The 144,179-nt window shown below is 38.6% G+C and overlaps 5 protein-coding genes across 6 annotated transcripts; 3 read left to right on the top strand and 2 right to left on the bottom strand.

The window, feature by feature from the left end:
- Positions 1-79,411: 79,411 nt before the first annotated feature.
- On the top strand, positions 79,412-83,980 carry LOC114272674 (serine/threonine-protein kinase 52). The gene is made up of 6 exons (XM_028214388.2): positions 79,412-80,630; positions 81,017-81,138; positions 81,586-81,794; positions 81,892-82,066; positions 82,569-82,703; positions 83,554-83,980. The coding sequence occupies exons 1-6, from the start codon at positions 80,258-80,260 to the stop codon at positions 83,758-83,760; spliced, it is 1,221 nt and encodes a 406-aa protein (XP_028070189.1). The 5' UTR covers positions 79,412-80,257; the 3' UTR covers positions 83,761-83,980.
- A 2,060-nt stretch (positions 83,981-86,040) lies between these two features.
- Positions 86,041-88,860, top strand: LOC114272672 (LOW protein: PPR containing-like protein). Its single transcript, XM_028214386.2, has one exon. The coding sequence runs from the start codon at positions 86,279-86,281 to the stop codon at positions 88,802-88,804; it is 2,526 nt and encodes an 841-aa protein (XP_028070187.2). The 5' UTR covers positions 86,041-86,278; the 3' UTR covers positions 88,805-88,860.
- A 762-nt stretch (positions 88,861-89,622) lies between these two features.
- Positions 89,623-95,241, bottom strand: LOC114272673 (protein RDM1). The gene is made up of 2 exons (XM_028214387.2): positions 94,767-95,241; positions 89,623-90,129 (listed from the first exon to the last, which is right to left on the bottom strand). Exons 1-2 carry the CDS (start codon positions 94,951-94,953, stop codon positions 89,762-89,764), a joined length of 555 nt encoding a protein of 184 aa, XP_028070188.2. The 5' UTR covers positions 94,954-95,241; the 3' UTR covers positions 89,623-89,761.
- Positions 95,242-99,584: 4,343 nt separating this feature from the next.
- Positions 99,585-101,658, top strand: LOC114272694 (uncharacterized). Its single transcript, XM_028214413.2, has one exon. The coding sequence runs from the start codon at positions 99,653-99,655 to the stop codon at positions 101,363-101,365; it is 1,713 nt and encodes a 570-aa protein (XP_028070214.2). The 5' UTR covers positions 99,585-99,652; the 3' UTR covers positions 101,366-101,658.
- Positions 101,659-102,229: 571 nt separating this feature from the next.
- Positions 102,230-128,333, bottom strand: LOC114272670 (DExH-box ATP-dependent RNA helicase DExH16, mitochondrial). 2 transcript variants are annotated; one of them, XM_028214383.2, is made up of 16 exons: positions 127,957-128,333; positions 126,040-126,142; positions 125,538-125,659; positions 125,245-125,435; positions 120,694-120,834; positions 119,653-119,775; positions 118,242-118,319; positions 117,748-117,916; positions 116,455-116,567; positions 116,167-116,247; positions 111,704-111,769; positions 111,507-111,571; positions 110,417-110,462; positions 110,214-110,330; positions 102,672-102,763; positions 102,230-102,586 (listed from the first exon to the last, which is right to left on the bottom strand). In XM_028214383.2, the coding sequence occupies exons 1-16, from the start codon at positions 128,009-128,011 to the stop codon at positions 102,454-102,456; spliced, it is 1,695 nt and encodes a 564-aa protein (XP_028070184.1). In that variant the 5' UTR covers positions 128,012-128,333; the 3' UTR covers positions 102,230-102,453. The 2 variants fall into 2 exon arrangements, with proteins under 2 accessions (XP_028070184.1, XP_028070185.1); XM_028214384.2 differs by lacking the exon at positions 127,957-128,333 and adding an exon at positions 127,115-127,239.
- Between the last annotated feature and the right edge of the window lie 15,846 nt (positions 128,334-144,179).

Here is a 144,179-nt window from a genome sequence, read left to right as displayed (position 1 = left end):
AGTCTGATCAACTTCCCCCTCAACCTCAACCAGACTACAGAATGTATGTTGGAGACATTTGGCAAATGTATTGTGATGGATCATCCAACCAATGTGGTAGCAGGACAAGCGTGGTAATTATGACCCCCAGAGGGGCAATAATCGAGCAGGCAGTCAAACTAGGTTTCGATGCATCAAATAACGAAGCCGAATACGAAGCATTATTGACCGGCCTTGGTAACGTGCTTTACCTTGGTGCCCGGCAGTTACAGGTTTTCTGTGACTCAAAATTAGTCATCAACCAGTTGAAAGGGGAATATGTGGCTAAGAATGACTGAATGGCATCCTATATGAAAATGATGAACTCCTTGCTTACGAAGTTCGACCACCACGAGCTGAATCAGATAACCTGAGATCAGAATACACATACGGATGCCCTTGCTTGCCTAGTTTTTGCCATTAACTAGGAAATCAAAAGAACAATCAAAGTAGGATTCATCCCAGAGCCGAGTGTCACTTTTTCCGAACCAGTTTAGGTTAACATCATCGACTCAGGACCGAGTTGGATGGACCCCATCGTCACATTTCTCTCATCAGAACGGCTGCCAACAGCTAAGAAAGTAGCCCACAAACTACGAAATAAAGCCCTACGATATTACTTGGATCCCCAGGAAAAGCTTTACAAAAAATCTCTCTCAGGGCCATATTTGAAATGTGTTCATCTAGACAGAGTTGAGGACTTATTGGCCGAAATACATGAAGGTAGTTGCGGTGCCCACTCTAGAGGGCGCTCATTAGCCCACCGAGCCGTAACGTAGGGATATTATTGGCCAACCATGTGTACTAACGCCGAGAACTACGTAAAGAAGTGTGAACAATGCCAAAAATTCTCCCCATTAACTCACCTGTCTGCCGGAGAATTAAATTCCTGTACTAGTCCTTGGTTGTTCGCTTAATGGGGCCTTGACATCGTCGGACCACTATCGTGAGCTCCGGGAAACAAACGATTCTTGATCATTGTAACAGACTACTTCATGAAGTGGGTCGAAGCAGAATCATTGGCATATATCCAAGATGTCGATGTTAAACATTTTGTGTGGAAAAACATTATAACTCAATTCGGCATACCAAGAGCACTTGTATCAAACAATGGCACCCAATTCGATTGTGGTGTCTATCTGGAGTTATGTAATACATATGGCATCCAACCTTATTTTTCCTCACCGGCGTACCCACAAAGCAATGGTCAGGCAGAGGCCTCTAATAAAGTGATCCTGGACAGAATGAAGAAACGATTGGAGAAGGCGAAGGATAAGTGGGTTGAAGAGTTGCCCAGTGTATTGTGGGCTCATTGTACCACTTCGAGGCGGTCCACTAGAGAAACGCCATTCGCCTTGTGCTTTGGGACGGAGGCTATTATCCCTCTTGAAATTGGCCTGCCCACTCTAAAATCAAAGGCTTTTGACACAGAGCGTAACGACATGATGTTGGCCTTAGATCTGAATTTGATTGAGGAATGCAGAGATTGGGCTCTTGCACGCATGGCACGATATCAGCAGCAGCTCGCCAAGTCATATAACCAGTGCGTGCAGCTGCGCCGTTATGGTCCTGGAGAATTGGTACTCAAGAAAGTGCTTTCTGCTACTAAAAACCCGAAAGACGGAAAGCTAGGCTCCAACTGGGACGACCCTTACCTGATTGATTCGATTGCCGGCACGAGAGCATATCCCTCTCAGACATGGCTGACAGAAGTTTACCATGACCCTGAAATTCGACCCACTTGCGTAAATTTTATCATTAAACTAACTTGTACAATATGCTAGTCCGCTTTTGTTTTTGCTGTTGTCCAAGCATGTAAACATCTATGTAGTTACTCGGCAATATAATATGCCTTTCTTATTAACTTCTCGTTTTAATTTGCCACTTGATAAAAGACTCCGAATTTGGAGCGCCCTTCGTGCTTGATCACGTTTGGCTATTACAAAGACTTTGAATTCAGAGTGCCCTTTGTGCTCGACATGATTGGCGAAATAAGCCTCTGAATTCAGAGCACCCTTTATGCTTGATCATGTTTGGCCATTACAAAGACTCCAAATCATAGCGCCCTTCGTGCTCGGCACGATTAGCCGAATAAGCCTCTGAATTCGGAGTGCCCTTCCTGCTTGATCATGTTTGGCCATTACAAAGACTCCGAATTTGGAGCGCCCTTCGTGCTTGATCAGGTTTGGCCATTACAAAGACTCTGAATTTGGAGCTCCCTTCGTTCTCAGTACGACTGGTCGAATAAGCCTCCGAATTCGGAGTGCCCTTCGTGCTTGATTGCGTTTGGCCATTACGGACTCCAAATTTGGAGCGCCCTTTGTGCTTTGCACGATTGGCCAAATAAACCTCCGAACTCAGAGTGCCCTTCGTGCTACACACGATTGGCCAAATAAATCTAAGAATTTAGAGTTGCCAAAATCGGCAAAATTAATGAGGACAAAGTGGAAATGAATGAAAGAGAGATGAAATCTTTGAAAAATCTTTCAAAACACCTTGTTTAGGGATTTGGAGTTGAAGAAAATGAGAAAGGAGAGAAGAAAACTAGTTGAGGAGTAGTTCGGCATAAATCCGAATAGGATCAAAACTGAGCAGCTTCACCAATACAGGCATAACTTTTTGCACAGTTATAATTTTGATGCAAGGCTGCCACCATTGGAAATCTTACTTCCGGGCTTCAATTTGGACACAAGAATAGCCTAAAAAAGAGTCCAGATGAAGGAGTTATGGCCATTTGAAGTTGGACCTGCAAAGCAGAATTTTGCCTGTCGACCAGAAAAATGGGCTGTCGACCAGAAAAGTAGCCAGTCGACCACCAAAAGTGGTCGGTCGACCAAAAAATGTGGCTGACCGACCACTAAGGTGCCAAACTCATTTATTTTGAAGATATTTTCCCTCCAACTGTCTTCCACAACCTCCAGTTGTCCTATAATCAGATATTTTGACCAAGCTCTTGCTTTTTGCTATATATGAAGCCATATCTCATATATTCAAAAAGGAGAACATTTTGAGCAATTGTGGGAGCTTCTCACACTAAAATCCCTCTCTCTCTCTATACAAATTTCAGAGCTACATTTCAATTTTTCTCTTTAGTTTGCTCTCCCTTTTGCCCTTGTGTGCATGCAAGAGATATACTTGGAGATATACCTCTCCTTTGCCTAGGCATCCTTGATCATACTTGATCACCATTGGGCTGAGATTCTTTAGAGCCTTGTTTGAGCTCCAAAAGGTGGTTCTAGCTCAGATTTGCACCTATTTTGCTGTTGTGCTTCAAGAGTAAGCACTTGTCCCTTTAAACCTTTGTTTTGCATGCTTATTTTACCACCTTTGTAAACTGTTTTTGGCTTGGTTTTGAACTGAAGAAAGCTCTGTTTTTCGGTCCTAAAAATGATGGTTTAGGCCTATTTTGTGTTAGGGGGTTGTCTCTCCCTTTACTCTTTGGCTTGTAAAGCCTTTTGAGCCAACTTCCCAAGCTTTTGAAACCATCTTTTCTTGGCCTTTAAACCACTGAATTCCAGAGGAATTTCAGTGGTGAAAAGGTGGTTTTGAGGTCCAAAATGGGAGGGGGTAGTCCCTCTTCCTCTTGCCTTGTTTGCATGCCTTGTTGGCCTAATTAGTGAGCATGTTTTTCTAGCATGTGTTGGCTTGTTCTTAGCTTATTTTTGGGCTTATTTTTGCATGGCATAACCCTGTTTTGACTTGGTTGAGTCACCTTTTACATGCTTTTTACACTTGTAGTGTAATCTTGCAATTTAGCCTTACATGCTTGCTACTTTGGCTCATCATTCTAGCTTATTTTGGCTATGCTCCCACATGCTTTTACTCTTGTTTTAGCATGCTAAAACTCTATTTTTGGTTGGCTTGGCCACTTCTTGCTTGGATTTTGTACTTGTAGTGTAAATCGTGCTTACTAGCTTAACATGCTTGATGTTGTAGCCTATTAATCTAGCATGTGTATGCTCCACTCCAGCATGTTTTTGGCCATTATTTAACATGCTTTAACTCTGTTTTGAGCCGGTTTGATCACTCAAGCTTTGCTTTGTATGCTCGTAGTGCAATTGTGCTAAATTGTCTAACATGTGCTATTGTTTTGGCCTCTAAATCTAGCCATTCTTAGCTTATTTCAAGCATGTTTTAGAACTCCATTTGGGCTGTTTTAGGACTGTTTTGAGCCTTCTTGGTCATATGAGCTTTGTTTTGTATAGCTATAGTGCAAGTGCCTTCACTAGTCTTGAGTTTTGAGGCCCCTACCATGCTATACTCGTGATGTTTGCATGCATTGGCATCATTTGGCATGGTATTTCAGAGCTTATATCTTTGCCATACTCTCATGTTTATCACTCTTTAATTGTGTTTAAGAGTTGTGCCTTTATGCCTTATTGGTGAGCCAATACATGAGCTTATTTTTCTTGCCATCTATGCTACAAGTCTAGCATGTTGTTGCCACTATTTTGACCTGCCTTCGATCTGTTTTGAATGGTTAGGGTCATTTGAGCATTGCTTAGTATGGTTATAGTGTAAAGGGTCTTGCCTAGCTTTGGGTTTTTAGGCCTTTAACATGTTATGCATGCGATGTTTGCATGGTATGGCACCATTTAGCAAGTAATTTTAGTGCATATAGTGTAGTCACACTCTCATGTACTTCACTTCTTCATAGCTTCTAAGGGTTGTGTATCATGCCTTGCTCATAGGCCAACATGTGTGCATATTCTTCTAGCATTTTGAGCTTCCATTCCAGCATGCTTAGGCCATTGTTTTGGCATGTTTTAAGTTTGCCCATGGCTGGTTTTGTTGTTTGAGCTTGATAATGTATGCTTCTAGTGTAATACACTTCACTAGCTTTGATGCTTTATGCCTCCAACATGCATTACATGAGTTGTTTGCATGTGTGAGGCATTGCATGTGTTTGGATCGGACGTTAATCCAAACACGAGAAATGTGGGACGTTTCATACTCATAGTGATGAAATGTGTCACATTTCTCGGTCGCCAACCCTCTTGATTAAGCATGATAGAGATGGAGGCCCTTTATGTGTTATTTGTGCATTCATTGACATTCACTTGTGCAAACTTGGCTTCTCGGCCATTGTGCATTGCAATGCTCAGTTGGTGGCCCGAGAGTCGAGTACCGCACTCCCTTGAGCTTGAGAAATGATAGTGAGGGTGGTTATGCACACATATCTTGGAAATACACTCCTATGCCCCTTGTTGTTCTCTATTGTAGCAAAACTGGAGCTTGGCAAATTTTCTGGTCGGCCGACCAGTAGGGGTGGTCGACCGACCAATTTTTCTGGTCTACAACCAGTTTTTCTGGTCTACAGCCCCCTTTTCTGGTCGGCAGCCCACCAGGAGGTCCCCATGTTGGAGCAGAAGCAATCTGGAAGTTAGTACACTTTTTAGAGATCAAATCAAATGCAAACAGAGGCAATTTTGGGCATAGCAATGGATTTTCGAGCGAACCCGACCGAGCATGCATATCTCCCTCCCCTCGAGGCCATTTTAACTGCTTTATTTAGCTAGTTAGTTTGTCATTTTTATAATTAATTAGTTAATGTATTTAGCTAATTTAATTCATTATTGTAATATTCTAATTAGTTTAGCATAGCTAGTTTCAATTTGGTTTGTAATTAATTAGCTTAGCATAGTTAATTAATTGATCTGTAATAAGTAGCTTAGCTTAGCTCTTATTTATTCGGGCCCTCTGTCGAGAGGGCAAATGTTGTAATAAGTGTGCGTGTGTGTGTAAATGTCTTCCAACCCCACGTCTTTCTCCCTTTTATTTACCAACTTTTGATGGTTAGTTTTAGGGCATGTTTCAATTAGCATACTTATATTTGCATGTGTGTATCATTCATTTTGTCTTGCATGCACCGGGCTCGGCGCATCATTCAAACTGCATTGTGTTTCAATACACTTTCTTGAATACGTGTTTCAAAGCATGTTATCAAGTGTTGCATTTATATGCCATTCTAGACAGCCGAGCCTATTTTAGTTGCACTTTTGCAAGTGTTGCATTAGGCATCTTAACATAGCTAGGATCATGCATGATTTCTAACTAGCTTCTATTTTGGCTCGGAGTACACTGTGAGTGTTTACGCTTTAGTATCTTTGCATGTGTGTAAGTGACTTCCTTGATAGCATGCTTGCCATGAGGCTATTTGCTTAAATGATTAACTGCGTGAATGCCTGTGGGTGAAGGCTTTATTGCTTGAATTGGAACAATTCATCGAAATGTGAGTTTTAAGCCCACTCGAGAGTGGCAAAATCATATTTTTCTAAGCCCACTTGAGGGTGGCAAATCCGTGTTTTAGCCTACTTGCGAGTAGCACTTCCAAACCATTTTTCGAAAAACGAACATGAGATGTTTTGTTCCAAATCAAGTGATTTAGTCTATACTTGTATGTTGTGCGCATCACATAGTAATTATAGATTAATAACCGGAATAAGAACGCATGTGTTTTCAAAAATAACATATCATGTTTAGTAGAGGCCGATCCTTTGATCGGGCGAGCGGAGGTGTTCATTTCATGACCTTCCCCCCTCGTACCCAAGTTCCCGAGCCGAGGCAACTTTGGTGATGACGGACACGTGGCCTTAGGCACGAGTCAGGGTTTCCTAAATTTCCCAAAATAAAATATTTAGGTGGTGACTCTGAAATCTAGCAAAGTAGTCCATGTTTGGCGTTTTTGAATGATTTGCCGAATTTGGACTCTTTAGCGATTTATCAATCTTACATTGCACTTTGTGAGCTTAGATTCAGAACCATGATAGGAGTCCTAACTCTAGTAGCTAAGAACAAAATTCGCGCCCTCGCGCGAGGAGCGGAGTTCGAGCGGTCTACAGTTTCTGGCTACTCTGCTGGGGATTTAGAGAACTTGACTCGAACATCATGATATGTTGTTTTGTTTACACTTATGTGTTTCTTTGCATTGCATTTGCATAGGTGCGCCTAAGTCACAGTGTTTGCCATATGCTATTCCTGAACGATTTGCCGGAGGCTTGCTTGGAAAAGCGTGCCATAAGGCTGACCGATTACGAGCTCTGCCACGATGGGAACACAAACCTCGGTTCTCCCGAGGCACCTTTTTTGACCATTCGACCTAGTGCATATCGGAAGCTTTAGAGACTGTTCCAAACTAGGACATGTTGCTTACCCGAATGTAGGTTGTTTGAAACCGCATGCGTGCGTAGTGAAACCCTAGCTCCTGAAAAAATAGGACAGGGAAACTTACCCCACCATAGGGGTGTTTTGACTCTCTCTTGCTTGATATGTGCTGTTAGAGTGTATCTCTACAGGGGTGTATGAATCAGTTGCAAATCTGGGTTTCAGTCTGAGGACATTTGTCTGAGGATATCTGTTTTCAGGTAAAATTTTGGGGCAGAATTTATTAGAGAGCACAGTCATTTAGCTATGCTCATATCTATTCTGGTGAAATCAAGCTGAGATGTTGTATGTTTTCTCTTTTGCGAGGTAGTCCTGGAACCATAGCTTCAGAAGGCTCTGATATCCCCCGGGTGCATTGGACTTGTGTTGATAGACTTTGTCAGGTCAGGGACTCCATTCAAGGGCAACCATTGTTTCCTTCGCCAGAGGCAAGGCAAAGAAAGGCCAGTCAGGGCTCACCGGTTCAACTGATCTGACAGTCACCAGTCACGTCACCTCTGTTCAGAGCACGAGCATCTACCTCTATCGTGGCGCAGCCTCTGATAAATCTAGAGGATTTGCTGATCCCCTTTCAATAATCAGTGGATTCGCTACAGCAAGATATGGTTAGGCAATCCGAGACATTGCAGAATTTGATATTCAACTTTAAAGACCTCCATGACATTGGGGTTCAAATCGAGGATGCCATCAGACAAGGGATCTTTACGGAAGATAATGAGCCTTTGAAGAAGAATGTTGTTCGCAGTTCCAATGCTACTACTGATGGTAGCACAGCTGCGAAATGCTCAGAAGTAGACACTATCACCACTTCCCTCAATGGCCAAAAACTAACCACTTCAAATCGGCCCCAAGCCCGAAAGTTCAATCCTCTTTACATGAGTCTCTCTCAAGCTTTGAAAAAGTTACGAGAAGAAGGGCACCTAGAGCTCCTAGAACCTCAACCCCTTCCAAATCCTTTTCCACCAAGATATGACCCAGCTAAATACTGTGCTTATCATCAACAACACGGTCATGATACGAACCGTTGCATCCATGTCCATCATAAGATTCGGGATCTTATTGACGAAGAGACCTTAGCTCCACCAAAAGAACCTCGGGCCACCACTGACCCGTCATCTCTACATCTCAACGTCATCCATATATTGCCATCCACCTATGACCCCAGTATATACATCGCCCCAGCCCATTTACCTAAGCTTGAGGTGTTCATTCCAGTTAGCATGGACTTATGCATGATGGGTGCATCTGAACCCCAATCATCTCAAACCCGTGAACCCACTATTTCTAAGCTGATGAGAATGATTGAAAATCTTCAGAGAACTGTGGCAGATCTGGCCTTTGGGATATTGGCTCCGTCATCGACCACATCACATGCTAGAAGTCTCATGCCAAAAGGCTCCATAATCTTGGGACGGGTTGCATTGCAAGAAGGCCAATTCCTTGGCAAAGTGGAGGCAAGTGGTAAGAACAAGGTAGGGGCAAGCATCGATCCCCATGAACACCTTCAGTGGGCTGTTGAGGCTTTGAAAGCCAAAGGGATGAACAAACAGCAAGTGGTTGCAGTTGTTACAAAGATTGTGGACGACACTTTTGCCACTCGGAATGAGAGCAGTTTGAATCAAGGGGCAAGCTGGGAGAAGGGTCGTCGTACCAGGAACGTTCCTTTCAGCTCTAATCCCATGCTCGGAAGAGATCAGCAAATCCAGTCAGCACCTACCAATCCCTTTGCTGGTGCACCCAGTAAAACTCCACAAACTTCAAAGTACCAACACCGAGGTCAGAGGGTATTCCATCCCCTTTACATGACTTTGCCCAAAGCTTTCCAAATCCTCGTTGGACAAGGCCATCTCAAACCCCTTCAGCCTCGGCCTCTCCCTGGTTGTCTTCCAGCCAGTCATGATACTGTCAAGTACTATGTCTTCCATCAACAAACCGGTCATGGCACTAATAGTTGCTACCGTCTTCTCCACGAAATACAAGATCTGATTGACAATGAGGTCATCGTCACACCAGGTCCTGCAAAGTCTATCGGCACTGGATCAGTGAACTTGGGGGATAATATGATTATGTGATCGGAGGATGAACCACCTGCGGATGGCGCTCAGTTTACTCCAGATGTGATGAATGGCCCGCACTGTTTTGAGCATTGTGCAAATGCTAGTTTTTGTACTTTCTGACTTGGGTATTGGGTCAGTCTTGTTGTGTTGTATTGAGTCAGTTTTTTTGTATTGAGTCAGTCGAGTCTGTCAGTCCTGTTATGTTAGAGTCGGGTGATTTTGGGTGTATTAAACTCGGACATCACTTTCTTGTTTTGTGTGTCTTTTACACTCTTTCTTTTGCGTCTATCTCTGCCATTGGGCCAGTTGCGCCAGAAGATCTGAATGAAACAGCAGTGATTTTCACTCTTTCTTTTGAGTTTGTTTCTGCCATGAAGCCAGTTGCGCCAGAAGATTTGAATGAAACAGCAGTGCTTTTCACCTACTTTTCTATGCCTTGAAATCATTGCGTTGACCTAAGTTTTTTTCAAAACTTTTTGAACACTATGTTGAAAACAAAGAGGAAGGAATTCCTCTGGATTTGCAAAATTTGATCAAACTGAGAGGAAGAGAGGCATGCTAAGCCCTTAATAAATGAGATCATGTTTGTTAATGTGAGTACTGAGAAGGATCCTGGCTTGATCCAGATTGGTTCTACATTGTCTTCAGCGTGAGCGACTAGTCGCTTTCTTAAAAGATTTCAAAAAATATTTTGCGTGGTCCTGCAAAGGCCTGTGTGGAATCGCTCTTGAGATTGTGTAGCATAGGATCACTCTCAGCCTCAAGACTCATACTCATTTACTTTCAAACCTTGAACTTGGATTCAGAATGTTCAACGGTTAACCACAATGTGAGGCTTGTATGGCCAGATTTGAAGCAGCTTATGAACTAGGGGCAATAAGGTCGTATGACATCAAAGGAGGCCCGCCAGGCCAGATTTGAAACAACCCTCGAACTAGGGGCAAGAAATTCAGATCAAGAAGATCAGATGTTATCAAAGGAAGCTTGCAAAGCTAGATCAGAAGTAGCCCCTCGAACTAGGGGCAAAAATGTCAGATGTGCCCAAAGATTCAAAAGATGGGTTATTCTGCAAACCAATGAAGACTGGCAAGAAAGCTAGATTCAAGCAGCTGAAAGAAGAAAGTTTATTGCTGAAGGACAATCCAGTTCTTGTCCGCAACACTAGGGGCAAATTCAGCCCCCATTGGATGGACTCCTACATCATCAGTGAACAACGACCATTCTCCTAGATTCAGATGGCTTCGAGATCTCAAAACCGATCAATATGGTCAAGTTATAACTTTTTTATCCTTGAGAGGCTTGCTGGGCCGAAAACCCGGAAGGGCAACCCAGGCAAAAGTTAGAGCAAGAAAAAGAAAAGAAAAAGAAAAAATACAAAGAATGAAGAAAAGATGAAAAGAAAAGAAAAGAACAGAAAAGAAAAGAAGAAATGAAATGAAATGAAAAGAAAATAGCTCACAGGGTTGAAAACCCGGAAGGGCGGCCTTGGCAAAAGTTAGAGCGTAAAAGGAGAGGTTAATACCCGAGTGTACATTAACGTGGAACTACGTCAGGCTTGATTCCTATCTTTGGGATACGTAGGCGACTTCATTCTGAAGTCCAGCCATGAACACTTCCAAATCGATTATGTCCATGTAATGGTTCTGATCATCTTTGTCTTCTCTGTATCCGAGAGTTCGATTGTGATCGTCACTTTGAGGACTGATTACAGTGCGCTGTGGTGCCATTCAGACATCGGGCAACTTTCCGTTGTCGTGCAGTGCCATTTAGACAAGGGGCAATTTTCCATTGTTTTGGATCTGAGGTTGTGCATCTCAAGAGTAAATTCTGTGTTGGTCGAGCAGTGGCCATTTGTAAAAACAAGTTTTGAGAATTTTTAATGAAGTTGACTAATTTTCTCAAAAATTTGCTCAATTTTTCCAAAACTGGACCATATCTTGGACCCAAAAAAGGAAAATTTTCAGTGCTCATAGCCTGACTTGCATGATTTCAAATCATAAAATCAAACAAGCATGTTAATCTAACTCTCATGTTGGTCAAAAATTGTTTTAGTAGAAAACCAAAACAAAAAAATGGTCAAAATGATGAACTAGGGACATAGTTGAGTCAGGTTTTCTATTTATTCCCCTCATTCTCACCATATTTGCCAGAAAGGGCACCGTACTTGCCGGAAAGGGCACCATATTCGCCAAAAAGGGTAGAGTTGAAGCTGTCAGCAAAGGGCCAAAAGCTCTCTCATTCTCCACGCAGCGAGGTATCAAGCCAAGTACGAAGAATGAATTGAAAATAGAGCAGGGTATTCCATTCCATCATCTGGAAAGGTCTGGTCACATCCGAACTGGCCAAGGGCGTCATCAACCGATGTCAGCTACAGATTTGCTACACACCCAGTTGTAGCACAACCCCTCTGTGGGAGAAGCTCACTGTTCTGAGCGGAAAAATGAGAATCTGGTAGAATACCAGGGGCAAGAGCCCACAACTTCTTGTTTATCCATTAACCACCTAGGGGAGGGATAAAAAAGAAGAGGGATTAAAGAATAGAGAGATGTGTGCTGACAGAAAAAGTGAGAAAAGGGCTTTTTCAGAGAACTAGAGATTGAGTGCCAGAGTGATGTGAGAATCACAAATGAGAAAGGATGGGAAACAATACCCGAAAAAGCTGTGGGCTCCCCGTCAACCAAGAGGTCTCTTGCCTTTGGAGCACATCTGAGTCTTGTGTGTATGCTTTTGTTTGTCTCGATTCTTGTTTTGAGTCGTTTTGAGTGTCAATAGATGTGTTTAGGTTGTTTTACCTTTGTTTTCTCTTTGTTGAGTCGTTTTGACTGTGGTTAGTTGTAGGCTCGATACCCGGTCAAAAACTCATTTCTCAATTTCAATTTTAAAATCGTTTTGTGCTCAGAGTGTTGTGTCATTCTTTACATTTGTGCAAAACAAGATTCTTTCTTTCATGAACTGCAGGGTTCAGCCCAGGTCATGTGAGAACAGTAGAACAAAGACCTATCTGAAACTATTTAGGTTCCGGACTGCAAAGCAAAAGAAAAGAGGGAAAATGTGGAGCATCTTAGCATGTTTCAACTTCAACAAATTTCGAGACTGCATTCCAGGTGCACCTTCTCAGGCCTCGCCGTTTCTCTGGAGTATGAGTGTATCTTAACCCCAAGTGTAAGCTTGCTTCAAGTCAGAATGGCAGTCCAAGCAGCACCTGTGGTTTTCACATGCAGATGTTATCTCTTGCCAATATAAACAGGGTGTACCCTTTTCGAGCTGAGTGTGTTGCAAAGCCTTCCGAGAGATAAATCAAAAGAAAAGAGGGAAAATGTGGAGCATCTTAGCATGTTTCAACTTCAACAAATTTCAAGACTGCATTCCAGGTGCACCTTCTCAGGCCTCGCCGTTTCTCTGGAGTATGAGTGTATCTTGACCCCAAGTGTAAGCTTGCTTCAACTCAGAATGGCAGTCCAAGCAGCACCTGTGGTTTTCACATGCAGATGTTATCTCTTGCCAATATAAACAGGGTGTACCCTTTTCGAGCTGAGTGTGTTGCAAAGCCCTCCGAGAGATAAATCAACCAGAGTACATGTTTGACGCCCCTCTATTGCATACAATGTGCACTTTCATATACACTTCTGTTGCATGCGCGTTGTGCATCATTATGATTCATGCATAGAATATGCTTGCTTTCGATTTCGCATAGAATATGCTTTGCTTTCAATCTTGCATAGAATATGCTTTCCATGTTGCATGGAAAATGCACCCATCCTTGCATAGAATATGCTTTCTATGTTGCATAGAAAATGCCCCTATACTTGCATAGAAAATGCATTTTATCGCACTTTTTTGTACACCTCACTTGCATAAAAAATGCATTTTATTGCACTTTTTTTTATGCACCTTACTTGCATAGAAAATGCATTTTATCACACATTTTTGTGCACCTCACTTGCATAGAAAATGCATTTTATCGCACTTTTTTTTGTGTGCACCTTCCTCGCACTTTCTTATGCGTTGTATCTCACTCACACTGTCTTGTGCACTTACACTTTGTATCTCACTCGCACTGTCTTGTGCACTTACGCTTTGTGTCTCACTCGCACTTTCTTGCGCATTGCACTGTCATGTGCATTCTTTGGTCTGGGAGACCTTAAAATCCTGTGTTTACATTCGCACTTTCTTGCGCATCGCACTGTTTTGTGCAGTTTACACTCGTGCTTTCTTGCGCATCACACTCTTTTATGCAGTTTACACTCGCGCTCTCTTGCGCATCGCACTATCATTGTGCATTTCATTACTCTCATCTTGCATATAAAATGTTTGTAGCACTTGTTAGTGCATTGCTCGCGCTATTTTGTGCACCTTACCTGCACTTGTTAGTGCATTGCTTGCGCTTTCTTGCGCACCTTACCTGCACTTGTTAGTGTATGTGCATCGCGCTTTCTTGCGCAACCTTTCTCTACTCGCGTGTGGCGCATTTGGACGTACTCGCACTGTCATGTGCATTACGCTTTCTTGCGTAACCTTTCTCCACTCGCGTGTGGTGCGTTTGGACGTACTCGCACTGTCATGTGCATCGCGCTTTCTTGCGCAACCTTTCTCCACTCGTGTGTGGCGCGTTTGGATGCTTGCGCTTTTTTGCGCAACCCTTCTCCTCTCGCATGTGGTACGTTAGGACGTCTTCGGTTTCGAACACTCAGATGCGTTCTGGTGTTCATTTATTCACTTTCTCCTCTCGTATGAGAAGCGCTTGGACGTATTCACATCCCTTTCTGGTCTAGGAGACCTTAAATCCTCTTAAGGTGAAAATCCTTTGGTGTTTGTCGTGCCCGAACGACTTCTGGTGGTCTGGTATAGCCACCTACCTGTGTTTGCAGTGAGTTCCTAGGAGATCAACTGAGACGGTGAAAACTAGAGTTTGAATGGCCGATGCCTAGAACGCAAATGTTTGGGATTTCCGAGACTAAAGTCTGGTTTAGATACCTAGGGGTATATCCCCGGTTTGAAATCTATATAGCAGCCCCATAGGTTGAGGTAGCGGGTATGCGCCTCAATTCTGGATACTGAACCAACCTAGTATGTCACCCTGTTGGAGAATAGGGAAAGCTGCGACCATAGCCGGAGAGAAAAGTAGTACCTGCGGTTCAACTGAGAAGAAGGAGAAGGTCCCCAGCAGCATGAGGTAGGTCATTGCTAATTGCCCCTGTAAGGTACCTTCACTTCCTAACTACTACATCATCTAGTATGTCTATTGCATTAGATATAGAATCTATCGCATGCATTTACTGCATTGTCTGTTGCATCATGCGTCATTTCCATGTTAAGCTTAGTCTGGCATGTGCCCATACTTTTCGTGTTGAAGCATGATTTTGTGTTAATGTGTACGCGCCTATTCCACTAAGAGAATTGTGGTCTGAGAGTGTCGGCACCTTTTCCGTGTTAGACGTGGTCTGTTTTGTGTCCATGCCTTTTCTAGGTAGAAATGTGGTTTGGCCGCGTGCCTTATTCACTTCATCCATTGCATCCATTACATCGTAGTTTGTTGTTGTATTCAGCATGTAGGATCACGATCTTTCCTCAGCAGATCATTCCTCATTTATATCATGCCACCCAATTACTTGTATTCTTGCTACGAAACACCTAGTTCTGCCTGTGCACATATCTATCCCACTAAGAGAGTTATGGTTTGAGGTTCCCGACACCTTTTCTGTGTTAAACGTAGTTTGATGTTGCATCTCCATCCCTTTATGATATTTGTGTGGTTTTGCACTGCTTGTGGTTTGATTAATTCAAATACATTGTGTGTCATTCACATTATTTCATTAAATTGTATATCATTACATTATTTTGTTATATTGCATATCATTTTGCATTATGCCCCTTGCAAAGGGATACGTAGGCAGCCTGCGGGCTCAACCATTTGTTTTTGTATCTGTATTTGTTTGTTTGTCCAAGTCTTCGACCTTGTCAAAAATGGGTCGTCTCTGGGCTTTGACATTCACTCACATCACTTCATGACTTTGAGCTCTATCAAAGAGGGGCAACTGTAGCACCTCAGTTTTGACCGCCCTTAAGACTTGGGCGCTACTGATGGTTTACTTGGAGATGGAAGTTGTGTAGTGTAAAGGTTCGATTTCTTCGGCAAGAGGAGAGTCAAATCCCAACTTCATACCCCTTTTGGACTAAAATGATCTTGATCAAAAGATTTTAGACCTTGAAGCCCTCTCTTTCAAAATAGTTTTTGACAAATTCTTCTGTGATGTTCCGACGCTCACATTTTGTTAAATGTCGCGCTTTTTGATAAACCGAGCAAGGACAAAGTGGAAATGAATGAAAGAGAGATGAAATCTCTGAAAAATCTTTCAAAACACCTTGTTTAGGGGTTTGGAGTTGAAGAAAAGAGGAGAGGGGAGAAACAAACTAGTTTGGGAGAAGTTCGGCATAAATTCGGGTAGGATCGAAACTGAGTCGCTTCACAAAAATAGGAATAACTTTTTTCACAGTTAGAATTTTGATGCAAGGCTTCCACCATTGGTAAGCTTACTTTTGGGGCTTCAATTTGGACACAAGAATGACCTGAAAAGGAGTCTAGATGAAGGAGTTATGGCCATTTGAAGTTGGACTTGGAAAGCAGAATTTTGCCTGTCGACTAGAAAAGTAGCCAGTCGACCAGAAAATGTGGCTGACTGACCACTAAGGTCCCAAACTCAGATATTTTGAAGATATTTTCCCTCCAACTGTCTTCCACAACCTCCAGCTGTTCCATAATTAGATATTTCGACCAAACTCTTGTATATTGCTATATATGAGGCATTTCTCCCATGTTACAAGAGGAGAACATTTTGAGCAATTGTGGGAGCTTCTCACACTAAAATATCTCTCTCTCTCTCTACAAATTTCAGAGCTAAATTTCAGCTTTTCTCTCTAGTTTGCTTTCCCTCTTGCCCTTGTGTGCATGCAAGAGATATACTTGGAGATATAACTCTCATTTGCCTACACTTCCTTAACCAAACTTGACCACCATTGGGCTGAGATTCTTTGGGACTTTGTTTGAGTTCCAAAAGGTGATTTTAGCTCAGAATTGGGGCTGTTCTTGCTGCTATGCTTCAAGAGGTAAAAGTCTAACCTTTCAAGCTTTTTGTGCACTATTGTTTTGACATAGTTTTCAACTACTTTGGGGCTGTTTTTGGGGTGATGTTGAACTACAAAAACCTCTGTTTTTCCTCTATTTTTCAGTCCTGAAAGTATTGGTTTGTGCCTTGTTTGGCTAGGGGGTTGTTCTCCCTTTTTGTTCCTTGGCTTGTAAGGCCTTTTGTGCAACATCTCACCACCTTCAAATCCAAAATTTTGGGCCTTTTTACCACTAAAACTCAGAGTTTTTTCAGTGACAAAAACCATGTTTTGAGGTCCCAAATAGGTGGGGATGGTCCCCCCTCCTCTTCTCTTGTTTGCATGTGTTGGTGGCCAACCAAATGAGCATGTGTTTTTACTTCTTTATGGCTTTGTTTAGGCTCATTTTTGTGACTTTTTAGACCTGCCATAACTCTATTTTTGGCTGTCTTCTTCACCTCTTGCATGCTTATTGCACTTGTAGTGTAATCCTCCTAGTTAGCCTTACAAAGTAGCATGCTTTTGTGGTTTGAATTAGCTTAGTTCAAGCATGTTTTTGGTGTTATTTTGGCATGTTATAACTCTGATTTTGATTGGTGGACTCACCTCTTGCGTGCTTTGTACACTTGTAGTGTAATCCTTGCTAGCTAGCCTTGCATGCTTGTCTCTTTAGCCTATTATTCTAGCTCATTTTGGCTATACTCCAACATGCTTTTATTCATATTTTGGCATGCTTTAGCTCTGTTTTAGGCTTTCTTGGCCGTATGATGCTTGTTGTGCATGCTTGTACTGCAATAGCCTTGACTAGTTTTGAGTTTTGAGGTATCTTGCATGCTTGGCTTGAGGTATTTGCATGCTTTGGCATCATTTGGCATGTTATTTCAGAGCATATGGTGTTGTCACACTTACATGTTTTTCACTCTTTCATTGTGTTTAAGAGATGAGCCTTATGCCTTGCTTGCGAGCCAATATGTGCGCATGATTTTCTTGCCTTTTGTGCCTAAGTTTCAGGATGTTTTGGCCTCTGTTTTGGCATGGTTTAGGTCTGTCCATAGTTGGTTTAGTCATTTAGGCTTAGTATTGCATGCCTCTTGTGAAATGCTCTTTACTAGCTTTGATGTTTTTGGCCTTCAACATGTTATGCTTGCAATGTTTGCATGCTTTAAGGTCTTTAGCATCCTTTTTCAATGCTGAAATGTATATCGTTGCATGCCATCTTTCATTTGTTATATCGCTTTGAAAAAGGTCTTATGCCCTTTGTTGGTTTGAGTGTGAAATCGAGGCGTTCATGCCTAATGGTTTTAGCCTTCTTTTGAAGGTTTCTACTAACCAACGGCATGATGCTTCTTTCATGCTCAAGAAGCTTATGGCTTGGTCCGTCTTTCCAATTAGAGGACTTCTCACTTTTGGACTTAACCAATTAAAGGATGGATTGGTAATCTAAAATGAGTAAACAAAATTGAACCAAGTAAAACATGTCAAGATAACATGTTTGAGTTGCATTGCATGTGTTTGGATTGGACGTTAATCCAAACACGAGAAACGAGGGGCGTTTCATACTCAATGTGATGAAACGTGCCTCATTTCTCGGTCGCCGTCCCTCTTGATCATGCATGATAAAGGTGGAGGCTCTTATGTGTTATTTGTGCATTCATTGACTCGTGCAAACTTGGCTTCTCAGCCATCGTGCATTGCGATGTTCGGTTGGTGGCCCGAGAGTCGAGTACCACACTCCCTTGAGCTTGAGAAATGATAGGGAGGGTGGTTGTGCACACCTATCTTGCAAATACACTACTATGTCCCTTGTTGTTCTCTGTTGCAGCAAAACTGGAGTTTGGCAAATCAACTGGTCGGCCGACCAGTAGGGGTGGTCGACCGACCACTTTTTCTGGTCTACAACCAGTTTTTCTAGTCTACAGCCCTCCTCTCTGGTCGGCAGCCCACCAGGAGGTCCCTGTGTTGGAGCAGTAGCAATCTGGAAGTTTGTACAATTTTCAGAAATCAAATCAAGTGCAAACAGAGGCAATTGATAGCATGGCAATGGATTTCTGAGCGAGGCAATCGAGCATGCATATCTCCCTCCCCTCGAGGTCATTTTAACTGCTTTGTTTAGCTAGTTAATTTGTTGATTTTGTAATTAATTAGTTAATGTATTTAGCTAATTTATTTCGTCTTTGTAATATTCTAATTAGCTTAGTATAGCTAGTTTCAATTCGGTTTGTAATTAATTAGCTTAGCGTAGCTAGTTAGTTGATTTATTCGAACCCTCCGTCAAGAGGGCAAATGTTGTAATAAGTGTGCGTGTGTGTGTGAATGTCTTCCAATCCCACGTTTTTCTCCCTTTTATTTATTCACTTTCAGTGGTTAGATTAGGGCATATTTTCGATTAGCATACCTTATGCTTGCATGCGTGCATCATTCATTTGTCTTGCATGCACCGGGCTCGATGCATCATACAAACTGCATTGTATTTCAATACCTATTTGAATACATGTATCAACTCATTGCATTCATATGCCATTTTAGATAGCCGAGCCCATTTAGTTGCATTTTGCATGTGTTGCATTAGGCACTTAACATAGTTAGGATCATGTATTGATTTCTAACTAGTTGTTGTTTTGGCTCGGAGTACACTGTAAGTGTTTATGCTTTAGCATCCTTGCATGTGTGTAAGTGACTGACATGATAGCATGCTTGCCATGAGGCTATTTGCTTAAGTGCTATAACTGTCTGAATGCTTGTGGATGAAGGCTTCATTATTTGAATTGGGACAATTCATCAAAATGTGCGTTTTAAGCCCACTTGAGGGTGACAAATCCGCATTTTAGCCTACTTGAGGGTAGCAACTTCAAACCATTTTCGAAAACAAACATGAGATGTTTTGTTCCAAATTGAGTGATTTAGTCTATACTTGTATGCTGTGCACATCACATAGTAATTCTAGATTAATAACCGGAATAAGAACACATGTGTTTATAAAAACAACATATCATGTTAGTAGAGGCTGATCTTTGATCGGGCGAGCGGGGGTGCTCATTTCTGGACCTTCCCCTCTCGTACCCAAGTTCCCGAGCCGAGGCAACTTTGGTGATGACGGACACGTGGCCTTAGGCACGAGTCAGGGTTTCCTAAATTTCCCAAAACAAAATATTTAAGTGGCGACTCTGAAATCTGGCAAAGCAGTTCATGTTTGGCGCTTTTTGAATAAAATCGATTTTCCAAAACGATTTGTCAAATTTGGACTCATTGGTGATTTATCAGTCTTACATTGCACTTTGTGATATTAGATTCAGAACCGTGATAGGAGTCCGAACTGTAGTAGCTATGAACCCAATTCGCGCCCTCGTGCGCGGAGCGAGTTTGGGCGGTCTACACTCCCATATACCCTTAGCCTTCAAACTCTGATTCAAAGTATCCAACAACGAAGCAGAATATAAGGCGTGTATTACTAGATTAGAAGCTGCCCTGGAACTAGAGACAAAAAGGTTGGACGTCATTGGAGATTCGAACTTGGTTGTGTCTCAAGCCAATGGAGATTGGGGGGTAAAAGAGTAGAAAATGAAGGTTTACCATCAAGTCTTGGACATACTAATTCCGAGGTTTGAAAAGCTAAGGTTTACCCATTTGCTAAGGGAGAACAACTAATTCGCTGATGCACTAGCAACTCTATCTTCTATGGTAAACATTTCATTAGGAGTTAGGATCCGTCTGATCATTATTGAACAGAAGTACACGCCAGCTATGAAACCATTGCCGCGATAAATGAGGCTTCAGGTAAGAACCCCTGGTATTACGATATCTAGAATTTCTTGGAAAATGAGGCGTATCCACCAAGAGCAAATGCCAAGGACAAGAGGGGAATACGGCGTCTGGCTGTTCAATTTATTATCTGCGGGGCAAGTTGTACAAAAGAGGCCATATGGGAATACACAAGCTATATGTTGAGGAAGAGGAATCAAAGCTCCTTACGGAGGCCATTCACGGAGGAGAATGTGGGGCCCATATGAACAGTGTGATGCTCGCCCAAAAGATCCTTAGACAAGGCTATTATTAGTCAACCATGGAAGAGGGTTGTATTGGTTTTGTTTGGCACTGTCACAAATGCCAGATTCATGCCAATCGCATGAACATTCCGCCGTTGAAGCTTCACCACATAACTTCACCATGGCCATTCTCTGTTTAGGGGATAGATGCTATCGGCGCAGTCACGCCAAAGGGGTTAAACGAGCATGAATTCATCCTGGTAGCGATCGACTACTTCACGAAATGGTTAGAGGCCCAGTCTTACTCTGTGCTAAAAGAGTCGCATATGGCTAAGTTCATCAAGAGCAACATCATTTGCCGATACGGGGTCCCGAATGAGATTATCTCCGATAATGGGTCACACTTCAAGAAAGAGGTGATAGACTTGCTTGAGAAATATAACATGGCTTTCCTTAAGTCATCAACCTATAGGCCATAAACCAATGAAGTTGTCGAGGCTGCGAACAAAAATATCAAAAGAATTTTACAGAAGATGGTGGAAACCTACAAAGACTAGCCAAATAAATTGCCATTTGCGCTCTGGGGCTACAAGACCTCAATCCGAACATCTACAGGGGTGACCCCCTATTCTCTTGTCTATGAGATGGAGGCTGTTTTGCCAATTGAAATTGAAGTGTCGTCGCTATGAGTTATGGCTGAGTGTCAGATAGTAGAGGCGGATTGGCAGCAAAGTAGGTTTGAGGAGTTAATGCTGTTTGATGAGAGAAGACTAAGGGCATTGTATCATGTCTAGGGCTACCAACGTCAAATTGCCAGGGCCTTTAACAAGAAAGTTAAGTCCAGGAATCTTCAAGAAGGGGACATGGTGCTGAAAGACAACCGAGCACCCATCCATGACCCTAGGGGCAAGTTCAAATCCAACTGGACTAGTGCTTACATCATCAAGTCAATCTGGTCAGGAGGGGCGGTTCTTTTTATAGACTTGGATGGCCTGGAGTTCTCTCAACTGATCAATATGGACAAATTGAAGAAATATTACCCCTGAGAGGCTCGTTAGGCCGAAAACCCGAAAAGGCGACCTAGGCAAAAGTTAGAGCATGAAAAATTAGAAATAAAGAAAAATTGAGCTCGCAAGTTTGAAAACCTTAAAGGACAACTTTGGCAAAAGTTAGAGCGCAAAAGAAGATAATTAATACTCGAGTGAACCTGAACCGAACTACGTAAGGCCTAATTCCCATCTTTGGGATATGTAGGCAACTTCATCCTGAAATTCGGCCGTAATTATATTCGATTCAACTGTCCTGTCCATTTTCTTGATCAGGTCATCTTTGTTCATCATCTATTAGTTCGGTTATGCCCTTTATTTCAGGAAGAAAAGCTGATTACATTGCAGAGCAGCAGTGATGTGCAATCAAGGGCAGTTATGATTTCTTTTGTTTCGGGGCTGTATATCTTAAGAATCGACTTTGTGCATGTCAGGTGGTGATCATTTCCGAAATTGTTTTGAAAAGTTTTAATAAAAGTTGATTTTGTTCAAAATTTTCCCCTTTTACAACTTGGACCATTTTTGGGACCGAAAGGAAAATTTTCAGTACTCGCAACTTTAATTTTATTGATTTCAACACAAGTACATTCTCCCTCTTTGATTTAGATCAAAGTTTCTTTTACATCTTAAACTTAAAAAGAAAAGATCAATGCAGTAAAACTAGGGGTACAGCTAAGTCAGGTGGCTCTATGCCGAAGACGGCCCAACCTCAACCTCCTCTTCAAGCCAAGCCAAACAATCCTCGGACAAGGTGTAACTAAACTAATGGTAGGGGTTAGAATCTCTCTCGTCCTCCAGGCTGCGAGATACCAGGGCAGGTGCGAGGCATGAGCCAGAAATGAAGCTATATATTTCACTCCCTCATCTGGATGTATCTGATCATGCTCGAACTGGCATCGGAATTCGAGAGAAAAATAGAATACGCAATGTGTAAGGCCAATCAACTCTACACCCGACTGTCTGGACATGCTGTAGCTAAGCTTAGCCAAATTAAGCCAGGGACAACACCAAGTTATGTTAACTGCAGATTTGTTGCACATCCAATCACACCATAAACCCTCTGAGGGAAAATTCACCAGCCGTTGGCGAAAGAAGTAAGCTCGAGCTGAGTACTCGGGGCAGGGGTCCACTACTTTCAGTTTACCCGTCAGCCATACATGGGAAGGGATAAAAGTAAGAGAGACTAAAGAATAGAGAGGTGTACGATTCGAGAAAAATAAGGAAGAGGTTATGAGAGAAAAACAGAGAATGCGTGTTGAGTGATGTAAGAATTATAAATTAGAAGGGTGGAAAATAATACCTGGAGAAGTAGCGGACTCCCTGCTAATCGGGTAATCTCTCATCGACAAAAAGTATCTAAACCTATCAAGGTTTCGGCCAGTGCCAAACCCATGCAACTTTTTCCCTCTTTCAGACATTGGGCTGCTTCGATCAACCAGATGCTAGCTCCTCTAAAACTAGGGGCAATAAGGAATTATGCAAGGAGGCATAAACAGAGAGCATGTCGTCAGTGGCCTCGTCAAAGAAGGTCACTCTTGTCTCCAATGGCGGAAAATCGATGAACTAAGCCGGGGATGTGAAGCTCCCCATCAAGTGCCAATGATCGAGCCTTGTGTAATGTTAACCCACACATTCATCCCAAAGCTTAGGCATGGCCAAAACGGGGTTGCGGTATGATTTCTTCATCGCACCGGGACTCCATTAAAGCTCGAAATTCCTCGAGTGTCGGATACACCTCTTGTGATCCGAATTGAAATACATGAGTGATCGGGTTCTAACATCGAATAGCGGCATGGAGGAACGGAAAGTAAAGAGGAGTACGACTTAGAAAAAAAAGGGCATTTAGGCCAAAATCGCGAAAGTTCACCTTTTCCGAGCCGTCCAAAGTGGCTATCCAGTCTCGGAGCCTATTGTTGCACAGTAGCTCCATCTTGAGAGCAAAATATCAAGGACATGTTATTCTACCAGAAAAATAGCATGAGAGCACATTTATAGAGGATAAGAAGGAGTAGTGCATGACAGCTGGGCAGCACTGATCGACCTTACACTTAGGCCTAACTGTGCCTCAGTGAATCCCGACCATGCCTATTTAGGCCCGGCTGGGTCTAAATGATGGCACAAATCAGTGCAGTTGCAAGAAGAGCTGGCCTTTGTCCTGACGTACCATAACTTTGTTTTAAGTCTTGTTTTGTTTGTACTAAGTGTTCACTACAAGAGAACACAATTTTTGAGTCGGCAGAGTGCTGTTACAAAAAACATAATTGCCGTTGCAAAAACTTTTTACGACGGCATTGTGAGGGACGAGAGTACGGGGGTCGCTAAAATGTTTTGAGTCGGCAACCATGCCGTCACAGCATATTTGCAACGGTAAATAGTATTATTTGAGACGGTGTCCTGCTGTCGCAAAAAAAGACCAAAAATCACTTAGATTAGTGTCTGCAAACATGCTGTCTCTAATACTATTATTGTGTCGGTACATTACCGTCGCTATAGATTTTTTTGCGTCTGTAATTTGCCAACTCTAACAAAATTCATCTGTACACTATATAGGTTTTTTGAAACTGTTAGTTGCCGTCGCAAAAAAAAAAAAAAAAAAAAAGAATTATTTTCATAAAAAATTTATTTAGTTTTTGTAATTAATACCTGTATTATGTTTGTTGAAATCCAATAAAAAAAAATGCATTCAATCAATAGACATTCATTCATTCATTCAAAAACCAAAAATGTTTACACAGATTCAGTCATCATCTTAGCTTCATTGACATCAAAATATTAACAAAAAATTTGTTAAATCAATACAAACAGTATGGTGGCAATATGTTATAAATATTAAGTACAAAAAGCTTGACATCTGAAACCATAATATAATATGTCCAAAAATAAAATTAGCTTCCATGCCACCATTAATTCATCCATTCACCAGTCATTAATTAGTTAGTCTTCATGCAAAACCTGAAAACAAAAACAAAAACAAAAACAAAATCAAATTAAATCAAATATTAGGTTATATAATATATATATAGCTTCACCAAGTCATAAACTCAATTTTAGCAGGATAGTCCCTAGCTAGTACTATTGGGCCTCACTGAATATAATCAAATTGTCTAGCTTAGTGCTAGACAATGAAGGCAATTGGGACATTAAAGTGCTGGAAAACCTAGTCTGCTCTAAGACCACACTAGAAATTCTCAAAATCCATAGGCCCAGATTTGTGACCTTCGCATATGCTCCTTTTTGGGTTGGTTCCATTAGTGGTAAGTTCATTACTGCTGTTGCCTATAAACTTATTGCTAATCAGGACATGAGTAGTGGGGATTGGAACTGGAGCTAGAAACTCGAAGTTCCTCACAAGCTGAAAACTTTCATCTGGCTTATTCTTAAGGGAAGGTTGCTCGCTAATCATATGAGATTCATAAGGAATATGGCCTCAATTGACTTGTGCCCCAGATGTGGATTAGCTAGTGAAGACATGAATCATCTCCTTAGAGAGTGCAACTCCTCCAAATACATTTGGGTTCAAATAAAGGACACTAAATGGTGGGAGGATGGATGTGGTCAGCCATTTTTTGAATGGGTTGCTGAGAATTTGAAAAATAAAACTGAGTTTTTTTGGTAAAAAATGGCATACTATTTTCATTGTTACCCTTTGGAAGTTATGGAAAGATCGAAACAAACTTGTTTTTGAAAGCCAAATTATCCTTATTCAAATCAGTCTCACGAACATATGAAATTATGTCCATGAGATTGATGAGGCCTTCCAATCTATCCTCTACCCGAATCCCTCTCATCCTAGACTAGTGAAATGGTTTTGTCCATATAGCGATCCCGATTTTCCCTTTCTATATCTGTTGTATTCTGGACTTTGGTTCCGTGGAGTTGGCAGTTGTATCTATCTTATTTTCATCCTTTGATTCCATTTGTTTGAGTTTTAGGATATATTGGGCATGTTTCGAGCAGGTGGGTTGAGCCTTGGTCTAAAATCTTGTTGCCAGGTTTTTGGTCGTTTCGCTCGAGCGGGTCGTATAGCGCTCGAGCGGAGATTGCACACTCCCAGTATTTTTGGTGCTCTGCAAAACTTCTGTAGGTGTGATTTCTATGCTCGAGTGGATTTCCTGCGCTCGAGCGGGCTTGTTGGCGTTCAAGTGGGTAGTACATTTTTTATGTAAGTTCTGGGAGGGGGAAATCTACGCTCGAGCGGACTGGTTTTTGCGCTCGAGCGGATGTACTTTATTCTTGTGTCTTGGCGTTCGAGCGGGCCTTCTTGTGCTCGAGCGTGTCCAAATTTTTGTACTTGACGCTCAAGCGTCCTGTTCTCCGCTTGAGAGGGAATGTCGTATATCAGCAGGCAGTTAGGCATTTTTGAATCACTTTTTACATTCACTCTCTCTCTCTTACTTTCCCAAAACCGATTTTGAGAGCCTCTCTCTCTAGAAACTCCCTTCTCTCTAGGGTTTGATCTAGTAGGAGTGATTTCCTCACCTTGGGTCTTTGTAAAAGTTGTGTTGATCGTCGATGGCTATCTTTTGATCCGAAAATTTTGGGATTTGGAGCATCTTCAATTTCGTCATCTTCTTCCCTTGGGCTCCGCATTTGAGGTAGGGATTCCTACTCACTCTTATGGGTTTTGACCTAGATATTGAGTTTGTTGTATAAATGGTTTTGGGTTTTGGAAACTAGGATTTCAAATGTATAATTTTGAAAAGAGGGTTTTGTTTATTTTGGACCATAAATACGTATTTAGGTTTCAAAATGAGTATATTGATGTTGTTGGTAATATATGGACTCTTGGAGTCAATATTGGGAATAAAGGGGAAAATGCCATGTCTGGGTATTTTTGGGTCATTAGTGTAATTAATGACAATTGTTGAGAAAATATGGAATTGAGTTGAATATAATGAAATTGGCTCATTATGAGATGGATTAGTGAAGTTGAATTTATTAATCGCTCACTTTTGGAAATATGGATAAATTACCTGTTGACGCATTTATTATCTGTTTAGAAATAATTGCCTTGGGCTACCGGTGGAGGGTAGTCGTGATTGTTGTAGACAATGCATGATGATTAGGCAAACTAAAACTAATCAATGAAATATGTCATCGAATATGACAGTTGAAAGAATACATTAACTTTATGTATTGTTTGATGATGTATATGATAATTGTTTATATGCAGTGTGTTGTATGGGAGGAGATAGGGGATGTACTCCACGGTTTAGGGAAAGATAGGGGATGGACCTCTAAACCGGTTAATGTTTGGGAGAAGATAGGGGATGGACTCCGGTGATACAACTCATATGCTTATCCGTTGAAGTTTGATATAGCTCATATGCTTATCTATGGAAGTGTTGATATAGCTCATATGTTTATCTGTTGAGATGTTGATACAGCTAGTATGCTTATCTATTGTGAAATGGGAAATGTTTAATATAAATTATTATCTCATTTAGAGTGTTTGGTCAGGTTCTGAGCCATGGTTGTGAATTGAGAATTGAATAAGAAATGGAAAATGAAATGAAACATGGTCACAGTTGTCATGTAATGGAAATGGTTTATGAATTGATCTATGTGAGTCAAACATTTATCAATTGCCAATGTCTTAGTTACTGCTCATATTGTGTTTAGCATATCCCTATTGGGAATTGGCTCACCCTTTATGGGACATCATTTTCAGGTACAAGTAGCATGCCACCTCCAAGGACATAGCTTGGATGGTTATGGGAGTTGAAGACTCTTTTTGATTATTTTGTTTGTATTACATGTATATCAAGCCCGGGGCTTATTTGTATAGAGTTAGTATTCTTCTTTTTTTTTTGTAACCAAGTGTTGACTTGGAAAGCTGTAAGCCCATAGGGCATTTGCTTTTGTTGTTAACATGTAATACTGTTGTAAGAACTGCTCTGATGAATAGAAAGGTGTTGATTTCTCTTATATCATTGCATGTATAAAATGATGGGTTTTATGTATTTTTTTGAGGGCGTTACAGTCCACCTATCGGAAAGCTGGAATTAAATGTTGATGGCTGCTCAAAAAGAATGCAAAATAGGTTCAACACTAATCAGTCTTACTTTAGGTTCAACATCAGGAAAATAGGTTCAACAGCAACAATAACACTAAATCGGGTTTTCAGTAGGCTAACCCTTAACCTCAACTGTGTGTGATTGTGAATATTGCATTATGTAATAGAGATACCTGCATAGGAGAACCCAACAACTCATCATCATGACTATCATGATCTCCTACAGACTTCCTGACTTGTTGAGGTCCACTAGAGGCATTAGGAAGCTATATAACCAACACCAATACCATTTTATTAAATATGATACATAGAAAGAAAAGAAAAGAAAAGGAAAACAAACAAATTGCCCAAGTTATTCAGTTAGTCATTTTTACTCTACCTGCATACCACTTGGGCAGCCTTGGGACCTTATGAAGTCCATCTAAGCTCTAATTTGCTCGAACTCTACCTTCAACTTCTCAGTGACCCTTTGTTCAATCTCAACTGTCAGCCTTTGCTCGATCTCTTAAGTAACTGTTTGGCGTACTTATTAAGTGATCTCTTCAATAGTCGATGATAAGGATGCTTGTGATGGATTGATATCTTTTTTGTACACTGCACTTCGAGGCACACCTATCCCATAAGTCTTGCAATATCCGTGTCCATCATTTCCTACTAGGTTATGGAAAATCTTATCTTGTACCCCTTCTGTCCTGAGGGGCTCGTCTATCATTGAGAGTTGCTCATTATACTCATCCTAAAATTTAAAGATATTAGTATACAAATAGCACACTTAAAAAAAATATTAAACCAATATGCAAAGGTCCATACCAAAAATAATTTCACATCTTGATCAGTTATCGTGCGTGTCTTCATGAAGACACTCATCTTGTTAGTGCTCTCTCCATCAGCCATCATCTAAAATTGCCAAACATATAAGAGTTAGCATTTAGTTAATTTTTATATAATTGTTAATACAAATCATTACCTTATGTCGTATATCGGCAAAGGGTGTTCTCCCGGTCCTATGCACTGGACCATGCAACTCCCGATTTTTAGAATTACGGTTAGCAATCTTCTGTAAAAGCAAAGCATTCACATTTTACAAAACTATTAATTAAATGTCATACAAGAGATACATGACTATATTTGTATACCATTGCATCTTTACTACTCCAGTACTCCACCATCACCCTCCATTGTTCTGGCAAAATGTCCAAAGGCACTTTTTCACTGATATTTGGATCATCTTTAAGAGGCTTGTAGTGATTAGTCTTAGTCTTATTTTTGTGATCTTTCCACAATTTGTTACATGAGTCTATGACCACCGGCTTCAACCCTTCTAGAGCATATAACAAGTTATCCTACACAACACAAGGTAATGGAAATAAGATTAGCAAACATTATAATTAATACAATGGAAATAAAGTAGCAAACATTATAAATGTATAAGACATTTGAAATAAAATTATCAAGCATTATAAAGAAGACAAATGGAATGTACAAACAAATAAATTTATACCTGAACCTCCTTCCAAATGCCTTCCACAATATCTTCAAGCACCGAGCCCCAACTAAGATAAGTTAGAGGAATTCGTTGTGGATTACGCACAATCTGACCCAGCTGCCCCTTAAATGATCGTCCTAGTTTATTAAGTGGCTGAAACATGGCATTGAACTATACATTTAGCTTTGCTCTAGTACCCCATTCCTTGATTCCCTTAACATGACCACGACCATGCCTCCGCGAAGAAGGACCTGAAATAAAAATTTTATTTAAAAAAAAATTTAATACATAACATATCATAAGACCAAAAATATCTACCGAAGTCACGTGACTCTAATACAACAGTGGGCGCTAGTGATGCTTGACTTCTTTGCGGCTGTAGCACTAACAATGGTGTCACCTCTCTTGGTCGACACGTAAACGCATGTGATGATTGAAAGGTTTCAATGCCATCTGATTCATATTCTTGCGTCTGTAATAATGCCTCACCCATAGTAGCAGCAACATATTTTCTTTTTTCCATAATTACCTGAAATCATATATTTTTGTTCGGTAAGTAAGTTATAAAATGAGACAAGAAAATATGCTGATGTACAAAAGGCACAGCTCAAAAAACCTAACAAACTAGAAAACAAATAAAAGCAAAACAACCCTCCACAGATCTAATAACAGGAAAACCACCAGGGCCAACACACTACACTACAAAACAACAAAAATAAAGCAATAAACCAACACAAAGCCAGCAAAACAGCAACAATAAAACAAAACCAGGACAACATAAAGCTGGCTATCATCACTGCATCAAACCAAAACCATCACAAGCACCAGCACAGCATAAACATCACCTGTAATGGCAAAACAGCACAGCAAAACCATCAGAGCTATAGTAGTCCACCTAGCCAACCAGAAATCATATATTGATAATACAATATACAAGTAGATATAAAGAAACATAAACTAATAGATTCTCAATATAAAAGTTGTAATGCATTACTAATTGGATTGATAGTAGAAATAATTAATATAAAAAAAGAGTACTTTCAAATCATCAATGTATTCAAATATTCATTAAACATCAAATGTCTCTCCTTCTATTCCTTCCCTCACCCAACCCACTTCTTCATCTCGGAGCATAACATTTTCTTCTAATTGTTGATCCATATAAGGCTCAGCTTGAGGATCATTAGATTGTATATCAAATAATCCTCTTCAAGACATCTTCACAACAACATTCCAATCTGGTTCCAAGGGGTCTGGGACATACCAAACTTGCTCTACTTAGGATACCAAGATGAAAGGCTCATGATTTTGATGGTCATCTCGATATAACAAGTGCTTAAAGTTGACCAACTTGAATTTAAAGACATTTTCTTTCATCCCGCGAATATTGTCAATCCAATCACACTTAAACAACACATATTTTGTGTCATTACTGTACCGGACTTCGATAATGTCAATCAATCGTCCGTAATAATAAACAGCTCCCACACGAGGATTTTTGTCCTTCCGACTAGCATAACTCATTGTATTTGCCTTCAAACAAACACCACTATTTTGAGTTGTTCAATTGCTATCAATGGTGTTGATACGAAATCGACAACCATTGATAATATAGCCATTAAATCTCCTTGCCAAGTTAGTAGGACCATTTACCAATTTACTGATTTCTTCAGAAATTGTGGTATTTGTCACTCATAAAGTTTGGACCTATTAAAAAAATAATCAAAATTCAATATAAATAAAAAATGTTAATATAAATAAAAACTATGTAATATAGATGATATATTTAAATATACATACATGATCCACAAACCAAGTGTGGAATGTTTGAAAATGTTCACGTTGAATTTGATGATCATTTGCACGTAGCATTTTGCTTTTGAGGAATTCAAGGTGCTTGCTATGTAAATTGAAAGATATGTTAGATAATTTCGTTGTTTCATAGGGGAAGGAAGGGGAGGACAAAGGAGAGAGGGGGGAATAATAATAATGGATGATGCAACTTACATTATAAATGGGGCAACTGAACTTGTATTGAATAAGATATATCGATGAGCTTGTATCCATGCATTATTAGCAAGATAAAATATAGCGTTCTCCCCAACAGCACGACCCATGTTATCACCACCATCGTAGTTCCTCACCGATTGGTTACTTCTAGTTTCAACATCATCCAAATACCGTGCACAAAATTCCATGCACTCTTCCATCAAGTAACCTTTAGCAATTGAACCTTCTAGATAAGCTCGATTATGTACATACTGCTTCAACGTAAGGAGAAACCTTTCAATTGGATACATCCACCTGAATTGCATTGCTCCACCAATCAAAACTTCATCAGCTAAATGTATAGGCAAATGTTCCATTATATCAAAGAATGCAGGAGGAAATATTTTCTCAAGATGACAAAGTGTTACACTAATGTGATTTTGAATGTATTCCAAATCTGCCGCACAATTCTCCTTAGAGCACAATTATCGAAAAAAATTGCCCAATTCAATCAAGGGTTCAACCACATTCTTGGGCAAGGATTTACAAATAGCCAATGGTATAAGTTGTTGCATCAAAATATGACTATCGTGACTCTTAAGACCTCCAATGCTTCTATCCTCTAAATGCACACGTCTTGAAATATTTGATGCATACCGATCTGGCACTTTCACTCCTTTTAGTACTTTGAGAAATATATCTTTTTCATTCTTACTCATTGTAAATTGTGCAAGAGGTAAGTACACTTTGTTGGGCCCTTTTGATTGCACATATAGTGGGCTTCTAATATTCATCTCTTGCAGATCACGTCGAGCACTCACATTGTCTTTAGATTTTTCCACAATTCCAAGTAATGTCCATAAGACATTATCACATGCATTTTTCTCTATATACATCACATCAAGATTGTGTCGAATTAGGTTGTGCTTCCAGTACGGTAGTTCATAAAATATACTCTTCTTCTTCCAATTATGGCTTCGAGATTTGGAAGTTCCCCTCTTTCTTTGTCTCTGTTGCCTTTTCTTAAGGTCATCAATCTTGTATTGGGTCAAGATATCTTCTGAATCCAACTGGTGCAATAACTCAGATCCAGACAACAATTTAGGTTTGCTTCCCCATTCTCGTTTGCCATCAAATGATACTCTATCCTTTCGGAAGTTATGATTGCTAGGCAAGAACTGACGATGCCCAATGTAGAAATGCTTTTTACCATGTTTCAACCAATATGATACCTTTTTTGTGTTACAACAAGGACAAGCATATTCACCTTTGGTACTTCAACCTGATAAGTTGGCGTAAGCCGGGAAATCATTAATTGTCCATAGCAAAGCTGCATGCATTTGAAATATTTGATTAGTTAATGCATCAAATGTGGCTACACCTTTATTCCACAATTCCTTCAACTCCTCAATTAATGGTTGTAAATATACATCAATCTTGTCCCTAGGTCTTTTTGGGCCATCGATAAGTACAGACAAAATGAAAAATGGTTGCTTCATGCACATCCACGGGGATAAATTGTAAGGAATTAACACAGGCCAAGTGCTATGAACTATGTGTATTGATCTAAATGGATTGAATCCATCAGATGCTAACCCAAGCCTTACACTTCGACTATCACTAGCAAAGACACTATTTTGTCAATCAAAATCTTTCCATGCAGAGGAGTCAGCAGGATGCCTTAACACACTATCGTCAATTCGTTCCTCTTGATGCCATCTCATGAGCTTTGTTGTTTTGGATGACATAAACAATCTTTGCAACCTTGGGTTCAAAGGAAAATATTTCATTTGTTTTGCAGCTTTACGTTTACCATGTCTTTTACCATCATTCGATTTCCATCTACAACTCTTGCAAACAACACATTCATCAAGACTTGCATGATCATTTCGGAACAACATACAACTATTAGGGCATGCATCCCAAGTCTCATATGTGAAGCCCAAATCCTCAATTACTTTCTGAGCCTCATAATATGAACTTGGAAGTTTCACACCTTTAGGAAAAGCCTCATTCAATAACTCAAGTAGCATGTCAACAGATTTGTCTGTCCACTTATTGAGCACCTTCATATGCAAAAGTCTAACAATGAACGACAATGATGTGAATTTCTTACAGGTTGGATACAATTCACTTTGTCCATCTTGTAGAAGTTTGAAATACTTTATAGTTTCTTCATGTGGACCTATGCAAGCCTCATTTGTACTTCGATCATCATCCTCAACACTTACATGTACATGTGGATTTCTTAGAGTATCGTTTAGCATTCCAATCATATCATCCCTAACATTTGAATCCACCAAAGTTTCCATATCCTCATTACCATGCAAAGGAACATATGATTCACCATGATTAGTCCAATTTTTATACTTCTTAAAGAAGCCATTACTATAAGGATGATCATTCACAACTTCTCGTGAAAAATTATAGCGATTCTCACAATTTCTACAAGGACAACTAATATATGAACCTCCAGTCCTATTGGTGTATGCAAACTTTAGAAATGTATCAATCTCATCCAAGTACTCCCTTGACATCCTAGTTCCTAAATCAATCCAACTTTTATCCATCGTCCCACTTTTCTTAACTTTACCTGTGAAAATTGCATCACATTAATTGCTAAAGGTTTACAATTTAAAACAGTGAGCTACAAACTACAATATATATTTATGCATTCCTAAATTGTTTGAAATTGGACAATTGAAAAACCATGTCATCATAGCCAAATACATTAACTCTGTTGAGAATGTAATGACCATAGTGTCTTTTTTCTATTGCAAAACAATTTCTATAGTATTTAGAAAGCAAATATGTTTCTAAAAAAACAATACTAGTGAAATAGAATATGTTTTGTTTAGAAAACAAAATATAATTTCTGTTTTTTTCTATTTAAAAATAGTATGGTGTGTAAAAAACATATAAAACATAAACATATTTATTTTAAAAATTAAATATGTTTTTTGAAAAAAAAAAAAAAACAATGAAACAGTTTATATTCAAATAAGACAATTTTGTACTTTATTATACATTAACAAAAAAACACTTTATGTTGTACTTATTTAAAAAAAAAAAACAAAAACAAACTGTTTCATTGTTTTGTTTTTTAAAAATAAATATCAAAACAGTTTATAACTTAGGACACTATATAAAATAGATTTTTATTTGAATCTGTTTTGATGTTTATTAAGGATAACATAAAGTGGTTTTTTTAATATATAATAAAGTACAAAATTTTATTTTTTTTTTGTTTATGTTTTGTTGAATCTGTTCTGTTTGAAAAACCAAAAAAAATAAAATAAATAAACATAAAGTGTTTTGACACTATACAAAAAAACACTATAAGAATGTATCAATCCCATCCAAGTACTAATGTGGTTTGACACTTCAATATGTTCTGTTTTAAAATGTTTTGACAATATAATATGTTCTGTTTTAAAGTGTTTAACTTATGACACTATAAAAAAAAACAAAAACAAAACCAGAATTTTATTTGAATCTGTTTTGATGTTTACTACTCACGTGGTTTAATTTTCTTAAGAAACACTATACAAACCCATTTTTTGGGAGAACATGGTATTTCTTTAATATGAATAATGCACCACCACATTAACCCACCACATAGGCAGCAGTAACAACAAACTTACATAAGTTTCAGACGGTGCATTAAACAAAAACAGAAGGAATATGTGCTTTCACTGTAAAGGATTATAAGCCAAGGCATTTAAGCATTAAAGAGAGGACAAGGACAAAATTGTAAAAACAAAGAAAATATAACAGAAACCCAACACTCCTAGAACACTTACAGTCCGGGAGAAGTGAAAGATCTGTACTGATAATAGCCACTCCTCCAACGCTTACAACTGTTGGATTGTATTGTAAAGTGTCGGGGTCTATAAAATTGGTTGAGGTGATGTTTTGCTGGGTACATAAATTTTGAATTCTACCTTCAAATTCTCTCAAATGAAAAAGGAACAACCCTTTCTCAGTGAGGACAACACAATATTACCCAATTAAAATTCTGCTAGTAGATTACAAAAGTATACACCATTAATCCCTAATATATAGAAAGCTCAAAAACAGAGAACTCTTTTTGGGTACATATCAAGCCAAACCCGTGTAGCGAAAGAACATGGGCGAAAGATTACAAAAGCATACACCATTTTTCCCCAGTTTGATTCCAGAGAAAGCTCAGAATTAACTAGGGACGGAAGAACACAAATCGAACACTCAAATCATCTACTATTTCAATTCCTAGAGAGACTGATATATATATATATATATATATATATATAGAAAGAGAGAGAGAGCACTTACCCGTAGGAGGACAGTCGGTGGTGTCGGTGGAGAGTCGGAGAGTCGGTGGTGCCAGTGGAGATGGAGAATCGGTGGTGCCGGTAGAGATGGAGAATCATTGGTGCCAATGAAGAGTTCCTTTTTAGTGATGAACCAAGATGGAATTTAGGGCAAAAAGAGAAAAAAAAAATTAAAAAAAAAAAAAGAAAAGAGGAAGGGTATATATATATAAGGTTCTAAAAACGATGTCGTTTTAAATTTTTTTAATTACTTTTTGTGACGACACACAATATAGACACAAAAGTAATCTGAAATGGTGTGAAAAAAGGCGCGCAGTGCAATTTTTGGAGCCAAAAAAGTGGAAAAAAAATTAATTTTTTTTTTTTTAGACGGTAAAAATTTGGCCAACACAAATAATATTTTGTTTGAGACAGTATAGTCTGCCGACTCAAATAATAATAGTAAGTAATTTTTTTTTTTGAGACAGTCCTACTTTGCCGACACTAATAATACATTTTTGAGTTAGCAAATGTTTCTGTCACAAATAATGGGACTCAAATAGCTCCTTTTCTTGTAGTGGTTTTTTAGTTCGAGTTGTTTTCATTTCGTTTCCTTGTTATCGAGTTGTATTTTACATTTTGTTTGGTTGTTGGTTGCTATCTGACTCAAGAATGAATGCAAGAGCAGATATTCGTTGTTTTAAGTCTTATGCGAAGTTACCATGCAAAGGTTACGCCATTCATCACATGCCATTCATTACATTATGCAAGGAGATCATTCAAAAACTTGTCTTTTATAAACTAGCAGGTCTAACCCCGATTATTGTTTTACAAGGCAACAAAATAAAAGAAAATCCTTCAAAAAAACAAAACAAAATGGTCTATCTGAATCTAGTCTTTGACTATAAAGAAAAAAAAAACAAAAACAATCATCAGTAACCCATCCTCGCCCTCTTTCTCCTCGGTTGCGAAAGAGGTGCATCACTGTCATCGTTGGGGCTACTGGACTGCAAGTCAACCTCCTCTTCCTCGTCATCGGGGGTCGTAGACTCGTCAAAAGACTCTTCAAAAGGTGAGCACTGCCTCACTCGTCCTCTCCCACCATCGGCTCTTCACTGGGCCCCGTCTCCTTCTTCTCCCAGTCGGAAGAGATCCCGTGGGCACTGCTGGCTCCGGCTTAAGCTGAAAAGAGTACAAGTATTAGTATGGACTAACAGGAGTATAAATGGTATGGAAACAATAATGAACTACGGCACAAAGTATACCTCAATCCCATAAGTGACTAAAGTGGTCTGTTTCCTCCGTACCATAAGGAGCAATCGGTCGATCGTCCAGAGGAGGTCATCAACATACGCTCGGGGTATCTGCAAAAGGAATAGAATTTGAGAGAGGTAGACAGAAATAATAGAGAACAATGAACAGAAATAGTAGAAAACAAAACAAGATACAGTGCAGTGAGTTGAAGCATAAAGAAATGTTTACCTGTTTGATACCAGAAGCAAATGCTAGCCTACGGTTCCTCTCCTTGATATGCTTAAGGGGGATCTGCTCGATCACTCTATCTGGACGCATGTACATGATCTCGGTGGGAAACACGGGAAACCCAGGAATGGGAGCAACGGCAGGGGCATCTCCAACAAGGGCATCGCCAACAGCAGCAGCAGTAGCAACAACCTCTGGAACAGTGCCAACCATGCCCAAGGTAAGAGGAGCCATCACCCGAGTATGTAAGAAGGTGGTGAAGTCGCCAGGCTCATGATGTCAATCGCCATCCTCTCCCAACATTAGGAGGTCGATTTGAGGACCGTTTTGAAGCTCATCAACTACCCTCATGACTAGAGGAGGAGGATATGGAATGTCAGGGTCAGTGATGCCTCGTATTTGGCGGATGAACCTCTTTCCCAGGTAGTAAGCCTGGCCAAAGGGGCCCTCAAACAGAATCCACATGGTGGAGGCATGCCATGCAACGACATAGGTCGTCCTCGATGCTTGGGGAATGCCTGCCCAAGGATGCCAGTCAACCTATGGAAGCAGACATCAAATGTCAGAAATCAGAGCAATATGAGAAATTAGAGCAGTATAAAAATGACAGTGCAATATAGAAGCAATAGTATGAGAATGACCGTGTAGTATGGGAAACAGTGCAGTATGTTTACAGTATATAAAAGTTAAAGGTTGATATTTTGTTACTTGATCCACAGTGATCGTATCAAAGAAGCGGCGAAAGTAGGGTAAGTCTCAGTCTACGCGGTGGTGACGCTCAAATCGGGAGTTATAGTACCGGGAGCTGGGTATTGACAACTCAATCAGCCTCACTAGGACCGGAGCTAGAGCAATGAAATATGTGTAAACCCAGAGCTGTAAGCAGAAAAAGATGGATGAAGTAAGTGAACAGATAAACAGGAAATACAAAGCAAAGATAAACAGGAAATATAAAATTGAACAGAAAGTAAAATTGAACAGAAGAAGTAAATATAAGGTGTACCTCCCAAACTCTTCAATAGTCGTCGAGTGAATCAGCCTAGCGACGGGATACAGAGCTCATATAGTAGTATAAGGTGGCCAGGCCGACGCCATCCCAATCGTACTCTGCCACCTGTGGTAGGTGTACCAATGCCCCTAGAAGATATAACCCCACAGTATTTTCCCTGTTCGCAAACAAGGTAATACCGAGGAGATACATAAGGAAGCCGCGAGTGTACTAGGCGACCTCATCTAGAGTAATGGGCTGGGACTCAAAGAAATGATCATAGAACTAACTATACATGTCTATCCCATGATTAGTGATGTCTGGGATCGCTCCAAAAAGTTGACGTTGTGTGGCTCTCCACTGTGTCATGTCAAGATCACATGGGATCAGGCCGCTAACCCCGACCCACAGGCTAATGAGCTTTGAAAAATCATACGGGGTCAGAGTCAGCTCCCCGATCGATGAGAAGTGGAATGAGTCCGTGGTGTCCCACCATCTCTCTACTAGAGCCTCGTACAGTAGCGACTCAGCCTCATTTGTATAAGCCCTGAGCAGAAGGGCCCAAAGTTGGCAGCATCAACCAGTATGCGAATCTCTGCGGGCAGTCTCTCATACCAGCGCTGGGGGCCGGACATGGATCCGAGCCGCCAATCCTCCTAGCTATCACCTGTAAATGAGGAGTGTATAAAGCATTAACTAGTAATCTACTTGTGAGATTCAGCAATGTATCAAAACAAAGGAAAGTTGCTTATCGTAGAGGCATCGGTGGACAAGTGCTCCATGGGCTCTTGCAGCAAGATGTCCTTGTCTATCCCAAGAATTAGGCCCTTGAATCTCAAAATACAGCCAGGCGGTAGAGCATGTGCGTGGTCGGTAGGTGGCTGCATCAAATGGCCTATCAATGAGGAAAGGCAACGTGGAAGCGTCCTCGGCCTCTATATCTACGCCTAAGATGGCCCCAATACCAATGACAGGGTCCGGGATAGGAACTTCGTCACTAGCCATGGAGAAAAGTGGAGGAAATGAATAAAAAATGAGAGGATGAGTGAAAATAGGTGAAAATCCCAAAGTTCAAACCCTAGGAGAGATAAAGTGAAGAAAGTTTTGGAAAATCAAAGAGGAATAGAAAGAAAGTGTAGGCAAATGTGAGAAAAACCTAAAGGAAAAGCTCAAACTCCACCAAATCAAGTTTTGTTCGGTTCAAAGATGGAGGAGGGGAAGGGTTTTCAAGAAAAAATGGCGAGGATTGTTGGGTATTTCAAGAAAAAGGGAAACCTAGAGAGAAAGGGAGGTTAGAGAGAGAGGGAAGGGAGTTTCGGATGAGAAGGTGTGAGAAAATAAAGGTTTGAGTTTGTTTTAAACGAACACAACGCGCGAAATGCCCGAAACTGCCCCTATTGCTATCGAAGCCTAGCCGGCTGTCGCAACGCCCGACTATGCTTCATTGAGGACCAACCGGCTCTCAGTGTAAACTCAATTTAGTTTTTTTATTTTATTTTATTTCTTGTATTATGGAGTTTTAATCTAAAAAAGAAAAAAAGAGAAGAAAAAGAAAAAAAGCTGTTAAAAAAAATGGAAAGCAAAAAAAAGAGAGAAAAGAAAAAAGAAAAAGCAAAAAAAAAAAAAAAGAACAAAGGAATATAAGAGAAGAAAAAAATGAGCGGGTAAAATATAAAGAGAGGAATTTTGTTCATTCTATTCTGTTTTGTTTTATTTATTTGGTTTGATTTACTTGGTTTAATTTGTTTAACTCATAGTTTAGACTCATAAGTTGATTTGTTTTGTTTCAGAACTTTTAATTTGTTTAGACTGTTCCGTTCGTTTATAAATTGTTTTGCCCGAATCGTAGTTCATTCTGTTATGTTGTCAACAAACGATATTGTATGTGCGGTTCATTCAGAGGAGTTCCAGATAAAATCATTCGTGCCACAATAAAATCATCATCCTTTTTACCATCAAATTGGAAGGTGGTGCGTTGTGTTTAGATTAAAGCCCATTATTTTAACACATTGGCAAATTGACTTTCACTTTACCACATCGCTTTGATTATTTTGATTTTACGTATCTCTGTGTAGAATCCATGTTTCTAATTCACGCTTCTGCGATTTGTTTTTTTTTTTTTTTTATCAATTCAACCTCTCCTCCTATCGCGTGCGACGCATTAGGATTGTTTCCATTCGGTTAAAGACATTGGGCGTGCCCTGGTGTTCACACCACCTCTCCTCCTATCACGTGCAACGCGTTAGGATTGTTTACCTCAGTTAAAAATAGCGGGTGCGCTCGTTGTTCACACCACCTTTCCTCTTCTCACGTGCGACGCGTTAAGATTGTTTATCTCAGTTAAAAATGGCAGGTGCGCCTGTTCGTTCACACCATCTTTCCTCCTCTCGCTTGTGATGCATTAGGATTGTTTGCTTCAGTTAAAAACATCAGGTGCGCTTGTTGTTTACACCACCTTTCCTTCTCTCGCGTGCGACGCGTTAAGATTGTTTGCTTCGGTTAAAAACGGCAGGTGTGCCTGTTCGTTCATACCATCTTTCCTCCTCTCGCATGTGACGCATTAGGAATGCTCGATTAAAAACAACAGGTGCGCCTATTTGTTCACACCACCTTTCCTCGTCTCGCATGTGACACGTGAGGATTGTTTATCTCGGTTAAAAACAACAGGTGCACTTGTTTGTTCACACCACTCCTCCTCCTCTCGCGTAAGACGCGTTAGGATTGTCCAAATTGGTTAAAAACATCAGGTGCGCCTGTTTGTTCACACCACCCTTCCTCCTATCACGTGAGACGTATTAGGATCTCGGTTGAGACCTCGGGTGCACTCGATGGTTATGTCGCCCTTCACCCTTCCTACACGAGGCGTAGTTAGGTCTGCATTTTCTTACATCCTTTCTACGTGAGATGTAGGTTGGTTTGTGCTTTCTTTGTCCTTTTCACGTGCGACATGCCTATTTATTCACTTCTTTCTGTGTATAACATGGCGGGATTTGTTTTGCTTTGATTTATGTTTTCGTTTAAAGCGTTGTTTCGTTTCATTGTTTCATTGCATGATCATAAGTTATTTTTTGCATTTTGTTTGTGCTTTGCCCTCGAGTTCAATATTTGCATTTATGTCTTGATTTCTTACCTGAGCCTTGCGGCCTTGTCAAATGGGTCGTCTCTAGGCTTTGACATTCACTCACGTCACTTTATGACTTCGAGCTCTATCAAAGAGGGGCAACTGTAGACACCCTATTTTTGACTGCCTGCAAGCCTCGAGCACTTTCCCAGTACACTCAATGATGAAAGTGGTGTTGTGCGTGGTTCGAGGTCTCAATGGGGGGGGGGCCATGTTTAAGCTTTAAAACAATACCAAACCTTTCATATTCCCACTAATTATACTCCAGAAATCCATTTTTACACATTGTGCCACCCCATGCTGAGTTTGAAGTAGAAAAACAGGAGAACGCATTGAGGCTCGGCCATGCCTCATTGAGGGCCAGCCATGGCTATTGAAGGCCAGCCGTGCCTTAGTAGTGAGAAATACTGTTCTGGGTGGGATCCCGCCAGCTATCCATTTTTTAAGATATTTATAACCCCTCTTGCTCAAATTCTATAAAAATGACCATATATCTCTGTTTTGGGGGTTGAAGAATTTCAAAAAAGCCTATACACCACCTTGAGAGCTCCTTCTTCTCCTTCTTCTTGTGCAAGCAACTCTTTGAGCAAACCTGTCACCGTAAACCTATATCCATACATCGCATATACCTTCACACCTGAGCCTAGTAACCTTGGTTGAGCCTTGAACACCATAATTCAAGCTTGAGAGTGTGTTGGGACTTAGTTTGATTCATGAACAAAGGCTCACTTCTTTGAGTGGTATAAGCTTGTCATCCTCTCTTTTACTTATTGTTCTATCAATTACTATCTAGTTCATATAGTTTTGTGTTGTTTTGATCTCTTCCAAGTGTTTAAGTTTGGGTTTGGAGAGCTATCAAAAGGGGAGAGAGAGTTTACACTCTTTCTTAAACCTTTACCTATAGCTCAAACCCTTACTTTTACACTCTTTTTCTTTGCTTTCTAAATTGATTTTCAGAGTTAAAAAGAGGCTAAAAATCATGCTTTGAGGTTTCAAAAGTGGAGGGGTTAGCCAGCCCTCCTTGTTCTTGCTTACTAGCTTTGTTTTCTCTCTTTGTTGTTTAGCTTTTATGCTCTTTTCATGAACTTGGAGCCACTGTTTTTCACCCATTAAGGGCTGTTTTAGGGCTGTTCTAGGTTATTTAGTTAGTTCATGCCTTGATTAACTTGATTGTTTTCTCATAAGTTTGCATACATAGCTTGTTGTATATTGTTATATGCTTTTCCTTGTCTAATTTCCATGTTTAAGAATCTCATTTTAATAATCAACTTGCCATTCATTTCTTTTGTTTGAGAGTTGTTTCAATTGGTTGACGGTTATTCAAAACGTGAACTAACAATTTATGCTTAATGGCTTAATCTCTACGGAGGTTCATTGACAACGGTGTAGTCTCTTTTTCAAGTTAAGAATCACCTCCCGTTTGACATATTTCTCACTTAGTGGACGTAATCTCTAGTGGACGTAACAATTATCTTGGACTATGGCAAAGACTAATGAATTTGGCTTAAGATGAACCAACCCACCTAAAGAAAATGAGTTATATTGCTTAGGGTTTGGCCGGACATTATGCTGAATCCATTGTGTCAAGGGTTATCTTATATCAATTCATGATGTTTTGATGAATCTTGAAACGTCTCTACCTCCCTCTTTGAGTTCACTCTATGATAGGAGGGAGGGGTGGTTATAGTTTCTTTTATTCATTGATTTTTGTCCAAATTGTATCGGAAATCATCAAGCAATCAACTTGCTTATTGATGGTTTTGGAAACGATTCCAACCTTCTCTTGAGGCTTTCCCACGACAGAGAAGTGTGAGAGGGACAAATAGAGTTCAAAACACTCTGTCTGCACTGTTTTCACTTCAAAACACAAAATAGAATTTTGCATGAAATTAAGGCACGACCGACCTTCTTTAGGCTCGGCCGGGCTTCATTAAGGGCCGGCCGGTCATCAATGTTTGATCAGCAGTGTATTTTGCAGAAAACAAAGGGCAGTGGCTGAAGGTGAAACAGAGCAAGCTTAGGCATATAGAGCTGTTCTTGGACACTATGCATGCAACCCTTGCGCGTCCTTGCTTACATCATTATTAGCGTTGTAATTACCTTATTATTGTTACAATTAGCCTTGTTAATTATTAGTGTTATAATTATCATTATTGTTTATTTGTAATTGTTATATCTAATTAGCTTAGATAGTTAGTTTACTTCTCATGGTTATCCTTATTGTAATAGAGTAGTTAGCTAGTTAATTCTTCGCTTATTTATTCATTTGATTTTGTAATAATTAGTTTAATTTGGACTTTTGGACTTTGATTTGCACCCTCTTGCACGAGGGCCAACATGTAATATGTTGTATGTCTTCCAACCCCACGTCTTTCTCCCTTTTACTTACTTGTTTACGATGGTTAGTATAGGACATCATTTTTCAAATTAGCATTCTTATGCTTTGCATACATTGCCTTGCATGCATCCAAGGCTCGGCTCATCATGCTAACCCAATATCAATGGTCAAATTCATTTATTGAATATGTGCTTTATCACATGTCTTGAATGAAATCATATGCTATGCTCATAGCCGAGCCTATAAAATACAAAATGTGTGCGTTGCATTAGTCATATTGCATTAATTAGGAGCATGCATATTTTTCTAATTATTTTGCTTTGTTTTGGCTCAGAGTATTAAGTGAGTAATTTTGTGTTTTAGTATCTTGCATCGAATGTTTGTGTTACTATATCAAAGCATACTTCCATGAGGCTAATTGTTTAAATGATATAATTTTTTGAATGCCTGTGGATAAAGGCTAGTTGCTTGAATTGGGATAGTTTGATTAATGTCCATTTTAAGCCCACTTTTTTAGGTGGCATATTCACAAAACATTTTCAAATAAAACATGAAATCAAATGTTCCAATTCTTGCAAATTAGTCTATATTTATGTGTGTGTCATATAGTAAAAATAGCTAATAATTGGAACAAGAGCATATAACGTAAATAAAAAATCACATCATGATTAGTAGAGGCCAATCTTTGATCGGGCGAGTGGGGTGCCCAATTCATGACCTTCCTTTTCCGTACCTAAGTTCCCGAGCCGAGACACTTTGGTGATAACGGACTAATAGCTTTTGGCACGAGTCTTGGTTTTCCTAAATTTCCCAAAAATATTTAGGTGGCGACTCTAAAATCCGACAAAGCAGTCCATTTTTCGCATTTGATTCAAACATCGATTTTCTAAAAAGAATTGCCGGATTTGGGCTCTTTTGTGTTTTCACTATTTCACATTGCACTTTGTGAAATCAGATTCAGAACCATGGTAGTCCGAACTATGGGGCTATTCGTCTTTCGAAAAGAGCACGAAAAGTCAGGCCATATACCCGTTCGGGAGGATTTGCCACAAGTTCTGCGATTCATTTCTGTGTCAGTTCAGCTAACATCTTTCCTTCTCCTCTACTGTTGAAAAATACTTTGCTGGACATATGAATTTTACTCAAGTCGATGCAGTGCTTTTTTTCCTTTTACATTCAGTTAGATCTGAGTAACTTCCATTTAAAGAGGCCACAGGCCCCACACACGCTTGGCCACCCAGCTTATTACTTGCGGTTACAACAATTACGAAGCCCCCGAGGTCCCCGCCGTCTTCTTATGTATTCAGCGGTCATGTTCAGTGATCAACTGGGGCATGATGGATTTATTAATCTATTCGGCTTCTCTTTAGACATTTTACCGAATTAGGACAATGCCCCACCTGATCCCATGAATATGCTTCGTCCATGTATTCGGCGGTTATGCTTTGTGATCAACTGGGGCAAGAGCAGATTTATTAATCTATTCAGCTTCTTTTCAGACATTTTGCCAAATTCGGATAATGCCCCACTTGATTCCCTCAACATGCTTCGTCCATGTATTCGGCAGTTATGCTCAGAGATCAACTGAGACAAGGGCAGATTTATTAATCTATTCGGCTTCTCTTCAGACATTTTTCCAAATTAGGACAATGCCCCACCTGATCCCATGAACCTACTTCATCCATGTATTCAGTGGTCTTGCTTAGTGATCAACTAGGGCAAGGGCAGATTTATTAATATATTCGGCTCTACAACCATTTCTTTTCATGTTTTTAATCTATATGGCACATTTCAGTTTGTCAATGCTTAATCATCCACATTTATTAGCAAAACGAGCATTTTCATTAATAAACTACACGAGTACATTCACTTTATATATGAAAATGGCCTAAGTCCAAAATAAAGTGCAAACAAAAGCTAACAAAACAAACAAAAGTAGAGGAGAATATCTATTACAAAAAACGGCCGGTCAAAAGCCCAAATCCTCTGGATCCGACTCCAGCGATTTGACTTCTAATTGCTCATAGGAAATCGACTGATCGAGAGTCACCTTTAGCTCGCCGGCATCAAAGGCTCTAGCCGCGTTTGCCTCAGTGAGCTCCCTCGCCTTCTTCCCCGCTTCAAGATTGGCCTTCAGTTTTGCGATTTCTTCTTGTGCCGACTTTAGAGAGCCATCTATCAAGTTTGCCCTCTTTTTAGCCGCCCTTTGGAGCAGATCGGCGTGTTGAGCTTTCTCCTGAGCAGCAACTGCCCTTGCTTGCTCTTCTTCGGCCTTCATCGATACCTCAGACAAATTGGCAATTGCAGCAATGGCCTTACTTTTCTTTTCTTCTAACTGACCTTCAAGGATGTCGAATTGCTCTACGACGTCATAATGACGACGGCTAATCTCGGCAATCCTTCCAACTGCCTGGCAAAGCAATGAAGCCAAGACATGTTAGTTTGAGTAGGAATGAAAATTTTAACTATTGGGAAATTTTAGGTGCTTTTACAACTTACCAATATGGCCGATTGCACCGCCAAAGCAATTGAGATGACATCCGGTTCGGCACGAAAAGTTGCTTTGTTTACTGGAAAAGAGAGCGCCGAAGCCACGCTTAGGGCAACGGCGGGATCTTTGATGGCCGACCCATTGGTTGGTACCAGCGTACTCTTCATCCGTGGTTGGATGACGAATGCCTCGGATAAGTCATCTGCGATGGGCGCCATCTCCACCCTCAGCCATTTATTAATCGGATCCTCTAAAAACTCGATCGCGATCTCGGTAGGTCTCTTTTGCTCTATTAGATCGGCTCTCAAGACTTCTGTCTGGCTCTCTTCAGGAATAAACTCAGCCACGATCATTTCGAGGGTCGTTTCTTCTGCAAGAATCTTGCGTGTCGGCGTTACTTGGCTCCACCAAGCCCTGCCGACTTGCCTCCTGGCCGCCATCTTCTTTGCATTTCGTCGTCTGGCAAACTGGGCAAGTGATCCTTTGCCCACCTCTTCGGCTTAAGATTCGGCCCCAGGAAGATTTTCTAATCCGGTGAAAATGTCGTCCTCTGGAGGGGTGATCAGTGCAATGGTCAGGGCTGATGTGCACAAATGCAAATTCAATTTCCTTGTTAAGTTGCCAGTCCTTTGCACGGCCCTCAGATTGCGCGTCTTCACCGACCTCTTCGACGGTGTCGGAACCCTTAGGACCAATATCCCTTAGACTTTTGTAGCTAGGGAATATAAGCACAATAAGCTGCCGTTCATGTGTCAGCACATGGATATTATCTGCTGCCGAGAAAGTGGAGTAGGTTGGGTTGTATCTCAGCAAAACATAGGTTGCGTGCCCTTGTCCTTGAAGGTTTGCATGGCCTTTCTAATTAAGAACCATCTTGACTTGCTCCAGAATGGCTTCATCCGCCGATGTCAATGCCGTTTCCAAGTCGTTGCCTGCAAAAAAATAAATGATTAGCACCCGTATTTGAGTCGAATAAACTATTGATTTTAAGACATGCTAACAATTCTAGTTGGCCACTTGGTTCGCCTTTTTGCATCGGCACTAGGTCTTGGTGATCTTCTCCCTCACAGAATTCTCAATTGCCTCAGATGCTAACCATAACATCGTCAACCCTATTACCAGAGTTGGCGAGCATGGTTACCAAGTGATGGTCAACATCTTTAGTTCTCAAAAAGTAACGACCCTACCGACCAGTTGATTTCGCCATAACATAGCAGTGTCGAATAGCTGGGATTCCTACGTTAAGACCTAGTCGACGATTCAATTCTATTATTCCCATGATTATTTGGTAGAAGTTCATGTTAGGCTAGGAGGGAATTAATCCCTAATAGCGCAGGACTGTCCTAAGAAGAGGATGGAGGGGGAATCGAACTTCGCCCTCAGTAATTGCCAAAAGAGGGAAGTTAATGGTGTTTGTGTTAGCCCTCTCCATGTCCACCACATTGTCTGCAACAAGGGATAGGTGGACGTCACCTGGGATGGAAAAATGACGATAGAAGACTATGACTCACTCCTCTTAGAGGAGGGCTTTCAAGTGCCTCACCATTTAAAACGGAATACAAAAACAAAACATGCAAGGAACTGGAATGAGAGTAAAACGAGAAGAGAGAGTGGAACTTACAGGTTAAAGAAGAAGATAAACAGGGGAGAGTGGAATTGCAGAAGTCCTGAAGGATGTTGGTGTGAAGGATGCCAAAGGAGATTGAGAGCCTTTTGTTTCAAGAATATACGGAGGGCTAGTTTTCAAATCGAACATTAAATGATTGTCAAATTTGAAGGGGCGAGAAGCTATAATGATTAAAATATCGCGCCTGTTTTGACGAGTCAGTTCCAAAAAAAAGTGCAACCGCCGTATTTCCAACTTTTGAGAGTTTCTAACATGGTATCCGAGAGGAATGTATTAACCAAACATGCCAACCAGAATGAACTTACTTAGATGTTTGGGGGGCAATTGTGGGGGCCAAGTATAAGTCGGCTCAAATTGGGCTTTATCCTCAAGACTGCCAAATATACAGTGAGGAACAGGGCCGTGGCTGACCAGAACTTATCCGTAGGGCAGAATAGGCCACAGATCCTATGAAAACGACTAGGGTGTAGACGTCCCCGAACACCCCGGAAAAATCCCGTTTTGTTCATTGGGCTTCGCTACAGTTCAGACTCGATGTCACGGTTCTGAATCTAATCTCGCAAAGTGCAATGCAAGATCGATAAATCACCAAAGAGTCCAAATTCGGCAAATCGCTTTGAAAAATTGATTTTAGAAAGAAGTGTCAAACATGGACCGCTTTGCCAGATACAGAGTCGCCACCTAAATATTTTATTTTGGGGGAATTTAGAAAACCCTGACTCGTGCCTAAGGCTACGTGTTCGTCATCACCAAAGTTGCCTCGGCTCGAGAACTTGGGTACGATTGGGGAAGGTCATTTCATGAGCACCCCCGCCCGCCCGATCAAAGATCGGCCACTACTAAGCATGATATCTTGTTTTTGAAAACACATGTGCTCTTATTCCGGTTATTAATCTAGAATTACTATGTGATGCGCACAACATACAAGTATAGACTAGATTGCCTAAGTTGGAACAAAGCATCGCATATCCGTTTGTTTTGAAAATGGATTGAAGTTTGCTACTCGCAAGTAGGCTAAAACACAGATATCGATGAATTATTCCAATTCAAGCAACCCAACCTTCACCCACAGGCATTCAGGCAGTTATATCACATAAGCACATAGCCTCATGGTAAGCATGCTATTATGTCAGTCACTCACACACATGCAAGGATGCTAAAGCATAAACACTTACCGAGTACTCCGAGCCAAAAAAAAAAAAGAAGCTAATTAGAAAACATGCATGAATCCTAATTATGCTGAGATGCCTAATGCAACACATGCAAGAATGCAACTAAGATAGGCACGGCTATTCTAAGGTGGCATATGAGATGCTACAGGTAACATGTATTCACCTTGGAATTGAAATACGATGCAGTTAGTATGATGCGCCGAGCCCGGTGCATGCAAAACAGATGAATAGATGTAAACATACGAGCATAAGGATGCTAATTGAAACATGACCTAAAACTAACCATCGTAAACTGGTAAATAAAAGGGAGAAAGAAATGGGAGTTGGAAGACATGCATCATACATACGCAAACTTATTACAACATTGCCCTCCTCGGAGGGTCCGAATGAATAATACACAACCAACTAGCTAATCTAAGCTAATTAAACTAATTATTACACAACCCAAATGAATAACAAATTACAGCTAATTATTACACAACACTAGCTAATTAACAAATTTAACTAAGGAAGCAAATAAACTAGCATGCAAGCTACATGAAATAGATTGCCTCAGCTCTGCCTTAAATGATAAAGGATGCATGCATGCCCAAGTCACCTTGTCGGGAAATCCATCGCGATGCCCCGACTCGCCTTTGTTTGTAATTGATTTCAGAAAGTTGCACGAGGCTCCAGAGAGATGAAACTCCACCCAGGGAAGCTGTGGGAAGGCTGCCGACCAGCTATGGGCAAGGGAGACCACCTGGCGACCACCCTTGGTGGTGAAGACCAGAAAAGGTGGTCGGCCTGCCAGAAAACCTGGTCGGCCGACCAGTTCATTCTCCTGGTTTCTGTTTTTTCTACAACAAAGGCAAGAGAGAGAGAAGGCAAGGTATTTTCAACATATGTGTGCCTGACCATTCTCCCCATCATTGCATAAGCTCTAGGGAGTGTAGTCCTCGATCCTCGAGCCACCAATCACGCATCCCGATGCATGATGGCCAAAGAGTCGAATTGCACGGCTCAATGGGACATGAATACACATATAAGCAACTAAAACCAACAACTTTATCATGGATGATCAAGAGTGTCGGCGACTGGGAATCGAGGCACGTTTCATCACTTGGAGTATGAAACGTTCCTCGTTTCCCGTGTTTGGACTAACTCCTATTCCAAACACAATGCAACACGTAGAATGGCATGGCATGTACAAATGCAACTCTAGTATGCAATCCTAAATATAATGCGACTAAGTGATGCAAACATGCAAAGGATGACATGCAAGCATGCAACTAGCATACACAATGCAATGGACTAATCAAGGGCATGCTCAATGCACATGGATTATATGGCATGCATACACAATGCACTAATATACACAATGTTATGAACGAGGCATACGCAATGCAATGATCGAACATGCGATAACATGGACTATATGGCATATACAATGCAAGATGGACTTAAACCAAGATGGATGGACCTCAGCCACACCCAAATCAGTGGACAAACATGATGAAAACAAGGCAATGACACAAACACAAGCATACACAATGCAAGGGATCAAAGCCTAAGGTACGAGATACAACTCTACAAAAGCATTGAAATGATGAAATATGGCATACAATGGCACAAGCTCTAGCTCTGAAATAATATCCAACATGGTCCCGAATCACGCAAACAACTCACACAATGCATATTAGGGGGCTCAAATACTGAAACTAGTGAAGCACATTACACTAGAGGTATGCAAAGCGATGCTCAAATGACCAAACCAACCCCAAACAGTCCTTATGCAGGCCCAAAACAGTAGCAAAATGGACTAAGATGATGGTTTGAAAGGTAAAAAAATGAAGCTCATGCAATGGTCCATAAATGAGGCATACAAGCACAATTCTCAAACGCATTTAAAGAGTGATAAGCATGGGAATATGGTAGCCTTATACGCTCTGAAATATCATGCTCAATGATGCCAAAACATAGGAACACGTCAAGTTAAGCATGCAAGGGGGTTCAAAACTCAAGGGTTAGGCAAGGGTATTACACTACAACCATGCATGGCAAGCATCATTCGACCAAGAGGCCTAAAAATAGAGCTGAGGCAGCCCAAAATATGAACAAAATCAGATTAGAGCATGGCCAAAATGTGCTAGAATCAAGGGCCAAAACCACATGCAATGTAAGCTAGTGAGCATGGTTTACACTACAAGCATGTGAAGCATTCAAGAGGCCACTAAACCAGCAAAATACAGAGGTATGACATGCCAAATAATGACCAAAAACCCACTGAAACATGACCAATGCATGCAAGAATGACATTCTCCTTTGATACGCTATGAAGAGGATTATTCTACACATGCAAGAGGCAAACATGAGGTGACCAAACCAGCCCTAGACAGAGTCTAGGTAGATCCTAAAAGTCACTAAAAATGGCCTGAACCAAGGCTAGGAAGTATGAAAATATAGGCTCCTTGGAAAGGCCAAATATGCAAACAAACAAGGCCAAAAGAGAAAGGGTCACCCCTCTCTGATTTTGGCCCTCAAAACAGCATGCCAACCACTGAAAATCCATTGGATTTCAGTGGCTAAAAGGCCAAGCAAAGGTCAACACAAAGGCCTTAAGGCATGGCTCAAAACAAGACTAAATGAAGCATGCAAGAGGGTAGATGACCTCCAATAGGAAAATGGTCTTAAACAAACATAAATAATGCTTAAAAATAAAGCTTTTTTCAGTTGACAACAAACCTCAAATAAGCATGCAAATGAGGCTAAGAGAAGGATCAAAATAATGCTCAAAAGAGGAAAAAGTGATTACCCTTGAAGCTTAGCAAAAACCAGCAAGTTTCTAGACTAAAAACCCAACCCTTGAGCTCTCTCAAGACCCTCCAGCAGCTTGGTAACAAGGTGAGGGTGTTAGGCTTATTAGGTTGTGTGCAATAGGTCAAGAACAATGCCCTTTTTGAACCCAAAATGTAGAGATATAGAAGAAGATATATATGTTTTGCCTTAAGCAAATCTGAACCCTCACAAAGGAGGGAGAGGCCTTCCTTTATAGACAAAGGAGGCCAAAGCTTCTCAAAGAAGTTAAAACCAAGGCCAAAGATCCTCCATACACATGTATGGAGGATGCAGTCTGTGCCTTCCAGCTGGTATAGCTGGCAACAACTCACAGAGACAAAACTGGAGGGAGCAGGCCGACCAGTTAAGGTGGTCGGCCGACCACTTCCCCTGGTCGGCCGACCAAGGCAAGTGGTCTCCCAAAAAAAAGTTGGTCGGCCAACCCATTTGATGGTCTCCCAACTGAATGCAAGCTAGTGGTATGGTGGGAGACCAGCAAATGTGGCTCAAAAATCAAGGAGACCAGTTTCCCGACAAGAAAATCGGCTGGTGGGGAAAAGTGGTCTCCAAGGAGAAAAGGTGGTCTCCCACCCTTGTACCACCTTCCAAACAATGAAAACAAGGTTCATGCCAAAAATGAACCAACACCGATGCAAAACGAGGGTTCAGGGGGGCAAAACGCGCGGCCGGGTGCCCCGAAAACAGGCTATTAATCACCAAAAGTGGTGTGCAACCACAAAGGTGGTCTCCCGGGCTGCAGTGTCCCTCTAGACAAAGGAAACAAGGTGTGTGCCAAAAATCGTGCCAAACGGAGAATATTAAGCGGTCCCGAACCGAGGCGCACGACCGACGGCTCCGAAAATCAAAAACTGGTCTCCAAACGGGAACAGTGGCCTGCGACCACGAAAAGTAGCCTACGGCCACTGAGAGATGGTCTACAAGACCTCTCCCTCCCTATGGGAAGAGAAAGCAAGACTTGGTCCGCAAATCGAGGCAAAGCACAGAGGGTCCCGAGGTCCGAAGGTGAGGCTCTCGACCAAGAACTCCAAAACCTCGAAACGAGCACAACATGCGCAATCACCGAGCACTCAATCGATGACGTCTGAGTCTTAAGGTCGGTCAAAAATGAGGTGTCTACATAGGGGTCCAGCTGTAAGGGCAGGGTGTCCATAATAGAAAGTGGGCCCCTGAAGAGCAATATGAAAAGAAGGACCATCAGCCAATTAAGGGGGACGTGAAAAAGGAGTGATAGCTTGTGATAAAAGAAAAACCCAAGAGAATATTAACTTGTCTGTCGAAGTGGTAATTTTGGTACCTCCGACCGGAGTATGCACCCCCATTTCAGGTATCAATTCAAGGATTAAGAAAGTCTGCTTAGGGCAAAGGGTATTTCCAAACCCCATTACCACAAAAAAAAAAAAAAAAAAAAAAAAAAAAAAAAAAATCTCAAGGTTTCGCGTATTTTTCAATTTAAACCCTAGAATTTCAATTTTGAAAAATTAAACCCTAGAGTTTCATCTGTGTTTCAATCTGGCCCCTCTGTCCATCTCCATCATATTAAACTAACTGAAATCTGGACAGAATTTAAGATTCAAACTCACATTTTCAAACACTTGTATCTCTCTCGTCGTACCTCCGTTTCGTCTCATTTTTGCCTCGTTGGATTCACCTCATGGCCTAGTTTTCATTCCACTCTTCATACGCCTTGTTCCACATTTTTTTACTTGCCGTTGGAGCTCTGAAAGTTTGCCAAAAATAAGATTTTTCTTTCTTTGGAAAAAATTTTCAGATTCAAATCTACATATTCAAGCACTTGTATCTCCCTTGTAACTCCATTTCACCTCATTTTTGTGTCGTTAGATTCAACTTATGGCCTAGTTTTTATTCCACCCTTGATATGCCTTGTTTTACCTTTTTTTGCATGCCGTCAGAGCTCCGAAAGTTGGCCAAAAATAAGATTTCTCTCTCTTTCTCTCTCTCTCTCTCTCTTGTTTTTTCTTGCTGCTATCGCAACATTATTCTTGGCAGTGGAGATACAATGGATGATAATTGATTGGAAACCAAGGTGCCCTAACATGCTCGCCAACCCATTTGGTTTTTTATTTTTATGTGCAATTGTATACCTATCACTACTCGACGACACCGCCACCATTACCACCACCACTTCATCTTGCAGATAATGAAGATGAAGTAGCAGCAATAGTAGCATTAAGCCAGGAGGAGCCGTAAAGAAGGAGGAAGAACAGAAAAAATAAAAATAAAAAAGGAGAACAAGCTTATTTTTGGCCAACTTTCGGAGATCCGACGACATGCAAAAAGAGGTGAAACATGATATATCAAGGGTGTAATAAAAACTAGGCCATGAGTTGAATCTAACGACGTAAAAATGAGGTGAAATGAAGTTACGACGAGGGAGATACAAGTACTCGAATATGTGGATTTGAATATGAAAATTTTGCCCCAAGAAAGAAAAATATTATTTTTGGCTAACTTTCGGAGTTCTGACGGCAAGTGAAAAGATATGAAACAAGGCGTATGAAAAGTGAAATGAAAACTAGGCCATAAGGTGAATTTAACGGCGCAAAAATGAGGCGAAACAGAGTTACGACGAGGGAGATACAAGTATTTAAACATGTGGATTTGAATATGAAATTCTGCTTAGATTTTCGTTAGTTTAATATGATGGAGATTAATAGAGTGGCGAAATTGAAACACGGATAAAACTCTAGGGTTTAATTTGTCGAAATTGAAATTCTAGGATTTAAATTGAAATACACGTGAAACCTTGGGTTTTTTTTGTAACCCTTTTTTTTCATTCTATAAGAGAATAATGATAAATATGGAAAATATTATTTCATTAAATAGACTATTAGCTCATAATAACTAGAAAGTTAACAAAGTCCACCCAATAATCAATTACCAAGTCACTAAGCCCAAGATCAACAACCCCTACTATTATGGAGGAAAAATAAACAACTGATATCAAATTTTAGTAGCATTTAAAAACCAAAAAATAGTACATATATTTTTGGTCAAATTATATTTGTAATTTTTTATAATTTGTATCTTGTGTTGATATAATATGATCTATGTAATTCTAACTTTCTTTAATTTTCAAAATTATGTCAATTTAATCTAATTGATAATATCAACTAAGAAATTGAACAAAAATTAATGACAAAATATTCAATATAAAAAAGAATAAACTATTTCAAAATAGATGCTAAATCTCAATTTTTTTTCTTTAGTTTCAGTCTAATTCCTAAAAGAGTGCTATTAATTGGATTAGATTAATATAATTTTAAAAATTTTAATAATAAAATTAATATAATTAGAACTAGAAAGACGAATTAACACAACAATCAAACTACATGGATTCCAGCCTGTTTTTGTTTTGTTTTTTGGGCCAAATTTTGGACTGTTCAATTATCATATATAATGGAGTTATTCGATATACACCCAAATAATAACTCAGTACGTTTAACTAAAATTTTAAATGAGGGCTGCTATTAGCACATACTTTTGTTCTTTGCACCCCCTATTTCTTTGAACACCCACTCAGTTAAATTAATCTCTTCAATTTTCTCTTTGAACCCCCATTATAATTCCAATTATACCCTCTCCCTAACCTAACCCACCCTCCCAACCCAACCACTACCAGCTTCGGCCACACCCTCCTCTGGTGACGAACTCGTTACCGTCTTCCATCATCCGACCTCTCGCTGCCACCTACAAAACTTCGTACTGCCATCATTGCCGCCCCTCAACACCCCCTTTACTCATCATCATCATCTTCTTCTTCTTCTCTCATCACTCTTATCATCGTCGTTGTCCTTTGTAATAACCCGACCATCTCATATGTTGAAATCCGTCATTATATGTGTGTTTATGTGTTTAATATGAAATTCCATGTGTTACTGTGTGAATTGCATGTTTATCAATTTCTATATGTTAGTTAAAAGAAAATCTATTGAAATTGCAATCTTTCGACTGAAAATTGAAAGCCTTAGAGGCGCAATAACCAGAAATTGACTTTACAGTTATGATTAGCATGATTTTTAGAACATAATATGAAGTTTTGTAAAAATTTGATTTGTAATGATTTAATTAGCTTTATTTGGTTAATTTCTTAATTAAGCTCACTCCAGCTAAAAAAGTGATATATACTTGAGCCTTAGTTGAGACTTAGACCCATCAAAAACATAAAATACCTCTTGGGAAGAGCTTTAGAGAAGAAAATAAGAGAAAAGAGGAAAGGGGAAAGAGAACTCAACCTAGGGTTTGGAAATTGAAGAATTAAAGAGGGGATTCAAGGAATTTAGCTTAAGGTATGTTTCACTCACCAAGAATACTCTATATTTTCCCTCAATTGATTAGAATCAAGACTTAGAATGAAGTTTTGACACCCATGGAAGTTACGATTTATGAGATATGGTTTTGTATGACCAAATATCATGAAATAAGCATGGATATTCTACATTTATTTGATTTAAGAGTTGATTCTTGTATGTTTAGTTTGATTTGAGTTGGATTATGAGGAATTATTCCTAGTCTTGCCTCTATGCATGCTTTGAGCATCATGTGTATATATATATAAAGATGAAGAAAATGAAAGATTCATGGAAATTTTAAGTTCTATGTGTTCAATTAAAGAAGTTTGATTCATTGAGCTTATGTTTCATGCTTAATATATTCCTACATCATGTTTTTGAAGAGAAAGTGTTTGACTTGAGCCTTGGAAATATAATGGGAAAGCTTGATTTTGTTGCATATTCGGACTGCACAAATAGGGCCCAAGACCACACATGCGGGGCTCATGGCCGCACGTGGGGGATGCATAACCGCACGTGTAGGGCTTACAGCCGCACGTACGAAAAACAGGGAAGGCAGAGGTTGGCATTCTGAAAAGAAAAAAAAAACGTGCGGGCAACACGTGCGACAAACCTCTCCGCACGTGCGGTGAGGGACCTACGCATGTGCAGGAAATGGGAAAAAAATCTGTTACTTTCTGATACCCTTTTCGACCTTCCGACCTTCTAAATCTGTTAATATGTATCTTTTACCCCTCCAAAATATTTAAAAATGAATAAAAAGTGAACGAAACAAAAAAAAATTGAGAAAAGACAAGAAACAAAGAAAAGAATGCATTATTTATCAATTTCTGTGTGTGATGTGTAGGTCACTCACCAGAAGAAATCATTGCATGACCGGATCACTGTGAATAATAGTAGTGCAACAAGATGTTGAATGTTACGATTTATATATTTTTATTCACAAATGATATGTTTTATACAACTTGTGCTTTGGTTAAACTGGTTAAACACTTGACCGCAATGACATGTGAAATGGGCCTGAGGCCATTCTGCTATTATGTTGGGCTTGAGGCCGTTCTTTTTTATGTGGGCCCAAGGTCATTCTGAATGTGTTAATGAAAAGGACATACATGTGTTACGCACATATTCTTTAAGACACATGCTCATTTATATTCCTTCATACATTATTATTATTCACTGAGTCTGGCCCATTCTGTACTCATGTATGTTTTGTAGGTGGTCAGCTTGGAAGCGAGCCCTAAGTCAGCTTCAAGCATCTTTTGAGGACTTGTTTTGTTTAGCCCCAAAGTTGGAGTCTTTTACCTCATAAGGAGCACCTTTAATGCCACATTTTTGTTAAATTCTTGGTGGCTTTTGTTAAACATTTTATGATTATGTAATTTCTGGGTTATTAACATGGCTCGGCCTTGTATTTATATGAACTATGCATGTGGACTTCTCTGTCTACAATTAGTTGCGTAATGATCCTGGCATATATACACCACTCAATGGACATACTATTATTTAATTGCTTCCGTTTTAGGCCCAGTTAGTGAATAAAACATTTATTTGTGAAAATTTCATTTTGAGGCCTAAGTACATGCCGGTCATGTCCTAAACTTTTAGGGGCAGGTTTGGGTCATAACAGTTGGTATCAGAGCACGAGTAAATATCTCACACACGTGTCTATTTGAGTTATAAGAAGTGTAGAAAAGTTTTACGCTACATGCATGATGTTCTTTTATGTTGTGAATCTCATATGAAAGATGACTTATGATCATTGTTAATGTACACTTGTGTCTCCTTTTGTGTGTATTATAATCCCTTGATATGTAGATCATGGTGAGGACAAGGATGGATAATATGGAAGACTCTAACTCAGCACAGCTTGATAGGTTAGAAAGAATGATTGCGGACATGGCAAAAACTATGAGACAGCAACAGCAGCAACCACCACCACCACCACCAGTGTCGGTACCACCACCAATGGTGCAAGACCATCAAGCCGAAGACCAGACAATTTCACTTACAAAAGAGTTTAAGAAGATGAAACCATCGTCGTTTAAGGGGGGCATTGATCTAATGAAAGTCGAGGCATGGGTACTAGGCATAGAGAAATTGTTTGAGGTCTTTCCCTGCACCAAGGCGCAAAAAGTACAACTTGCCGCTTTTATTCTTGAAGACGAAGCAAGGAGATGGTGGATACTCACTAGAAATGAACATCAAGGATTGACCTGGGCTCCATTTTTGGAGCTTTTCTATGATAAGTATTTTCCACAGTGTATGTGAGATGAGAAAGTGACAGAATTTGAGACTCTGAGGCAAGGAAACAAGGCAGAGTATGAAGCACAATTTTCAGAGTCAGCCCATTTCGCACCACACATGGTGGATACGGACTACAAAAAGGCAAGAAAGTTTGAAAGAGGACTCCAGAATGCTATTTTGGATCGAATTAATGTGTTGAAATTGCCTACCTATGTTGATGTGTTGGAAAAGGCGATAGTGGCTGAAGGTAATATAGCTACTAAAAATCGGATCTCTGAATGGAGGGGGAAGAGACAGAATGTGCAAGCACCAAGGGGACCAGTGGCATCTCAAAACAAGAAACCAAACTTGGGAACCTCTAGTACTTCAGTCGTTACTCGTGAATCAGTCCAGCTTGTCCGAATTGTGGGAAGAGGCACCGCGGGACTTGTTATCAGGTAACTAGGGCTTGCTTCAAGTGTGGAAAGACGGGACATTTAGCAAGGGATTGCCCTCAGAGAGATCAACAAAATGGGTATAGAACCACTACTAGTTCAGCCAGCTCAACTCCAGCTCTAACTACAAAGACTGCTACAAAACCCACCAATACCACAGACAATACTAGACAGGGAAGAGTATTTGCCCTCATTCTCGGTGATGTTCAGAATACTGAGACTATAATGTTAGGTACCTTCTCTATCGATGGTCACTCCGCTCATGTATTATTTGATTCGGGTTTTACCCATCTTTTGTGTCGGAAACCTTTGCTAGTAATTTGAATAGACCTAAGGAATAGTTGCATTATGTGTTATGTGTTTCTTCACCATCCGGGGGCTCTATGTTATGTATATCTATTTACCCTACTTGTGAGATCATGATTGGGGATGTTCAATTATATGCCAATTTGTTACCACTTGACATGGCTTATTTTGATATAATTTTGGGGATGGGTTGGCTAAGCAAATACCATGTGACTATTGAGTGTACGTCTAATTTTTCGACCTCCAGGATAATCTGAATTTATTATTATGGGACATGGGGTGATTCCATCGTCGTACTTGATCTCAGCCATGAAGACGTGTAAGCAATTACAAAAAGGTTGTCAAGGCTATTTGTGTAGTATTTTGAATGGACAACCAGCGAATATGTGTCTTGATAATATTCCAATTGTCTGTGCATTTCCAGATGTTTTTCCAGAGGAGTTGCCAGGAGAGTTAATGGACCGTGAAATTGAATTCGTAATTGATATAGTACCGGGAACCCAACCAATTTCAAAAACTCCTTATAGAATGTCACTGGCTGAAATGAAAGAGTTAAAGGTACAGCTACAAGACCTACTTAATAAAGGGTTCATCCGCCCGAGTACTTCTCCTTGGGGTACACCAGTTCTTTTCGGCAAAAAGAAAGATGGGACACTTCGGTTATGTGTTGACTATCAAGAGCTCAATAAAATAATTGTAAAGAATAAGTATCCCTTGCCTAGAATCGATGATTTGTTTGATCAACTCCAAGGTGTAAAAGTCTTCTCGAAAATAGACTTGCAATCCGGATATCATTAATTGAAAGTAAAAGCCAAAGACATTGAGAAGACTGCTTTCCGCACCCAATACGGACATTATGAATTTTTGGTTATGCCATTCGAGGTTACTAACGCACCGGCGGCCTTCATGGATTTAACGAATCGTGTTTTTAAGCCGTACCTAGATGACTTTGTGATGGTGTTTATTGATGACATACTCATCTATTCCAAAAACACTGAAGCCCATGAGAATCATTTATGGTCAATCCTTCAAACACTAAGAGAGAATAAATTGTATGTGAAATTAAAGAAGTGCGAGTTTTGGTTATAAGAAGTGGTGTTCTTAGGACATGTGATCAATAAGGAGGGTGTTTCTATTGACCCACACAAGATATAAGCCATTGTGAATTGGAAAACTCCGACAAATGTGACAGAGATACGTAGTTTCTTGGATTTAGCAAGATACTATTGAAGGTTTGTTCATGACTTTTTCGAGATTGTAGTGCCGTTTACCCAATTGACCCAAAAGGGTATACCATTCGAGTGGACAGAACAAATAGAAGCTACCTTTCAGAAGTTGAAAACAAGGTTGACTATAGCACCAATCCTGGCCTTACCATCCGGTACTGAGGGGTTTGTTATTTATAGCGGCCTCTCCTACAAAGGCTTGGGTTGTGTACTTATACAGAATGGAAGGGTCATTACTTATGCTTCTCACCAACTCAAGCCTTATGAAAAGAACTATCTCACACACGACTTGGAGCTAGCCGCCGTGGTGTTTATTTTGAAGATATGGCAGCATTATTTGTATGGTACCACATGAGAGGTTTATACCGACCATAAGAACTTAAAGTACTTCTTTACCCAAAAAGAATTGAATATGAGACAAAGACGATGATTAGAACTTATCAATGATTATGACCTACAAATCCATTACCACCTCGGTAAAGCTAATACAGTTGTGGATGCTCTTAGCTGGAAAGTTTTGGGGAATTTAGCAAGTTTGCTCACAAGGAAAAAATAATTGCTTCTTGAGTTGGAAAGAATGGACATGGAAATAGTATTACTTGAACAAGGCGTAGTGTTAGCCGCAATGTCAGCTCAACCAACAATTGTTGAAGAAATCAAACAAAGACAAATGGAAGATGATTTTCTGAAGCACATTTGTGATAAGATGGAAACGAGGCCAATGCCTGGGTTTACCTTTGAAAATTTAATGGTGAAGTTTAAAGACAGGTTGTGTGTCCCAAACGTCCCAGAAATCAAGAGGAGAAATATGGGGGAAGCACATACACCTAAATTTTCCCTACATCCAGGTAATACTAAAATGTACCAATATTTGAAGCAAAATTTTTGGTGGCCACGTATGAAGAAAGAAATTGTCGAGTTCGCTTCAAAATGTTTACAATGTCAGCAAGTAAAAGCGGGGCATCAAAGACCAACGGGACTACTTCAACCTCTCCCAATTTCGGAGTGGAAATGGAACATTTGACTATGGATTTTATTGTTGGCTTACCTTGAACACCCCGAGATATGAATTCCATATGGGTTATTGTGGATAGATTAACTAAATCTGCTCATTTCTTGCCCGTGAAAACTCAATATAATACGGATAAACTTGCAACTACATATATGACTGAAATTGTACGACTACATGGTATTCCAGTTTTAATTGTATTCGATAGAGATCCAAAACAAATTTTGGCAGAGTTTACAGGATGCTATGGGAACAAAATTGAAATTTAGTACAGCATTCCAACCCCAAACTAATGGCTAGTTAGAAAGAACAACACAAACACTAGAGGATATGCTTTGGATGTGCGTCTTGGATTTCCAAGGGAGTTAGAAAATGTATCTACCATTGGCGGAGTTTGCATGCAACAATGGTTTCCACTCAAGTATAGGAATGGCTCCATATGAAGTGTAATATGGAAGGAAATTTCGCTCTCTAGTGTGTCGGACCGAAGTCGGCGATAGATCATTGTTTGGGCCGAAACTTATACAAGTGATTACGGAGAAAATTAAAACCATTCAACAAAGATTGAAAACTACCCAAAGCAGGCAAAAGAGTTATGCAAATCACCAACGAAGAGATTTGGAGTTTGAGGTTGGTAATTATGTCTTTGTTAAAGTCACCCCGATGAAAGGACAGATAAGATTTGGCAAGAAAGGAAAATTAGCACCCCGATATGTAGGTCAATTTCAGATTCTAGAAAAAGTGGGTCCAGTGGCTTATCGTGTTGCTTTACTACCGAGTATGGGACAAATACATAACATTTTTCATGTATCTATGCTACGAGGTTACCTCCAAGATCTGTCCCATATTATAGATTACTACCAAATTGCTTTGGATGATAACTTGATCTATGAAGAGAAACCGATTTAGATTTTGAATCGACAAGTGAAACAGTTGCGGAACAAGATGATTCCGATGGTGAAAGTGGAATGGCAGGAACACTACGGAAAAGAAGCCACGTGGGAAAAAGAGGAAGAAATGAAACAACGATATCCGAAGTTATTTTCAGCTTGAGTAAAACAAGTTTAAGGGACCAAACTTCTTAAAGAGGGAAAGAATGTAATAACCCGACCCTCTCATATGTTTAAACCCCCTCATTATATGTGTGATATATGTGAGTTTATGTGTTTAATATGAAATTCCATGTGTTAGTGTGTGAATTGCATGTTTATCAATTTTTATCTATCGGTTAAAAGAAAATCTGTTGAAATTGCGATCTTTAGACTAAAAATTGAAAGCCTTAGAGACGTGAAAACTAGAAATTGACTTTACAGTTATGATTAGCGTGATTTTTAGAACATAATATGAAGTTTTGTAAAGATTTGATTCGTAATGATTTAATTGGCTTTATTTTTTTAATTTCTTAATTAAGCTCACTCTAGCTAAAGAAGGGATATATACTTGAGCCTTAGTTGAGACTTAGACCTATCAAAAACATAAAATACCTCATGGGAAGAGCTTTAGAGAAGAAAAGAAGAGAAAAGAGGAAAGGGGAAATACAACTCAACCTAAGGTTTGGAAATTGAAAAATTGAAGAGGGGATTCAAGGAATTTAGCTTAAGGTATGTTTAACTCACCAAGAATACTCTATATATTCCCTCAATTGATGAGAATCAAGACTTGGAATGAAGTTTTGACACCCATGGAAGTTAGGGTTTATGAGATATGGTTTTCTTTGACCAAATATCATGAAATAAGCATGGAAGTTCTATATTTATTTGATTTAAGAGTTGATTCTTGTATGTTTAGTTTGATTTGAGTTGGATTGTGACGAATTATTCCTAGTCTTTCCTCCATGCATGCTTTGAGCATCATGTGTATATATATATATATATATATAAAGATGAAGAAAATGAAAGATTCATGGACATTTTAATTTTATATGTTCAATTAAAGAACTTTGATTCATTGAGCTTATGTTTCATGCTTAATATATTCGTACATCATGTTTTTGAAGAGAAAGTGTTTGATTTGAGCCTTGGAAATGTAATGGGAAAGCTTGATTTTGTTGCATTTTCGGACTGCACAAATAGGGCCCAGGACCGCACGTGCGGGGCTCATGCCGTATGTGAGGAAAACAGGGGAGGCAAAGGTTAGCATTCTGAAATAAAAGCACGTGCTGAGCCGCACGTGCAGCAGACCTCTCTGCACGTGTGGTGAGGGACCTCCGCACGTGCGAGAAGTGGGAAAAAATGATGTTGCTTTCTGATACCCTTTTCAACCTTCCAACCTTCTGAATCTGTTAATATGTATCTTTAACCCTCCGAAATACTTAAAAATGAATAGAAATTGAACGAAATGAAAAAATGAAGAAAGACAAGAAACGAAGAAAAGAATGCATTACTTATCAATTTTTGTGTGTGATGTGTAGGTCACTCGCCGGAAGAAATCATTGCACGACCGAATCACTATGAGTAATAATAATGTAACAAGATATTGAATGTTACAATTTATATATTTTCGTTCACGAATGATATGTTTATACAACTTGTGCTTTGGTTAAACTGGTTGAACACTTAACCGCAATGACATGTGAAATGGGCCTGAGGTCGTTCTGCTATTATGTTGGGCATGAGGCTGTTTTGTTGGGCCTAAAGCTATTCTGTTTTATGTAGGCCCAAGGCCATTCTGAATGTGTTGATAAAGAGGACATACATGTATTACGTACATATTCTTTAAGACACATGCTCATTTATATGCCTTCATACATTATTATTATTCACTGAGCCTGACTCATTTCGTACTCATGTATGTTTTGTAGGTGGTCAGCTTGGAGGCCAGCCCTAGGTCAACTTCAAGCATCTTTTGAGGACTTGTTTTGTTTAGCCCCAAAGTTAGAGTCTTTTACCTCTTAAGGAGCCCCTTTAATGCCACATTTTTGTTAAATTCTTGGTGGCTTTTGTTAAAGATTTTATGATTATGTAATTTTTGGGTTATTAACATGGCTCGACCTTGTATTTATATGAACTGTGCATGTGGACTTCTCTGTCTACAATTAGTTGCGTAATGATCCTGGTATATATGCATGTACGGGGAGAAAATATTCCGGCAAGCCCATACTCCTTTCTTCCGAGCTCCGTTTCTGTCCGATCACCTGCAAGCAAATAACGGTGAGCTACCCGGCGGTGTGTGGCCGGAAAAACCCTCCGACGATCAAGTTAGCACACACCTTAAGACAGAGAGAGAGAGAGAGAGAGAGAAGTATTTTAGCGTAGGAGTTTTCTTACAAAGTGTTCGTCTGTCTGCGTATGGGGGGCGCAGACATGCTTATATACCCTCTGCGCCCCATATCCACTCCCAGTCATCTCCTGACACGTGGCTCCGCTATCCCATCTGTCAGCATAAACCTTGCTGAATATCACCTAATCTCAACTGCCTGCCTTCTCAGCTGGAGCTCGGCAGCCGAGCTTCTCTATCCACGACCGTGCTGTGCTTCATACCCAAGCACTTCACGGGCTAAGCCCAAGGAGGACCGAGCTAGGCGGCATCTCGGCAAAGCCTAGCCCGGGGCATCTCCTGCGATCGGCCTTCCTGCCGATTAAACGATTACCTCGGCTGACCACGCCTTTCCGGGCGCCGGTCATTAAGCTTGACTGGCTCCACCATCGCCTGATCAAGCAGCTCGGCCCAACCAAGCACTGCCTTACCGAGCAGCTTCTTTACGGTCTGGGGCGGCACATGCTTGGCCCAACTCCTGCCCGGCCCAACTCCTGGCAGTCCATCTCCGGGCGGATCGCCGGTCATCTCGGCCCCATGCACCATTAGGCTCTCAACTCGCTCGGCCGTTGCCTCGGCCCAATTCCAGATCATAAATCTCCCTCTCAATTGCCCCTTAATTCCGTCCGCGCGAGCGTGACTGGGATTACCTATACTTCGACCGGGGTAACATTTATTCGGTCTTCAAAATGCCAAAGGGCGACCGGGCTAGTTAACATTATTGTCTGCAAACTTGCCCGGTTATATTCCTCGGCTGACGTCCTCTTCTTTGAAAGTAGCTCGGTTGGCTCTTCGACTCTTCAACCTGTCTCTTCAGTTCTGACGTCGCCATAAATGGTGACACGTGGCGGGCTGCCATTGGTTCTCGAGCAGCCAACTCGCCGTTTTTGCCAGAATTTTGAATTTGGGCGGTCTCTCCTGTCTATACATACAAGACCCTTCTAACTCAATTTCCTCCTACTGTCATTCTGCTATCCGACTCGCCAGAGCTCTAGCATCTTCCTCCAAGCCCCGCTTGCCATTCTTTGCGTTTGTGCTCGAAGGACAAGTAGTTGCCCCTCACTGGTAGACCTTCCATCCCTCTTTTGTTGCTATCTTTTTCAATATTTCACACATTAGGGCACTAAAACTTAGTTCTTAGGGCATAGGCCATAGAGACCGTCCCAAACCTCCCACTGTTCTTGTTGTTCTTTATTTTTCCTGAAGAACACTGAAGAACTGGGGTGGACCGGGCTCCTGGTCTTCATTTGATCCAAAAAATCAATCTAACCGAGCAGATAACATGTTTGTCTCAACCCCAGCAAAAACCGAGATAACAAAAGGAATTGGTCGCTCAACCAGGCTAACATCTGGTCTGCTTGGGCGACCGAGCTCCTTAGTTAGCTTAGACGACCGAGGTGGTTTGGCACTCTTAATGACCGAGCTAAAGTCCAGCTCCTTTCGCCCGACCGCGCTCACACTTGCCATCATTTTCCTGCAGAGTCCAAGGGGACCACTGTCCATTCCTGAGGCTCTCAAGGCCGAGCAACAACCAATTACCACAGTGCCAAACCCCTCAGCCGAGCTAACCTAGGCCGGCCACAAATGGGGAAATTTCGATTTCTCGTAGATACTCCGACTGCGCTGGCTGCATTCAGGGAGGAGTACGGCATCCCGGCCGATGTCCACCTTGAACTTGCAGAAATTGAGACAATGCCTTGGGGCAGGGAGGAATGCCCCTTCACCGTGTTATCCATCATCAAAGGGGGCCTTCGTTTCCCACTCAATCCACTGATTACCGAGTTCCTGCGCCGAACCGGGCTAGCACCCACCCAAGTGTCCACCAACACTTACCGGATAATAAACGGTGTGCACGAGCTAAACAACCGGTTAGGCATAAGCCTAGGTTTAGCCAAGATCCTGCGCCAATACACCCTAGGCCACACTGGCGACGGCCTCGCCTATTATCTTAAGATTAGACCGGGCAGAGAGAAAATCGTGACCGGCACACCAGACAAGGATCTTCATGACGATGATTTCTTCTGGGTGTCAAGCAATTACGAGACAGCCGAGGTACCGGGCTGGATGATAAGCAAAAACTTTGGCAGCACATGTAAGCCGCACAAATTAGCTCTGTTAATATACTGTCTTCATGTTTCTGTACTTAGTCATTTTCTTTCTTGTTTCTTTTGCAGCAATCCAAGCCTTGCAAGCCAACTATCATTTCCCCAACGTAGAGGCAATCAGGACCGCGCTCCGCTACCACGACCGAGATTGCAACCAATTTCTCGGCTATAGTCCCACATACAGATACTCCGCTCCCTGCCGGAGTAAAGTTACAGACTTCCTTCGCGCTCCAACGCCTTCACCAGATCTAACTCTGCTAGACGTTCCACTCATTCGCTTGACAGAGGAGCAAGAGATGGCCAAACGAAGCAGAATCAAGAACCTGCTCATCGCCACATCTGCCGAGATGCCGAGCGTTGTCACCCGCTCGCCAGCCGCCAGTCAATCCAACGGCGTCGTGGTTACTCTTGCCTCTCAAGCGACCGGGCAGTCCAGCCGAGAACCTGCTCCTCGCCGTGCTGGTAAAAGAGCTCACGCAGACCCATCTGCCGATCTCGTCGCCGAGCTGAGTACCGAGCAGCCATCTGACAATCCTGTCCCAGTGCCGACCTGGCGTCCACAGCTGAAGCACCGGGGTCAAGACATCCCTGCCACGGCTTCGATCAAGGGCGATAAAGAGCATTTGCTCGCCTTTGATCTTTCCAAAGCTCTTCTTTTACCGAGCGACGTGGTCGGCAGCGACCACGTCCCTGACACTCGGTTAGTAAAATCATCAGTGAAGTCTATGGCTAGGGTAAGTCAACGTACCTCTGAAATTTTTACAAGTGTTTGCCCGGTTCCTTTTCTAATCGACTTTGCTTCTTGCAGGCCATTCAGAAACAACACCTAGTAATGGAGCGCATCCATAGACTTCGGCAAAAGGCCAATGACACAGCCGGCCAAGTCCAGAGCCTCCAAGCCGAGCTCAGCCGGGCAAAGTCTTCACTTGAGATGGCTAACGCAGACAACAACAGACTGCTCGGTCAGCTGGATGTGGCCGTAAAAAAACAAGATGAGCTCCAGACCGAGGTAAACGTGCTCAAAAAGTCGCGGAAGAAAGACTGCCGGGCTGCTAACAACGCCGGCTTCAACGAAGTCGAGCAGAGCTATAAGAAACAAGTCTTTGCAACACAAGACATTTACTTCAAAGCTGGCTGGAAGTCCGCCTGCGAGCATCTCGGCTAGGGCTCTGACACCGACGTATTTGCCAATCCTCCTCCTGCTTCGCTACCGGTCTACCTCGTGCCTTACGCAAACGACGTCTTTAGCGCTTTGCAAGCTGAGGCCGAGGAAGGGCTTGAAGAGGGAGACGCCGAGACAGATACAGAGGCAGAGGATGCCGAGGTGCAGGAGCAGCCCGGCCATGACGAGCCCAGTGCCCAAGACAAAAGTTCAACCATCAACCTTGATGCCGCCGAGGACGAGTTTACCAATCTCTCCCCCTTAGTTTAGTTTTCTTTTCTTTTTGTATTTTTGCTTTCAGCGCTTCTGATGTAACCGGGCTCTGTCCCCACCTTTTGTATTGACTTTCTTATCAATGAAAAACTCAAATTTTGCCAAGTGTTTGCACGGTTGTCATCAATTCCATCTTCAGCAAAACATTTCGGTATAAATCATAGATTGAACAAAACATCTCGTCAACCGGAATTCATAACTCGGTTGAAGTACTTAAGCAGAACAAAACAGCAAATTCATAAACCGAAATAACCATCTCGGTTGGTAATAACAAAGTTGAACTAATCACCAACTCTTCCAACCGGAATAAATCATCTCGGTTGGGAATCCGAAGTTGGACAAAACACCAACACTTCCAACCGGAATAAACCATCTCGGTTGGGAATCCTAAGTTGGAAAAAACACCAACTCTTCCAACCGGAGTAAATCATCTCGGTTGGGAATCCTAAGTTGGGCAAAACACCAACTCTTCCAACCGGAATAAACCATCTCGGTTGGGAATCCGAAGTTGGACAAAACACCAACTCCTCCAACCGGAGTAAATCATCTCGGTTTTTTACATTAAAACAACAGTCCAAGTGCTAAAGCAAAGTTACTTCTATATATTTGACAAAAAGAATTACATTCTGCAGTGCAAGCCAAAAAATTCCTTTGCACAAGAAAAGAAAGCAAAATCTTAGAAATAATACAGTTTCAGGTGGGCCGTATTCTATGGCCGGGGTATTGCTCTTCCCTCTAGATCCTCCAAGTGGTAAGCCCCCTTGCCCGCCAGACCGGTGATCTTGTAGGGTCCTTCCCAATTTGCCCCTAGTTTGCCTTCACTTAGCACCAGGGTGTTGCCCATAACCTTCCTCAAAACCCAATCACCAACTTTGAACGGTCTGGGGTGCACCGTCTTGTTGTATTTCTTTGAGAGCTCTTGTTGGTAGGCGGCCACATGGATGAAGGCCTTATCCCGACGCTCTTCCACTAGGTCCAGCTCCAAGGCAATAGCCTCGGCGTTCAGTTCGGGTTCAAAACTCTCGCTTCTTAGGGTGGGCATGCCAACTTCCAAAGGTATGACCGCCTCCATGCCACAAGCCAAAGCAAATGGAGTTTCCCCGGTAGATCGCCGCGGGGTTGTTCGGTATGCCCAAAGGACGCTGGGTAACTCCTCAGCCCATTTTCCCTTTGCCTTCTCCAGCCGTTTCTTCAACCCATCCAGAATAGTCTTGTTCAATGCCTCGGCTTGACCATTGGACTGCGGGTAGGCCGGAGTGGAGTTGTAGAATTCAATCTTCAAATCTTCACAAAATCCTCGGAACAGGCGACCGTCAAACTGGGTGCCGTTGTCAAAGATCAAGATCTTGGGGACGCCAAACCGCGTGATCACGTTCTGCCAGACAAACCACTTCACGTCTTTCTCTTTGATTGTTGCCAAGGGTTCAGCTTCAACCCATTTCGTGAAGTAATCTGTGGCCGCAATGAAGAATTTTCGGTTGCCCGGTGCTGTTGGCAGTGGCCACTATATCTAGCCCCCACATGGCGAAGGGCCAAGGACTGGTGAGGGGGAGAAGTTCCCTAGCAGGCTGATGGATCTGATGGGCAAATTTCTGGTATTTTTCGCACTTGCGGATGTACTTTTGGGCGTCGGCCTGCATGCACGGCCACCAGTATCCCTGTGAAATAGCTCAGTAGGCCAAGGACCTGCCCCCTATGTGGCTGCCACAAATGCCTTCGTGAATTTCGTACAAGAAGGCCTCCACACTACTCGGGTGCACGCACTTTAGATAAGGACCAGTGAAGGACTTTTTATACAACGCACCAGATAGAGAGAGCCAAAACCGCTCTGACTTCACCCGGACTTTGTGTGCTTCTTTCTTGTCAGTTGGTAGAGTCCAGTCTCGGAGGAACAAGATTAAGGGGTCCATCTAGGAAGGACCTAGCGCGGCGCAGAGAACATCCGTCTGCCCGGCGTCTTCAATGCTTGGCCGTGGAAGAAAGTCAATTATCAGGGGGTTTGGAGACGTACTATCTACCATCGAAGCGAGGCCGGCCAGCTCATCAGCTCAACTGTTTTCTTCACGGCCAATCTGTTGGACACGGATTGCCTGAAACTTCTTGATGTGTTCCCTGACCAGAGCTTGGTACTTCGCCATTCTGTCATCCTTCGCTTCGTAAATCCCAGAGACTTGGTTAACCACAAGCTGGGAATCACTGTACACCAGTAGCTCGACAGCCTTCATTTGAATAGCGCTCTTGAGCCCGGCGAGAAGGGCCTCGTACTCAACCTCGTTGTTAGATGCTGGGAAGCCAAGCGTGATAGAATGTTCAATGGTTAGGCCATCCGGGGCGATAAGAACAATACCTAGGTCGGCACCATGACGGTTGGACGCTCCATCAACAAAAAGCTTCCACATTTCCCCCACAAAAAGCTTCCAGCAGTCTGATGGGTCTTGAGAGTTGCGAAGGGCAATGGGATCACGGTTTCTTGGCTGTTTGGGTTCAAGTTCCGTGTTGATTGGTTCCACTCCAGCTCCCCTTGGTGATTCGGCACCAGACTCAACAGGTCGGTCTATAATGCTCAAGTCTGTAGGCGAATCATCAGGTTGCGGTGCTATGTTGGCCGCAGGTTCTGAGCTGTGTGGTTCCATTTCTTCCCCCCTTGGTGATGCGAGACCGGACAGAGCAGATGGGTCGGTGATACTCAGCTCTGTCATCGCATCACCAGGTGGTAAAACCGTGCAAACTGAGGGGGCTTCAATGGTGCGCGCAAACTCCGCATCGCTACCTCCACCAACTGGTTGTATCTCGGATGGTCTTGCGTGCATCTCATCATCTGCCATGGTAATATCGACCGCGCATACCGGATGAGTGCCAGGTGAGAACTTGGCGACGAAGTCTGCCAAAGTCTGGACTCTAATAGCAGTGCGCGGCTGGAACTTCACATCAAACTATCCCAACTCGACCGCCCACTTAAGAATTCAGCCTGAAAAGTCCGCCCGTTCAAACAAGGCCTTGAGGGGAAACTCGGTCAGTACGACGATAGTATGGGCGTGAAAATAATGCGCCAACTTCCTTGAAGCCATCATCAATGCCAACGCAAGCTTTTCCAGCGGCAAATATCTCGTCTCAGCCGGCAGCAAGGTCTTGCTGACATAAAAAATTGGGAGGTGCTTGATTCCTTCAGCGCGGACTAACACCGCACTGACTGCGTGCTAGGAGACGGCGAGGTAAAGGTAGAGTTCCTCACCCGGCTGTGGTGTAACCAACAGTGGCGGAGAAGACAGATATTCCTTGAGCTCGGCCAAAGCTCGGTCACACTCTTCATTCCACGAGAACTTTGACTTCAATGCTTGAAAGAAAGGGCGGCAGCGATCTGATGACCGGCTTATAAACCGATTAAGCGCGGCGGCCATCCCGGCCAGATGCTGCACGTCCTTTGCCGAGCTGGGCTGCTTCAACTCTTGCACGGCTCTGATCTAAGTAGGGTCTGCTTCGATGCCCCGGTTCGTGACTAAGAACCCCAAAAATTTTCCGGATCCCACGCCAAAGGCACACTTTGACGCATTCAAACGCAGCTTGTGCTTCTTTAGAATGGAAAACATCTCGGCTAAGTTGGACAAATGGTTTGCCTCATGTCGGCTCTTCACCACCATATCATCGATGTAAGCCTCCATTGTCCGGCCAAGCAAAGGAGCAAACATTTTGGTCACCATTCTCTGAAAGGTTGCCCCGGTGTTCTTCAAACCAAAAGGCATGACTCGGTAGCAGAAGAGTCCCCTTGGAGTCGTGAAAGAGGTGATCTCTCAGTCGGGCCCATGCATGGCGATCTGATGGTAGCCGCGGTAGGCATCCAAGAAACTGAGCCTATTATGTCCAGCAGTCAAGTCCACAAGCTGGTCAATTCGCGGCAAAGGGAAGCTATCTTTGGGACAAGCTCGGTTGACTGTCTTATAGTCGACACAAACTCGCCACTTACCATTCTTCTTGGGCACCACTACTGTGTTGGAAATCCACCGAGGGTAGTACACTTCCTGAATTGCCCGTGCCTTAAGCAGGTTCTTCACCTCCGCTGCAACTACCTCGGCGTGATGCAGTGCCGATCTCCTTGTTCGCTGGATGACTGGCTTTGCCCCAGGGAAGACATTGAGGTGATGGCAGATAAAACTTGGATCGAGGCCAAGCATGTCGTAAGGCGACCACGCGAAGACTTCGATGTTGGCCATCAAAAACTCAACCATCTCGGTCCTCTCTATGGCCGTGAGACTTGAGCCGAGCAAGAACAACTTGTCCGGCTGTTCTGTATCAATTCGCACCTCAACCAATTCCTAAACAGCCTTGCCTTCGGCCTTAGTGCCCAAATCATCCAAGACACCCTGGTCCTCCGGTCCCTCAATCATTTGAACGAATCCTTTGGCAGCCCGGCTCCCATTGACCGCCACGAAGCACTGCTTGGACATGACCTGATCGCCCCAAATCTCCTCGATTGCCCCCATAGCCGAGGGAAATCTCATCACCTGGTGGTAGGTCGACGCTACAGCTTGCATAGTGTGAAGCCATCCCCTTCCAAGGATAAGGTTGTACGTCGAAGGCACTTGTAGCACCTAAAAATCCACTTGCTTGACCACGGATCCCGCTTTTACCGGCAGGATAATCTTTCCCAAGGGCCACTCCGGCTGCAAGTTGAAACCAACCAGTGGCGAAGTTGCCGGAGCCAAGTCTGTCTCACGGAGTTTGAGCTGCTTGAACGCATCATAATACATGATCTCGACCGAGCTTCCCTGATCGATCAAGATCCGTTTAACATCAAATTCCTTGACGCGTAGTGTTACTACTAGGGCGTCGTTGTACGGCGTCTGGATACGATCTAGATCCTTTGAGGTGAAACTAATCACGTCTTTTTCTTCAGTCTTCCCCCTTTTGATGGCAGGCTGTACCGACAAAACTTCCCTCATATGTTCTGCCTTTTTTATCATGCCCCAGAGTTCGCAAACACGCTCCAGTGTAGGGGTGCAACTCGGGCGGGCTCAACCCGAGCAACCCGAGCCCAGCCCAAGTTTTTTTAGGGCTTGGGCAACTATATCTTGTAATCTGGACGGGCTTGGGCAGATTTTTGATGCCCGAATTGCAATTCGGGCCGGGCTTGGGCAGAACCAATGGCCAACCCGAGCAACCCGAACCCGAATTCAATTTAATATATTATATAAATTATATAATATATATATAATTTAATAAATTATGTAATATATATAAATTAAGTAAAAGAGTTAGTCTTAATTTTTATTTTTATTTTTTTTTTTTGGTTAGTCTTCTATTAAGTAAAAGAGTTAGTCTTAATTTTTATTTTTTATTTTTTTTTGGTTAGTTTTGTACCATTAGATTAGCATCTTTTATGTCTACTCTTAGATCTACCTATAGGTTTCTGAACTCGGGCAATTCGGGCAACCCGAGTTCAAAATACAAAGCTTGGGCCGGGCTTGGGCAACAATGTTCGGGTTCATGGTCGGGCTTGGGCGGGCTTGGGCAGTGCCAAATACAATTCGGGTCGGGCTTGGGCAGACCCCCAACCCGACTGAACCCGCCCGAGTTGCACCCCTAGCCACGATGCCGTGGATGACATTAATAACTCCCTGTGGTGGTGCGTCTCGGTCGTCCTGTCCCCTGGGCTCGACCGGAGCCTGATTCGGCTTCACGCCGCCATCAATGTAAAGGTCTAGGTGCCCGGCCGCGACCAGCTCTTCTAAGTGTTGCCTTAAAGGCAAACAATCCTCAGTCCGGTGGCCTCGCTCCCTATGAAACGTACAACGATACTGCGGATTGTAGCCCTTTTGTCCATCGCCCAACTTAGCAGGAAACCGGACATACTCCTCGTCTTGGATTTCACTAAGTATGCGATAGATTGGAATCTTGAAGACCGTGGTTATGCCAATCCTAGCCTTCAACCTTCTGTTTGTGTCCGCTACGTCATCTCGGGGGTAGTCATCCCCGTCATTCCGACGTCCTCTACCCCGGTTTCTGCGATTCGAGCCACGGTCCGATTCCTCCGCTCGGTCACTTGAGCGGCCGGACTCTTGCCCAACTGCGTGCACTTTGCCTGCTGTCTTCTTGTCTGTTGCTACCGGAGTTGCCTTCACGGTAGAAGCTGACGCGTCATCCTCTACTCAGATGTGCTCATTGATACGCTGCATGAGCTGGCCCATGGAGGTCGGTTGGTGCATGGTCAGCGAGTCCTGCAATCTATGGCCGACCGGGAGACCACGCTTATATTGCGTGATTACGAGGTTGACCGGGCAATCCAAGATCTCGTTGAAGGTTTCCCAGTACTTTGAGTTGTATACCTTCAGTGTGTCGCTCGGTTCCATCTTGACACTCAGCAAGTGATCGACTTCCTTTGGTGTTTTTGTGTTGGTTTTGAAGCGTGTAACAAACGCCTCGGCCAACTGATGCCACCTTTGTATGCTCCCTTCCGGCAACCTCTCGAACTACTTTAAGCCTAGCTCGCCTAAACTTGACGAGAAGATTAGGCACATAAGTCCGTCATTTCACCTATGTCCGGCCATAACCTGTCGGAAGTGGCTCACATGCATGTAAGGATCGGTTTTTTCGTCATAGAGTGTGAACTTAGGCTGGTGGAAGCCTGCCGGAAGCGGTGTTGTTTCTATTTCCAGGGAAAAAGGGGTGGCACTCAGCCTAGCCAAGTCCGTATCTTCAAAGAGTGGCACTGCTTGGCGGGGTGGAGGCATTCCGACCTCCTCGATGGCGTGAACCCCGTAGGATAGCCGCTGGAAAGCCGGTATTCTCTGAGCTTCGCGCCGGTGAGCCCGCTCCTTTAAGACCGCCCGTAAATCCTCTGAATGAGCGGAGTAAGAGTACCTCGACGTCGTCACCGGACGCGAGGGTTTGTAGGTGATGTCTTGCGCGCTAGACTTTTCTGCACGCTCGTCGGAATCAACAACCTGGTAACTTCTGGTAATAGATATGGACTGAGTACGTCGCTGACTCTGGCCGCCTGAACGGCTGGATGGGGTGCCCTCACTGTGGTCTCCCACTCCAGCTACACCTTTCCCTTTGACATGCCGCTTCAGATCCTCCATCTCCGCCGCCATTCGCCGGATGACAGCGTCTTGGTCCCTCAACTTAGTTTCCAGACGTCTGGCGTGTGAGTCTCTCCTCCGCCGGTGACCGTCTGGACTCCGTGAATGACCATGACTTCTTCCGCGCTTATCCTGCGCGTCTCCTGACTGTCCTCCGGTGGGCGTCCCCAAGTCTGCCATTGGATGGATGGCGGGAGGACCTTCTCTCCTTCGGGTGAACTCCAGGGTGGCTCCGTCTATGGCAGACAACGAAAACTCGTCGTTGTTCGCCATGGACGGCGATCAGATGAACCTGGAAGACAAGGTTTTGTCTGTCAAGTTCCCACAGACGGCGCCAATTGTACGGGGAGCAAATATTCCGGCAAGCCCGTACTCCTTTCTTCCGAGCTCCGTTTCTGTCCGATCACCTGCGAGCAAATAACGGTGAGCTACCCGGCGGTGTTTGGCCGGAAAAACCCTCCGACGATCAAGTTAGCACACACCTTAGGACAGAGAGAGAGAGAGAGAGAAGTATTTTAGCGTAGGAGTTTTCTTACAAAGTGTTCGTCTGTCTGCGTATGGAGGGCGCAGACATGCTTATATACCCTCTGCGCCCCATATCCACTCCCAGTCATCTCCTGACACGTGGCTCCGCTATCCCATCTGTCAGCATAAACCTTGCTGAATATCACCTAATCTCAACTGCCTCCCTTCTCAGCTGGAGCTCAGCAGCCGAGCTTCTCTATCCACGGCCGTGCTGTGCTTCATACCCAAGCACTTCACGGGCTAAGCCCAAGGAGGACCGGGCTAGGCGGCATCTCGGCAAAGCCTAGCCCGGGGCATCTCCTGCGGTCGGCCTTCCTGCCGATTAAACGATTACCTCGGCTGACCACGCCTTTCCGGGCGCCGGTCATTAAGCTTGACTGGCTCCACCATCGCCTGATCAAGCAGCTCGGCCCAACCAAGCACTGCCTTGCCGAGCAGCTTCTTTACGGTCTGGGGCGGCACATGCTTGGCCCAACTCCTGGCAGCCCATCTCCGGGCGGATCGCCAGTCATCTCGACCCCATGCACCATTAGGCTCTCAACTCGCTCGGCCGTTGCCTCGGCCCAATTCCAGATCATAAATCTCCCTCTCATATATTAAACCCTAAAATATTTTTTTCTTCTTCTTATGATATACCTAAACCACATTCTTCATATTCAACTCTCTTTATCTTCTTCTCCAAGTTTCAATTATTTTTTCTTCATCTTTTTCCTTATTCCAAAACTCTAATCCACCACCAAAACTTACTATTATCATTAACATCATTATTATATAAATATTTTACTTCTGTTTTTTGGATGTTTTCATAAGAAAAAGTAACCAAGTTCTTGTCTAACCAAGCATCGACATTGGGACAAGACGGTGAAGCCATGAGCGTAGCAACTTGGAAAGATGAAGCCATTGTTGTAGACCTCTTCTTTTCTTCACAAAACCCAAACCTAGTAAAACCTTTTCTTTTCTTTTTTTTAATCCAAAGAAATTGATCAACACTTGTTCTAAACATCCAACCCAATTTTTCTCACTTTTTTAATTTTTTTTAACAACTTTTTCTTTTTCTTTTTTTTTTTTTTTTGAACTGGTTTTAACAACCCATTTGGATTAAGTAGTTTGATTTGATAAAGAAAAAAAAAATAAAAAATTGAGAGCGATATCTCACCCCTTATTTGTATGATTAAAGGGAAGAGAAATGGTGAGAAGGAAACATCCTAAAATCTCATGTTTTGCTTTTATCAAAAGTAATAATTAAATGGGTAAATTACGTTGACTTCACTTGAATTTTTTAAAAAAATTACAGCAATTTCATAATTTTAATACAATTATAATGGATTTTTTTTTTAAGTTTTAATTTATATTCACATAAAAAATTTTAATTTATATAACGCTTAGTTTCATTTTCATTAATAATTATATAGTTATATAGATGAAAATATGATATTATCATATCTTTTTAATTTCAATGTATATTTTTATTCGTTTATCTTTGTCCATTTACACTATTTGCTTTAATTTCGATTCTTTTAGCCTTATTAAAAGAGAGTGTGGTATAATTATGTCAATATTGTAAGTTTGTAACACTACTTATATTTTTTTCCAAACATCAAGGAATGTTAGTATAATTTACCCTAAAAAAAATTTAGTAAGAAATACATTTTTATAAATTTTTTATAAGGAAATTTTTTTTTAAGGTCATTTTATAGGATAAAGGGTATGCAATATTTTCATAGTGTTTGGGATCCCTCAATATTTTTCTAGAGAAATTTTGATTTAGAGAAATTTCAAAACACGGACAAATTTCAAGCATGTCTGTGCTTTGAAATTTCTCTGGTTTACTCAATTTCACTCATTTTCTCTGTGTTTTGAAATTTTCTCTGTATTTTAAAATTTCTCTGAGTTAAAATTTTTCTGATTTATTCATAAAATTCTTTGTGTTTTGACTAATTTTCTCTATATTTTGACAAAATCAAAGAAAATTGAACTACAAAATTGAATGGAGATAAATCATGGAGAAATCATACTCATATATATATAGGCGGTGTTTGGGAAGGAAATTGAGGAGGCTATTTTAGCCTCATTTAAGTAAATAGCCAAAAAGCTGAACTGTAGCTGAGATTTTTTTTTATCAGAAACTAACGCGAACAAATTTGTCAAAAGTGTCATGACTGTGCAGGGTAGATTTGAAATTATGATTTTGCCCTTTTAATTTTTGACTAACCCATCAACTTAGCATTCCAACACACAGGGATAATTTAGTCATTTCATATCCCAACATAATCTTAATTCACGCCAGGCACAACTTTTAGAAATAATTTAATTATTTTTTATCTTAATATCATTTCAAACATATTTTTTAATACAATAATTAAACAAAAAATTCAATACATCTTTCCAAACACAAAAATTAAAATAACATACTAAAACAGTCAAAAAGTCAAAAAATTTAAAAAATAATCACTTCCCAAACATCCACATATAGTGTGGCGGACAACCCCGACTTCGACGCAGAGCTTGGGGTCGTCCTTGAGGACGAAGAATAAAATAGGATTGAAAAGCAAGAAAACCAAACATGCCGCTAGAAAAATATTGCTCCATCCTCGGACAAATCGACCTCGAGGGTCTATGATGGTGTTTTTCTTGAATTTCTCGAAGTCTTCAGAGAAAACCCGAGATAGGACTTTGGATTGAGAGATTTTCGAAGGTGGTTGAGTGTAAAAATTTGGTGGTGTTGGTTGCTGAGAAAATTTTTAGTTCAGAATCAGATTGCGTTCTAAAAATGAATATATTAAATTTCAAGTTATGATTTGAATGTTATTGAAGAAATATTTAACGGAAAGCAAATATAAAACCACCAGAGAGAGCTGAGAGAATAAGAGTGAATGTAATATATGGGTGTGGATGAAAGACTCTAGATTATAAAAAATAATATCGTTAATTTTTTCTTGTTATTAAAAGTTGAAAATAGATGATAGACTAAATATCTATATTTTATAATACTCAAATTATCACACTAAATACAATAAAATAAAAAAATTACGTTTGAGATTTACTTTTTTGTTGATTTCTTTCTGATTTTAGTGAATTTGTTTTCAATTTACTCAACAAAAAAAAAAAATTGAATTTTGGGTTTTACTCAACTACATGAATCGAAAAAGTAAAATTAAGAAAAAAAATGAATTATTTATTTATTTATTTATTTATTTACTTTTTAGATTCAGCTATAAAATACAGATTATAAATTTTTTTAAAAATTTGGCATAATTTAAATAAAAAAAAAAACCAAAAACAATTTTGTTTTAAAAAAAAAGGACTTCTTTTTTTTTTTTTTATATAAATGTATACCAAACACTCAAACACAATGATGAAAATTGACAATCATTTATGCATTGTTTAATGTTAAAAAGTGTATATAAAGTGTCTTAAAAATATGTAAAATTATTTAAAAAATATATTAAATTTAGTAAAAAGTATGTTGGCCTTGTTTGGTTTATTTTTGAAAAATAAATTTTAGAGAAATTTTTTTAAAATTTTGTTTGGTTTATTGATTTTGAAAAAAAAAATTCTAAAATCACTTTTTATATTTTTTTTTCTCATACATATCTACTCTACTACAATAAAATATCAAATCATCCCAAACTTTCACATTCCAAAACTATTTCCAAAATATACAACCAAACAAACTAAAAAAAATTCTAAACTCTTTCTCCAAGATTTTTTTAAAAAATGTATTTCCCAAAATCAAACCAAACACACCCATTATGTTTTTCAATTTTTTTTTTAATCTTTTATTTGTATCCTAAGAACAATTATTAGCAAAAACCCATCTAAAACTACTACTCCACCTGTCCCCAAATATTAGTCCTTATTTTATTTTTTATTGTCTCAAAATATTAGTTCATTTTCAAAAATTAAGTACAAAAATAATATAAATTTCTCATTTTGCCCTTCTTTTAAACTCATTGACAATATAAAAAGTACAATTATGATATTAATATTTTCCAAAAAATATGTTATCAATGAGTAATTTTAAAAAGTTAATTTTTTTAAAATACAATAATTATACTATTAAAAAAAAGTTAAATTTATCAAAAAAAAGACCATTATTTTAATACGTAGGGGAGTATCATTTCTTTTATGCTTTGCCAAAGGGAGACCTATCTTTCGGTTGGTAGCACAGTTAAAGCAAAAAAAAAAAAAAAAAAAAAAAAAGGGCATTTTGGTCCATTCACAGATGCTGCGGACAACGTCTTTTTCTATTTTTGGTACGTACGGATAATGTCGTTGAAAGTACGGGCACGAAAACAGACTGCTCTTCTTTCTTTCTTTTCTTGGATCGCGCTTTTCTCTCTCTACCTATACATATATATGCATATCTTTTTTCTCTCTCTCCCTCTCCCTCTTCCTCTCCTCTGAAAAAGCCCTTCTTCCGTTCCTCCATTGCTCTAAAAATTCGCCAACACCTCTTTTGTGTACCAGCTGCTTTTTTTTTTCTTTTTTTTTTCTTTTTGTCTTCTGATACAATTTGGGGTTTGGTCAATCTTTACTATCTCTTCTCTTTTTTTTCCTTTTTGGGTTTTTCTGGGTTTTCAATTTCAGTTTCTGGGTATCCTTCAGAATCTTGCGTAAGCTTTTTGTTTTAATCTTCTCTTCTTTTTAATTCTTTTTTTTATTTTATTTAAATTTTCAACGATTTGTTGGTTGGTTGTCGGTCATGGCATTATAAATGTTTGGAATTGGGTCGTTTTCGTGTGGTTTAATTTCTCATTCTTACGTTTTTTTTTTTTGTTTATAGCTGTGATTAAGTTGTTTCCTTGTTTTAAATTTGATTTGGGTTTGATCTGAAGGAGCTTATTTTGGCAGCATCATTGTAAATTTGATCAGGGATTTTCATATTATTTGGTTTGATTCAAATTCTATAACATTGATGGTGGAAAGTTTTTAATTTTTAATTTTTTTTATCAAAATCATTTGTTTCACCCCTGCATTGTTTTATCAAACCTTTTTTGGGATTACAAAAAGATCAATTCAACTGGGTTGAATTTGTGTAGTTCAATTGTTTGATATTTGTTCTCAGAGCAAAGGTATTCGGTGTTTCCGACTATTGATTGGATTTGGGGTTCTTGACAATGGATGTGAAAAAAGATGATGAAGTTGGAGAAGTTCCGAAAACGGAGAAGCCGGGCAATGAAGAGGGGGGATTGGGGTCAAACTCAAAGTTGATTGGCAAGGGTAGTCTTACCAGTAAAAATTTGTTGGCGAAGGGTACTGGAAGTTTTAGTAGCAAAGATATGATATTCAGAGCTGACAAAATTGATCTGAAAAGCTTGGATGTTCAGCTGGAGAAACATTTGAGCCGGGTTTGGTCGAGGAACGTAGAGGCACAAATGCCAAAGGAAGAGTGGGAGATCGATCCATTTAAGTTGGATATAAGATATTTGGTTGCTCGGGGCACCTATGGTACTGTGTATCGCGGTACTTATGATAACCAAGATGTTGCAGGTATATTAACACCCTCCCTTATTCCTCTTTGTATCTGTTTGGTTGTTGGGAAAATGGATGATATGCGAAGAAACTCTAGTGCCTTTTTTTCACTGGAACTGAAATTCTTGATATAAGTTGTGATTCTTGTGAATTTCACAAAAATTTCATAACATAATAAATTACAACATAATTCTTGATCAATTATGTCAAAAATAAAATCAATTAGTTTTAGCTCAAATTGATCATATAATTCCTCAATTACAATTCAATTTCAGCTAAGTTATCCAAAGAAAAGAAAAAAAGAGGATCAAATTGAGAACATTGTCAACAATTACATATCAATTTCAGCTAAATATGAATTCAAATCAAATTGAGCATAACTGTTTGTTTTTTGTCTATTACAGTGAAGCTGTTGGACTGGGGAGAGGATGGCATGGCCACAACTGCTGAAACTGCTGCTTTGCGGGCATCATTTCGGCAAGAGGTTGCCGTTTGGCAAAAGCTTGACCATCCAAATGTCACAAAAGTACAAATTATGCATTAACTCTCTAAATAGTTTGAAAGGTTTATGACCCATGATAAACATAATGATGTGCAGTATTCGTGTAAAATAGATATTCTCGATAACAGAATTTATTTTGTTTTGTACTATAACCTTAGATGCTAAAAATTTCTATGGGGCCTTGCTTTGGAACCCTGCCCCTTCCCCCTCTTCGTGCAACTACAACTCTGTTTGGTTGAGTTTTCAGAAATTCTTATGATTTTTTTTGAAAATTAGAAACTAGTTTGATGAAAGTAAACACAAACACACAAGAAAAAGGTGACTTTTAATTTTTCATTTTTTTCACCAAAAAATTTTCAAATTTTTTCAGAAAAAAAGAATATGAGAACTCAACCAAAGAAAATGACCTGTCGGATATTTAACTTAAAACTTGCGAGTTATAATCATGACTTTGTATATGCTTCATTACAGTTTGTTGGTGCTTCAATGGGGACGTCAGATCTTAAGATTCCTTCAAAAAATCCTTCTAGTGATGGTAATATTACCCTTCCACCAAGGGCATGTTGTGTGGTTCTGGAGTACCTCCACGGTGGGACGCTGAAAAAATTCCTTTTTCAAAATAGGAAAAAGAAACTTACCTTTAAAATAGTGATTCAACTTGCTTTGGACCTCGCTAGAGGGTGAGTTTCCCTTTTGTCATTCATAAGTCAAAACTGAAAATGTATGAATTAAATTTCCATGGATGGAGAATATTACTTCTTAATTTATTTTGTGCAGATTGAGCTATCTGCATTCAGAGAAAATTGTGCATCGTGATGTTAAAGCTGAGAATATGTTGCTAGATACTCATAGAAATCTAAAAATTGCTGATTTTGGTGTTGCTCGTGTTGAAGCTCAGAATCCTCAGGACATGACCGGTGAAACTGGAACCCTTGGTTACATGGCACCTGAGGTACTTAACACTCTCTGCAACAAGTTCTTGTTGAAACAAGCAATTGTTAAATGCCATATATATGAATATTTAATTGAAAGATAATAACGAAATGTAATATAACACTAATTTCTACAGTCTGAAGGAAGAGAATATGCATAAATTTATATTGTTTTGCTTTTTTCATTGGATTGAAAGTAATTTTGTTCAAATTTGTATTGTGTTTTATATATATCTAAGTGATAGACACATATTATATTTACCCAAACGCTTAAGGCGTGTCCGATTCTAGAAGATTTTTTTGAAATAGTAAGAATGTTCGAACATGTGTCAAAAAGGGTCTGATGAGTGTTATGCCATGTCAATGAATGAAACAACATGCCATGCTACCTTCTTAGAAGTGTCCGTGTTTCTTAAATCAAAACGAAGTTTTATGTGTCTTTTTTTGGAGAAGTGATTTGTTTGGTTTTCTCTCTGGCTGACATTTAAAAGGGAAAAAATGATAGAGGTAATTTTTTTGTAGGTTCTTGATGGCAAGCCATACAATAGAAAATGTGATGTCTACAGCTTCGGCATATGTTTATGGGAAATTTATTGTTGTGATCTGCCCTACACAAATCTTAGCTTTGTTGAAGTTTCCTCCGCTGTTGTTCGACAGGTCAGTTTAATCAATGAATTCATGCCATGAATTCTATAATGCCACTTACCTGCTTAGCTATTTATTAATAATTCAATTGTCAAATATCCCAACTTAAAGAAACCTGATGCAATTGCGTTATTGTATTTTTACTAGCGGTTTTGGACATCACTTAGAAGTGAAATAATTTTATTTCTTCTGATTGTGGATTTGAAGTAATAATCCTTTGTTTTATTGGTTTTACTTTAATTTAGTTGGCTTTTGCCTGCGGTTATGTTCTAGTGACAAACTTTTGCACCCTACTGATCGATGTTGATTGCTGGGAGGGCTTAAGCCAGGTAATTTCTTGATATATGTGAGACGGAGGACTACGTATATGTGGGGGATGAGTTGAGGTGAAGCCCCAGACACCCTCATGTTGTGGGCACCCCCACAAAAAAAAGTTGTGTGGCTCCTCAACAGATTTGAACCTGCATTGTCATACTTAGCTCCCCTGTGCTTCTATCATTGATAAATTAGAAATTTGAGAACAGAAAAGATCAAATTATATTTGTTGCAACTACTTTTGCTCATTATATATGATTGAAATTGAATTTTAGCTAATCTGGTTCCTAAACATTTGATTAGATTGATATGCTACCATAAACAATTTGACATGTTCTTTTTTTAGGTACGGCATATATTAAGATTCAAGGAGCATCTAGAAATGTAAATTAACTTATATTAAAATAGTGTTCATGTTCATGTTTTTTTAAAGTACTTGCTATATTTATATTTTCCTAGGAAGTGTTTGAGTTTATTTTATGCCATAAAATGTTTTACATTCACATAAATCCCCTGGGAGTTAATACTGTGATGACTATATTGTCAGAATTTAAGGCCAGAAATCCCCAGATGTTGCCCGAGTTCTCTAGCACACATCATGAAGAAATGCTGGGACGCAAACCCAGAAAAACGCCCCGACATGAGTGAGGTAGTGAGGTTGTTAGAAGCAATTGACACGACCAAAGGAGGCGGGATGATACCCGAAGACCAGGGCGCTGGCTGCTTCTGCTTCGCTCCAGTTCGCGGTCCTTGATTCTTCTTCTATTCATTTGTATCTGTCAATGGGAGAGTGAAAGCATGTTTTGGTTGCACAGAAAATGGAGATAATCTGTGGATGTTTCACAATTCTTTTTTTTCTTTTCTTTCAAAGAACAATTGTCTGTGGCAGTTGCTTCCTGGGATATTTCTTGATTGTGAATGAAGCAACATATACAGATTCTTAATATATATATATATATGTTTTTTTTTTCTAATTACTTGAATTTCTTTGGAAAATTCTCATTCAATTTTGATATTACAATGTCATTCATTCCAATTATAAATGGCAGGACTAAATTTATGCCAATGACCCATTTGTTACTGTTTTCGCTTCTTTTTTTTTTTTAAGAAAAAAAATAATGAAAATTTTGAAAACAATCCTTGTTTTAAAATTGTTTTCATTTTTATTTGAAGATAATTTTCAAAATTTTGAAACAACTTTTTCAAAGTTTCTAAGGTGAGTTGCTTTATAAATTTTTCCCAAAAATAATTTGAAAAATATATATACATATATATAAAATGAAAAAAAATAAATAATACCAAACAGCTCATTATTGTTTTTAATTTTTTAAACATTTTTATTTTTAAAATTTTATTTATTTATTTATTTGGGTTAAAAATTATTCTCTATCTTAATTCACCATAGCAATGAAATTAGATTTCTATATTTTTAACATAAAATTGATAGAAAAAAATAAATATTTCAAAGTATTATTGTAAAAAGTTTATAAAAAAAAATATGGAAAAATTAGTGAAACATATCTCTTCAACTTTGTATAATAGGAGAGGTCTAAGATATTTTTTTTTTATTAGTTAAGCTCCCTCAATATTTTCACAGAGAAAATTTGATTCAGAGAAATTTCGCCCAATTCAGAAAAATTTGAGCCGAGACTCAGAGAAATTTCAATTTTATTATGAAAATATTATATGTCCTTTATTTTATAAAATTTTAATATTAGAGCCCTCAAAAAAAAAAATCCTAAAACATAACTCCATAAAACAAAAATGAGATTTTTATTGATAAAACAGAGGCTTAGAAGTATTCTAATCCAAGAAGTCCGTGAAGAAAATTTTTAACCCACTTAATCCCATGTATTTATACTTTTATTTCATAAAGTCTTTTTTCTTAATTCATTATTTTCTTAGACTCTTATGCTCTTGTATTTAATATTGATATTTAATGTGACATTGGAAATTTCATACACAAATTAAATAAAATTGATATTATTATGTAATGCGAATATATTTTTAAGGGTAAACTACCAATAGGTCATAATAGTTAGACTTAAATTCTATTAAATCCTATTGAGAATAAGTTTTGATAAAATTGTCACTAAAAATAATTTTTTTGTAACAATTTTTTACATACATCGCTAAAAATTGAGACTTCTTTGTCATGATTTTTATAAATTGTCTCTAAAACTTACAATTAGTGACATTTTTTATAACAAATTTTTTTCATAGGACCTATTAGACAATAAGTGCACTTATTAAGACCTACATGTAAATACATCTATTTTTAATTGACGACACATTAAAAATAATGTGAACATTCTCTCTCATCTGATGAGAATATATTTTTAATTGACAACACATTAAAAATAATGTGAACATTCTCTTCATTTGATGTGAACGTTCACAATACCTTTCTAAAAAATTTTCTCTCATCTAATGTAGTGATGCGAATCTTATTATTTTTAATTGACAACGCATTAAAAATAATATGAACATTCTCTCTCATCTGATGTGAACGTTCACATCTTTTTGAAAATTTTTCTCTTATTTAATGTAGTGATATGAATGTTCACAACATTTTATATTTTTAATTGACAACACATTCTTATTCACAACATGTAGTGTTGTGAACGTTCACATTCGTATGTTTTAGTATGAATATTCACATCATGTAATTAACAACACAATGTGAAAAATCCATTTCAAATTAATATGAATATAATGATATGAATATTCATTTCAATTACATGATGTGAATATTCACATCATATAATTGACAACACAATGACAAAAATTTATTCTAAATTAATATGAATATAACGACAGTCAACATCCTAATGTATGAGAACTACCAAAATATAATAACAATTAATATTAAATATCAACATTAATAAGAGACATGAGAAATTAAGAGTATTTTGATCTTTTTATTTCAAATAAAATTTAATAAAATAATTAAAAAAAAATATGAATGGAATGAAATAAAACAGTTAAAGTGGGGACTCATAAAATAAAATAAAGCGCCCAACAAAAATTTATCAAAACTCCGTTTGCTTTGGTTAAAATTATTTTTTTATTATGTTTGATTACATTTTTTAAATTGACCTACTAATAGATGCATTAGTAGTGTTTGTAATAGTAGTGGTGGTCGAGTGAAGGTGAAGGTGAAGGTGAAGGTGGTGATGATAGTGGCGTGGTGGTGGTGACGGTGTGACAGAATAGATAAAATTATCATTTAATGAAGTTATTTTTCATTTACTGTTGAACCTCCAACAGCAATGACTGCCACCAGCCTTCATGTCTCCCCTCTCGCCGTCGCCGCCTCCGCAGCCGCCATCACCCAAAACCAATCCGAACATACCACCAAACACTCTTCTGAAACTGGGTCAATCAAATTTCGCAGAAATCTAAACGAAGTCAAGCAACTACACGCTCAGATCACAAAGAAAAGCCTCAACAATCACACCAACTCTACTTTCACCAAGATAATCTCTCTCTGTGCCGAAATCGCCACTCCCGAAAGCTTACAATACGCCAGAAAGTCCTTGGACCTCTTCGATATCAGTACAGTTTCACTTTACACGTTCAATTCTCTGATCAGAGGCTACTCTATTGCTGGACTTTGCAATGAAGCTATCTCTCTCTATCTCGGAATGGTATCTGAAGGTGTCAATCCAGACCACTACACCTTTCCGTTCGCTCTCAGCGCGTGCGCCAAGGGCGAGGCGTTTCTTGAGGGAATTCAGCTTCATGGGTCGGTTGTGAAGATGGGTTTGGGGGAAGATGTGTTTATACAGAACTCACTGATCCATTTTTACTTCGAGTGTGGGGAGGTTGATTTTGGGAAGAAGGTGTTCGATGAAATGTCTGAACGAAACGTCGTGTCGTGGACTAGTCTGATTTGTGGGTATGCTCGGAGGGATAGGCCTAGCGAGGCTGTTTCTATGTTTTTTGAGATGGTGGAGACAGGGATTGAGCCCAATTCAATCACCATGGTTTGTGTGATTTCGGCTTGTGCTAAGTTGAGGGACTTGGAATTGGGTGAAAGGGTTTGTGTTTACCTAGGCGAGTCGGGGCTGAAGATTAATGGTTTGTTGGTGAATGCACTTGTTGATATGTACATGAAATGTGGTGCCACTGAGAGAGCAAAACAACTTTTTGATGATTGTCTTGATGAAAATTTGGTATTGTACAATACTATATTGTCGAACTATGTGCGGCAGGGAATGGAAAAAGAAGCTCTGGCTATCTTGATTGAAATGCTTCGACAAGGACCAAAGCCAGATAGGGTTACAATGTTATCTGCAGTCTCGGCCTCCGCACAATTAGGCGAATTTTCATTTGGAAGGCAATGCCATTGTTACATTTTGCGGAATGGGTTGGACGGTTGGGATAGTGTTAGTAATGCCATAATCGACATGTATACAAAGTGCGGTAAACAAGAGTTGGCTTGCAGGGTTTTTGATCGGATGTCAACCAAGACAGTGGTCTCATGGAACACCTTAATCGCAGGTTTTGTTAGAAACGGTGATGTGGAGTCAGCTTGGGGATTGTTCAATCAGATGCCGGAGACTGATCTTGTGTCTTGGAACACCATGATAGGCGCTTTGGTGCAAGAGAGCTTGTTTGAGGATGCGATTGAACTTTTCCGAGTGATGCAGAGTGAGGGAATAAAAGCAGACAAGGTGACAATGGTGAGTGTTGCATCTGCCTGTGGGTATTTAGGAGCTGTTGATCTTGCAAAGTGGGCATACCGTTACATTGAAAGAACCGAAATTCATTGCGACCTGAAACTTGGCACTGCCCTTGTCGACATGTTTGCTAGGTGTGGCGACACTGAAAGTGCGGTGCTAGTGTTCAACAAAACGAAGGAGAGAGACGTTTCTGCTTGGACTGCAGTGATTGGAGCCATGGCCTTGGAAGGAAATGGGATTCGAGCAATAGAGCTTTTCGATGAGATGCTAGAGCAAGGGCTGAAACCCGATGTGGTAGCATTTGTGGAAGTACTGATGGCTTGCAGCCATGCAGGTTTGGTGGATCAAGGAAAGCGTCTTTTCCAATCAATGAAGGAAAAACACGGAGTTTCACCACAAATTGTTCATTATGGTTGCATGGTTGATCTGCTTGGTCGAGCTGGGTTGTTGAGCGAAGCACTTGATCTCATAGAGGGCATGCCCATGGAGCCTAACAGTGTCGTTTGGGGAGCTCTTTTGGCTGCTTGCAGAACCTGCAAAAATGACAAAATGGCAGCGTATGCAGCTGAGAGAATAACCGAATCGGCTCATGACAAGAGCGGTTTCCACGTGCTTCTCTCAAACATATATGCTTCTGCTGGGAAATGGACCGATGTTGCTAGAGTGAGGCTTCAAATGAAGGAGAGAGGGCTTCGTAAAGTGCCTGGATCGAGCTCAATTGAGATCGATGGAGTCATTCATGAATTTACCTCTAGTGATGAATCACACCCGGAAATGACTGACATTGCGTTGATGCTACAGGAGATGAACTGCAGAATCAGAGATGTCGGGCACGTTCCTGATCTAACAAATGTTTTGCTTGATGTTGATGACCGGGAAAAGGAATTCTTGCTCAGTCGACACAGTGAAAAGCGGGCCATGGCATTTGGGCTTCTCAGAACGAGTCAAGGAACGCCTATCCGTGTAGTTAAGAATCTTCGAATGTGCTCTGATTGTCACTCATTTGCAAAATTGGTGTCAGAAATATACAGTCGCGAAATTGTTGTTCGGGATAATAACCGATTTCACATTTTCCAGCAAGGGTTGTGTTCTTGCAATGATTTTTGGTGAAACGAAAAAATGACCCATGTTCATAAAATCAATATATCAGAACAAATTTTAAACAATCCTACCTACAGAGAATGCGATAATCATTCACCATGTCAGTTCAAATGCAACACTTGATTTTGTACAAATAAGAAACTCATTAACATCTAAATTCAGTTTCATTCGAGATCTAGCAAAGTGGTAATTCAAAGTGACCACAGTTGTGAACAAGTCAAGCTTTGCAAGCTAAAGCTCGTCTCTTTGAGCTCAAAAATCAAGCTCAAGTTTAATTCAAAAATTAATCTAGAAGCTGGGCTAATTTGATCGAGCTCAAGTTCAATTCAATTCAAAAACTAATCTAGTTTGAGCTTGGCTTGGCTTAATCAAGCTTGATAGCTTGAAACTTGATAATTAAGAAATAGCTTGAAACTTGATAATTAAGAAAAAGCTTGGCTCGATAATCAAGTTCAAAAAACTCTCTAAATATTATTCTATACTACTAAAGATGCATATATAACACATTTTATATTATTCAATATAGAAGTAATAGATTTAACGGGCTTATTCTAGCTCGAATTTGGTTTGTTTATCAAACAAGCTTAAAAATCTAACTTGTACTCGTATATATACGTGTTTATCAAACAAGCTTAAAAATCTAACTAGTACTCGTATATATACGTAACAAACTAAGCCAAGTCAAGCCCTTACTGAGTCAAGCCCAGCCCAACCAAACTCACAAGCAGCTCCATCATTTGCTGCCCTAACTTTGATAACACCGTAAGTATATAAAATGAAAAAGAAAACGAAAATATAGCAATAGAAGAACAAAAGAAAGAAACATGTGAACTAACAAAAAAATAAAATTTATGTTTCTTGAATTCACCAATACACAGCCAAGGTCTTAGAGAGAGAGAGAGAGAGAGAGAGAGAGCCTTACAAACTAGCGCTACAGCTAGAGAGAACACTTTTCACACAAAATGTTCATAGTCTAGGAAAAATTGGATCGATAAAAGCATAGTGCATTGGATCCGAGGCCCAGAGCTTTGCTAGATGATAATGAGATGTGGTGAGCCGATGAACTTCTTCCGTCAGCCAAATGCTGGCTTCGGCTTTAGCAGGATGAATAATACTATCCAATGGTCTATCTTCGTCCTCATGGCCAATTCTCATTTTGTCCCACTCTTTTATACGAATGTTGGTGAGGTAATGCAGGGGTTGCCCATATAGCTGCTTAATGGATTTGGCTAATCCCGTCCATGAGTTAAATGGAATAACAGAACCTCGTTGGGAGGGGATTGGAATCTGATTCATGTAGTCTTGATACATTTTCGCACTTCTCGCCACCATTTCTGCATTGTAAAACACAAATTTAAGCAAAGCAGTGCTTGCGAGAACTAGAGAAGTCATATAAAGACGTAAATAGGTTATTAAAAAAACAGTTGAGAATGCATTAAGGGCTAAAAAAGGTGCAATGATACCACAGCAAAAGTAACTTGAAAAAATAAAAATAAAAATAAAAAACCATGTTATAACATCATTGGTGGAAATTCTCTCTTTTTTGAAGAGGTTCCCTCCATTCTAACACCTATTCTCGTATCAACGATCATCACAGAGGAATTTTTCAGCAATACCACCTAAGTTAATGTTTCCTACCTATTGAATGACATCGAAAAACCAACACGAACAAATTTCCCTCCGTTTCGATCACAGTCAAAATTGTTGTTGGAATGCATGTTGTACACTCATCCGAGTTGTTTGAGATGAACTTGCTATCGAAAACCAGCCTATTTCCCAAGTGAGATCAATTCTTTCATGCACGACACAATGTGTAACTAACAAAGTGACAATCTTACTGCATCATAATCATGAATGAATGGTACAAATTCAAGATTCACATTGTAATTCTAGTTGGGAGCTTCTATTTACATGTCATTAATATCGCTTTGTATCTGTGTGTACAAATTTTCTTCATAAAGTACTAGTGTTACAATACACAAGATTGGTGTAATAAGAAATTTATTGAGTGTAAATAGAAGCTTCCGATCCTAGTTTTCATCAAGTTGACTAGTCTGCGAATTTTGACACTAAAAGGTAAAAAGGTAACTGATGTAGGACAGGTTGCTGGAATTTGCAGGACAGGTTGCTGGAATTTCAAATAGAGGCCAGTTAAGGGCCCAAATGGTGAATAATTTAGGGTTTTAACGGTTAAATTGAAGGGTAACTGGTAGAAGAAGGGATTAGGGTTGATTTGAGGGTGATTAGATAGGGTTTTAGAGTTGAAAAGTATACTTTAAGGCTTTGTTTAGAATATAGATTTGGGTAGGGATGGGGAACGGGCAAAGGAAAATATATGTGAAATGTGAACAAAATAGAGTTACATTTCACACATTTTTTCCTTTTCCTTTTCCCTTTCCCTTTCTCAATTTCTACCCAAATCCATACTCCAAACATAGCCTAAGTGAGTTTGAATAGTAACCCGAGAATAGAACTAGAGTGTGTGTGCAAAGAAGAAGAAAGAGAAAGTAGAAGAAGAAGAAGAAAGGAAAAAGAGCTTCACCCTCGCAAGGGTTAGGCTAGTCACAAACAAACACAATCTCAAATTCTCATAATATCAACTCTTTTTTTATTATTGAGATTACACATATATTTACAAGTTAAAGACTCCTAATTCTACAAGAACTAGGACTAAATTTAGAGAAATTAAAAATATTTGGTAATTACTAATATTCTAAACCAACTAGGTCCTAATAAAATGCAAATAACATTACTTGACCCGTAAGATAACCCATAGTAGAATATGACTCGTGTCTAGCAATTATTGAAATTACCATAATACCCCTAATTACTTGAACCTAATATGATGACATAAAATTGACCACTAGCATACTAATTTAAAATAAACACAATTGAAGACTCAAAATATTTTGTAAAAATTCTCCACAAGAAATTCCAAATTTGCCCTTTTGCTTATTTACATGATCTTCATTAGTGTCGTTGATACTTCTAGGCAAATTAAAAAGAGGATGCCATAGTTGCCCTCCCCCCCCCCCCCCCTTCTCTCTCTCTCTCTCTCTCTACCGAAATTGATCCTATTTTAAATTTAATAAATTTTCTTTCAATTCCATTACACTTACATATATATATACATATATATGGATGTAGTCATTTGGTCTAGTTGTTTCAATTCAATTACATATATACACACACACAATAGCAAACAAGAGTGGCTGCAACTATGCCTCTGGCAATCTTGCCACATGGCAACATCTAGAAATACTTAAGTGGATCTTTCAATTTAGGTATTTTTGTGGATTGGGGTTTTAATTTTGAAGGGTACTTGGGGTCTATTTGTGATGTTCTAAAATATCCAGCCAAAAAGTCAAAAAGCCTACTTGTCATCAACTAAAAAAGCCGAACTCAACCCTTTCACTCATCAAAAATGCAAAAAATCACACAGCTTCCCAAATGCATAAGCTTTTTTGGATTCTACAAAAAAAATCAAAAAAGCCACTAAAAATGCCAACCCCAAAAGACCTCTTAGATGCAACATTCAGGGCAGTTCCAGATGGAGGATGGAGGTTTTGGAAGTAGTGAGGTCGAAGGAATGGCAATGCCTAACTGGTGATGTAGACGAGTCGAGAGGGAAGCAAGGAGAGGAGGAACACCAAGGATGCTCCAAATATACGAGGCCCAACAAGAGTACTAGAGGGCATTGAGGTCAAAAATTAGATCTTGGCACGGTCCAGCGATGGGTGGCCCATGATCTCAATATAGGATTTCTCAGAGTGCCATTATAACAGAGGCTTTCGACTTCAACGACGACAATCACACTGGTGTTGTAATATGACTATGGAGGGAGAAGAGTTGGTAAAGATGGAGAGACAGTGGAAGTAGAGTAGAGAACGAAAGGGGTACAGACTAGATTCTAGAGAGAGAAAGGGTGACAAAGGAAAAGCAACAAGTGCTCACATGGAGAGAGAAATAGGAGAAAGAGATAGGTGGCCTAAAACGTGCAAAGGGTAAATATGGAATTTTAATTTATTGTGCTCAGAAGAAATCTTTTCATTCATAGCATTAGCGACATCCAAAGGTAAGAGATGGGAATCCCTGAGTTACATATAGCCCCACAAGTGTGAAGCCAATAGTAAAATCTTCTTGCTCATTTAACCTCAAGCTAGGAAATGTGCTAGACAACTAACCCTACTGCATGGAGTAATGTTGTAATGCAGAAAATTCATTATGTTAGGAGTAAAAAAGTAATTCTATACAAATATAAAAGCTATATATGCACAATTTTTTTCCGAACAGTTACTACAAATAGCATACAAAATGATACAGCTAAATTTTAGCTTGCAACAATTTTAAAAGCCTACTTTTAAACAATTTTTTTTGTCTATAGTAATTTTTTTTAGTTTAAAAGGCCTGAAATGGAAATAGAGACAAAAAATTTAAAAGTTTTCTTAAAAAGTTGTTGCCAAGAGAACCTTATTACCAGTTAATAATGGTAATTGCATTAATAGCGTCATTATACAACGGGTAATTTCAATTAAACTGTTTGGTGTAGCTATTAAAACAGATTATAGATTATGACTTTAATCAAAAGCTGTTAATCTGTTTGGTGTAACTATTGGATTATAGATTTAAGTTACTCAATAGTGTTTGTTAAATAAGCTGTGAACTAGTTCTTTCAATTAACTTTTATTTTTTATTATTCACTACTTGTTTACATTTCTCATAAATAATAATAATAATAATAATAATAATCTATAATCCATTTGGGTCTTTTTCTATTTTTTAAAAAATAAAAAATAAAAAAATCTAAGAGTATAACTATAAATTAACATATTCACAGCAGAAACTGATAATCAGAAGCAAGAGGTGAGCAGCTTCTTAGAATCAACTTTTTTGAGTTAAAATAAGTTGTTAGAATCAGAAACTGTTTGAAATAAGTTTAACCAAACAGTCCAAAATAACTTTTCAAAAGCTAAAAGATATAAGTTGGCTTAAAAAAGTCCAAACAAACACCCCCATTATGAGGGCTGTTGAATAACGGATTATTTCACCAAATCCCCCCATCAAACAACACTTGTCACTTCAAAACAAAAATCTTGATTATCCCATCAAGATGAATTTTAATTATGAAAATGTCATGGTCACATCATCATTTTGATAGAGTTTTCTGCATAAAAACTATGCAAAAATTGAAATTTCCATCATTTAGTACAAAAAGGTAGGGTTTTTTTACTTCTCAAAAACCAAAGGGCAAAGAGTGACATTCTTTTTTCCCTTCTTCAACAATTAATTTTCTAAGCGATTAACACTTGCAAAATTCATTTGGAGGATTTACTCATTCAAGTCATACACACTTCTCAAGACTCACTAATTAGGAAACACATTCAAAAACAACACACAAGATCAAACATTTGTCATCAAAATCTTCAATATATTCCAGTGAAATGGTAAATTGCACAAAAAACGCACAGGACAGAAATCAGTTAAAAGCAGGTAATTGCATCAATAGGGTCATTATATAATTGGTAATTGCATCATTGGGGCAGTTGTATAAGGGCTTTTTTCACCAGATTCCCCACATCAAACAACACTTGTCACTTCAAAAGAAAAATCTTGATTATCCCATCAAGATTGGATTTTAATTATAAAAATGTCACAAACACAGTCACATCATCATTTCATGGAGTTCTCTGTATAAAAATTATGCAAAAAATTGAAATCCCCATTTTAGTACAAAAGGTAGGGTTTTTTTTAATTCTCAAAAACCATAGGGCACAAAATGACATTCTTTTTTCTCTTCTTCAACAATTAATTTTCTCAGCAATCAAACACATCTCATTCGAGTCATAGAAGACACTAGTCAATATCCACTAATTAGGAAACACATTCAAAGATCAAACATTTCTAAGCAAAATCTTCAATTTGCAAAAAAAAAAAAAAGAGAGAGAGACGATGACGATGGTGATGATAATACCTTCTTCAGAAGGTTTTTCCTCGGTGGGTTGATCATTAATTGGGACATCAGCGTCGCTCGAGTGCTTGCTTTCAGATTCAGATCCATCATCGTCGTCTTCATCATCATCTGCAGAAGAAGAAGAAGGAGAAGATGGATCTGATAAAATGAAATCGATTTGATCATTCCATGGTACTGGCCTCTTCATGGGTTTTCAAGAATTGGGCAGTCTTTAGAGAGAGAAACAATCAATCAATCAGCTCCTATACTTCTTTAGATACTTAAATCGAAGAAAAACTCCCAGAGACAAAGGGTAATGCTACATATAAGCAATTACCAAATTTTATAGGAAATTTTTTTTTTTTTTTTTTGGGAGGAAGATTTGCACTACGCACATAAATTAATTTCCATAAAGGTGTAATTTTTTTGATACTGTTTCAATAAAATGCAATTTTTTACAAATTTGAATTTCTATCAAATGTTTGTGTGGGACTCACCTGACATGCACCTAAATGGCATGCACTTACTTGGCTATATTTGATAAAAAATTTAATAAAATTTTTTTTGAGCCTTACTCACAAGGACAAATTTGTTACGTTTTAAATTCATTAACATTATATTTTAATAGAGTATTGTTATTAATATCTCATCAATTATTTTAAACTCGACTTATAAATTATAAAATTCTTAAAATTTATTTTTTTTCCCTTAAATAATATTAAAATTTTCTTTATAAAAACAGTTCACCCATTCAAATACACACTCTCATACCTCTTACACTTCAAAAACCCTCTTTTTCAAAACCCTAACAAAACTCATGACAGTAGAATCTCCCAAAACTAGTAAAAAAATTATGGTGATAAAGAAGTTTTTTCTCCATTTTATTACAGGATTTGTTAATCTGTTTGTTTTTTTTATTACCTTTTTCATATACACAACACAATCTACTTTTATACTTTTTTTAGTTGGTTTTCTGTCATTCATCTATAGCCTTACTATACTTGTATGCTCTCTGTGTGTGCAAAACTGTGCAGGATTTCACCCACCAATCAACTCCCTGATCAATCGACCAATTGACCATCCAATGATGGTTCGACCTCATTTGTTTACCTGCTTTTGTTGTTATTTCGGTTATCTTTTCCTGAACAAATAAAAAATGTTTGATTACCTATTCCCAAACAAATAAACAATGTTCTGCATTGTGTTTTTGAATTTCGATCATATGTGTCGGGAGTTTAGTCCTGAAAAAATGATAAAATTTTTTTTATTATTTTTGCCAATTTTTTCAAGAAACTTGCTGTTCAAGTCCAATCTCCTCTGAGTTAAGAACACAACATCTTTTGAGTTTTTATTGTTGTACTCCTCTGGTTTCATAGAGTTGTGGTTGTCAAAAAAACTTTCACTCATTGTCATTGTTGGAGAAGTGCATGTACTTAAATTATTGTCATTGTTATCGTCGGAATATTGTTGCCAAACAGTTTTCAAGGTTTTGAGGGTGTGTAAATTTTGAAGGTGGGATTTGGAAAAGATGGATGGGTGGTGATCGAGGTAGGTACTTTCATAAATCCTAACTCATGATGCAGTAGATGTGTGTGGATTTAATTATGAAATGGAATGTTTCCAAATTATTTATGTTATTTTTAATAATTTTATTTGAAATTATTATTATAATAAAAAAAACCTAAGAAATGGAGACCCAAATGTGCTGTTTGGTAACACTTACGTTTTCAATTTTCTGTTTATATTTACAAAAATTTAAAAAACTCAAATAAAAACTTGTTTGGTAAAATTTTTAATTTATAAATCAGTGGTCTCAGTTTATAAATTTGGCCAAAAAATAAAAACACAAAAAATGTGTTTCCATTTTGAGTTTTCAGTTTTTTTTTTTTTTTTATCACCCAACATTAGCCACCACCCGCCACCATTTTTCATCACCATCTTCCGCCGCCACCACCACCCACCACCCACCATTCACCACCACCTGCCACCACCACTCACCACCCACCTGCTACCACCAGCCACCACCCGCCACCACCACCCACTAGCCACCACCCACCTGCCACCCACCTCTCGCCGCCGCCGCCACCACCACCACCACCCACCTGTCATCCACCCACCACCTGCCACTATCATTCACTGCCCGCCACCACCACCCGCCACTTAGTTGCCATCACCACTCACCACCTGCCACCACCAACCACCCACTACCACCAACCACCTGCCACCTACCACCACCACCACCACCCACCACCACCACCACTACCACCATCACCCACCACCCACTCGCCACCCACATGCCACCACCACCCACCACTCACCACCACCACCACCCACTCGCTACCACTTACCACCCGCCACCGTCACCCACCACCAAACACACCCAAAATAATTGATAAGGTGCCATAGCAACACTTGTTCCAGTAACACTGTGTTTGGAACACGTAGGATTTAAAAAGAAAAACTAATTTAATAATAGAAAGGGAAAAATAGGAGAAATTATGAAAGAATTTGATTTATATTTAAGTTGCATTTCATTTATATTTTTCATTTATATCCTAACAGATGTGAGAATTCACTTTGTTTGGTATAAGTTAAAAATAAGATTTTTTTTTTTAAACTTATTTTTATTTTTAGTGATTTTTTTAAAAAATTGTGTCAATTTTTTTTTAAACTTCTTTTTTTCTATCTATAAAAAAAGAAAGAAAGAAAAATCTAGTAGGATTTGAAAAGAAAAAACAAATCAAATAATTTTTTATTTTTTTGCTGAAATTTTTTTCAACAGTTTTTATTATTTTAAATTTTTAGGCTCTTCAAATCTAGTAGAATCTAAAATTGATTTTTTTTTAAAAAAAAAATTCACTAAAAATAAGAAGAAAAAACTAAAAAATTGTTAAAAATTAATTGCTAAACCACACATTAAACCTTATGCAAAATGATAAGCATTTGGTTCATTGGAATAAAAAATGGAATAAATAATTATATTGTCAGAATATTGATTTTTTGATTAGTTAAAAAGAAAAGAAATATATATTTTAAATGGTGTTACTATTTAACAATTGGAAAGAATGTCTATTTTATTGGGAGATTAGAATTTAGACTATCATTTTATTGATTAGAATGTTATATAAACAAACAAACAAACAAAATTATAAAAAAACATACATACGTATGTATATATGTATATATATAAATTGACGCAATTCATATCATGTTATTTTATTGAGTTTCATTTAAATTTTAAATTTTTATTGCTGCATGTCATATCACTTTATAAGAAAAATTTATTAACTTTCTAAGGGTCCGTTTGGCAAGTAAGGTTGGGGCTAAAATAGCCACAAAAGATAAAATAGGCTATTTTAGCCACAACAAACAAAACATCACATCCAACGCATAATCATTACACTCTTCTCTCACCAAAAAAGTCAAAAAACCAAAAAGCCCTTCCCAAATCAAGCTTTTTAGCCCAGACTAAAATAGCCAAAAAAGCCAAAAAACTAAAAAGCCAACCCACCTCCCAAACGGAGGCTAACTTAAATTGTAAAAACTATCAAATACAAAACCGGTGATATGGTAATTTTTCTCGCATTCATTAATGCAATGGACTACCTTTACATAATTTTTAGAGGGCTCAAATTAAAAAAATTAAAATTTTAAAGTTTACACCAAAAAGTGAAGTGAAATTTGAGCAATTAAATGATAGTTTACCAAAAATAATATAGAAATGATAATAAACTAAAGTCATAACCATAAGCAACATAAAGAGTAATTTTTTTTGAAGATCACTCACGTTAAAATTTTATAAGATAAAAGATTATTGATATTAAGATTTTATAAGATAAATGACATATAATATTTTTATAATAATTAAGGTTCCTCAATATTTTCATAAATAAAAATTTGACTTAGAGATATTTTACCCGACTTAGAGAAATTTGGCCCCGACTCAGAGAAATTTCAATTTTCACAGAGTTTAAAATTTCTTTGGTATGAAAAATTTCAAAATTTTTATATGTATAAAGTTTAAGAGGTAAACATGTCATTTTAATATGATAAGGAGGTAAGTGTAATTTTTCAAACGTGAAGGGAAGATTTGTATTGAACAAAAAACTCAAGGGTGTCACGCTAATTTACCCTAAATTTTTTTATTGATTTATAATTATTTTTCTGACACTACAAATAGGTAATACCTCAAAAACAAAAAGATTGGAAAAATTATTATTCAACGTGGTTTCAAAAAATTATTACATATTAATAAAATAAAATTATGATATTAATTATTAATATTTATAATGTTTCTTTATTTTTTGTAAATAAGTTTTATTGTAATTCTCAAAAAAATCAACCTTTGACCGGCCTCGTTTGGGAAGTAATCTTTTTAACCTAAAAGTTAAAAAGTCACTAAAAAAATCAAAAAATTAATAATATGTATTAAACAGTCAAATTTTTTTTTTCTCTTTACGTTTTGTACATTTTTTCATAAAAAATTAAAAAGTCATTACAAATATACTATTTTTTTACATTATATTTTAGTCAAAAAACTAAAAAATTACTAAAAAAACTTGTTCCTAAACGAGACAAGGCTTCGAGATGTAAAGTTGAGCGTTGAATTAGTCAATAAGAATAAAATTAGCTAATTTAGTTAATAAAATAAAATATTATATTCAAATTATAATCATTTCATTTTTTTCTCTCACAATTATTAAATTAACAAGTAATATATAAAAAAAATCAAAAATTATCCCAAATAATTTTTTTTAATCAAACTAAAATAATAAAAAATGGACTAAAAAACACCAGACTAAAAAGATTCGCCCAAACGAACCTGAGATATAAGACTTTTCACTAATTATCCATATTTAAATTCTCTCTCTACTCTACTCATCACACTCACAGTCACGCTCTGTCTCATGTTTGGCTCATCAAAAATGCTTTTCAAATCCAAAACTTTCAAGATTCTCTTGCATTGTAGGAGTCGAACCAATCCAAACATGTATAAAGATAGTGTTCACCATATCAATGGAGTCTACAATTTCTTCTGCAACACGACCGAGTCACCCAAAATCGATGACTCACCCACCATTCCCGAGTCACCCGAGCTTCCCACCTGGGTCAAATTTTCCGAGAAGACAAAACCACAACTCGAAAACCCAGATGAAGATTTCGTGCTTCCATCAGTTTCTTACTGGATTGATAATCACAAGCTTCATCATCAAACAACCCACATCAAAATCAAATCAATAGTGAGTGATATCATCGATAGTGATCTCAATAAAATAAGTAAAGTCCTCAAGAATCGATTTCAATCTCCTGATGATGTAATACAAGCTTTGAATTGTTGTTGTTGTAGTGTTGATCTATCGGAGAGTTTAGTTGAGCAAATTTTGAAGAGATTTAGCAATGATTGGATACCGGCTTTTGGGTTTTTCAATTGGGGGAAATTTCAAATGGGTTTTGAATATTCAGGTGAATTGTACAACTCCATGGTTGATATATTGGGGAAATGCAAGAAATTTGAGGTTATGAGAGAATTGGTAGAAGAAATGGATCAATTTGAAGGCTACATTACATTGATCACAATGACTAAGGTTATGAGGAGGTTTGCAAAAGCTTATAGGTATGAAGATGCAATAGAGGCATTTAGGAGAATAGAGAGATTTGGTTTGAGCAAAGATGTGGAAGCTATGAATGCATTAATGGATGCATTGGTGAAAGAGAATAGTGTTGAGCATGCTCAAGATGTGTACTTGGAGTTCAAGAATTGTATACCTCCAAATTCACACACTTTCAATGTATTGATACATGGTTGGTGTAAAGTTAGGCAAATGGAGAGAGCTAGAGAGACTATGGGAGAGATGGAAAAGCTAGGGTTTTGCCCCGATGTAGTTTCCTACACTTGTTTTGTGGAAGCATATTGTCACGAGAAAGATTTTCGCAAAGTCGATGTAATTTTGGAGGAAATGCAAGAAAAGGGGTGTCCTCCTAATGCGGTTACTTATACTATTGTAATGCACGCGTTGGGGAAGGCAAAGGAGATAGGTGAAGCATTGAAGGTGTATGAGAAGATGAAGAAGGATGGTTGTGTTCTTGATTCTCCATTTTATAGCTCAATGATTTACATTTTGAGTAATGCTGGTAGGCTTAAAGATGCTCGCGAAGTGTTTGATGATATGCCAAATAGAGGTGTTATTCCAGACGTGTTGACTTATAATACCATGATTAGTGCTGCTTGTGAGCACTCGCAAGAGGAAAATGCATTGAAGCTGCTCCAAGAAATGGAAAAGAACCAGTGCAAGCCTGATCTCAAAACTTACGCGCCATTGTTGAAGATGTGTTGCAGGAAGAAAAGAATTAAAGTGCTTTTCTTTTTGTTGAAACACATGTTTGAAAATGATGTTAGTCTTGATCTTGGAACATACTCTCTTTTGGTTCGTGGGTTGTGCAAGAGCGGGAAGCTTGAACATGCATGTTCATTTTTTGAGGAAACCGTGTTGAGAGGATTTGTTCCCAAGGTTTCCATATATGAGATGTTGAGGGAAGAACTCAAAAGGAAAGGTATGGAAAAAGCGAAGGAACAGGTTGAAGAATTGATGTTACAAGCAAGATCAGAGAGAATAATGTAACCATGGCTGACAGTGGTATTTGAATTCAGTTTGTTTTGGTTGATAGGTCTGTGGTTGGCTTGTTTTTCCTCCTATGGTGTCTGAACTACTCTGCAATACATTCTTTGCTTGACCCTTCAATCATGTGACTGACCGGTGAAATTGAACAAAGGAAATTATTCATTAATTTTTGAAAAATTCTGAGCAATGTAGCCGTGAAGGAAATTATTCATTGATTTTTGAAAAAATCTGAGCAATTTACATGTGGGGGAATGTTAAAGACAACATTAAAGATCTTACTATTCTTGCCCTTATTTGGTGTTGTGTTAACGTTGCTTCTTGATTATTGGATTGGTAATGTCCTCTAAAAACATTGTGAAAATTGCAAATATTTTTTTTGGAGGAACCTGAACACACACACACACACACACACACACACACACACAGCTACTGAACTATAAGTATCATCTTTCAATGTTCTGAAATTGGAAGGGGAAATGAAACCATCATTGCTCATATATATTAACTAAAATGCTGCCAAAATAAAAATAGAACTTACATTTTAAGTTCTAATACATTGACTTATTTGTTCAATAAATCTTGTAAAAATTAATAATGTTTATTATTAAAAAAACCTTACTAATTATAAATTTTTAACCACAATTTAAAAATTTTGTAACAAAAAATGTCACTAATTATAAATTTTAGCGACAAATTAAAAAGTCACAAAAAAGACCATTAATTTTCAACTTTTAATAATAGTTTAAAAAATTCGTCATAAAAAAAATCATTAATTGTAAATTTTGGTAACAATTTATAAAAATCATGACAAAAAATTGCTAATAGCCAATTTTTAACAACATGCAAAAAATTCTCACAAAGAAATATTTTTAACGACAATTTTATTAAGACTTATTTTTAACAACACTTTATAAGAATTAAGTCCAATGCTCAGGACCTATTGGTAGTTTACTCATAAAAATAATGATTGCTGAAGTAAATAATTGAAAAATATACAAGAAGAGACGAAATAAATGACTCAAGAGCAGTACTCCCAAATGCAAGAGCAGCTGCAGCAAATGGAGCGCAAACAGTGGAATAAACATTTCTTAGATATTTTTGAGAAATTTCACATGTTGCCGGACATCTGGGGCAAATATTGAGCTTAAGCTTGTACGACGTGCTAATATTCTTGCGTTTGGCTTCTGCCACCCGAATCTTTCCAGAAATTCCTCAATCAACCTGACAAACAAAGAAAGAAATTGTGCGATAGGTATCGAGCCAAATGGAATTGAACATACCACCCAGGAGGACTAACTTTACTCACATGCTGCAGAGTGCTTTCTGCGAAGATGCCAGCTCACGGTCCGGGAATGAATCTTCCAATCGAAAACTCAACCAAACATACAGATCTAAAACCTTCAGCACAATACCAAAATAGAACAAAAGATTTAGAAGCAAATCTTGAAAAGTAGACGAACATGAAAACTCTACAATGGACTGGAACCATTTTCAATGAAACTAAAATTTTGACAAAGCAGTTATGAGCCACGTGCAAGAAAAAAGAGAGACACCAACTAAGGGCTAGTTTGGCATGTACTAAATAAGCTAAAAAGTTAAAAAGTCACTATCTTATTTAAGTCACATCATCTTATTTAAATCACATCACCTCTCTAACACATCACATCAAACCCAACCCAAACCCCAACCCAAACCCACCAATAAGTCAAAAAGTGCACTTTTTTAGGACATCCCAAACCAACCCTAAATAACAGTGTGGTCAACTCGATGAATTCTTCCTAAAGTTATCTTCAAGCACAAATCAAGACACAATTGATCCAAAGGTATCTCTTGTCCATCAAGATTAGTTTGGCTAAAGTTACACTTCATATATTCTGTTGTAGTCCTATTTAACATAAACCCTCTGTATTCTAAAATATCTTTCCACAATTTGAATTTAAAGTTTACTACTTTCGTTTTGGCAAATAAAACTATAATGTCGGTAAGTAACATACACTAGGGAATATCCTCTTAAATGCAATGTAACTAGTAAGTTCATTTATAATTAATGAAGAAAGGGAGGGAAGGGCTTAAATCTATTGAAATTGACTCTTATTTCTCCCCCCTATAATTCTCACCCTAGTCACAGTTCTATTGTGCATGTCTTCAATTACATCAATAACATTATCATCTCTCTAGGAACCCTTTCATTTGATTTTTCTGATTCAATAAACACACCATGTTGATGATAACAAAGAACATCTATTTTGTATATATTATTGAATAATCATTGAGTACAATATATATAACCTAAATGAAATAAACCCTAATAATCTAATAGACTAAACTATCCTAAATAACTAATAGAAAATACAATAATCTTCACACCCCCCCTCAAACTGAGGATGCGAGCGCAGAAAGCATCGAAAGTTTGCTAAGAAGAAAACGAAAACGAGCAACAGTGTAGAAATTTAATGTATAAAGAGAAATGATTGTATTATTGATAGATTGTATGTTATAAATTACAAATGGTGAGGGGCTCCTTATATAGGAGATGTAGTGGAGTAGGTGGTAGTGGTAGGTGTGTAGTAGGTGGTAGTAGGTGGTGGTAGGTGTAGTAGGTGGTGGTAGGTGATGGTAGGTTTTAACAGCCCCCCGCAAACTCAAGGGGGATAGGAACTAACCAACTTGAGTTTGGAGAGAGTAACAAAACAAGAAAATACATAAAAATAAAAGAGGATAGGAGACACTGTATGGTCGTGTCAGACCATTGGTGAAGACACTGGATGGTGGTGTCATAACGTTGTAGAGGACACTGTATGGGGGTGTCATAACGTTGTAGAGGACACTGTATGGTGGTGTCATAACGGTGTAGAGGACACTGGATGGCGGTGTCAGACCGATGTAGAAGACAGTTTATGGGGTCATGTCGGACCGTTGTAGCAGACAATGTTGTGACAGTTGTTGTGACAGTTTACAGAGTCTTGCTGGACCCTTGTAGAAATTAACCGAAATCAATGTCGGGACAGTTTACAGAGTCTTGTCGGACCCATGAAGGAGCCAACCGGAATCAATGTCGGGACAGTTTACAGAGTCTTGCTGGACCCTTGTAGAAATTAACCGGAATCAATGTCGGGACAGTTTACAGAGTCTTGCTGGACCCTTGTAGAAACTAACCGGAATCAATGTCGGGACAGTTTACAGAGTCTTGTCGGACCCTTGTAGAAACTAACCGGAATCAATGTCGGGACAGTTTACAGAGTCTTGTCGGACCCATAAAGGAGCTAACCGGAATCAATGTCGGGACAGTTTACAGAGTCTTGTCGGACCCATGAAGGAGCTAACCGGAATCAATGTCGGGACAGTTTACAGAGTCTTGTCGGACCCTTAAAAAGTCGTACCCTCAAAAGGTGTGCCCAATCTTTCAAAAGGCGTGCCATCAAAAGGCGTGCCCAATTCATAAAAAGGCGTGCCATCAAAAGGCGAGCCCAAGTCATAAAAGATGTGCCGGACATGATGGCGAGGCACGTCACCACATTGGCTTGCGCGCCCGTTTTGTCGTCTGGCGTCAAGTGGCGCGCGATGCGCGTGTCTGCCTCGGCTATTTAACCAAGGTTGAGGCGGAGGCTGTGCAAACCAGTCTGAAACAGCCGAAAAATTCTTTGAAAAAACTCTTCCGTTTCTGAGAAAGAGATTCTGGAACACTCTGTTGTCATTCTGTAACCAACCCTTCTTTGAAACACTCAGCAACCCATAACATGGCCTCGTCTTCCCGTTCAGCTACCCAGAATATGGCCTCTTCGTCCCGTGGTCTACTCACTCTCTTTCCCGACCTCAACGAGTCAACAAGAGAGACAACTGGTGTGGCGGCCCGTGAACCTCAACCAAACACCTCTGGTTTTGCTCCGTTGAACTTTCCGATGCGGTCGGTGGAGCAAAAAATGGCAGTACAAACAGATATTGAAGCCAATCAGTATACATTGAAGTCATGTGTGGAAACCATGACTGCGGTCACAAACTTGTCGCACCGGCTGCAAAGTAGGACAAATGAGGTGCAACAGTTAAACGCCCAACTGGCTCTGCTCCAACGCATGTATAAGGATGCGCGAGCAGAGATAAGTGTGCTAAAGGCAGAAAACAAGGAGCTGAAGCGGAAAGCCACCGTGATGTTTCGATTTGGAGGTCCGCCATATGTTGCAGTGGAGGAGCAGGGTGGAGTGATCGTGCCCAGTGGAGTGGGAAACACGGAGGCAACACCGTCAAGGGCCGCCCAGGACGGAGGCAAGAAGAAAAGACCGGCGGAATAGGCGAAGAAGTGAGGTCGATGGGTGGCCAACTGCAGAAAAGAAAACAAAGCTGTTGGTGTTGGTGTTGTTGTTGTTGTTGTTTTTTTTTTTTTTTTTTTTTGTGTAAAATTGTGATCGGGGTGGATCCCTGAGATAAATAAAATATGGTTTGGTGTGCAAAGCTATATGGTATGAAATGAATTGGAAAAAGATTAAAAATAATGTGAAAGAAAAATAAAGAAAAAATAATAAAAATATATTTGAAATCAAAAATGAAAGATGGGGGAAATAAGGAAAGTGGTTTGGAGAAAATAAATAAAAATAATGGAGTTGGAAATCAAACGGAGGAGAGATGATGATGTTTTTTTTTTTTTTTTTTTTTTTTTTGTGTGAAAAGTAAGGGAATCGAATAATAAAAAAAAAATATGGAGATGGTGATGAAATGATAAGCATGGTGATGATGAATATATAATAATGAATAAAAATAATAAAGGATGGAGTGGGGAACAGGGCGAATCGAGAGCACCAATTAAGTTTTATAATAAAAAATAAAATTTGGGCGGTGGATGGGTGTGATTAAAAAAGAAAAGTGAATTGGGTGTGCCCCTGTCTCTCTCTCTCTCTCCACACGTAACCCACCTTTTGCCTCTCTTTCTGCATCAGCTTCAGTAGAGAGCAAACACTGAATAAACACAGTGTGCAGAGTATCCAAATGAGGAATTAGGGTTTCCCCTATGTACTGCGCCAATTGCGCGAAAATCAACAGCGCCGAAGACTGCTGCGCACTAGCTGGTTCCCTTTGATCAACAGTGGCTGACGGCATCAATGAACCTGTGCGTATCCTGATGTCAATATTTCTTGGAAGGAAACCAGAACCAGGAGATCCTCCAGTCAAACCAGAGCCAAGTTGAACAGTTCCAGCAGTAAGTGCCCCAAAACTTGTCCCAGGTTGAAAAGGAAGAGGCTGAACCATAATAGGATTGGGACCAAATGGGGATATATGCACAGCAGGACCAGCATTAACAACAGCATCAGCCGGTGCCTGACCCATTCGCAGTGTCATGGTTGTGCGGCCAAGCTCAAGCATCAAAGCACCTAAATCTCGAAAAAGACCTGCAGATCGTAAAGTGAAGGTATGTGAAGAAGAGTGAAGGTATGTGTAGAAAATTCTAGCGGACTAGGTTGAGGTCCGGCGGACGGCTAAGGTGAGGTTGCCGCCCGCCGGTGAAGCGAAAAATACTAGGTTCTAAACCTACTCTGATACCATGTAGAAATTTAATGTATAAAGAGAAATGATTGTATTATTGATAGATTGTATGTTATAAATTACAAATGGTGAGGGGCTCCTTATATAGGAGATGTAGTGGAGTAGGTGGTAGTGGTAGGTGTGTAGTAGGTGGTAGTAGGTGGTGGTAGGTGTAGTAGGTGGTGGTAGGTGATGGTAGGTTTTAACAAACAGTATGAGTCTTTGTAAAAAAATCGGCCAACTGAAGAGAGGACGGAACAAAAGGAAGAGAAATAGTGCCAGCCTGAAGATGCTGTCGGACAAAGTGACAATCAATTTCAACATGCTTGGTCCGCTCATGGAAGACTGAATTATGAGCAATCTGAACAGCACTCTGATTATCACAATATAACGGAGTCGGATCAGAAAGAGAGATGCCCATATCAGAGAGAAGCCAGCGAAGCCAGACTATCTCGGAAGTAGCATGAGCCATGGCGCGATACTCAGCCTCAGCAGTGGAACGAGCTACAACAGACTGTTTCTTACTTTTCCAAGATATGAGAGAATCACCAAGGAAAACACAAAGACCAGAAGTGGATTTGCGATCAGAGATGTCACCGGCCCAATCAGCGTCAGCATAGGCACGGAGAGTCAAGTCCGAAGAGGCGGATAACAGCAGACATTGCAACAAAGTGCCCTGAAGGTAGCGCAGAGTACGGAGTAAGGCAGCCCAGTGGGTGGAGCGAGGAGCAGAAACAAACTGACTGAGAATGTGCACAGCATAGGAGATATCCGGACGAGTAACGGTGAGATAAACAAGGCACCCAACCAACTCACGATACAAAGTGGGATCCTCAAGAGGAACGCCATCAGAAGCAGAAAACTTAGCATGCAACTCAAGAGGAGTGTCGACAAACTTATCATCAGTGAGATTGGCACGAGAAAGAATATCACGAGCATATTTAGTCTGAGAAAGAAGATACCCAGTAGGAGAAGTAGCAACCTCAATACCAAGAAAATATCGAAGAGACCCCAAATCTTTCATCTCGAACTCCTGAAACAACTGATGCTTAACCTCCTCAATAGTATTACAATCAGAGCCTGTGATGATCATATCATCCACATATAAGAGAAGAAGAACAAGGCCAACAGAAGTACGCCGAACAAATAGAGCACAATCATGATGACTAGGGCAAAACCCAAGCTGAAGGGCAACAAAGTGAAATCGCTCATACCAAGCACGAGGAGACTGCTTAAGACCATAGAGAGCACGGCGAAGACGACAAACCATACCAGGAGGGTGTGAGAGACCCGGTGGAGGGCGCATATATACTTCCTCTGCAAGATGCCCATTCAGAAAGGCATTTTTGACATCAAGTTGAAACAAAGGCCAGTGATGGGCAGCAGCAACAGAGATAAGAGTGCGAACAGTAGTCATCTTGGCAACGGGGGCAAAAGTCTCATCGTAATCAATCCCATACTCCTGAGAAAAGCCCTGGGCAACCAAACGAGCCTTGTATCGTTCCAAAGAACCATCAGAAAGGGTTTTGACCTTATAGACCCATTTAGAGCCTACAATATTCTTGCCAGTAGGTAATGGAACCAAATCCCAAGTCTGAGTATTAGCTAAAGCAGTTAACTCGTCATTCATGGCAGCAATCCAATTGGGATCATGACAAGCTTCCTTGTAGGACCTAGGCTCAAAATAAGTATGAAGACAAGAAAGAAAAGACTGATATGAAAGGGAAAAACATGTATTACCAAAACCATACCAGTTCGGAGCACGACGATCACGCGTGGAAAAACGACGTGCAGGAGGAGCGGGATCCAAAGAAACAGCTGGAGGGACAGTAGAGCTAGAGACAGGCGAACGCGGAAGTGCTTTGCGACGCTGATAAACAAGAAGAGGAGCAGGGGAAGTGGGAGCTGGAGAGGGAGGAGCTGCCGAGATATTAGAGGTACTAGAAGGAGGCAAGGTAGAGATCTCAAGATCAGAGACAAACTCATCAGAAGAAACATCAGAAGGAAATGGATCAATGTGAACCAATTCCTCCTATAGTTACTAAGGGAGGTTCGCAATATTATGTATCTTTTGTGGATGATTACAGTCGGTTTACATGGGTTTATTTGATGACACGAAAATCTGATTTTTACAAAATATATTCCCATTTTCACTCCATGATTTGCACTCAATTTTCCACCACCATTAAAGTTCTGGGATGAAAGAGTTGGATTGGCCACCATGAAAGACTTGAACTGCTCAAACATAGACTGCATATTGGAAGATAGACCATTCTCAAAAACTGGTGCAGAAAAGGCGACAGATGAGCGAGATCCCGAAGATGTCGGCTGAGAGGATGGTATATACAAAATAGATAATATATACAATAAGTCATGGTAGATGTTCTTTGTTATCATGGTATCAGAGCTAGGTCACAACAGCAGACTTAGCACGTAGATGTAGCATTCTCCCTTTGCATACGTCCTTCGCAGGTGTTCTCTTCTCCCATACGACTTGCGAATCATTCTGAAGCATCTGTTCTAGGCATCGCAACTGGTCTCCTCCCACATACGACCTACGAATCCTTCTAGAACATCTATTTTGTATATATTATTGAATAATCATTGAGTACAATATATATAACCTAAATGAAATAAACCCTAATAATCTAATAGACTAAACTACCCTAAATAACTAATAGAAAATACAATAATCTTCACAGTTGAGGCAAGGATTTGTAAGAAATTTTAAAGATTTTTATCAATGTCTCTGTGCCCACTTCAATAGTCATCACTGTCAACTAACTAAAATTAAAATGATGCTAACCCTTAACATCTCTGAAATCTGAACCCTAACAACATTTCTCATCTCCCACAGAAACTGAATCTACTCATTGGCATTTCAAGGTAGAATCTATCATCTTGAATAAATCCAGTAGCCAAAGTTGCAATCATCTTACATGCGGTATTACAAATTTCTATATTTTAAGGAATCTATTATGAGAGAAAGGAGGACAAGAAGAAAAAGATGATAACAAAGAAAGAGAACACACATCAGAAAATACGGAATAAATGCTATATTTCTTTAAAAAGTGCATTTTATTTTAGTTGAAAAAAATACTTTAAATGCCATTAAAAGTGAAAATCGGCCATTATTAAAATTCAAGTGGACATTCAAATGCACCCCAAGTGTTTTTTTACTATTAGCTGAATAAAACTTGCTATAAGTTCTATCAATGAGAAGTAGAAACTTAATAATTGAAATTCAGAAAAGTAACCTCATTGCTCATTGAAAAGAGAAGCATAACAGGCAACATATTGAGCTTCTCAAACCCTCGAAAAAAAAAAAAAAACTTACCTTGTGTATGGATTCAAGTTCCTGCAGGGCTGTTGGTGTTTTTGGAACCTGAAGTGTCCCTGGTGTAAATATTTCTCGAAGCCGGACGATGCCATTTTTTGCGTAATTTTGTGCGAACTGACCACCACAGCATGTTCGTTGTTCTAATTACATCACCCAAAACAAGCATCTAGAAACATACAAGAACCAGAAATAAATTTTACCTGGGTGAGACCCTGAAACGAAATCTCATCATTCACATCAACCGGACTACAAATGACAAATAATAATGAATTAATGTCTGAAAACTTAGGGAAACTAATATAAAACTAAACCAACTTGCAAGTCATCAATGAAAATCCAGCAAATTTGGTGCATTACATATTTTCTGTTGTTAATATATATATATTAGATAATCATTTTGCACTCAATTTTGACAGCAACTTCTGCATATCATAACTTACCCCATGCTGCCAAGTACCAAAAATTTCAGAAAGATACAACAAACCACACCAATCAGTAGTAGTGCGGAGGGGTATTGGCTTATGAACAACAATAATGATAACATCACCTTATAATAAGCTTATTAATAAAAATGCAACAATAAGCATAAATAAAAACTATAATAATATATTAATTTAATTCATATATGTAATGTAGCGTCCCACTGAGCCATTCTTTATTTCATTTAGTATGATAAAGAATGGATCTTATTGGCATGCCTTGTGCTAAATGAGCTATAACACAGTATTCGGGAAGAAAAATCAACTAAATATTCAAGCTCAAAACAAGACAACTATATGCACAAGAATCCCCAAGATTTAGCATATAATTACCTGAATTCTCCAATCTATGCTTATAAGAGGATCGCAAATTGATAAAGCAACACCGATATCTAACATGGAATCCCCTAACTTTCTTTCTCCTTATGTCGTGGTTGGATCTTGGATTTATGAAGGGGATATGTGGAGGGGAAAAAAAGGGAAGGGATCCCAAAGGTGTTTTTTTTTTTTTTTTTTTTTTTGGGGGGGGGGGGGGGGGGGTTTGGTGGAACAACATAGAGACGGCCCCCTATGAGCAAAAGTCAGAACCCCTATGAAAGAGGAGAATACAAAACACAAGACTGCCACCAAAAAAAAAAAAAAACTGAGACAAAAAATAACACACTTTTTTTGGGTGAATATTTTTGGGTGAATAAAAAAAAATAACACACTAAAATCTAAAAGTGCTCTGGAAGATCTTCAAAGGAAGTATGAAAACAATGCCAAGTTAATATAAAGTTGGAAACTCCCAAATGAGAAATAAAGATGTTACCTAATGCAGAAAAGGAACTTATCATGCAACCCGAGGGGCAACTCATCGATTATAGCAGCAACTTTCTGTCAATAAAAATATGTAATGCAAACAAAGGTGACAAGAAGAAAGAAAGCATTAAAACGATAAACTGTCTCATTAGTTAAACAAAGAAAACTTCATGAAGAAGCAAAGAAAGAAAAAAATATAAAACATACCAACATATCTTCACAATTAGCAATAAAATAGTTTGCAGATAATTTGGCATTCTCCGCAAAATGCTCCTGGGAACAAATAAGAGGGAATAATAATAACAGGACTCTGATATTATAGGACAATAGAAAAGGATAAAACTGAAAGCAAATGAAATAATCACAATTTATAGTAGTTCCTTCAAGTTCTAATAATCTAAGATGCTCCAATTATGGTATGTAGTGCAGTTTGAACTGAGGGATCAGTTGCACAGTAATAGTTCTATAGCAGTAAAATATGTGCTCCTAATGGGCCAAATTTTCGTGTTCCACCAATGTGAAGAGTATGGATATGAATCATGATCTTCAAGTGGAAGGGTGCCAACAAAAATAAAAAAAGATGGACTTCGTTTGCCTACTTCGTCCTATCCAGCGCAGTCCAGCTGGTGAAGGCCAAGAAAGTGATATTAGTCATTGGCCTATCGCGATCACCTCAATTGCATATGTTCTTCTAGGAAGTTCATGGCTAGGGCCACTAGATGCCAGCAAATAATAGTATAAAGGAAAGTTGGGTCGCAGCAGATTTCGGTGTTCATGTAAAGGACCAATTGCACTCTGCCTCCCCTCTTAGTAACTTATAAAAATAGTTCAGTAATGGTATCAAAGTAAAGCATGAGAGTTGAAATTCAACAAAATTCCAAATTTTGGAATGATAAAGAATCACTTAAATATTTGACAGTTGACATTTCAAACTTCTTTTTGTGCAAGTTTCTCATACTTAAATCAATTATTTTTTTCTCGATATTACGAAAATAGAAATGGTATCTATTGATATAGAAAACACAATCTCAAAGAGACCATATGTGTAAAATTAAGAAGCACAGACACATGCTGACCACCATCAAAAGCTAACAACGATACTCTTTGGAATCACCCATGAGGATCAACTCATACATGTGCAGACATGCCCAGACACATACATAAACAGAACTGTAGAAATTTAATGTATAAAGAGAAATAGAGAATTGTATTATTGATTGATTTATATTGATATCTATTACAATGATTCATGATTCCTATATATAGAAGAGGGTGAGTGTGTAGTAGGTAAGGAGTAGGTGAAGTGGAGGTGGTAGTGGTGTAGTGGGTTAGGTTTAGTGGAGTAGGTTTAAGTGGGTGAAGTAGGTGGAGAGTAGGTGGATTTTAACAGCCCCTCGCAAACTCAAGGGGGATAGGAACTAACCAACTTGAGTTTGGAGAGAGTAACAAAACAAGAAAATACATAAAAATAAAAGAGGATAAGAGACACTGTATGGTCGTGTCAGACCATTGGTGAAGACACTGGATGGTGGTGTCATAACGTTGTAGAGGACACTGTATGAGGGTGTCATAACCATGTAGAGGACACTGTATGGTGGTGTCATAACGGTGTAGAGGACACTGGATGGCGGTGTCAGACCGATGTAGAAGACAGTTTATGGGGTCATGTCGGACCGTTGTAGCAGACAATGTTGTGACAGTTGTGGTGACAGTTTACGGAGTCTTGCTGGACCCTTGTAGAAACTAACCGGAATCAATGTCGGGACAGTTTACAGAGTCTTGTCGGACCCATGAAGGAGCTAACCGGAATCAATGTCGGGACAGTTTACAGAGTCTTGTCGGACCCTTAAAAAGTCGCACCCTCAAAAGGTGTGCCCAATCTTTCAAAAGGCGTGCCATCAAAAGGCGTGCCCAATCCATCAAAAGGCGTGCCATCAAAAGGCGCGCCCACTTCATCAAAAGACGTGCCCGACAGAAAGCGTCCAGCCATCAAAAGGGGCGCCTGACACGCGGCGATGCACGTGATTGACAGAGCGCGTGTCGGCCTCGTCGTCTCTGTCTTTATAAACCAAAGCGAAGTCTGAGGCTTGGAAGCATAACAAACCAGTTGAAACCTCTTCGTTCTCTGTAACATTCTGTAACCAACCCTTCTCTGAAACACTCAGCAACCCAAAAACATGGCTTCTTCTTCCCGTTCAGCTACCCAAAACATAGCCTCTTCTTCCCGTGGTCTGCTCACTCTCTTTCCCGACCTCAACGAGTCAACAAGAGAGATAACTGGTGCGGTGGCCTGTGAACCTCAACCAAACACCTCTGGTTTTGCTCCGTTGAACTTTCCGATGCGGTCGGTGGAGCAAAAAATGGCAGTGCAAACGGATATTGAAGCTAATCAGTATACATTGAAGTCCTGTGTTGAAACTATGACTGCTGTCACAAACTTGTCGCACCGGCTGCAGAGTAGGACAAATGAGGTGCAGCAGTTAAACGCCCAACTGGCTCTGCTCCAACGCATGTATAAGGATGCGTGAGCAGAGATAAGTGTGCTAAAGGCGGAAAATAAGGAGCTGAAGCGGAAGGCCACCGTTATGTTCCGATTTGGAGGTCCGCCATATGCTGTAGTGGAGGAGCAGGGTGGAGTGATCGTGCCCAGTGGAGTGGGAAACACGGAGGCAACACCGTCAAGGGCCGCCCAGGACGGAGGCAAGAAGAAAAGACCGGCGGAATAGGCGAAAAAATGAGGTCGGTGGGTGGCCGTCTGCAGAAAAGAAAACAAATCTTGTGGTGTTGTGGTTTGTGTTGTTGTGGTTGTGGTTGTTTTTTTTTTTTTTTTTTTTGTTAAAATTGTGATCGGGGTTGATCCCTGAGATGAATAAAAGATGGTTTGGTGTGCAAAGCTATATGGTATGAATGGAATTTGAAAAAGATTAAAAAATAATGTGAAAGAAAAATAAAGAAAGAAATAATAAAAATATATTTAAAATCAAAATGAAAGATGGGGAAAATAAGGAAAGTGGTGTGGAGAAAATAAATAAAAATAATGGATTTTGAAATCAAACGGAGGAGAGAGAGGGGACAAGCCCATGTGAGAGAAAGAGGGGAAAAATGATAGCCGATGCACCCAAAAATAATCTAGCTGCTATCCACAGGCGCTTAGGGGAAGGAAATGGTAGCAAGAGACGGCCAACACCATATATGGCTATAGCAAAGAAATGGAGTATCAAGCTCAATGGGCTAGGATTTAGACCAGAGAGTAAAGCCACTGGTCCTGTTGAACACACACCTCCAAGGCTCAAATAATCAAAACATGCTTCACGCATTTCCTTCCTTGCTTGATCAGGAGATGCACAAAACACCTTATACAGGGCTCCAGTCATTCCTCCACCAGTTAAAGGATGACGCATGTTGAAAGCATCACCTATTAATAGTGCTCCAGGAGTAGGGTAAGGAGCAGCTGGCATACTTCTATTGGGCATTGTTCTAATACTTCCCTTATCAATTGCAGCTATAAATGAATCATGCAGCTCAGGTGGAACCTGGGGAGCCACCAGAGGGAAGCAAAGCCGAAGGCTGCTGCAAAGCCGAAGGCTGTAAAAGCGAAAAAGGAAAAGAAGGCTCCGGCTAAGACAAAAGCTGCTACGCCAAAAGCTAAAGCCGCTGTGAAGCCCAAGCCAGCGGCAAAGGCCAAGCCAGTTGCGAAGCCAAAAGCTACTGTGAAACCGAAGGCTGCCGTGAAGCTGAAAGCTGCAGTGAAGCTCAAGGCTGTGGCGAAGCCCAAACCAAAGCCGAAGGCGAAGGATCCTAACAAGAGGCAAATGAGCATGGAGGAGAAGCATAGATTGAGTGTTGGGTTGCAGAGTTTGCCCCAGGAAAAGATGCCACAGTTAGTGCAGATTATGAAGAAGAGGAATTCACATTGGCCTCAAGAGAGAGGATTTAGGCAGTGATGGGAAGGTATGTGTAGAAAATAAGCGGAATAGGTTGAGGTCCGGCGGGCGGCCAAGGCGAGGTTGCCGCCCGCCGGTGAAACGAAAAATACTAAGTGCTTAACCTTGCTCTGATACCATGTAGAAATTTAATGTATAAAGAGAAATAGAGAATTGTATTATTGATTGATTTATATTGATATCTATTACAATGATTCATGATTCCTATATATAGAAGAGGGTGAGTGTGTAGTAGGTAAGGAGTAGGTGAAGTGGAGGTGGTAGTGGTGTAGTGGGTTAGGTTTAGTGGAGTAGGTTTAAGTGGGTGAAGTAGGTGGAGAGTAGGTGGATTTTAACAAGAACCATAACTCAACCCAACTTAATAAAGCCTCAAGTCTCAAACCCAAATATCCACTTGCACCTTTTTTTTACCATTAAGTTCTATCTAGAATCACAATTAGATGATTCATATCATCAGCTGTTGTATCTCTTTTCACACTGCCACAACCTTCTTTGTTGTCCTTGTGGCACCCACCTCAAACTAAGATCAAAACTATCCTTTCTATTGGTAACCCATCGTGCTTGTAACTGTTTTTAAAATAATGGCCCCAAATAAAGTGCATGCCTAAAACAATTCCTGGTACATGCCAAAACGTCCATTAAGTGCTAGAGTGATAAATAGACAACCCAAGACATACAGAAAGATATAAAGACATTTAAACCACAGAGAGACTAATGTTAACCTACCAATATCTGGTGGAGGCTTTTATCTGGATGTAAACGGGAAAACATGTACAATAGGTCAAAGTTGGGAAACAATCCAGCACGCTGCATTATAAGATGCACCTTGTTTTAGAAAACAATTGAAGCAACAAAAAAGTATGCTGCAAGAAGCACATTTTAGTATCTAGAACTTATAAGTGGTAGCAGTGAATTGGTTTTAAAGTTTAAAAGTGAATTAATCATACCAAGATTAACAATAACCAAATATAATCAGGCCATTCTTTTTAACAGCTTAAGGATTAACTTAATCACCTTTATAATGGGAGATGGGGAATCCAATGCCGAATGAACTAAAGGTAGATCTTCTCTATCCAGACAAGTCACTTCACCAAATGGAAATTTGGATCCATACCTGCCTGCTCTCCCTGGAAACAAAGCCAATGAACCATTTAAAGCTTCAATAAGAGGTAAAACTCTTATGAGAGAATTTTTTTAATTAAATCATCAATTGCAACAAGAATGCGAAACATGTGTGAAACACCTATTTTGAGCATGTTTTAACAAGTGAACCAAAAAGGCAGGTATGTTACTAATCACCTCCTGATTATGAAAACAAAAAAGACTTGTATCTCAAGGTACAGTTACAAACTCTCTTCCCTTATATAATGGTTCTACTATGCTGGCTATTGCTTTGTTAGATAAAGCATATCCACTTTGGAAGCTTAAAAAATGCCTATGGGCCTCTCACCAAGTCCGATCCCCATATTGAGGAACTCAGAATTTGTCACATTCAATAAACGATGAATTAACTAATGAGAAACTATGAGGTGAATGACAAACAAAATGTCTTTCAAGTCATTGCTTTATGGCCAAAACATACAATTTATCAACAAATAAACTCATACTTGACATATGGAAGGCCTAATGCATGATCATGCAATTCATGCTTGAAGAAATAGAGGGCTATGAGCAAGCCAGATTTGCTTTGAAGTATGATGAAGCATCTATAATTCCTCTGTTCAGATCTCTAAATATTGCAATGTATTTCTTATTCTGATAATTATAAAACAAGGGTAATACAAGCTAATTGTACAAATATATGTGACATATAAGGATAAGCAATTATTATTATGTATCATATGTATGAATATTTAATTGAAAATTAATAATTTTTAAACTTTAATGGCGGAGAATAGGTATAAATTCACTTCTTCTTCTTCTTCTTCTTCTTTTTTTCATTGGATTTCAAGTTATTTTATTTAGAATTGTATTGTATTTCATGTGTCTAAGCAATAGACACATGTTCTCCAAATTACTGAAATGTATATGAGTCTAGAATTTTTTTTAAAAAAAATAGTACATGTTTAGATGTATGTCCAATAGGTGTTGGGAAGTATCCAACAAGTGTTGTGTACTGTTGGTGTCCAACACAACACACCATCTTCTTAGAAGTGTCTCTTCTTCTTAGGCTACAAGTATTTTCGGTGCAAACACAGTACAATTTGATAGTTTCCTCTATAAAGTCACTAAAATCATGAAGTTGATGTTCATTGTAATTGGAACTGAAGCTGTTTAAGAAAGTTAGCCACATGGATGGTGACATACCTGCAATCTGTTTGATCTCCGGGATAGTGAGCTGCCGATGTTCCATACCATCAAATTTCATCAATGTTGAAAATATGATTCTAGAAATGTTAAGATTGAGACCCATCCCAATGGCATCACTTGCTACCAGAACATCAAACTCACTGCTTGCATCGTTGAACATTGTTGCCTGCAATCCTAGATAACATATCAACTCAACTAAACCGTGCTTATCAAATGTAATAAATACAAATCAATGGCCGAGGAGCCAAATCAAACCCCAAAATATACTTCGGATTTTCCAAACAGAATTTTCTCTGAGAAAGAGAGAGAGGGCAAATATAATCGATAGAAATAGTTAATACGAAAGATAGACCTGAAAAGAACAAGTAACCTAAGTAAAAATTATTATTATTTACATATCATGAAAAGATGTTGCAAACTGAATTTTTTTCAAAGAATATGATTTAGGAGAACTGCTGTGCAAAAAGAGCACACATAAATTCAAAAGGTACCTGTCTCGTTCGAGTTTCAGGTGGCAGTGAACCATAAACAACAGAACAAAGATGCTTTCCTCCATTTTCAATTTGTTTCTGACAACATGAAAGAATATGCAAAGCACCATTAAAATAATCCATGAAATTTAAGCAAAATTGCATCAAAGTGCACAGTATGCCAGAAAACTACAGAGTTTCCAGTCTCTATGATGCAAATTTCAGTCATTGTTCAAGGAAGTTGATGGCAAAGATAGAGCATATAATCTCACATAGGTGAAGGGACCTTTATTTCTACCAAAAACCAAACCAAACCAAACCAAGCCTTAAGTCCCATCAAATGGGGTTGGCTACATGAATCCTTCTTTTCCACGCGACCCTATCAAAAGCCATTTCATTAGTCAAATTAAGTAGATTCATATCTCTATTTAAAACGCTAGTCAACGTTAATCTAGGCCTATCCCATTCCCTAACACTTCCATCTACCGTTACGGCATCGCATCTCTTCACTACTGCCTCTGTTGGTCTCTGTTGAATATGACCAAACCATCTCAAACGATTCTCTCTCAACTTATCTTCTATTGGTGCTACTCCTACCCATTCCCGAATACACTCATTCCTAATCCTGTCTTGTCTAGTCTTACCACACATCCACCTTAGCATCCTCATCTCAGCCACACTCATCTTATCTACATGTTATTTCTTGGTTGCCCAACACTCCGTCCCATACAACATAGCTGGTCTAATAGCCGTTCTATAAAACTTACCTTTTAGTCTAGTGGGTATTCGTTTATCGCACAATACTCCAGACGCACTTCTCCACTTACACCAACCTGCCTTAATCCTATGGGCCACATCTGCATCAATCTCTCCCGCTGTTTTGATAATCGATCCTAAATAATGAAAATGTTCACTCTTAGGCAATTCTTGGTTCTACCAAAAATAAAAATAAAAACAAAAATATTTGAGGCTCCTTTAGACAGATCTTAAGTCACCAAATACTTCAACATCTAAGGTTCAATCCAGTTTGGCCATTCCCGCCGAACTGGGTCAAACATGTCATGCAGCTCATGTCAGTTCAGCCAGATTGTTATCCCAAAAATTACTGGGTCATCTAGCTAAAGTGTTCTAGGATTTCAAACATGTTTCATTGCAATGCCAAAATCAAATCAAATCCAAATGGCAGCAAACTTTCCATTAATAAATTCCTTGCCATTTGTATGCAGAAATTTCCCACCACAAATTTCTGTATATACATAACAGAAACTGTTGCAGCATCTTAATAAACTCAGCATATACACACACATTGAACATAACAAATAGTCAGGTAAGGTGATACAAAATTAGGGACTGATAAGTGATCATATTTGTGCAATGTGGAAGAGAAAAGAATGACAAGACAAAAGGAAAAATACTTGACATAATTCCTGACCTTTAATCTGTATATCATACGACGTGAAAAGGTTACAATACAGTCCCCAGTCTCTATATTAGAGAAAGATCCAAGAGGAACCTTCAATGGAACTAGAGGTAAAAGCCTGTCATAGTGGTGAACCTAAATCAAAGCATAAAATATGAAAAGTTACATTAGAAGGAATGGAAACAAAAGCATAATATGAAAACCATAGAATTAAAATAAAACTGACAGCACAAAGTTAAGGTGGTCTACAAACACCCTTCAAAGCATTGCTTAAATTCATTTATTGAAAATATAACCTTTCAAACACCCAACAAAAATAAATAAATAAAAGAAAAGGTGTTCCGGCCCACAAACCCCTGTTAAACAAAATAAAAGAAAAAGAGTTCCAGCCCCCAAACCCCTCTCATAAAGTTAAAGAAAAAGAGAACAAGAAAATGCCACCAGTTATACATAGAAAAAAGTGCCTCAGAGCTGCTGCAAAGTGAACCCGGTCCGTTGAAGAGCAATGTTTTGCCCAGGCACAAATAAAAGCACTTCTTAAAAAAAAAGATACCTCTCCATTTTTATTGCAGTAAACTAGTACGGTTCTATTTCTCCTTTCCTCACATGCAATTCAGGCTTTTACATTTTCAATAGGAAAAGGAAAAACACAAAAGGGGGGAAATTGCTCTTAACTTACTGTTACTATAGGCACTCACATGTTCCCAAAAAAAGAAGCATGACTTTAACATGATTGAAGGGAAGTAATTCGATGCCACAACCACCACTAGTACCCATAATTAGCCGGATTACCTTGGCCCGTAAAAGAAAGTGGAAATAAACTTTCACAAGCTCTACTCTTCTCAGACTCTCACACATAACAAAGTCTTAAACCAAATAGACACTCTTTTTCACGAGGTCATACACGATGCAAATTTAACATTATATCGGTTACTAGAATATGTTGTAATCCATCTAACTAAAAAAAGGCTTATCTAATGAAACTACAAACTGAACAAGCTACCTGTAAGACATTACACACATGTACATATGTATTCAGAGCAATTTAATTACCTTGACATTATCACCAGTCACTTTAAGTATTTCTTGAATCAGAGGAACAGCAGCTGCATCCCCACAAAGGTGAAGCTCATTAGCAGAAATTCCTAATATAGCACGGGTAAATGAGAAACCCCTTGTCCTACAACCTAACATCTGCAGGAAAGAAAGAAAAAGGATTATTGCATCAAAATAATAACCACGACAATGATGGAAGTATAGTTTGGTAGAGCTAGTTTCTCAAAAAGCAAAACAAAAGAAAGATCTCAAAAAAAATTTAATAATGTCAAGAATTTTCCAAATGATGTTATAATGAAGAAAAACACATGAATCTATTCTACCAAGATCATCTTTCCTGGACCTTCCTACATCCCTCCTAGCTAGTTCAAATTTAAACTTCTTTAGAAGAAACTACAAAAACCTAAGAGGCACCATAGATAGAATTTACATAACAAGAATAAATGAAAACTTACAAAGGTTTAAGTTTCTCCTTTTGATAGATTTGAGTCAGGGAATGAATTCATAAATGAGAGTGGAGGATATAAAAAATTTGAGTATTATGGGCTGTTCAAATGTGGAGTGAAAAGTGATGATTTTATGAAGCGAGTGCATATTTCCATCACCTCGCATATTCAAGGAAAAAATCAACCATATACCGGGCAATACTTAGGCATCCACTGATAAAGATGAAGGTCTTGTTCACACCCTGAGTCTTTAGCCAAGCTCAAAACCATTTCCTTATACCTTTTTGCTATTTAGGAACAAAGGAAACTTACCTTCTTTAACCACTGGGGCTAGCCCAGTGGCCAGAATTTGTGTGCCTCACTAGGAGGTCAGAGATTCGACTTCACCACTGTTCAGCATGATTAATTAATGTTAGGCAATACACATCCTTTCTGTGTGGTTAATGCAATAAACATTTTCCCATCTTTATCGAAATGAAACTTCACATGTAATATATTTGCATAGATTTATAGTTGTATCTGGAATGATTGGCTCCTTCATCCTAGTTAACAAATTGTCCTAAGAGTTAACCCACTTCAAAAATTGATTAGAAAAAAAAAGAAGCTTCAAATTAATACCCATGCCAAAGTTGGCCTGCATGCGGTAGTTTGGAAATAATGATAGTGCTGAGCTCATAGTTTTAAAGTGAATAGGAGTCACAAATGACTCGAAGGTGAAGCAACAGTAGAAGTCAAATTCAACTGGCAGAGCTAAGAGTAGTCAGAAATGGTGATTTGTACTACAAATGAAATGAAATCAATTCAGAACCTAGCAGTAACAGTGATATATGCAATGCATATATGTAAAAAAAATTATGTATTATTGATTGATTGTTGATATTACAAGATTGTTGTCTTTACAATTCCTATACAATCTATATATAGAAGAAAATGTGGTAGTAGGTGTAGTGGAGGTGATAGTGGGTTAGGTGAAGTGGAGTGTGTGGTGAAGTGGAGGTAGGTGAAGTGGAATGTGTAGTGGAGTAGGTGAAGGTAGTGGAGTGTGTGGTGAAGTGGAGGTAGGTGAAGTGGAATGTGTAGGTAAAGATGGGAAATTCTAACAGCCCCCCGCAAACTCAAGGAGGATAGAAACTAACCAACTTGAGTTTGAAGAGAGGAACAAAACAAGAAAATACATAAAAATAAACGAGGATAAGAGACGCTGTATGGTCGTGTCAGACCATTGGTGAAGACACTGGATGGTGGTGTCATAACGTTGTAGAGGACACTGAATGGGGGTGTCATAACCATGTAGAGGACACTGTAAGGTGGTGTCAGACCGATGTAGAAGACAGTTTATGGGGTCATGTCGGACCGTTGTAGAAGACAGTTTATGGGGTCATGTTGGACCCTTGTAGAAACTAACCGGAATCAATGTCGGGACAGTTTACAGAGTCTTGTCGGACCCTTGTAGAAACTAACCGGTATCTATGTCGGGACAGTTTACAGAGTCTTGTCGGACCCTTGTAGAAACTAACCGGTATCTATGTCGGGACAGTTTACAGAGTCTTGTCGGACCCTTGTAGAAACTAACCGGAATCTATGTCGGGACAGTTTACAGAGTCTTGTCGGACCCATAAAGGAGCTAACCGGTATCAAATGTCGGGACAGTTTATAGAGTCTTGTCGGACCCATAAAAAATCGCATCCTCAAAAGGTGCGCTCAATTTTTCAAAAGGCGTGCCATCAAAAGGCGTGCCCACTTTATCAAAAGATGTGCCATGAAAAGGCGTGCCAATTTGTCGGGCGGCAAGAGGCGCGCGATGCGCGTGGCTGGCCCTGGCTATTTAAAACAAGGTTGAGGCGAAGGCTGTGCATACGAGTCTGAAACCTCTGAACGCTCGGAGAGCTTGTCTCTGCAAATCTTGAAACACCCGGAAACCAACCCTTCTCTGAAACACTTAGCAACTCAAAAACATGGCCTCTTCTTCCCGTCCAGCTACCCAGAACCTGCTCACGCTCTTTCCAGAACTGAACGAGCCCACAAGAGAAATAACTGGTGCGGTGGCCAGTGAACCGCAACCAAACACCTCTGGTTTTGCTCCACTGAACTTTCCGATGCGGTCGGTGGAGCAAAAAATGGCGATGCAAACTGATATTGAGGCTAATCAGTATACTCTGAAGTCATGCGTGGAAACCATGACGGCGGTCACAAATTTGTCGAACCGGCTGCAGAGTAGGACAAATGAGGTGCAGCATTTAAACGCCCAGCTGGCGCTGCTCCAACGCATGTATAAGGATGCGCGAGCAGAGATAAGCGTGCTAAGGACAGAAAACAAGGAGCTGAAGCGGAAGGCCACCGTGATGTTCCGATTTGGAGGTCCTCCATATGCTGCAGTGGAGGAGTATGGGGGAGTGAACGTGCTCGGTGGACAAGGAAACACGGAGACCGGACTGGCACGGGACACCCAAGATAAAAGTAAGAAGAAGAGACCTGCAGTAGAATAGAGAAGGGAAAAGAAAAATCCCACTGTGGGTGTGGTTGTTTTTTTTTTTTTTTTTTTTTTTTTTTTTTTTTTTTTTTGTGTGTGTGTAAAATGATGATCGGGGTGAGGCCCGATATGAATAAAATGAGTTTGCAGTTCGTCTTCTGCCTCTGTTTTTTTTTTTTTTTTTTTTTTTTTTTAATAATAACAAGAATAAGAAAATGAGATCATGGAGTGGGCGGTGGTGACAGGTGGTGGAATGCACATGGGTTGGTCGAGTGGGTTTAAAATAAATGTAGCCGACACTGTGAGAGAGAGAGCTTCTCGGTATTGGGGTGTAGTGGGATTAAAGAAATAAAAGAAAAAAAAAATAAATGGAGCCGACACTGTGAGAGAGAGAGAGAGTGGGGGGAGTAAAATATTAAAAATGTTTGAGTGGGTGAGATGATGTAGCCAAGTTTACTCCTCAGATCCTTCTCCTTTGTTCTCTCTTTCGACCGCTCTCTGTGTTATATCTTGCATCCTTGTTTTAATCACGCTCTGGTCAAGCGGCCATGCGTCATCCACCAGATTTTGGATCCTTTTATTTCTAAATAGTGAGTGAGAGAGAAACAGAGGAGAGAGAGAGAAGCAGAGTGATGGGTTGTTCGAAGATTTCTTTCTCGGCGGCAGCGATGGTGGTGGTTGTGCTGATGGCCACAACAACAACCAGAGTGGCGGAGGGGCGAGGTATCCGATCTGTCCACGGGCTGTGGCGCGAGAGATGAGGTGACTTCGATGGCGTAGAAGGCCGCGAAGGAGGTGTCGACGCCATGGAGGGAAGCCGAACACGGCCCCGGCTCGAGGTGCTTGCTCGGCATCTCTGCTTGCGTCGTTGTCTGGTGCACCATCGGGGTCTTCGGGAAGGAGAGAAGATGATCAGCGCGAAGCTTGAAATGAATTGAAATTTGGGTGATTGTTGTGGATATATGTGTATGTCGTTCGGCGGATTTGAAGGCGATAACAGCCGATCCGGCGACGGAAGAAGCAGCCATGGAAGCTCCAAAGTCAGCCCACTGGTTTAACAAACAATCTTTTTTTTTTTTTTTTTTTTTTTTTTTGAGCCCCGACCTCCTCTGGAATTTAAACCACCTCCTGAAAAGAGAAAATGCCCACAGTATACAAGGTTGAGGTCCGGCGGGCGGCCAAGGCGAGGTTGCCGCCCGCCGGTGAAGCGAAAAATACTAATTTCTTAACCTTGCTCTGATACCATGTAAAAAAAAATTATGTATTATTGATTGATTGTTGATATTACAAGATTGTTGTCTTTACAATTCCTATACAATCTATATATAGAAGAAAATGTGGTAGTAGGTGTAGTGGAGGTGATAGTGGGTTAGGTGAAGTGGAGTGTGTGGTGAAGTGGAGGTAGGTGAAGTGGAATGTGTAGTGGAGTAGGTGAAGGTAGTGGAGTGTGTGGTGAAGTGGAGGTAGGTGAAGTGGAATGTGTAGGTAAAGATGGGAAATTCTAACAATATATATTTCTATTTCTAGTCCTCTAATTTTGCATCTCCATTAGCATTGAAGCTTAAAAACTCAACTCTAATAAAAGCTAACAATTCATCGTAACAAAATGCTCTTGATAAAGCATTGGCTTACCTGCATTTCATCAATAACAGCACAATCATAGTCAGAGGTCACATCAGCCATCTCAACAGTCACAGCCTTGTGTTGTGCACCATCAACTTCCTCTCTTTCTTGTCCTGTAATTAGATCACAAGGAACTTTTGCCTTATTCAACCTTTTTGCCACCTCCCACGCCAACAGTCTTAACGGCCCACAATAAACACCTGTAGCCATGATAAAAAAAATCCAATTTTAACCAATTAATTTGTATCTTGTGATAATTTAAAACCTAAATAAAAAAGTAAAAGTTAGCAATTAAGATGCACCAGAAGAACTTGACTCCAGTTGCTTGAGAGCATGATGTGTTTTCCCACTATTTGTAGGACCAACATGTAGAACAACATTCCGGCTCTTTCTTCGAGCGCATGGGTACCATGTATGAGGCTGACTAATATTGACAAGAAAATTTTCAGTTCAGCATCACAGTTTATATAAACAAATCAGGGAAGATGAAGCAATATACAGATCAGACTTTAATGCCAAGAAGCAATACTAACAAAATAATAAAGAAGCAGAAAAGCACTCCAACTAGGGATTTTCATTTTTTTTTTTTTTTAAATAAAAGAAAGTAATTAATTAAAAAATTATCATATTTCAATAGCAATGCAGGAATAAGGAACAAAGCTATGCTTGCAAGTGGAAAACTAGCCCAAGAAGTAAATAAGCAAATGATTGCAAACAAACTTCAAAGAATATTTGAAAAAAAGGCATTACATCATGTAACTCTAGAAAGGAACTCATAGAACTCATTATTCTGGATATGCTTACGTAAGGTCTGTAAAGTCAACTTGTGTAGCAACTCCAGAACTGCTGAAGTGCCTTAAGGTTCCAAATTTCAATCCCCATGGAAGCCGATCAGACTCCCTATAATCTGCCAAGAAAATAAAAATGGAAAAAAAATAAATAAAAAGGAGAAAACAAAATGTGAGAGATGCTAATATTACAATAAATCAAGTACATGTTTTTATACTAATAAAAAAACACCCAGAAACTTTAAATCCATAAAACTATAAAATAATTATGGGTTAACACAAACACCCCTTCAACTATCACTGAAGATCACTTTACTCCTCTCAACTTTAAAACCATATATTAGACCCCTCAAGGCCTCAACTATATATGTATGAATAGTAAAAAAAAACAATGCCCCCTTCTAGAGAGGGTGAAAATGACGCAATTTTATAGCTGGTAAGGTCCATATGTATGGTTTTGAAAGTGCAAGAAGTAATACTCAGTGATAGTTGAGGGGTATTCATGTCATTAAACCTTATTGCATTAACTTTGATTATCTTAGAGCCAAAAAGAAAAATTATAAATGTCTTAATTGCACAGTCACTAAGCAATCCAACTTCTTTTTGTTAACATTGCCTAAGAACACTGTGCATGATGCGCATGCCACTTTATAGTACAAGGCTACAAGCACAGAACATCATTCTGCAACAAATTCAAAAAGTGGAGGAAATAATTTCTCATGATAGTATATACCACATTCAGCTGTTTTTCCCATTAACATTGACATTTAACTCCAATGCCTGTCATAGCTATTTACTTGTATGTAACTATGTATTGATTACAAACAAGCCGACCAGTGAGACAAGTCTTTAATTCTTTTAAACCTATATACAGTCTCCTTGAAGTGTAAAAAACACAATGAAGAAACCAACTAATCAAATGATGGCTAGCTCATACATTTTAGTGCAACTCTTGCATGGGAAAGAATTGTCCGCGACCAAATCATCATAATGATGTGATTTAACAAATGATGGGCCAAGCTGTCAATCTTTGCAGCAATACATAAAATCTCTCATAATCCATGAAATATTGTTGACTAATCATACTGTACCTCCGGCCAAATAACCCAAAAGCACTTTTTTCCTGGTTCCTTTTATTTTATCCATGCTTCATAGGGCCCATATCTCAACACCACCTCTCCTTGTCTCAAATTGCATTCTTTTAATTTTAGATTCACCATATCACCACAACAATAACAACTACAACAAAATTCAAAATTTCCACTTTCAACACAAAATAATCACTTGTTCTAAGCTGGACCTGGAAATATTCTCCAGGTGCATCAGGCATAAGATTAGTCTAAATAAGTACAATAATACAGTAACTTCAATTATTAATATATGGTTAATTCTATTAGCACACCACAAAAAAATTCCGGACCCACCATTTGTGTTATTGGATATAAACTTCTGAAAAAAAGTCAAAATGTTCGGACATAATCTTCCCGGGAAAAACAAATTTGTTCCCATATACATTCAGATCGATAGTTTATATCCAAGCTAACAGCTTTTTGTTCGAAATTTTATATCGGAACATTTGAATTTTGTTTGAAGTTTAATCCCAACGGCATAAATGGTGTTTACTAAGATTTTACGTGGTATGCAAATAAAATTTCCCTTTTATCTATACCCATAACCCACAACACTCATGAGAGTAAAACTGCAATAATGATCATAAAATTGCCAAATGAAAACCACACCCAAATCAATATGAGATACGACCACAGCCCAGCCATTTAAATATGAAACAAATAAACAACAAAATTGACACAATCAAACCTAGATACCTTTTCCTTCATTTTCTTTCCATTCCCTCTTATTTTCTCGGCAACCAAACACTCTACACTTACAGAGAAAAACACGGAAGATAAAATGAGGGTTTTGAAAGTAGTACCGCTGAGGATAGAACGAGATGGTGAGAGTCTCCGGCGAAGAAACAGAGAGGCCATTGTTTGATTGTTGCTTTCGAAAAAAATACCTCAAAATGATCGTCCAAAGAAACAGGTTTTTCAGACAAACAACGTATTACAAGGGAAACAAGCGGTGGATCGAAAAATCGGAAGTTTGTGCCATTGCGGAACCCATTTCGGAGATGTGCCGTGTACTCCGACGCCGACTTCGGGTCTCAAAGTATACAATAAAAATCTATTTTTGTACGCCAAACACGGCCCAAAGTTCTGCTCTGTGGTGGGTATATTCTAAAACTTCCAAGATGAGAAAGGTTATGGGTATTGTAGTAAAGGCTAGGCCCATGAAATTTGATGGGTCATTATTGTTGAATGGGCATGGGCTGGAGCAGTGTGATGTGCTATTTGGGTCAGTATAGGCTAAACAAACCTAATAAACATTTGAGAAACTGACTAAAAAGTCCTATTAAAAAGATAGGTCATTTTGAAGAAATTTTTATATGTCAGCAAGGTATCATGTGATATTATATTCTATTAATCACAAATGCATATATCATTTATTGTTCCTCAAACACTCAATATAAATATAGTAAATCCTATTATCAAAACCAATCATAATAGTAGAAAGTACCACATGACATATACCTATCTACATATAAAAAAATCTTGTTCACTTTTAATTGTTACTACAACGTTCTATTTGTTTTTTTTTTTTTAAAAGTGTCACTAATTGCTAGTTTTTTAGCAATAGATTTAAAAAATTGTTACAAAAAAAAATCATTAATAATTGTGAGACTTTTTAATCTATACAAACACTTATGGGACTAAATGGTGCATCAGTCCTTACAACAGGGCAATAATTAATCCTAAACATTTTTCCTTTTAGATAAACTTGCAGCGAACAGGCCCTAATGAAGCCTTGCAGCCCAATCCAATTGACTTTGAGGCCAGCCCACCATAAACCAGGAGTGGCCTGTGTAAATTTTAAGCAACAATTGTTGGATTGTTAATTGGGCTTTGAGAGCTTTGACTTAAAAGTTTTGAAGTTGATAAGCATGCCTTCAATTTTGATTGCCTCTTATGTGTTCAAATTAGGTGAATCGAAGAATCGAATCAAATTGATCTTTTTGAGTTAGTTTGGAGTTGATTTGATTTTTTTAGTGCATTGATAGGTCTTCAAATCATCAAATCAATAGGATTGGGTTAACTCTTGATTGAGGTCTCGTTTGGGAACATATTTTTTTAGTAATTTTTTAATTTTTTTGCTAAAATATGATGAAAAAAAATTAATATGTTTAGGATGACTTTTTGATTTTTTTATGAAAAGATGTGCAAAAAAGTAGAGAGAAAATAAAATCTTTGACTTTTTGATGTTGTTAGCTTTTTGATTGCATAAATCGAACTAACCGAGAACTAAACCTATTTATATATATTAAAATTTTATTTATATTGACATATATTTACCTAATTGGTCTATTACAATGAATTTAATTGCACCTAATAATTTTTCGTAGTTGATTTAATTTGTATTGATTGTATTAATAGATTTAATTTGTATTGATTATGTTTAAGTTTGAATTAGATTTGATTTGTATTGGCTTGCATTAGATAATATTTTGCTCTTTGTCTGTGTTATGTTTAAATATTAAAAATTTGTTTATTTTAATTATTTATTATTGATTGATTCCCTTATTTTTAATATTATGGAATCGTGATTTCAACTCGAATCAATCTGGGCTGTATTGGGTTGGGTTGGATTGGTTCTAGTGAATAATTTTTTTGGTTCTACGTCCAAAAACTTAGAGCTAATCATGATTAGGTTAGTTCGTATCAAACCGAGCCAAGTCGATCCATGAACATTCCTACTATCTATATTGTTGTTCCAATTAAATGAAGTGCCATTTTAGATAAATGTCTAAAGAAAATCAATGACCATGCTTCGTTATCATTTTTTAAAAATACTTTTCAGAAAATTTTACTTTCTTAATTTTTGTGTTTTTTTGTTTTTACTGAATTTTTTTAATATTTTGAGCACATTTTTTTAATTTTTAGACATACCTAACATAAATATACCTAAAAAGTAAAAAAAAATTGAAAAAAACCTTTTAAAAATTCACTAAATACCAAAAATATATTAAAAAAAATAAGAATTCAGTATATTTTTTTTGTATTTTTATGTATTTATTAATTTTTAAAAATATTTTTTTACAAAATTTTTCCTTTTTAGATATATCTAAGTAAGGTGTATCTAAAAAAGTAAAAAAAAATGTTTAAAATTTTAAAAATATTCACTAAAAACAAAAAAATATGAAAATCAAAAAACTTAATTCAAAAAACTTAAACCAAACACACTGAATCATTTTGTTGGACTTTGGCTTTCAGAAAACAGTTTTTAAAAAATTTTACTTTTTTTTTATTTTTCGTATTTTAATGTTTTTAATAAATATTTTAATATTTTAAGTATTTTTTTAAATTTTTAGACACACTTAACATAAATACACTTAAAAAATTATAATATTTGTGAAAAAAAACTTTAAAAAATACACTAAATATCAAAAAAGACAAAAAAAAATGAAAATTCAGTATATTTATCATATTTTTGTGTATTTATTAATTTTTTCAAATATTTTTTCATAAATATTTTACTATTTAGATACATTTAAGTAACGTACATCTAAAAAAATAAAAAAAATTTACTTAAAATTTTAAAAATATTTACTAAAAATAAAAAATTCAATTTTTAAAAAATTAAATTCAAAAAAATGAAATCAAACCCACTGAACTTCTTTTTCTCAGTTAATTACATTAAAGTAGACAATTATATGGTCAACCCAACAATCACAACTGTAAGAGTTCACTATTCGGAAAAAAATAAAAAATAAATAAATAAAACTCCCTCGACAATCAGCACAAATGAGGGAGAAATAATCAATTTTTCTGTTTGACTGTCAATTCAATTTGTGGGAACCGTTAATTATTGAACCAACTGAGCTGTCTTTAATTACAAAAATACCAACATCATATTTTTTTGGTGAAACATTTTTTGTAACTTTTTTTTTTTTTCTTCAAGTAATACTGTACAAATAGGAAAATTGTACATGAAATCAATACAGACTACAGTAACTAGTATTGAATTAGAGTACATTTTTTAACTTTTTATAAAAAAATGTGCAGTAAAATATAGAGGTAATGTAACTTAAAAAAATAAAAAGATTAAAAAAATTGTACTTATATAGTACATTCCAAACAAGCTGAATTTTGAATGAAAATTCTATAAAAATAGACTTATCCTTTTTATCAGCTAGTGTAAAGAACACAAAAAATAAAAATAAAAATAAAATTGAAAAATACACAAAATTCAAATACTCTAATTTGATTTGTGATTTTTTAGTTAAAAAGTCAAAATATCACATCAATTAATCATTTTTTTCTTCTTACAACGGTCTATTCAATTAAAATAACAACTTGAAACACACTAAGGCTCCATTTGGTTTAATTTTAAAATCATAATTTGTATGTAAAGTTATGTTTTGAGTTATGAGTTTTTGAAATAAGTTTTGAAACGAAAAAACTTGTTTGACTAAGAGTTTTAAAAAAAATTTTGAAATTTAAATTATATTTTGAAATTGTTTTGAGTTTTTTTTTTAAAAATATTTAAAAATTTTCTTAATTATATTTTTGTTAGGCTAAATATTTTTTTTATTATAAAATTTTATTTATTTATTTTAATGTGCGTTGTATTTACTACATTTGTGCATTGTATTTTTTAAAAATATTTTCTTATTTTTTTATTTTAAATATTTTATTTTATTTTTTAAGTATTTATTTTTTTATATTTTTAAATTTTAAAAAATTTAAATCGTCCATATATATCTAAATCATAACAAATTATTTGGCCAATACTTAAAAAAATAACAAAATATTTTTTTTGAAAAAATTAAAAAAGAAAAATTATTTATCTTCAAAAATAAAATAAAAAATATTTTTTCAAAAAATTAAAAAAAAATATTTTCAAAAAATTAAAAAAAATTAAAAAAACAAAAAAAAATTAATATTTTTTTTTATAAAAAAATTGAATTTTGAAAAAAAATTGAATTTTGAAAAGTGTTTTGAATTAAGTGTTTGATTATGAGTTTTGAAAATTTTTAATTGGAATCATGATTCCAAAATTCAACCAAACGCTACCTTAAAAAAAAAAAATCAAATTATGAAATTGACAAAATGACAACACCAAACATATAGTAATGAATTGTAGATTCAATTAAAATGCTATTTGGTTAGGTTTTTCAAAAAATACTTTTCAGAAAATTCTACTTTCTTATTTTTCGTATTTTTTGTTTCTAGTATTTTTTTTAATATTTTAAGCAATTTTTTTTTACTTTTTAGACATAGCTAACTTAAATATACCTAAAAAGTAAAAAAAAATATGAAAAAAACCTTTGAAAAATTCACTAAATACCAAAAAAAAAAAATGAGAATTCAGTATATTTTTTGTATTTTAATGTATTTTTAAAAATATTTTTTTACAAATTTTTTACTTTTTAGATACATCTAAGTAAGGTGTATCTAAAAAAGTAAAAAAAAATATTCAAAATTTTAAAAATATTCACTAAAAACAAAAAAATACGAAAACCAAAAAACTTAATTCAAAAAACTTAATTCAAAAAATTTAAACCAAAAACACTGAATAATATTTTATGCACTTTTCTATAAAAAATTGACTAGTGACTCGTGGCTCATGACAATTCAAGGTTGTCATGGAGCAAACATTAGGGATAGAGCCAATATGTGGTTGGATTTTGGCAGTCTTCTCCTTCCATCCTTTAGAGTTGATTGATTTCTTTTAATGCGTGGAGAGGGACATGCCAATGGGGATGGAAGAGTACAGTGATCCCCCCAAGAAGATGATAATGGTGATTGACTAATAAATTGAATCTACCCACTTTATAGGATGCAAGTATGTGTGTCTTTTACTTGTCACAAGTTCTAACTAACATGAAAATAGTAGCACTGAAATTCACAAGGGCAATTCGGAGGGTGTAGAATTCTATCTTCAAATTTTTCTAATATTTCTTTATCTTTGGGTTGTTTAGTTGATTTTTTGACTTTATATGAAAAAATATGTAAACAAAAGTACAAAGAAAATTAACTTTTTGATAATGACATTTTGACGTTTTAACTGTTTAAGTAGATTGCTAAAACAAGCCTTAATAATATAATATAGGGTCCTCTTGTGGAGTGCTATGCCTCATAATGAAGCTCATTCTTGCCCGTTTTTATAATGCAAATAATTCATTTTATAAAGTTTATGTAAATGAAAACCAAGTTAATCGAATATTCTTGGGTACATAATTTGATCATATTTGGATTAAAAAAATATACAATTTATTCTTAATATCAAATTTGTCATTTATCTTTTTTAAACAGTTATGTTCCCATCATATGGCTATTGGTATTCTTTCAATCTGATTTTTTTTTGTAAATAATTTTCTTTGCGAGCCCTATAAGATAATGGTTTTTATCACCAAAGTAGACTCAAGATGAACTCATCTTGGGATACAACACTCCCTATTGTGCTTAAAGCCACAACAAAATTGCCCTTATTGATTCTAATATATTTTTAATAATTGAATTATATTTCAAGATTTAAATATTTTAAAATTCTTATATAATTCAATAGATAAAAATTCATTGGGATAGGAGAACAAAAGTTCGTAGCCCGTTTGAAAGTTTTTTGTGAAATAATAATAATAATAATAATAATAACAATAATAATAGACTCCAAATGTTCCAAATTCCAATGGAACTCACACATCAAAGCCCAAAGACAAGTCATGACTAATTTGATTAGGGCAAATTACATATATCCCTCCTGAGGTTTGGCTAAATTACAAATATTTCTTAAATTTTGAGAAATTATAAATTTCTTCCTAAATGCTATATTTGTATAACAAATTAGGAGATAATTTGTTATGAAATTTAAATCTCAGAGGACAAATTATTATGAAAATACAAACCTTAGGGGGCAAGATGTAATTTTCGAAATCTCAGAGATATCTATAATTTAACCAAATCTCAAGGGACGTATATGTAATTTGCCCATTTGATTAATATGGAGAAATTCTCATAAGCACACAAGCAAAGTATAGAAGGACTGAATGAGGCCCATACCAGTTAAATCAGGTGCCCAATAATTGACACAAGGCTTAAGAATTGAGTGCGTGTATGTATTACAATCGGAAATTAATTATAGTCAAATTTTCAATATTTTATTTTATTTTATATTTGTAAATCTTTAGGTCCAGAAACTATGGTTGCTAAGAAATATGATGAAACAGACATACACCTAATGGATTTGACAGGCAACTTGGTAGGCGACAAATGCTTGAAAGGCACAAATTGGGTGTCCCATTGATGACACTCAAATTGGGGTGCTGTTTGGTAATATGATAATATCACATTTTAGCTTAAATTTTTTTTTAAAAAAATATCAGCCTTAATTTAGTATGTGCGTTAACTTTTTGATTATTTTAATATGAGATTAAAAAGTCTCATTTAAAATAAATTTTTTTAATTTTTGTAAAAGAAAAAATGAAATGATTATAATTTGAATATGACATTTTGTCTTATTGAGTTAAAAAATTTATTTTGTCCTTTTGTGGTTAAAATAACCCCAACCTAACCCAAACTTTCATGCCACACGAATATAAATTTGATTTTTACCCCTATTTTTTTTACACATATTTTTGTTAAAGATAAAAAAAATTAATTAAAATAATCAATTATCGAACACCCAGTGTTGAGTTTGGGCTTGTGTTTGTAAATTTTCAAAGTAATAGACCTATTACAGTAAAAAAAATCAAAATCTTTCATAATTATTATTATTTTATTAGATATAATGAAAGAGTGGTAATTAGTTTATCGATCTAAACCTTAAATTTCTAATTTCCTCATTATTCTGAGAAACAATTATATAAATTACTGGATTAACTATCTTATCCTAATAAATTAAGTTGACACAAACTGAAGATTGAACATTTTTCCACAAAAACAAACTTCAACATTCTTTTAAAGAACTTTAAAATAAGGGTGGGCTCCGGTTGCGGTTACGAAATCTTCAATCCGTCATTCATCCGCTAAATTGGTGCATTGGAGAAAATTAATTTGCATTCGTCCATCAATTCGACGGATTGGATCGAGTGGATTAACGGATTGGCAGATGGATGTAAATCGGTTTGGCGGTTTAAAATTTTATAAATTTTTAATATAATTCAACTTATGTACTTCCTCAAAAAAGAAAAAAAAGAAAAGAAAATATTATAGTCAATGACTTAAAAAAGTATTACAATCATTACTTGCCTCATCCAAAGAGAGAAAGTTTGAAATTTTAGAATATTACAATGACTGTATGTCTCATTCACATATTATGATCACAGCATGCCTCATTCATATAAAATATTACCATCTTTGGTTCTTAAAATATAAAAACAATTCAAATCACCAAAGCCATTAATAGAGCAGTAGTAGAAATTATATACCTTTGTATTGTTACATCTATATCTGTTTTTGAAAATAAAAATCAGCCAGCATATATATTTTTTATTTTTTATTTTTAGAGTTAGATTTAAAAACCAAAAAATATAGAAAAATAATACATTTATTTTTTTAATTTAAAAAGTATATTCAAGTTGAAAACTCTTTTTCAACGGAACATATTCAACAGAATATTTAAACTCTTTTTCAATTGAAAATACAAACAAAATATTTAAACAAATTGAAAATATAAAGTCTTATAAATTATTAGGGGTGTTCGCGCTTTGGCGGTTTGGTTGCGGCAAAGGAACCTCAAATCCGCCATCCGTCCAAAATTAGGAGGATTGAAAAAAAAATCAATCCGTAACCGTCCGCTTGTCATCACGTATCTGTCCAAAACGCGGCGGATCGGTTCGGTTGGTTTGGGCAGATCGGTTTATCCGCCGCTCACCCCTACTTTAAAAGCACTTACTTTGAAACTATTGAAGAGCTTTAAGGTTTGTTTGAGATGTGAATTGATTTTTTGACTTTTTGATTTTTTGAGTTTGGATCTAAAAAGTCTAATTGGGGATAGACCTTTTAGCTTTTTTGATTTTTGCGAGGAAAAAAATAAAATGATTATAATTTGAATGTGACAATCTTTTTTATGGTAAAGATTCTAAATAAATTATTAAATTTTTCATTGAATTTCTTAAATGAGTGTAAGACCCATACACATATGATTTGTGTAAGTTCTATATCCATGTAAGAGGTTTAGTAAAAAATTAATAATTTATGTGGGTCCATAATATTATTCTTTTGAGTAAGGTTATACCAACAATTTTTTATTTTTTATTGTAATTTACAAACTGATGTTACAAATGCGTTGTTTTTATCATTTAGCTTGTTTGGCATATCACATTTGGATTAAAACAGTCACAAAAAGATAAAATAGACGTCAATAACATAAAATGTCATATCTAAATCATAATCATTTCATTTTTTCTCATAAAAGTTTAAAAAACAAAAAAATTCATCTCAAATAAGATGTTTTAGCCTCAAACTAAAATAGCTAAAAAACTAAAAGGTCAAAAAAAATCAATTCACATCTCAAACGAACCCTTAATTTCAGCGAATTCCATTTCAAATACAAAATTTTGTCATTATGCTTTGCATCAATTTGCAAGAAAAGTTTGTATAAAAAAAATTTATTTGTGTATCATACTTTTATTGAAAAACTATTCAGTATTTTTAAAATGCTATAATAATATCTACTCATTTCATTATCATTCTTCTTATTAATTTTGGGAAATTATGCTCACTTTTCTTGAATTTTAAAAAATATAATTTATTTTACACTTTTGATATAATTACACTGATCATCCTTAAGATTTTAATTCAAATAACTTATATGTCATTTTTTATCAGTAATTTGTTAGTAGTATAAATGAAAAAATAATGTTATTATATTTTTCCTACTAAAATTCATATTTATCTTTATTTATTTTAGTATCTACTCATCATTGACGTTAGTATCGATAGCTTTAATCATACTAAAAGAAAAGTTAATATAATTATGTCAAAAGTATAAGACAGACGTATTTTTTTTCAAACCTTAAAAAATGTGTGTAATTTACCTTATTAAGATCTGTCACTTCTCGACCTGGAGATTTGTCTCTTCTGGCCTTCGATGGCTGGATCCGTCACCACCATTTCACTGCCTCAGCTTAGGATTGAGGTTTTATATTTTTCTGTTTATGTATTTTGTTTTGTTAGTTATTTGATTGTGTAACTCAGAGTCCATCGGTAATAATTGTAAAGTTTACCCTCGTGTAGACACCCCATTTTTGACCGTCCTCAAGACTTGGACGTCACCGTTTGAACACTCGGTGATCATCCATGTTTGTGTTCGTTTGGAGTTCCCAGAGGTCTCGGCTACGCGCTTTGCCTCAGGATCTCCGAACTCGACTGTTTAGTGTCTGGTTTTGCACCAAACACTTGTGTTTTGCCTTAGAGGGGCATGGAATGCCTTGTGAGGCATCCCCACATATCACCGGCCATGGCCAGGAGCCACCGGCCTTGTTTCCTTGCCACCGGCCATTGGTGATGGCCGGTCGGCACTATTTATGGTCGGTCGGCATTGTGTTTGGTCGGCCGGCCACTGTTTCTGATCAATCGGCCACTTTTCCTAGCCGAGACCTTTTCTTGAGGGAGCTTGACCCTCTTGAACCTTTTTTTTAGCTTCTTGAGGAAGCTTGAACCTTTTGAACCTTTTTTAGCTTCTTGAGGAAGCTTGAACCTTTTTAGCTTCTCCAAGAAGTTTGACCCTTTTTTTAGCTTCTCCAAGAAGCTTGAACCCTTTGCTCCAAGCTTCTCTAAGAAGCTTGAACCCTTCTAAGCTTCCAAGAGAAGCTTGCACCTCTTGAACCCTTGCCTAGCTTCTCCAAGAAGCTTGGCCCTTTTGTCTAGCTTCTCCAAGAAGCTTGGCCTTCTTGGCCCTTTTGCTCCAAGCTTCTAAGAGAAGCTTGGCCTTTTTGGTCAAAGCTTCTAAGAGAAGCTTTGCCCCATTGGTTTCTCTATACAAGGAGAGCCTCTCCTTCCATTTTAAAGGTTAGAAAATCTGATATATAAGATATATATATCACTCTCTCCATACATCTCCCTCTCTCTCTACATTTGGGTGGGTTAAAGGGTCCAAAAGGGTCTAGTTCTTGGCCATTTGAACTACACCTCCTAGCACAACACTTCCATCATCACTTGGAGGTTCTTGGGTCTTGTTTTCAGAGGTTGAAAGTTACATTTTTGGGTCTAGAGGCTGCTGTCTCCTTTTGGCTACAAAGGTAACCCATTTTCCCTCTTTATTTCCCGTTTTTGCACACCCTTTTAGCCTGTCTTGTTTGCTGATTTGAGCTTTGTGTATAACATAAAAAAGTTCTATTTTTTTGTGTTTAAGATACTTCATTAAGGACACTTTTGTGTTTGGGGTCGTTTACCCCCTCTTAGGCCTTGTTTGGCCCCATTTTGTGCTATTTTTGGTGAACTTCGGGACCACCTTGTTTGGGCCTCCTCATCACTGAAATCTTGAGGGATTTCAGTGGTGAGGATGGTGGTTTAAGGTCCTAAGAAGGAGAGGGGTGACCCTCTCCCTTATTGCCTTGTTTGTTGCCCTTTTTGGCCTTCCAAAGGGGCTCCTATTTGCATGCTTTCAAACCTTGTTTCAAGCATTTTTCAGTAGGTTTTAGGACCCCTATAAGCCATTTCCAGAGTTGATTTGGTCTTGCTAAATGTCTATCTTGCATGTGCTTAATAACTCCTTGCATGGCCCTCTAAAGTAACTCATCATTTTTGCATGCCATGGTTGCATATCAGTGGTTATATAGGCCTATTTTCACATGTTTCATTCACTAATTTTTGATGGTTTGGAGAGATTCCATGTGCATCATACACTTGCTTTGTATTCCTTTATTTTGCCTAGAAATGCATCTTGCCTTTGGACCACCATGCTTGCATATTTTGGTTTAGCTTTGTGAAGTTTTTGGTCATGTTTTAACATGCTTAAGGTCTGTCTTGGGTCTTTAGATTCATATTTTCCATGTTTAGTATAGCCCCTTTGCATTTTGGCTTGTTGGCCTTAAGTGTGTGAGTATGCAGCATGCTTTATTTGCTTTGTTTTATTGGTTTGGCACCATTTGTAACATCATTTCAGTCCTTTTGACATGCTTGTATGCTTGCCTTGGACACCTCTTTAATGCTTTCAAAGTTTGTGTAGCATGCTCCATGTTTTGGCATTTGTGCATGCCTTTGAATTTAGGTCATTTGGATGCCATCTAAGTGATCTTTAGGCCTTGTTTTAATATGCTAAAATTCTATTTTTAGTCATTTAATTCATTCCATGGTTGCACTAAGTGTAGTTCAATATTTCTTTGGTGGGCCTTAGGAATTGGACCATATTTGCATGCATGTTTGCATGTCATTTAGCCCTTATTTCATAGCATTATGGCCACTGTTTTGGGCCTAATTAGAGCTGCCCAAATCATGTTTAAGTCCATCTCTTTGTTTGTTGCATGCTCTCCTTGTATATTGTAGCATATTGGTGAGTTGTTGCATGTTTGAAATCACATGATTGAATGAAGTCACATGTTGGCTTACATGCTTGAATGCCTACATTAGCCTTGCACACTTGTTAGTCACATTGCTCTATGCCTTGCATTTCTTGCATGCTCATTTGCATTACCATATTGCATGCCTAGTTAACATGCTTAGGTTGCATTGCATTGGCATGCATGCTTGGCCTCTTGACTATCCCTGATAGAGGTTAAGTCCCCATTGGTTTGATTGTTTACATTGCATTTGACATGGAAATGCATAACTTGGTCTCTTGGGCCATCATGCATTGAAATGCGCGATTGATGGTCCGAGAACCAATGAGCATGTCCCTTTGAGTCACTAACATGATAAGGGACATGATTGGTGCATATATGCCTTGAATTGTATTGCCATGCTCTGCCTTGCCCTCTGTTGCTGTCAATTGCAGATTCTGCAGGAGCTTTCTGCTGACCGGCAGTTCTAAGTGCCGACCGGCAATCCTCCCTCTGCCGATAGCTTCACCAATGGCCGGTGATTACATTCCACTGCCGATAGGCATTCTACCCAGCCGATGGCATTCCCCAGTATCCAGAGAAGCAATCCTGAGGTTTTGGCAGCCTCTAGAGGAGTAAAGAAAGGAAAACAGAGGCAGCCTATGCATGGCGGTGCACTTCCGAGCAAGACCCGAGCACACATTGCATCGAGCTCTCCTCCCGAGGCAGTTTATTGTTTTTTCTAGCTTAGTTAGTTTGTCAGCTAATTAGGCAATTTGTAATAATTAATTAGCTTGTAGGTTAATTATCTGTATTATTCTTTTGGTCCCTCCGAGTGAGGGTAAATTTGTAATAAGTGTGGGTGCGTGTGTGCATGTCTTCCAACCCCCACTTCTTTCTCCCTTTTATTTACCTACTTTTGATGGTTAGTATTAGGACATGTTTACTGTAGCATACCTTATGCTATGCATGCGTGCATCATTCATCAGTATTGCATGCACCAGGCTCGGCGCATCATACTAACTGCATAAGTATTTCAAATCTAACTTGAATACATGCTACTTGTGCATTTTCACATGTCATTTATAGACTAGCCGAGCCTACTCTAATTGCATTCTGTATGTGATGCATTATGCACTTAACATGAACTAGGATCACGCATGTTTGCTAACTAGTTTATTGTTTTGGCACGGAGTACGATGTAAGTATTTATGCTTTAGCATCTCACATGCGTGTGAATGTTAACATGATAGCATGCTTACCATGTGGCTAGATGCTTATGTGTTAAACTATTTGAATGCCTGTGGATGAAGGTTGGATTGTTTGAGTTGGAAAAACTCGTTGAAATCCGTATTTTAGCCTACTTGCGAGTAGCAAATTCCAAAGTATTTTTCCAAAACAAACGGATATGCAATGCTTCTTTCCAAATTAGGCAATCTAGTCTATACTTGTTTGCTGTGCGCATGACATAGTAATTCTAGGCTAACAAATGGAATAAGAACACATAACGTTTTCAAAATCGGATATCATGGTTAGTAGAGGCCGGTTTTCCGACCGGGCGAAAGGGGGTGCTCATAGCTGACCTTCCCCGATCGTACCCAAGCTCCCGAGCCGAGACAACTCCGGTGATGACGGACATGTGGCCTTCGGCACTGAGTCAGGGTTTCCTAAATTCCCCATAAAAAATATTTAGGTGGCGACTCTGTATCTGGCAAAGCAGTCCATGTTTGGCACTTCTTTCCAAAAATCTATTTTCTCAAAACGGTTTGCCAGATTTGGACTCTTTGGTTCAAGATTAAGAACCACGACACAAAATCGAGTCCGAACTGTAGCGAGGCCCCCACGCGGGCGTGTCTACAGTTTCTGGCGACTCCGCTGGGGATTTAGAGAGCTTGACTTGAACTCGTGATATCCTGTTTTGATTTCACTTATGTGTTTCTTTGCATTGCATGTGCATTGGTGCGCCTAGGACACCGTGTTTGCTATCTGCCATTCCTGAACGGTTTGCCGGAGGCTTGTCTTGTCAAGGCATGACCATAAGGCTGACCGGCTATGGGCTCTGACAGTATGGTAACACAAACCCCGGTTTTTACCAAGGCACCCTTTTGACCATTCGACCTAGTGCATATTCGGAATCCATAGTGACCATTCCAAGCTAGGACAGGTTGCTTACCCGATTATAGGTTGTTTGAAACCGCTACGTGCGTAGTGAAACCCTAGCTCCTGACAAAATAGGACAGGGAAACCCTACCCCAACATAGCGGTGTTTTGGCTCTCATTTGCTTGCTATGTGCTTTTTGGAGTTGGCCTCTACAGGAATGCATATATCAATTTGCAATTCTGGGTATCAGGCCTGCGGGCATCAGTGTTTTGAGAATCAGTTATATCTGCGGGTATCAGATTCAGATTTGGGGCAGTGATTTTGGGAAACAGTGATCAGTAGTAGAATACAGTTATTCAGTTATGCCTATGCCTGTTCTGATGAAATTGGGCTAAGATGCTGCATGTTTTCTCTTTTATTAGGTAGTCCTGGAACCATAGCTTCAGAAGGCTCCAATATCCCCCGAGGTTCATTGGACTTGTACTGATAGACTCCGTCAGGTCATAGACTCAGTTCAAGGGTAATCAGGGCCAGAGAAGGCTAGTCAGGCACAGACCACCAGTACAACAGCTACCAGATCAGTGATCTTTGAACAGTCGGGCTGAGATTTCCGAGCCTATTGCTGACACAGATATACCGGTGCTCAGTTAGATTAGAACAGTATGTCGAGTCTGGAAGAGATGGTGCGCCAACTCCAAGATAGTATGAAAGCCATGCAGCCAGACGCTTTCCATCAAGCAGAATTCGCCAAGCAGCAGGCCGTGGTCATAGCCCAACAGGCAGAGACAATTGCCAGGTTAAAGCAGCAAACTGGAGTATCTACTTTACACCAGGCTCCTCTCCCACCAAGAGTTTCCATACTCGGGGAGGCAACCCACGTCCAGGATGATACGGACATTCCAGTTGGGCCAGCTCCGCCCCCGGTTCTACCCCAGCTATCCAAGACACCCATCAACCTACCGGACTCCCCTTTTGAGTTAGAGACGGATCCAACGGGGCTGAAGATGAGCAAGCTTGAAAGGTTGTTCAAGAAGGCTCAAGGCATGAAATCCGTCCCGGACATCGAGGATGGGTATACCGATGCAGCTGTGACGCTGCCAGACAGAGTCAAGATGCCAAATATCGACCGTTTCGATGGGTCCGGGGATCCTATGGTGCACTTGCGGCTGTTTTCAGACATTCTAAGGCCGATGGGCCTCACCAGATTACAGAAGCTATCATTGTTTGGCCGGACCCTGTCTGGGATAGCCGCAACCTGGTATGCGAAATTGGAGAACCCTGTGAAACAAAATTGGGAAGAGATGGCTGGGGCCTTCAGTGATCAATACTCCTACAACACACAGATTGAGGTCACAACTCGTGATCTTGAAGTCACCCACCAAGAGCCATACCCTTGAATATAGAAGGCGGACTCATTATACGTACTACAGTATATCATATGTTTTGAAATTATTGAATAATAATTGAAGTAAGAGGCTTTTTTTCAATTGAAAAAAATCAAATAGAAGGTGATGTTGGGTCTTTGTGGGCCCATTACGAAACACACATCGATAATCTAAATTGTCAATATATAAGGCTCATCGAATACTTTATTCCTGCAAAAAAATATGTTGATTGGACATAAATAATTATTTAATCAGATCACAATTGTATTAATAATTTATTTTTAAAATATACTTATTGTTGAAACAAATGTAATTTAATCAAGTAATTATTAATATTCAATCAATATAATTTTTTATAAAAATAAAATATTTAATAAATCTTACATATTAAATAATTTAAATTATCAATATGACTTTCGTAATGCGTTAAGAAATCCCAACATCACGTACCCAGAGAAAAGCATGTTCCGTAATTTAATATAGCTATCGATATTCGATTAACGTGATTTTTTACAGGAATATAGTACTCGATAAGTTCTACATATTGAACGATTCAAATTATCAGAACGAAACTCGTGATGGACCCACGAACCTAACAACACGGTCCAACCCGATCGGACTAAACAGAAGCCATACCCTTGAATATAGAAGGCGGACTCATTAGCAGTGAGATTATGATCAGTTGCATCATGGAAATCCAAGCACAGCCCAAATCCCAAAATTTCACCCAATTCACAGCTTCTCTTCATTTAATTTAAATTCAAGGTGTACAGTATATGCAAACAAGAGAGCGAACTACAGGTGTCCACATCTCAAACAGTATGTTGTCACTGCGAGGTGTTTTGAATAGATGATTAAAAATTAATTTTTCAATTTTTTAATTTTTTTAATTATTTGATGTAAGAGATGATGTGATGTAAAATAGATAAAAAGTTAATTTTTGACTTTTAACCTGTCTTCCTAAATGGCCCCTGCATATCCAAAAGGGTTAATTATATTTTTTGGTTTCTAAAATATGAGTTTTGTATTATTTTAATTTTTAATATTTAAATTATGTTAAAAATAATGTGTAATTTTAGATATTAAAATGACACAAATACATATTTTAAAAACTAAAAAGATATAATTTTCTA

This window comes from Camellia sinensis, chromosome 7 (genome assembly GCF_055761805.1).
Source record: "Camellia sinensis isolate YWXY chromosome 7, ASM5576180v1, whole genome shotgun sequence".
Lineage (NCBI taxonomy): Eukaryota > Viridiplantae > Streptophyta > Magnoliopsida > Ericales > Theaceae > Camellia > Camellia sinensis.
This window is presented reverse-complemented; position numbering and strand designations above follow the sequence as displayed.

Bases quoted from the DNA above. Each gene is read 5' to 3' on its own strand.
- LOC114272673 (XM_028214387.2), bottom strand. From the start codon at position 94,953: ATGAAGAGGCCAGTACCATGGAATGATCAAATCGATTTCATTTTATCA. The intron at 90,130-94,766 runs GTATTATCATCA...TTTACAATGCAG, and splicing joins GGAAAAACCTTCTGAAGAAG to AAATGGTGGCGAGAAGTGCG.
- LOC114272674 (XM_028214388.2), top strand. From the start codon at position 80,258: ATGGATGTGAAAAAAGATGATGAAGTTGGAGAAGTTCCGAAAACGGAG. The intron at 81,795-81,891 runs GTGAGTTTCCCT...TATTTTGTGCAG, and splicing joins GCTTTGGACCTCGCTAGAGG to ATTGAGCTATCTGCATTCAG. The intron at 82,704-83,553 runs GTCAGTTTAATC...CTATATTGTCAG, and splicing joins CCTCCGCTGTTGTTCGACAG to AATTTAAGGCCAGAAATCCC.
- LOC114272670 (XM_028214383.2), bottom strand. From the start codon at position 128,011: ATGGCCTCTCTGTTTCTTCGCCGGAGACTCTCACCATCTCGTTCTATC. The intron at 117,917-118,241 runs GTACCTTTTGAA...CTAGGATTGCAG, and splicing joins CTGAAACTCGAACGAGACAG to GCAACAATGTTCAACGATGC. The intron at 116,568-117,747 runs GTATGTCACCAT...CTTTGTTTCCAG, and splicing joins GGAGATCAAACAGATTGCAG to GGAGAGCAGGCAGGTATGGA.
- LOC114272694 (XM_028214413.2), top strand. From the start codon at position 99,653: ATGTTTGGCTCATCAAAAATGCTTTTCAAATCCAAAACTTTCAAGATT.
- LOC114272672 (XM_028214386.2), top strand. From the start codon at position 86,279: ATGACTGCCACCAGCCTTCATGTCTCCCCTCTCGCCGTCGCCGCCTCC.